Below are 137,379 nucleotides of genomic sequence, written 5' to 3' on the forward strand. Positions count from 1 at the left end.
AGCCGCATCTTTGACCTACACCACAGCTCACAGCAATGCTGGATCCTTAGCCCACTGAGCAAGGCCAGGGATCGAACCTATGTCCTCACAGATGATAGATTCATTTCCACTGAGCCACAATAGGAACTCCCCAAATTTTTTAAATAAATAAAACTTTAAAAAACATTATAAGGTGCTATAGTAGAGGTATGCGTTGAGGTGGAGCCCAAAGGAGGGCCCTCTCTCAGCTGCTGCAGACCCGGGAAAGCTTCCCAGAGGAGGGGGTAAGTGACCAGATATTTATGACATATTTATGGGCACTTTGTGCTGCTTTCACATACGTGGTCTCTTTTGATCCTCACATTAGCTCTGTGATGTAGGAAAATCATCCCCCTCTTAGAAATGCAAAGACTAAGGCTCAGAGAAGCTAAATAAATTGTCCCCAAGTCACACGCATCACATGAATGGTGACTGGCAGAGTGGGGTGGGAAGAGGTGGAGTTAGACTCAGGTCTTCTAACTCCAGGATCATTCTCTGTTTACCTCATCACAGCCGAACCTCAGATGATGAGTAACTGCTCAGCACCCTCCTCACATAAATTCTCCGTATGTGTGAAAACCTTGTCCTCCATTCTTCTCTTCTTTAAGCTTGCAATGACAGGTCCTTTCATCTGTTTTGGGTTTTGAGCCAAGAAAGAGAAACCAGACACTCTCCACATTCTTGGGAGCCTCCAGCCTACAAATGAGTTTTGGACACATAGACACAATAAACGCAACTCCATGTATACGATGACCAGTAGGAAGTGTCGTCGGTTTCGACATGGCATTTATTTGCTTTGACAGGTGCATTCTGCTCTTTAAAATATCTGCAGCATCTCAGGCTCTACCCTCAAAAGACTGATACAAGCAGAGTGACTCCATTTTGAGCTCAGGACCCCACCCGAGGGGTTTTAAGACAGCAGCTCTGAATCAAGGCAGCTTCAAGGTATTTGTGATTTTCTCCACCCAGGAGAGTTTTTCAGCTGCTATGCTCTACCCACGGGATGTGTGTGTGTGATGACTCACTTAACCATTCATCAGATCTTTACTGAGGACACAAATGCCAGTTACTATGTGTGGCTATGAGGGCACAGTGGAGAGCTGTGTACAAGGTGTCTCCTGGGAGCTGGAGGACATTGCTGTCATGCAGATGCAAAAGCTGTGAAATATCTTAATGTTCTACACCCTCTTTGGGAACCTTTAAAAAAACTCATGGAGTTTTCAGCAGTGCCACTTACCATCAGCAACGTAGTCATACGGGGGCGGGGGCGGCAAGCAAGGTGAGTTACAGATGCATCCCTGAGCAGAGGCATTTCCTCTCGCTGGGCCACAAAAGACCCATTCTTCCCGTTCTAATTAGTATTCATTGCTCATGTTTAGCTGCTTGCAGTTGACACCCCATTGAATGGAGCTGAGGTATAATGCTGCGTTAGATAGTGGATCACAGAGCTGCAAGTATTTGAAAAAGCAGAACTCACTAGTAAAGTCAAACAGATACCATAAATGTCAGGATTGATGAAAATTGGCATTAGAAAAATTTGGATGTGGTAAAATTGTTGAATTGACAGGAATGAAAATTTAACCCAAATATATATTCCATGTAGCAAAAGAGATAATGTGACAATGGCGGGGCAATGCCAGTCAAAGGTCAAAGCAACCGTGGAAACAGTATCCATGGCAACAAAGGGCAAAAAGAGGTTCCCATACTGCCTCTATCTTCCTGATGAAAGGTCTTGATGAGCCCTCTAGTGGCAACAGCTGGGTAGTGGCCATCTGAGCCAGGAGCCTCTTGGAAATTGATCAAGGGAAGTTGGCTTATGTCTCACAGTGTCACACCCCTGTCTTGCACTTGCTGGGGCACTGAGCACAGCATATATCCACACATGTCTAGTAATTTACAAAATATGGTAAGTGATTTTTGACGAGTCAACATTTCTGGAGCTTTGTTTCCTCACTTATAAACAGCTACACCATTCATTCTTTCACCCATCCATTCATTCTACACACATTTATTAAGTGCCAACTCTGGAACAGGCATTGACTTCGCACTGAGGTTTTAGTAGCGAGCAGTGTCCTATCTTTGAGGGGGTTTTGTTCTAGCAGTTGGAGGATTTCTGATGATTTTTGCCACATTAACATTCTGTGAGTCATTCTTTTTTTTTTTTTTTTCCTTTTTTGGACACCCAGCAGCATATGGAGTTCCCAGGTCAAGGATCAGATCTGAGCTGCAGTTGTGACCTAAACCACAGCTGAGGCAACACTGGATCCTTAACCCACTGTGCCAGGCCAGGGATCAAACCTGTGTCCCAGCACTCCCAAGATGCCACCAATCCCATTGTGCCACAGCAGGAACTCCGTCTTTTTTTTTTTTTTTTTTTGGTCTTTTTAGAGTCACAACCGCTGCACATGGAGGTTCCCAGGCTAGGGGTCCAATCGGAGCTATAGCCTCTGGCCTACACCACAGCCATAGCAATGTGGGATCTGAGCCATGTCTGTGACCTACATCACACAGCTCATGGCAATGCCAGGTCCTTAACCCACTCAGTGAGGCCAGGGATCAAACCTGCATGTCCTCGTAGATACTAGTCAGACTCTTTTCCACCGAGACAATGGGAAGTCCCCGTCAGTCTTTTTTTTTTTTTTTTTTTTACTGTGGATGAGTTACAGAGTAAACACACACACCAGAAAAGAAAAAGTCAGAAAGCCTGAGTTCTAATATAGTTCTGCCCCTTAATAGAACTTATAAATTCTCTCAGCCTTAGTTTATCCATTTATTAAGTGTGGCTATTACTGCCTGTCCTGCTAGAACAATGTCAAATCAAGAAAAAGCTATATTTTTCTCATAGCACCATCCATCAAACTATATGACAGTTAAGACAGCAATGCAGCTATGGAAACAGTGTCCATGGAAAGCTTTCTTTCCTCTCCCTAGGTCAAGAAAGTTTCAGAGCTTTTCTTGTCACCTTCGGGTGTTAAGCAGCATTGTTGTATATACATAACCCAAAATAATTGGCACCATCGTTTTGTGTGTGTGTGTGTGTGTGTGTGTGTTAAAGGGACATCCCAAGAGGAAGCTATATGGGTCATCTAGGGATCCACAGGTCCAGAATGAAACAGGAGTTTGAGGCCAAAACCTCAGGAATAAAGGTAATTCCCTTACCTGGCCACCAAAGGCTATGTCCAAGAAAAAAATGAAATTGATTATCATGCATTTGAATGGAGAGGAAAACTACACTGTTGAAGGGGAATCTGATGACAAATTAGTGATAAATTTATAAGCAAGCCATCAAAGGAACACCTAATAAACTATATTATTCTATCATTCCATAAGGCTCAGGTGGGTACCTCCTCCTTCAGCCCTTCTAAAGATTTCAAAAGCTCCTAACAGCCTTTGTAAAATCACTTCCTGCTTAATATATCTAGCATAATCTCTATTTCCTGCACTCAACCCTGGCTGATACAACTTGTTATTTAAAAAATAGGAAGAGGAGTTCCCCTCGTGGCGCAGTGGTTAATGAATCCGACTAGGAACCATGAGGTTTGGGGTTTGATCCCTGGCCTTGCTCAGTGGGTTGGGGATCCAGCGTTGCTGTGAGCTGTGGTGTAGGTTGTGGATCCCACATTGCTGTGGCTCTGGCATAGGCCGGCGGCTACAGATCCGATTAGACCTCTAGCCTGGGAACCTCCATATGCCACAGGTGCGGCCCTAGAAAAGACCAAAATAATAATAATAATAATAATAATAATAAATAATAAATAGGAAGATAAAAGCAAATGGAGCATAGAAATGTTTGCATCTAGGAAAAGAGAATTAGAGATTGGAAAAGTGGTGTAAAGACCACAGCTTCTTGTTATAAGTCTTGTAGGGATATTTTTGCCTTTTAAAATTATATACATATATAAGTTTGGTAAAAATTTTAAATGTTTTTTTTTAAAAAAAGCAAAAACACATTGGGGAATAATACATGGTAAAGCACTAAGGGCTGGAAGGGGTTTTAAAATAAACTCCACCAGCCATGCAGACTATGTCATTTCTTTCAAAGCAGCATCTGAAACATTCCCACATGGAGGAAAATTTACAAATGTCTAACAGGGACACCTCACACACATGTATAAGTCACTCAGTTTTTCCCTCCAACATATTACAGACTGTCTTCATTTATCCCTTCCCCTGGTATCCTGAGTTTGGCATCTTTACACTTTTTTGGAAACACAGGACCTTGCATTTCAAGCAGACACTCAAGTAAATTTCCAGGTCCTACATTCTCCACTGCCCCATCTGTGGCTCTGCTCTCCGATTTCTCACTCCCCTAAAGAAACCCAAGGCTTTCTTAGCCTCGTGCCCAGGAGGCTGCTGTGGTCACAAATAAGCCTATGCCCCAGGGAGCCTGGGAAATTCAATATATTTTCAGTCTCCCTCAATCTTGGCTTTTGCCCAACACCGCAGCTGCTCTTGAACTTTCAGACTCTCAAGTGACTCAGCTCTCCAACTGCCAGGGATCTGCGGGTATACCCTCCTCCATGCCATCTTCCAGACCATGCCAGATGTTAGTCAAGTCTTCAAAGATGACGTAGTCAAGTTCCTAATCCTAAAATCCTCCATCAGCCACCTGCCAGCTGCAATACCCTGCTGGGGTCCTGAGGGCGATACATGTGACAGACACTCCAGGCAAAATCATACCTTTAATACGAATTACTCATCGACCCCTCTGCTGGTGAGGGGACACTTCCACCCTCTTTTGGAGGCCCAAGAGTGAAAGGCTCCTGGGACATGTGACAGGGAGGCTGGGCAGGCTTCTACACACCCCTGCCTCTTGTCTAGGCAGAGTCATTGTGATCACACATGTTCACTAATCCAGTTCACTAAGGTAGGAAGCCACAACAGAGTTGGAGCCAAAACCCCAGGAATAAGGAGAGTCCCTATTCCTAGAATGCCTTTTTTTTCAGGCAACACCTGATCCTTAACCCATTGTGCCCGGCTGGTGATCAAGCCTGTGTCCCAGTGCTCCAGAGACACCACCAATCCCCCTGCACCACAGCAGGAACTCCATCATTGAGTACATATTTTTTCAACCTTTTGTTTTTTGGGTTTTTTTTTTTTTTGTCTTTTTGCCATTTCTTGGGCCGCTCCCACGGCATAGGGAGGTTCCGAGGATAGGGGGTGAATCGGAGCTGTAGCCACTGGCCTACACCAGAGCCACAGCAATGCAATCCAAGCCAAGTCTGCAACCTACACCACAGCTAATGGCAATGCTGGATCTTTAATCCACTGAGCAAGGCCAGGGATCGAACCCGAAACCCCATGGTTCCTAGTCAGATTCGTTAACCACTGAGCCACGACGGGAACTCCTGTCTTTTTAGGGCCGCACCCACCACACATGGAGGTTCCCAGGCTAGGGGTTGAATCAGAGCTACAGCTGCTGGCCTACACCACAGCTACAGCAACATGGGATCCAAGTTGCATCCTCGACCTACACCACAGCTCACCACAAAGCTGGATCCTTAACCCACTCAGCAAGGCCAGGGATCAAACCCCAGTCCTCATGGATGCTAGGCAGATTCATTTCCTCTGAGCCATGACGGGAACTCCAGGACATGTTTTTTTTTTGTTTGTTTGTTTGTTTTTCTCTTTTTGCCTTTTCTAGGGCCGCTTCCGCAGCCCATGGGAATTCCCAGGCTAGGGGTCGAATCAGAGCCGTAGCCACCGGCCTACGCCAGAGCCACAGCAACGCACAATCCAAGCCCCGTCTGCAACCTACACCACAGCTCACGGCAACACCGGATCCTTAACCCACTGAGCAAGGCCAGGGACCGAACCCAAAACCTCATGGTTCCTAGTTGGATTCGTTAACCACTGTGCCATGAAGGGAACTCCAGGACATATTTTTTAATGTCCCTCCTCTTTCTCTTTTTTTCCCCTTCTCGTCCCCTCCCCCTCCCCCCCGGCTCCCCTCCCCCTCCTTCTCTTTTCTTTTTGAAATAATTCTAGACTCACACACAGAATATGGCAAAAAAAAGTAGAGATGTCCCATGCAACCATCTCCCAGCTTACCCCAATGAGAGCATCTCAGGTACCACAGGATGGCATTAAAACCAGGAATCAATATGCTTTTTTACTCAGGTAGACCTGGTACTTGAAACCCCAAAAAGCTCTTTCCATCACGACTAATAAAATAGGTTCATACTTTTCAGAGTGCTGCCCTTTGAAGAGGAAGTGTTTTGAGTCCAATTCAAGCCAATGCTTGTGGCACAAGATGCTGGAGTTTCCTGGTCTAGTTTGCTTGTGAAGAGCTAAGAATCACCGAAGAGTCAAAAAAAGGAAATGTCCCTGCAGACTGTCACCAAAGAAAGCAGAACTGATAGCTGTTAGATTGTAATCCGGGGACCGCGGCCCTCAGCCCTCAGCAGGAAGGGAGCTAAGGGCCAACGCAGCTGGTTATTAAAGAAGTTTATCTGGATTGTTTTTAATGAGGGATTTCTCACTTCATTAAAACAGAAGAAACAGTATATTCCGGGCCCTGAGAGGAATCCACTTCTTTTTCGTGGACGAAGCCCCTTGGGCACAGATGCACTGAAGAAGATGGGCACACAAAAGCACAGGAACTCAACCGTGTGTGTTCAACCCACAAGCACGCATCTCCGTGCTGCGTGGACCCCGAGGGAGGCAGCAGGTCCGAGCTGGGAGGCGGCCCTGTTCCGGCCTCTGTCAGTGACTTCGAGGCCTCACAGCCCAGCCGCGGCGACAGGCTCCCTGAGAAGTCGCCACAGAGAAGGTAAAACCCCCAGGTCCTGCAGAGGTCCAGCAGCTAAACCCTTCAGCTGCTGAGGGTGAGAGTCGAAGGACAGAAAAGGAGCGTGAGGAGGGCAAGCGAGAAGGAAGAGGCAGCGGCGGGGAAGGAGAAGCAAGTGGCCAAGGAAGGGCGCCGGGCTGGCGGACGAAACCCTGAGCAAAGTCCCCGGCGCGGGGCGGGGGCAGGGCGGGAGTTAGTTCCGGAGAGGGAACAGCGCCACCCAGCGGCCCAGCTCCCCGAACGGCTATCTGGCCCTTCGCGAGCGAGGCCCACTCAGCCCCGAAGGCCCTCGCTACACGTGGCCGGAGAGCAAAAACTCCACAGGGAGAAGCACGGCGGCGGCTGTAGCTGCTTTTTAGGTTTGGAGACTGGCGTGGGTTTGGGGAAGAAGTCTGGGAGGTGGCCTGGCCTCGGAAGGTGTGAATCGGGGAGAAAGGGAAGTCAGTAGACCCGGCTCCGGGCCGGTGCGCGCTGCATCCTGTCTCCTTAGCGATAACTTTCTACAGTCTCGGTGTTGCCCGTCCTGGGTCCCTAAGGCCACGGCGCCTTCCTCAAGCCCGCCCGATACCAGAAGGTTCTGCGAACGGACTGCCCCTTGGGTTTGGAGCATGCGTGGGGGGAGGGGGCGGGGCTCCTCCCCTGGATTATCGTGGTGAGAATTAATGAGTTTGTGGACCTAGGGCTCTGCAGAAGGTAAAGATGTGCGTTCTTTGTCCCACGTTCTCTGCTTAGAGGAAAAATCTGAGTGGCTCCACGATGCGGGTTCAGTATGCTGTCTCTCATTTATTAGAGCGAAAGAAATCTGAGGGTAGGAGTTCCTGTAGTGGCTCAGGAGAAATGAATCCGACTAGGAGCCATGAGGTTGCGGGTTGGATCCCTGGCCTCGCTCGTTGGTTGAGGTTCCGGCGTTGTCCTGAGCTGCGGTGTAGGTCGCAGTCGCAGCTGGGATCTGGCGTTACTGTGGCTGTCGTGTAGGCCGGCAGCTACAGCTCCTATTGGACCCCTAGTCTGGGAACCTCCATGTGCCGCGAGTGCGGCCTTAAAAAGCAAAACAAAACCAAACCAAACCTGAGAGTAGATGAGACCCAGTCCTGAAAAAAAGGATTATGGGGTGGAGGGGACTTTCGTGTCACAGGGAGCTGAGTCATAGTGAAAGAAGCAAAGACCACAAGAGACCTTGAGCTGGACAGACATCAAAAGCAGCGGGACGCAGAGAAGGAGATGGAGCCCTGGCAGTAATTCTAGAAGAACTCTATTCAATAAGAACGTCGATGTTTACTTTTATTCCTAGTTGTCGGCGCTCATTTACAAAGCTCCCAGAAGGACTTCGCTCCCTCGGCATCCCCTGCCTGCCCCCTAGTGGAAGGCTGCGGAGTGACAGGAGCCCGGGATTCCTCACTTCCGTCTTCAAAATGAGTGCTCTTAACCTACCTTATAGAGTTGTAGAGAGGTCAATTAATGGTTATAGTTTTGGCAGCAATAGAGATGGGAATAGATGGAGTTCTCGCTGTGGCTCCAGTGGGTTAATGATCCAGCTGTCTCTGTGGAGGTGCCCACTGGGTCCCTGGCCCTGTGCAGGAGTGGGTTAGGGATCCTGTACTGCTATAGCCTTGTCATATGTAGTAGCCCCAGCTCAGAGGATTGATCTCTAGCCCAGGAACTTCCATGTGCTGTGGGTGTGGCTGAAAAAACCAAACCAAACCAAACAAAACCAAACAAATAGAAAGAAAAAAGAAATGGCAGTCGTTGTGGCAGCTATGCTAAATGATTTACTTGAATCACCTTATTTAATCCACTCAAGGTGGGATAATAATGTCTCTATTTTTTAACCTGTAGCTACTGCTACCAGAATGAATGTGGTCTGAGGATAAGTTGCCCGGTACTCTCCGTCTCTTCTTAGTGCTGGTTCCCACCCCTTGTCATCCCCTGGAAAGTATTATAGAAGGGTTTTTCTGATATTGAACCTAGCCAGAGAATTAGCTGCACTGCGCCTGCCCAGGAAGTTTCGTTCTGAGCTCCAGAACAATCCCCACTCCCAGAAAAGAAACCGGGACAGACAGAAGGTAGTACTGGGTGTCTGGTTTTGAGGCCACTTAGCTCCTGAGGTGGAATACTCTTGCCCACTATCCTGGGTGCCCACCTCCTAGTAGCAGGATTCCTAGAGGGGAGGGGTGACCAAGAAACCAAAATCAGGAGACATAGGTATTTGGGGAACATTTCATCTGGGTTACAGTAATTGGACATCATGAATACAAACATGGTATTTATTCCAGCCTGATTTAAAACATAATCGAAAATAGCTTAGACAATTTTTTTTTAAACTTCACAAATAGGAAAAATGAAACATTTGAAAAGTTAGAAAAATCAGATAAAACCACAAGTGAGGTTAGTATAAGCATCATGCCAGGACAGTGCATGCGAGCTGCAGCGTGTAGGTTGCAGAGGCAGTTTGGATCTGGCATTGCTGTGGCTGTGGTGTATGCAGGCCAGCAGCTGCAGCTCCAATTCGACCCCTAGGCTGGGAACTTTCCTATGCCGCAGGTGTGACCCCAAAAAGAAAAAAAAATCATCCCAGGAGGAAGACCACAAATTTGAAACTGAGCTGTCTGTCTGGCAAGCAAGTCAAAGAAGGAAACAGTGATTACATGGCACGCAGTGTCTGTGAAGAGAGACCAGTTCTCAGGAGATGCAGAGCTATTCCTTTTCTTGAAATGAGGAGGTCCCCATGGAAGTGATGGGACAAAGTGAACCACATCCATATCATAAATACAAGTTTCATAGGATTTTTTGTTTCTTCCAGTGTTCCTGTGGCAGCTGGTGGTACTGTGTTCAGGCAGAATCACTCAGAGCAGTGCAGTCCATGTGCCTGTGCTATTGGTCTGGCTTAATCCAGGGAGAGATTCTAGTGTCCTTGTGGAATAGGTGGCACATTTATTCTTCATCAAATTGACATAAGTTCTCTCCACCCATCTTTTGATGCATAGAGTGTGACTGAGTTTGGTGTTATTATATACTCGACATCACAGCCATTGGGTGCTGCAGATTAAAAATAGGTTACAAGGAGTTCCCGTCGTGGCGCAGTGGTTAACGAATCCGACTAGGAACCATGAGGTTGCGGGTTCGGTCCCTGCCCTTGCTCAGTGGGTTAACGATCCGGCGTTGCCGTGAGCTGTGGTGTAGGTTGCAGACGCGGCTCGGATCCCGCGTTGCTGTGGCTCTGGCGTAGGCTGGCGGCCACAGCTCCGATTAGACCCCTAGCCTGGGAACCTCCATATGCCGCGGGAGCGGCCCAAGAAATAGCAACAACAACAACAACAACAAAAAAGACAAAAGACAAAAAAAAAATAGGTTACAAGAGAAAGAATACTCATGGCCAGAAGAAGCCTGTCTCCTGACAGGGAGTGATTAAACAGTTTACAGTTCTCGTCCTTTGGGTCCCATAGAGCCGCCACCACCACCTCTGCAGCTGAATTTTTTCATTAGACAGGGTCCAATACCATGAATTTGTTCTCTTCTTGAGCTATAGTCTCTAACCAAGCATGCTTCCCAGGTTTACCCTTTGATTGGACTTGATTATTCCCAAATTTCCTTAGCATATATGCAGTTCCTTCCCCAGAGGGTGTCTCTCATTCACTGTGTGCAAATTCACCAACTTTCACTTATGGATGATGTATTTCCATCTCGCTTCCCCAGAGATCTTTACTAACTTTGTGACTTTAGGCGAGTTACTAAACCTCTCTGAGCCTTATTTTCATCATTTACAATAAGACCTACCTTAGAAGGTTGTTTGGAATTAGAGGAAATTATAATAATAGTTACAGCAGTGAAAGCTTATTAACTTCTTATTATGCCTGATACTATGGTCAATATTTAATATGCAGTTATTTCATTGAGTCATCTCACAATTCTGTCACATGGGAACTCTGACTGTCCCGCTTTTACAGATTAGGAAACTGAGGTTTGAAGAGTTTAGTGCCTGGCCCAGTAGATACTGTAGTTATGACCATAATTATTCAATGTCATGTGAAGGACACAGGGCAGGGGAGTTCAGTGAGGGGTCAGGAAAAACTTCTTGAACAAGGAGTCATTTGCAGATTGTTTGGATTTTTTTTGTTGTTGTTTGGTTTGGTTTCGTTTTCATTGTAAACTTTGGTTTTATATGTGTGTGTGTGCACACCTATGTATATATTTTTTCCTTGAAAAGGTACATATCGGAGTTCCCATCATGGCGCAGTGGAAATGAATCCGACTGGGAACCATGAGGTTGAAGGTTCAATCCCTGGCCTCACTCAGTGGATTAAGGATCCGGCATTGCTGTGAGCTGTGGTGTGGGTTGCAGATATGGCTCGGATCCCGCATTGCTGTGGCTGTGGTGTAGGCCGGCAGCTATAGCTCCAATTAGACCCCCTAGCCTGGGAACCTCCATATGCCACGGGTGCAGCCCTAAAAAGACAAAAGACAAAAAAAGAAAAAGTATGTACTCCTTGAAATATATATATATACACGCGGAAAAAGTTCAAATATTGTCTGTGGTTACAAAGTAAAGAGGTAAGAAGCTTTCACCATGGGGAGTAACCACTGAGTAACATCCTGAAGGAGAATGTTCAAAAAGAATGTTCAGTCAGGATGTTACTCAGTGGTTACTCCCTGGTGGTGAAGGCTTCTTAGCTCTTTACTTTGTAACTGTAGACAATATTTGAACTTTTTCAAAGAGTGTGTATATGTATATATCCCTGGCCTTGCTCAGTAAAGGACCTGGTGTCGTTGTGAGCTGTGGTGTAGGTTGCAGACGTGGCTCAGGTCTGGCGTTGCTGTGGCTGTGGTGTAGGCCCGCAGCTACCACTCCAATTTGACCCCTAGCCTGGGAATCTCCATATGCCGAGAGTGCGGTCCTAAAAAGACAAATAAATAAATAAATTTTAAAAAAGAAAAAAAAATTAAAATAATACATTGTATTAAAATATACACAACAGGAGTTCCCTGGTGGTTCAGTGGATTAAGGATCCAGCATTGTCACTGCTGTGGCTCAGGTCAAGGCTATGGCCCAGGTTCTAGTCCTGGCCCAGTAACTTCCACATGCCACAGGCCATAGCCAAAAAAAGTCTCCACTTCTCTCCTCTCCCCCACCCTTGGGTTGGGCTGGAGGACACCAGGCTTATATGGGTAAGAGGCTGGTTAAGAGATGATTCTAACCACCAGGCCAGAGGCCATGAGGATCCCCACGTGAGAAAGAAGGGCCCAAACAGGAAACAAATTTAATAATTAAACAAAAGCACCTCCCTGTGCATGAAACATGCACTGCACCAGGCCCCGTGGAGCCATCTGAGGAGTCACTTCCTCTCCAGGTGACTTGCCCAGCTGGAGTCAGCACCCAGCAAATGCAAAGCCCTTTTCTACACCCATTTCTCACCCATCGTCATCAAAATCTACCCCTTAGCTCATCCACTCTCCCCTTCAATCCCTTTCTCCACTCAAAGAAATCATTTTAAAAGGTAAATATGTAGAGTTCCCTGATGGTTCAGCAGATTAAGTATCCGGGGCTGTCACTGCTACAGCTCAGGTTGCCGCTGTGGTTCAGGTTCGATCCCTGGCCCGGGATCTTCCATGTGCCAAGGACATGGCCAAATAAAAGTAATCATGTTATTCCCCTGCTTCAACCTCTGAATTCCCATGGTTCTTCAGACATGGTTAAATCCTCAGGTCTCTAAGAGGGCCTACAAGGCCCAGCAGGTTCTGCTCCAGCGTCTCCCTTTGGATCCTCTCTGTGATCCTGAGGCTTCCTTTGGTTCTGCAGATGCTTCCGACTCTGCTCACAGGGCATCACACAGCTGCTCCTGCCTGGAAGGTGGCTCCCCAGCCAGCATCCCCCAAGCCCCTTCACACACACACAGGGCTGCCCTACACTACAGCACATTGCTGTTTTAAACCCAGTATTCTTCAGAGATCCCCAGGTTAAGGATCTGGCAGATCTGGCATTGCCGCAGCTGTGGCATATGTCGAAACTGTGGCTTGGATTCAGTCCCTGGTCTGGGAAATCCCATATGCTGAGGGTGGAGTCATAAAAATAAATAAAAATAAATTCAGTATTCTTTATGTGAACATGTGATGTGTCTCACCCCCACATCCTTAGCCTAAAAAGTTCCAGGAGGAAGGGACCACCCATGTGCACCCTCGACATCTTGCCTTTGGTTTCAAATACTATTCTTCACTTAACTTAAAGAAACTGGAACCCACAGAATGCATGGCTTGGAGTATCGGTATTTGATTCCAAGTCTCAGGAAGGAAAGATTCAGGACAGGACTTGAATGTTTAGTTGTTGCCAGAATGCCTTCAGGGAAGGTTCTATAAAGGACAAAGGAGCCACCTTAAAGGATCTCTGTTGTTCAACTTGAGACAATTGAGCAGAAGAAGAAAGAAGATGAGGGGGAGGAATGATGATTATGGCTCATTGAAGTAAATTGAGACAGTAGAGGCGTGAGGTCATCATGATATTCAAGAGATAAAGGTTCATATAAAGTGCACAAAAGATGTTTGTCATGGGAAAGAAAGGATGGAGTTGTTAAAAATTGATATGAATCAAAAGGGAATTGTTCGTGTTGTTTCTTCTATCAATTATGTGTTTGGTTATAGATCAGAGAGAAGCACCTGCTTTCATCTACGTTAGTAGAAAAGAAAACCACAGGGAACCGTGAGAAAGCCAAATAGCCCCACTCACAGTGCGAACTGTAGCAAAATAAGAATGTCTGACAAGGAGAATGTCAGGCAATAATGAAAGAGAAGACGTTTTCAATAATAGGTACCCAGACAGTAAATTAACAACAACAAAAGAAATCACTGAGGGAGTTCCTGTCGTGGCACAGCAGAAACGAATCCGACTAGGAACCATGAGGTTGCGGGTTCCGTCCCTGCCCTTGCTCAGTGGGTTAAGGATCCAGCATTGCTGTGAGCTGTGGTGTAGGTGCAGACGTGGCTCGGATCCCACATTGTTGTGGCTGTGGTGTAGGCAAGCAGCTAAAGCTCCGATTCAACCCCTAGCCTGGGAACCTCCATATCCAGCAAGTGTGGCCCTTAAAAAAAAAAAAAAATCACCGAAAAAGCTAATGAAGTCATCCCAATTCTTCATCTCCTACAAGATTAAATATCTAGATTGCCCTACTAATTATGATAAAATACAAATAATTCATAAGATTTCATAATTCTGATAGATTATCAGTATATCATAATGAGAGAGAAATGTATTATGTAACACTGGTCAAAAGGAATTTTTTTTTAAGTGTGTTATATTAGAGGGAGGAATAGTTTGTAAAAGTCTAAAATCTACTTACTTAAAAAGAGTTTTATTCTCCAGGGAGATACAAGTTCACATCCACTAGGCTGGCTATAATAAAAAGACAGATGGGAAGTTTCCTTGTGGTGCAGCAGGTTAAGGATCTGGCCTTGCCACAGCTTTGGCACAGGCTGCAACTGCAGCACAGGTTCTGTCCCCAACCCAGGAACTTTGACACGCTGCAGGCGCAGGCAAAAAATAAATTTTAAAACCCAAAAAGTCAGATAATAGCAAGTGTTGACAAGACTACAGGAAAATTAGGATTTCCTGTCATGGTGCAGTGGTAAGGAACCCAGCTGGTATCCATGAGGACGTGAGTTTGATCCCTAGCCTCACTCAGTGGGTTAAGGATCCAGCATTGCAGACTCATGCTTGGATCCACATTGCTGTGGCTGTGGTGTAGGTTGGCAGCTACAGCTCTGACTCAACCCCTAGCCTGGGAACTTCCATATGCCACAGCTGCGGCCCTAAAAAGACAAAATATATATATATGGGAAAATTGGAATTTCCATACACAGCTGGTGGGAATGTGAAATAGTGAAGCAGAAGTTCCCATCGTGGCTCAGTAGTTAACGAATCCCACTAGGAACCATGAGGTTGTGGGTTCGATCCCTGGCCTTGCTCAGTGGGTTAAGGATCCAGCGTTGCTGTGAGCTGTGGCCCGGGTCGCAGATTCAGCTCGGATCCTGCGTTGCTGTGGCTCTGGCATAGGCCGGTAGCTACAGCTCAGATTTGACGCCTAGCCTGGGAATCTCCATATGCTGCAGGATCGACCCAAGAAATGTCAAAAACACAAAAAATAAAATAAAATACACATAATAAAATTTTTTTTAAATGGTGGAGCAGCTGTGGAAAATCGCTATTTGGCAGTTCCCCAAAAGGCTTAACGTGGAGTTACTGTATGACCCAGAAATTCCACTCCTATGTGTATATATACTCCAGAGAAATGAAAATATATGTCTACACAAAATCTTACACCTAGATGTTCATAGCAGCATTATTCATAATAGTCAAAAAGTGGAAACAGCCCAGAATATGCACCAACTAATGAATGCATAAGTAAAATGCGTTGTATCCATACAATGAAATAAAAGAATTCAACAATAAAAAGGAACGAAATACTGATATCTGCTACAAAACCTTGGAAACGTGGTACTCAGTGAAAGGAAGCAGTCACAGAAGATCACATGCTGTACTAGCTATTGATGTGAAATGACTTTATTAGGCAAATCCATAGAGACAGAGAGTAGAGTGGGGGTGGACTAGGCCTGGGGGAAAGGGCATGGGGAGTGATTGTTCATGGGTGCAGGGTTTCTTTGGGGAATGATGAAAACATTCTTAATTTGATTGTGTGCAAGAGGAAGAAGAGACAGTGAAAAAGGAAGAGAAGGAGACGAGAAGAAGGAAGAGGAGAGGCAGCAAAGAGCAGGGGAAGAGGAGGGGAGAGGAGGCGGGGAAGGAGAAGAGGAGGAGGAAGAAAAAGCAGCAGCTCATGCTTTGAATCAAACTGTACAGCCAGGCCTCATGTCCAGCCAAGAATCAAGTGGTCAAAATTCAGTTCCTAAAAGTTTTGAAATCTCAAGATAGGATAAAAAGAGACAATACTGGAGTTCCTGTTGTGGTTCATCAGTAACAAATCCAACTAGTATCCGTGAGGATTCAGGTTTGATCCCTGGCCTTGCTCAGGGGGTTAAGGATCTGGCGTTGCTGTGGCTGTGGTGTAGGCCAGTGGCTGCAGCTCCTGTTCGACCCCTAACCTGGGATTCTCCATATGCTGTGGGCATGGCCCTAAAAAGAAAAAGGAAAAAAGAGAAAGAGAAAATACTGACATCCTAGGAAGGTAACTCAACTCAAGGACAGGAAAGGAAAGAGAAGAAGGAGAATAAAGAAATAGGCCTAGGAGTTCCCCTCATGGCTGCTCGGTGGTTAACGAATCTGACTAGGAACCATGAGGTTGCAGGTTTGATCCCTGGCCTTGCTCAGTGGGTTAAAGGATCCAGCGTTGCGATTAGACCCCCTAGCCTGGGAACTTCCATATGCCCCAAGAGTGGCCCTAGAAAAGGCAAAAAGACAAAAAAAAAAGAAAGCCTAAATCCTTGGAACTAGACTTTTGTAGCTGATTTTTTTGTGGAAGTGACGAAATCAGCTTTGTAATCATTGTGATAACTTGCATTTGTTGTTTTTGTGTTTTGCGTTTGGTTTAAGACATTGAAGAGAATCTTACACATCAGACTTGCGATTTAAAAATAAGTGCTTGGGGAGTTCCCGTTGTGGCTCAGTGGTTAACATATCTGACTAGGAACCATGAGGTTTCGGGTTCGCTCCCTGGCCTTGCTCAGTGAGTTAAAGACCCAGCGTTGCCGTGAGCTATGGTGTAGGTTGCAGATGCAGCTTGGATCCCACCTTGCTGTGGCTCTGGCATAGGCTGGCGGCTACAGCTCCTATTAGACCCCTAGCCTGGGAACCTCCATACGCTGAGGGAGTGGCCCTAGAAAAGGCAAAACGACAAAAAAATAAATAAATAAAAATAAAATAAGTGCTTAAATTAAACTGTGAAACACTACCCATGTTTGATTAAAATGTGGTTTATTAATCTGTAAGTTTTTAGGTAGTTGTGTACATAGTATGTAGAAGAATGTTGTTTAGTGTTTCAGGATTAATTGTTTAATAACCTCATAAGGGTAACAAGCTTTATATTACATAGAAGTGTCTTAAAGTCCTTTGGACAATGGCAGTGTGTCCCAGGAGAGGAGGCTGGGGTCAGACATAGGAGGTTGGTTTTATCTTTCTAGGCTCATCATCTTTTCCCCTGTTCATCACTAAGAGATTTCTTTCGAATTCTTCGTACTACAGTGTCACGGCAAACAGAGAACCCTGAAGCAGTGGGCTACAGGAGAGGTGAGTTTGGAGGGGTGAGGCAAGGTGATGGGTGGTCAGACCCGGCTGGAGGGGAAGCCTGATGGGTGGCCTGGGTGGCCAGGGAGCAGCTAATCACAGGGAAGAAGAGTTATGGAGAGAGGACAGAGAGGGACAGCTGGAAAGATGCTAAAGAAAACAGCCTCCCTTCCATCAGTCACGACTGCCTTCCTGAGGTCAGGAAGGACTAAATGGTCGCAAAACTCTCTCACAACTTGTTCCTACCACCTTTCCACAGCAGGGCTTGCCTAGATGGAGACCATCTGAGACCAAAAATTATTTCACATCAGCCTAGCCCACTCCTTCAGAACAACCAGGATAAGCCACATCCACCCCATTGGTCTATGTGAGAGCAACAACCCCTGGAATAGCCGTTGCTACTGAAAATGTAAAAATGGTCCTTCCCCTCCTGGCCACGACCAGGTCTCTGAAGCCCCTCTTCTCTTCCCGCCGTCCCTCCCCTGGACCGTCTAGGACTGGGGTATTCTGTGAGGGGCCAGAACCAGAAACCCTGGGGTGTGACCGACCTTCCCGAGGGCTGGCGTGCTCAGTCCCATGAATGACAACTCAGGTTCGTAAAGGTGAGTGTCTTCCTTCCGGGTGTGTTCACCAGTTCCCTGACAGGAGAATGCCGACCTCAAAAGAGGTGGGGAGAGACCGTAGGGAACATCCCTCCGAAGGAATGAGAGGACCGTGGGGGGTGGGCATTAGGTCTGGAGAGAGAAATGAAACCAAATCGTGGATGCTGGTCTTCAGGTGACATGAAACTTGCACCTGCTGTGTGCGATTTGCACACCCTTGTTGCAGTTTCCACACGGTACCATACTCATAGCAATGCAGCCCTACTGTACAGCACAGGGAACTACATCCGGTCTCTTGGGAAAGACCATGACGGAAGATGACACAAGAAAGGGAATGTATGTATATGTGTGACGGGGTCACTTTGCTATACAGCAGAAATTGGCACAACATTGTAAATCAACTATACTTTAAAAACAATTTGTTTCACCTGTTTAGACTGATGAAGCTTCTAGGACCAGGTGAACTGTGTCATGAAAACCAGTGAGGAAGAAGGCAAAGAGGAATAAACAGCCTGTCTTTTAATAAAGACATTTAAAAAGTCAAAAAATAAATAAAAATAAAAACAATTTGTTTCATACAAATGGTACCATATTCAAGCTCCACCTCTTAGTAGCTGTGTGGCGTTGGACAAGTTACCTAACCTTGCTGAGCCTCAGTGTCTTCACCTATAAAGTAGAAATAACCAGAATGGGTACATCCTAGAATTGCTGTGAGAATTGAAATAACCCTGTAACACATTTCGTTCATGGTAAATATATGGTAAAGGAAGTCCAGTATTATCATCACCTGGGAGTGTGTGTGTGTGTGTGTGAGTGAAAAACATCTGAGAGAACAGAGTTTGAGGAATGAAAGGGTCCAAGGAGAAGCTGACCCTCCCTTCTTGATCTTGGAATAATTCTCTTGAGTGTAATTCCCAGTGGGAGGCATCACCCCAATCTCAACAATCAACTGTGAAGTCAACTACAGCCACTTCACACACCAGCCTCCCTCTGTGGGCTGAGAGCTCTCCTCTGAGGGGCCACCAGGACCGCCCCTTTGGGATGACATCCTGCGTTATAATCAGACCCTGACGATTGCTCCATTTTTCAGTCTCTAATGTACTATCATCATCTTAATTAAACTTCATAACCACCCTGTAAGGTAAATCGGACATCTGTTTTCGTCCCATTTTACAGTTGAGAAAACTAAGGTCTGCAGAGGTAAAGGACCAGCCTAAACTGACACAACAGAGAGGGCTCTGTGAGCACGTGACAGGGGAGCCTCATTTTCTGACTTCCAGACAAGTGCCTTTCTACTGTAGCCCTTTCCCTGCTGGGCCAGGAAAGCTGACTGCTGCTTCTCCACTCCCTCAGCTCAGCGTTACCTCTGTCAGCCTTGGCTCACTTCCCTCCCTGGCCCTCAGTAACTCCACCTGTAGGATGGGCCCAAGCAGTACCCAATGGGTGGGATTGTTATGGGGATTAGCTGGAAGGGTGGTTGTGAAAGCACCTCAGCCAGAGTCGGGCACATAGTAGGTACTCAATAAAAAGTCGATGGGTTTTAGTTAATTGCATGTTATACTTGAACACTCCCTGGACAGGTAATGAGAAAAATTCGGTGTGAGTCACTGACTCTTGGTCACTCGTCAGCTATGTCACCTTGCGTAAATTGCCTAATCTCTCAGAGCCCCAGTTTCTTTGTCTTACAACACCTTCCTCACAGTTGTTAAAGAAGGAGAAAGGATGGCGTGTCCAGAGCATTCCTGAGCTGAGGAGGGCTTGGTGGGGTTTGTAGGGAGCTGGCAGGAGGCTCTGAGAAGGCTGCAGCAGAAGTACAGATGGGGGTCTGTGAGGCCCTGTGGCTCAGGAATAAGGTGGAGAAGAGAAAATGGGAGTCAGAGAGAGAGAAAGCATGTTGACTCATTCAGTGTTTGCTGGGTTCCTACCTTGGTCCAGACACTGTCCGTGGTACTGGGAGTTCTGCAGTGAACAAAGCCAAGTCCTTTTCCATTGCTGCTTGTATGGAACAGAAAAGGGGGGTGCTGACATGGAATTTAAAATGAAAATTGAGGAGTTCCCGTCGTGGCGCAGTGGTTAACCAATCCGACTAGGAACCATGAGGTTGCGGGTTCGGTCCCTGCCCTTGCTCAGTGGGTTAACGATCCGGCGTTGCCGTGAGCTGTGGTGTAGGTTGCAGGCGCGGCTCGGATCCCACGTTGCTGTGGCTCTGGCGTAGACTGGTGGCTACGGCTCCGATTAGACCCCTAGCCTGGGAACCTCCATATGCCGTGGAAGCGGCCCAAGAAATAGCAAAATAAAAAAAAAATTAAAAAAAATAAAATGAAAATTGGAGCGACTAGAGCGGGAGGGACCACCAGAAAGAGGGACAGAGATGAGACCAAGCCTGAGAGAATGAGCTTGAGAAGGTGTCCCAGAAAGGAATTCTTTTTTGTTTGTTTGTTTGTTTTTTTTGTCTTTTTGCCTTTTCTAGGGCCACTCCCACGGCATATGGAGGTTCCCAGGCTAGGGGTCCAATTGGAGCCGTGGCCACTGGCCTACGCCAGAGCCACAGCAATGCAGGATCCGAGCTGAGTCTGCAACCTACACCACAGCTCACGGCAACACCAGATCCTTAACCCACTGAGCAAGGCCAGGGATCGAAACTGCAACCTCATGGTTCCTAGTCGGATTCGTTAACCACTGAGCCACGACGGGAACTCCCCAGAAAGGAATTCTTGGCACAGGATGAAGCATTAATGCAGACAATGGGACAGGAGAATTTTCTCTAAGAACAGCCCCCTCACACTCAGGCAGGTAGCTCCCCATCCCTCCAATTCTGGTGTTTATCCTCCTCCTCCTTCTCCCACAACCTGCCCCATCCCGGGGACCTGGAGCTCTGCAGAGCGCACATACGCCTGGACCACTTTGGCGAAGTACGTGCCCGGCACAGGGAAAGTCATGGGGTGGCCACCAGGAGCGCACCCTTTGGAAACTCCAGCATCGCCACTGGCTTAACTTCCTTCTCCACTTTCTTAGAGTGACCCTTCCTCACCTGGCTCCAACTTCTATGTGTGGAGGCCGAGCTCCTGGGAAAACCAAAGGGAGGGCAGTGTGACCAAAAGAAGAGACTGTGTCATCACTTGGGAATAAAAGCATCAAACGCAGCCACAGGTAGGACTGCTGGCTCCAAGTCCTTCTCTCCCTGTTCCTTTTCCCTTCCCTTTCTTGCTCTATTGAGGTCCACTGTTTGTTCAGCAAATGCCCAGAGTCCATGATTCTCTGGGGCACAATGTACCAAGTGATGCGTGTGAGGGAGGAGATCAAGGCAACCTCCACTTCCAAGAACCATGATTTTATGGGAAGAAAAGATAAGCGTAGACAAAATGACTTTCTCTGATGTGTCTCGGAATCAAAGGGTATTCATTCCCCACTCGGCCCTGGTACAAACTTCCTGGACCTCATCCCTCCCTCTTGCCACAGGTGCCACCTCAGTCAACCCTGCTTCCCCTCCTCCCCTCTTCAGGCTCCAGGACAATTCTGGAACCAGCTCTCCCACCTGGACCTGGGTGAGACCCCGAGGCTCCGCCCCCAAGCCCCTGGGCTTTGCTCTTTTACGAAGGATGGGGAAGCACGAGAGTGTCGAGTGTCGTGTCAGGAGGACCCTTGGGGGACATGGGAATGGACAAGACTCCCTTCAGTTTGCACCCAGAAACAAAGACACTGAGAAGGAGCAAATTCAATAAGTGCTTGTGTTTTATTAGAGATCAGCATGCGGGGAACAAGGGAGGCAGGGAAAAGTGAGCATAAGGCCAAAAACAGCTGGTAGGATCTTGATTTAGCTCACATTGCAGGGGGTGGGGACGGGACTCTCTTCCCTGACTTCCAACCTAGGGCCCCCATCTCCTAACTCCACTGTGACCCAGGGTTTTGAGGATTGGGAAAGCCAGCTGGGATGCTCCAAGAAGAGCCAGGAGGACGAAGAACTCTGGGAGGAAATTGATTAATGCCTGGGTACCGAAGGATATTCCCCCAGCTGATACCTGGGTATCGATTAATGGTCCCCCAGCTAGTACTTGGGTATTGATTGCTGTTACCCCAGCTTCCCACAGGGTATGGCATGGGCCTTGTGCCCCATCCAGTTCCAGGACCTCCACCTCCCCAGGACACACTGGGACTCAGGGTCCCCCAGGGGTAACCAGGCAGAAATGGCCGTCGAATCCTGTTGATGAGAGACCAGAGTGGGTGTCGGGCAAGGATTTCTCCCCGGGCTCCCAGCACGTTAGAACGGGGTAGCCGTCGAGACTCGGAGTCCTGGTGGAGGAGTGAAGCCTCGGCCGAGGGGTCTGCAGAGTGTGGAGGCACAGGCCCCCCGCCCCGAGGGAGGGCGAACCCACTAGAAAGGTAAGACAGTTCCTCGGGCAGCACTTCGCCCACGTGGTCCTCAGCCGCAGCAGCCATCATCGGCCAAGGGTCCTCCAAGGACCAGGAATCCTCAGAGGGCAGCCCCCCGGATGGGGGCCACCTCTGCACCCCAGAACCTCCTGCAAGTAGAGAGTCAAATGATGGAGAAGCATTGGGTTTCGGAGAAGCCTTTGCTAAATCATTAGGGCCCAGGTCTGGTTTGGGAGGAGGATGTTCGGAGTTGGAGGGGCCGGTCAAGGAAGGTTGTCCAGGCAGAGGCAGGTTGACCCCCACGTCTCGGGAAACTTTCTCCTCTGCCACACTGATGCTCCGGGCAAAGAGGCCTGAGGGAAGGAGAAGAGGAGGCAGCCAGTGGACCAGGTGTTTGGTCCCAGTGCCCATCCCTCCCCGATTCCCTGATTCCCTTTGTTCACATCCTTTCACTTCCCCTAGGCCAACCCTCACCTCCTTCAGGGACCCCACTGTACCCCCTCCTGCCTTTATCCCTTCCCTCAACTCCAGTTCCCCCAAGGCCTCCAGTCTGCTCCTTCCCAAGGGTCCACACCGCCTCCATACCTGGGAGATGAAGACAGGCCAGGAGCAGGCCCAGAGGAGCCCAGCTCCCCGCCAGGCCACCCTGCATCCTGCTCTGCATCTCCCTCAGCCCCAAGCCAGTGGCCCTTTATCCTGTCAGGGGTGGGGGCATCAGAAACAGGTCAAGCCAGTGGTTGTAGAGACAATAAACCTCCACATTCCACCCTCATTCCTAATTTGTTCTGTGGCCACAGGTGCCACTTGAATGACCTGGGCAAGCTGGGTGTCCCCACCCTGCTCTTTTCCTCAAGCTTCCCACCCTTCCTAACCCAGGTGTCCTGGCTCACAGCTCATCACTGGATGCCAGCCCAACCCTTCCCAGGCTCCCTCCACCAAGCACACCAGGACCTTCACCTTTGGGGACCCAGTCTCTTCACTGAGCAATAGAAACACCTGATCCTGGAGTTCCCGTTGTGGCTCCGTGGGTTAAGAACCCAGCTGATATCCGTGAGAATTCGGGTTCAATCCCTGGCCTCGCTCAGTGGGTTAAGGATCTGACGTTGCTGTGAGCTGGCAGCATAGGTCTCAGATGCAGCCCAGATCCGGCACTGCTCTGGCTGTAGTGTAGGCCGGCAGCCGCAGCTCTGATTCAGCCTCTAACCTGGCAACCTCCATATGCGGCAGGTGCAGCCCTAAAAAGATAAAAAAGGAAAGAAAGAAACACTTGATCCTCTCCTTTTGGGATCCAGATCATTCCCTTGCAGCACCCCTTTCTCATGCATCTCCAAAGTTCCCTCACCTTGACCTCTGGGATATAGGGACTGCCCCAAGACGTGACCCTTCATATAGGGAAATAGATCTGCTTCCCATCCTTAAGAGATGATGGCGTGTTGGTTTCCAGTGGCTGCTATAACAAGCACAGACTTAATGGCTTACAACAACACAAATTTGCTTTCTGCCAGTTTTGATGAGCAGAGGTCTGACACAGGTCTCACTTGGTTAAAACTGAGGTGTTGGTAGAGCCTTTCAGGAGGCCCTAGGAGAGAATCCATTCCCCTGCAGTTTCCAGCTCCTAGAGACTCCCTGCGCGCCTGGGCTCATGGCCCCATTCCTCCATGTTCAAAGCCGGCAGTAGCAGGATCTTCTCACATTGCATCACTCTGACCTTCTCATCTTCCCTCTCCCATATTTAAAGACCCTTATAATGACAATGGGCTCGCCCAAATAATCCCAGGTAATCCTCCTACCTTAAGGTCAGTTGACTAACAACCTTAATTCCGTCTGCAACCTTAATTTCCCTTTGCTGTGTAACTTCATATATTGAATCTTCAGGCGTCTTTGATAATGGTTATTGTGCCTACCTCACATGGCCAATCATGTCCACAGAATACAAGAGATACTGAGAGAGAGAGAGAGAGAGAGAGAGCAGGTGTTTCCAACTAAGTAGAAGGAAGACATTGAAATGCTGTTGTCAAATAGCCATGAGTTAGTCATTGTTAAGACTGGGCAGTGGGATATAGGGAGTTATTACCTATTTTATCTACTCTTAAATATGTTTGAAGTTCTAACAATAACGAGTGTTTAGGGAGAGTTCCCGTATGGCTTACCAGGTTACAAACTCGACTAGTATCCATGAGGAAGCAAGTTCAATCCCTGGCCTTGATCAGTGGGTTAAGGATCTGGCATTGCTGAAAGTTGTAGCATAGGTAAAAGATGCAGCTCGGATCTAGCATTGCTGTGGCTGTGGTGTAAGCTGGCTGTTGCAGCTCTGATTCAACCCCTAGCTTGGGAACTTCCATATGCTGCAGGTACAGCCCTAAAAAAGCAAAAAAAAAAAGACTGTTTAGGAGGAGTTTCTGCTGTGGCACAGTGGGTTAAGGGTTAAGGACCCCAGTGTTCCCACAGCTGCAGCTCCAATTAAATTCTTGGCCCAAGAACTCCCACATGCCACAGGTGTGCCCCCACACCACCCTCCAAAAAAGTGTTAAAGAGTTCCCTGGTGGCCTGGTGCTTAAAGGACCTGGCATTGTCACTGCTGTGGCTTGGGTTCAATCCCTGACCCTGGGAACTTCTGCGTGCCAGTCTATGCCAAAAAAAAAGTGTTTAAATAGCTTTGTTTCTTGATTGCTTCTAAGACGCACCCGGACTAGGCTTCCCTTGTTGCAGGAAGTCTAACTATTACCTGTTAGATTTTTCTATTCCATCCTCATCCTGCTGACTGGCTGCTAGAAGAAAAAAGAGCTCTCCAGACCTGGCCAGTGGATACAAGACAGCAGCCTTTTGGGGTGACAGCCACCAGTTTTGTAAAACCTTTGGACCCAGATCACACCAGAAACTAGAGGAAGACCCACATCAAAGGCTGCACCCCTCCCACAACTGCAACCCATGGAGCCTCTTAGGGCCTGGATTCCTGTCCCTGACTGCTGTCCAGGGGCAGATGCCAGACCAGGAGTAACTCCGCAGTGATGACAGAAACCAGACTGCTCTGGAGCCCTCCTCTGTCTTTAATCAACCTGGCATGTTGGGCCAGGTCATTTCTGATCCATGTCATATATTTCTGCAGGTTCAAGACTTGAAATTTCAATAATAGTCCTAAATTTGGGACCAGCTAACACTGTCCCAAGAGGAGGAAATGAGTTAGCTCCAGGGTAGGCAGAGGCTCTGGATAGTGGTCTGTGCTTTGGGTGGGGGGGGCCTTCCTGTAGAGATAAGCACAGCCCACTCTCCCCTTCTTGGGACAGGAGCACGTCCTCGGCTGCAGTGTCTCCCCAGCCTGTCTCCAGGATGTAGTCACATGGCCCTCGGCACCCTGCCCACTCTCTTGGTCTTCCCGCGTGGAAGCTACCTCCCCTTCTCCACCTGTGCTCTGCCCTCTCAGCTCTCACAGCTCTCATGCTAGAACCGCAGCAGAGGCGGCAGGGGTGTGAAGTGTGGAGAGGACACTGCAGGCTGTTCTGCCACCGGCCAGGGCATTTCCACATAGGCCAGTGAGTCACCGTGCTCGGCTGCATACCCGCTGCGCTTCCGTCCTCTCTGTCTTTTACTCTCTCCACCCACAGCTCCCAAAACAACCTGCTACTCAACCCCCAGGAATCTGGTCTGGGCTGTTGTGTTCCGCCTCCCAAGGTTCCAGGTGTCCCAGAAACCCAGCAAACCGATGCTTGGGACTCCCAGAGAAGAAGGCGTCTAGGAGGTAAGGCAAACTAATGGCAGAGGAGAAGGAGGCTGGTAGGGAGGGGAGAGAAATAATGAGGGCTCTTTGCAACGAGAGGGAGGCCCCCAGGGTGATGGGCAGTGGAGAGAGAATGGATTTCGGGGAGCGATGAGAGAGAAGAGACGTGGGAGGAAGGATCCAGTTCAACAAATATTTATTGTTTTCCTCCTTTGCGGTAACTAAGTGGGGGACCCAGGACCTTTCAAGGCATAGGAGAGCATCACCCAGGTCCTAAGAGACCCAGGACACCAAGAGGGCAAAAAAGCCTACATCTAGGTCACGCAGATTATTGAGACACCTGCCCAGGACCCAGAGAGAGAGAGCAGGGAGCCTGCTCCAGTCTCTGCTGATACCCTGGTACCTCCCCCACATGGGGAGGCATCTGAGCGTTGAGGGAAGTGGCAGCCAGGAAGGGGGTACAAGTGGAACTGGGAGTGTGAAAACCCAGTAGCATAGCGCTGGTCTACCAGATGGCAAAGGAGATCAGCGACAGTGGTCATTGTTTGCAAACACCCTTCTGGATTGTGCTTTATTTGGCAAACGGTAGGGCAGGAGATGATTGTCCAGGCATCAGAGTTCCTCGAGGACATTTCAGGAGGTTCCCAGTCAAGCGTTGGAACGGGTAGGGTTAGCCAATGAACGGTACCATCTCAAAGAAATGGCAGAAGAAATTCTAGGGAGTGAGTGCCTGGTGGGGAGGGCACTGGGGACAGGAAATCTAAACAGTGGGAGAAAATGAGGAAAGGGATTTGGAGTCTACAGTTTGGAAAGGTAAAGAAGAGGTGATAAGGGAGAGTCTGCCACATTGGGGTCACGGGAAGGCAGAGGGAAGCTGAGCTAACCCTGTGCCTGGGCCCCTGGACTCCTCCCACCTGAGAGATGATGCGGGGGTGCATGTGCTTGCGCCTACACAAGCCTATAGGTAAAATCTGCCTTATGGACTCTCAGGTAACTCTCCCTGGGGTAGGAAGACCTCGGGGTCAGCTAGCTGGGGCCCCAGAGGCTTCACTTTGGCTATGATGTCCCGGATGGAGCGGCAGGGGATCTTTCCAGAGCTGCCGGAACCACAGGGCTTGGCACCAGCTGAGGGATCAGGTTGGGGAGAGCCATCTGGACCCCCGCTCAAGGTCGAGGAGGAGACAGAAATGCAAGGGTGGCCAGAAGAGCTGGACTTGCTGCCACAGGGCTGAAGGATGATTTTGCCACCAGATTTCGAGCTGGAACTGCCACTGAAAGAGCCGGTGCCAGGCGGCGAGCAGGGCCCCTGGGAAGCAGTGCCACAGGGATGGAAGGATGAACCAGAACTGCTTGAAATGCTAGAACTGCTGTGGACTCCAGAACCGGAGAGGGAGCAGGGCCCTTTAGAGCGGCTAGAGCCAACGCCACAGGGCTGGACCCCACCAGAGCCCACTGGCTGGAACACAGTGGCCGAGGATGCTCCCGACTGGTAGATGTTGGAACTAGAAGAGCTGTGGCTGGGGATGATGGGGTTGCTGGAGAAGTATTTGCCCTCAGAGATGGGGGGCCCCGCTGCAAAAGAGGGGGCCCCTGGAGAGCCTTTGACAGGGTTATCTTTGGTGAAGTAGCCCACAGGGTAGATTTTGCCCCCACTGTAGGTCATGCCTGGGACCAGATAACTATCAGAGGAGCCACCCACCACCTCATAGCTGCCGAATTTGTCTACAGAGGTGATGGGGGGACAGGGCTTGCCTGGAAGGCCACCGCTGCTACAGGGGGCCCCTGGGCCCACTCTGGGGCCACCAGAGCCGTGCTGCTCCACCACCACCACCACGGGCTTTTTCCCCCCTGACACAGAGTGGGAGCTGGAGATGTAGGAGCCAGACTGCGAGACGATGGGGCCCCCACTGCAGGGAGAGTCAGGGACGTCGGAACTACAGGGGCGCAGATTGGAGTTGACCTTTTGGCCACTGCTGCTGGACGTCCAGGAGGTGTGGGAAACAGAAGAGCTGAAGCCTCCTCCAGACTGGGAGCTAATGCTTCCTGACTGGGAGGAGCTGGAGGCACCTTGTAGACTAGAGCCAGATCCAGAGGAGTAGCTGATCTGCGAATAGCCTGTTCCCGGCTTAAACGAGGATCCTGAAGAACCGCTATGGACAGCAATGGATCCACCAGAGCTACCACTGGAGCCACTGGAACCACCACTGGAGCCACTGGAGCTGCCACTGGAACCACCGGAACCACCACCGGAGCCACCACTGGAGCCACTGGGACTAGAAATGGAGCTGCTGGAACTGCTGGAGCTACTGTGGCTACTGAAGCTGCTGGAGCCCCCCTTCCCCAGGAGACAGGGGTCATTGGGGGAGGCAATACGCGTGGGGTCCTTGCAGGGGTCTAAGAAAGTCCCGATGCTCTTGGCCAAGGTCCCTGGAGAGGAAAGTAGTGGTTAGTAAGGGCTGAAGAGGCTGGACTTGCTCTCTCCCCTCCCAGGCCCACCCCAGTCACCTGCCACTCTGATCTCTGCCGAGCAGAACCCAGGGAAAGTTTGGGGTGGAGAAGCGGGGCGAAGTGGCTGTTGCATCTGAAGGAAAATGATGGCGGGATAAAGGCAGTCTTGCAGCTCTGGGAGAAGGGGCGGAGGGGAAGCCAGGCATCTGGCAGAGAAAAGGACAATCAGATGGAACAGAGAAAGGGCAGGAGCAAAAAGATTGAAAAGAAAGGATCCCAAAGAAAGGGAGAGCGGGGGAGGCCACGGGTCCGAATGGAAGGAGAGGAAAGACAGAACGATGGAGGACTGACAAGAGGGGAAATCAGTCCAAGAGATGCTGGGCTGGATCGGGGAGGCAGAGGGAAGGACAGGGTACTTGAGGACTCTGACTTGGTCGCTGCTTCCCACCTCGGCACTGCCCATGCTGGGCAAGCTGGGTGGGGGCCAGGATGTGGGGACATACACTGTTGCTTCAGAACCTGCTGGTACCAGCGTGACAGGGCACCACACCCGAGCCAGCCCTGCTCTCCCGGCCCAGCCCAGGGGCACCAGGATGAAACCCTCCTCTCAGCCTGCAAACCTCTATCAGCTCGCTCCCCTCCCAGCCGGCACGTGCCTGCCGCCCCCAGGCTTCCAGCTGACTGCTCCTGCCTTGGCTTCTTTCCTTACCTGATGCTTTGCTCCGCCCCCCCAGGCTCACCTGCCCCCAGGCTTCCTCTGCTCCCCACCTCACCCCTCTCAGGTCCCACGTGGCCTGGAGAGAGCCACACACTTCAGATTCTACCTTCCCTCCCACTCTGCCCCCTGCCATCCTCACAGCCTTACTGTGTAGGACGATGTAGAAGGGGCTTTACAAAAACATAAAGGTTAATTACTGCTACTCCTCCTGGAACCCCCACCCTGCCATCAAAAGCCAGGTGTCCACAATCTGTGGGGTCCCCATTCTCTCCTCAAAAAGAAATTCGATGCCTCCGACCTCCACGTCAAACCCCAGCTCCCCCGCAGCCCCCTTTTCCTCAGCTGCCCTAACCATCAACGTCCCACTCCCCTCCTCCGCTCCCCAAGGCCGCACCACCCACTCCCCAGCCCGGGGCCATGGGCAAGGTCACTGGTGCTCAACGGCGCAGGAGTCAGACCCCGGAGTCTCTCAGCCTGGAGTTTGGATCCGGGCTTAACTGCTTTCTAATTTGTGATCTCAGTCAGTTTCCTAACTTCTCCAAGCCTCAGTGTCCCCATGTGGAGAATGGGAACAACAAATCTCTCACACCCTTCTTCTAAGGATCAAAAGAGCTAATGTGTTTCAGGTGCTAGCACTGTGTCTGGCACATAAAGGGGCTCTATGAATGGTAGCCATTATTATGACTATTAAATATCCAGTCTTCATCTTCTAGCACTCCACTGCTAATAACAACAACAGCCAACACAAGAGAGAACCCTCTAGAATTTCCGCAGCACCGTCGTATCCATCATTTAATTAGAGACACAGAGAGAAACTAGAGCTAGGTGTTAACATTAACCTCACTTTAGAGTTTCAGAAACCAAGGCTCAGAAAGTGTAAGTGGCCTGCCTGAGGTGCCAAGGCCATAAGGAGCAGCCCCCAGACTGAAGCATCAGGATCCAGAGCCCCTGCCCGTCCCCCTTGCTGGATCCTCTCCTGGGTCCTCCCCACACAGTGCTCCCTCCAGCCTCCCCACCCCCGCTCCTGGGGCCCCCAACCTCCTACCTTGCAGGAGGAGACCAGCCAGCAGCAATGCCAGCATCCCGCGCCCTCCCGCACGCCCTATCCGGGATGCTCGCAAAGAGTCCATCTTGGACTGTGTGGCCTCCTGACTGACGGCAGCTCGTGGACACCGGGGCCTTTATGCCAGGGCTGGACATTCTCCAGGCAGGAGTCACTGTAGGGAGGGGAGGGGGGCGGAGGGGTAGGTGCCTGGGGGAAGTTGGTGTGGCCGGGAGGAGCTGAAGTAATCGGGTTTGGGCATCTGCCTACTCAGCAGCAGGGGTGGCTGCAGTGTGGGGTACCGTGGCCGTGGGGCCGGCTGGCTGGCCTGCCCCTTGGCTCCTCATTGCCTAACCTGGAACCAGGTGCTCTGCCCCAACGGCCGCCCACTGTGGGGCGGCCACTCTCACCACGGGACCCAGTCACCTGGCTCCCTCTCTCTCCTGCCTCCTGTGGCGTTGGCTTGTCTGACTCCCCCGCCCCCACCCACCTGGTTAACCCACCTGAGTTCCCATCCACAGCTCCTAGGTCCGCCTCTTTCTTTGGGACCCATCACTCAGCCTCCACTCTCCTCCTCCAGATTTAAGGATCTACACACACACCACACTCCCCCCCCGCCGAGTGTCCCCCTGCTGTCCCTGCCCAAGTACCAGACCCGCCACACTGCCACTCTATGCTCCATCAGTGAGTGAGCCTTTGGGGTCTACGCTCTCAAACCCGTTCCCTGATCTCTCCCTTCAGGGGTGGGGTGGGGGCCTCCAGGGACAGCATGCAGGGTCACCAGATGCTAGGGCCTCAGCCTGGGAACAGGCCTGGGCTGGGGACCCCTGTCATAGCTGGGCCTCAGTTACTCATAGGCCACTCACAGCCCCTCCCCCAGGGGTGACCCTGACTCCAGTGGGTGAGCAAGAGGCTAATAAGACTAATTGGGAAGGTGGTGGCCCTGCCTCCCATTAGCTGGCTGTCTGGCCTGGATGAGCGAACAGGAAGCAGCCAGCTGGCGTCGGGGTAGGATCTGAGGAGGATAAAGGAGGGTTGGTGGACTCCCGGTTCCCTGGAGAATGGAAAGCAGAACTGGAGGACCAGAGCCCTGGGATCTGCTAAGAGAGGGGGCAGCTCCACCTCATCACGTTCCCCTCCTGGCTTTGACCTTGGCCCTGCCCCAGCCCATTAATTGCTCACTGGTATTGCCAAGAGTATCAGTATCGCAGGGAGGGGCCCGCCAATCAGGTTCTCGGCCCTCCTCCCAGCCCACCCAGCACTCCCCCGGCTCCCCTCAACCAGACCCTCCTTCCCATAGCACCCTGGCTCCTCAGAGGCAGCCCCTGCCAGGGGCACCCAGCAGTCTCTCCCTTTCTCTGTCTCCTGCCCTGCTTCTGGCCCTCCCCCCCGGCACTGTCCGCAGAACTTCCTGTCACTAAGGACACGTTCTCTGTGCTGCCCGACACGGTAGCCCCCAGCCACAGGTGGCCACTGAGCATTTGAAATGGGGTATGAGCAACGGAAGGAACTGAATTTTTTGTTTTATTCAATTTTAGTTAATTTACATGTAAACAGCCATGTGCAGCTAGTGGCTACCATGGAATCTAGCGCTTGACAGTCGGCCCAGCAGCCAGAGTTGGGGTGGAGGGGAGAAAGGGGCTCTGGAGCCGCAGTGACAGGGCGAGTGGGACGGCGGCCCCTGAAGAGGGCTGATGTCATGGGGAGGGGCATTAAAAAACAACAACACTGGCTTTAGAATCTGGATGACCTGGGTTCAAGTCCCAGCTAACCTCCTAGCTTTGGGGTCACCAAAGCTTTTTTTTTTTTTTTAAGGGCCGCTCCCATGGCATATGGAAGTCCCCAGGCTAGGGGTCAAATCGGAGCTGCAGCTGCTGGCCTACGCCACAGCCACAGCAACGTGGGATCCTTAACCCACTGAGCGAGGCCAGGGATCAAACCCACATCCTCATGAATACTAGTCAGGTTGGTAACCTGCTGAGCCACAACAGGAACTCCTCACCAAACCTTTCTGACTTCAGTATCCTCATCTGTAAAATGTGAGTATTTTAAATGATGCCCCCCTTGCAGGTATTAAGTGGGAAAATATCAGAAAGATTAACTGGGACAGGATGACGGCAGGCCAAGTCTGCACGTCCTGTCTGTGCCCTCCACTGGGGGAAGGCAGCTGGAACAGCTCACCCACAACCCCGGGCCCTCACCCCGAGTCTCCAGCCCAGCTGACCTAGAAGAGTCTCCCTGTCCCCCCACCCCCTACAGAGCCACAGACAGGCATGGGCACAGCCCTGATATTTAAAATGTCAGTTCCTCCCCAGACTCTGAGGCCCCACTGGCTCCATTTCCAGTGGGGAAGGAGGGAGGGGGCCTGGGAGCTGGGAGGGGAGTGGTCGAGAGAAGAGGAGCCTCGTGGGTGGCAGGACCTCGGGCCCTGTGGGTATTCTTCCCCAGCACCAACAGAGGTGGTGACACTCGTCCTGTTTTTCCCTCTCATTCCTCCTGACCTTGGCTGGGACAGTTGGGGCCGAAGGAGGCACAGTCGCTCTCGGCCTCTTGCCAGATCTCCAGCCACCCACACAACCCAGTGGTGCGGCCGCATTCCTCCTCCCGACTGCTGTCCTCCTGTCCACCCAGCTCTGCCCATCCCTCCACTGGCTGCCCACGCGCAGGCCTCTGAGCTCCTCTCCTCTGCTCTCCCCGTTTCTTTTATTTTCTTTTCTTTTCTGCCTTTAAGGGCCGCACCTGTGACTTGTGAAAGTTCCCAGGCTGGAGATCGAATTGGAGCTCTAGTCCCCAGCCTACACCACAGCCACAGCAACGGGGGATTCAAGCCTCGTCTGAGACTTACACCATAGCTCAGGGCAATGCTGGATCCTTAACTCACTGAGTGAGGCTAGGGATTGAACCCACATCCTCATGGATCCTAGTCGGGTTCATTAACCCCTGAGTCACAACGGGAACTCCCTCCCTGTTTCTTACTGAAAGCTGCCCCAGTGTGTTTTCTCTGCCGTGTTCCTGGGTCTCACGGTTAACCCCTCTCTTGATTCAGGCACTGAAAAGCTGAAGCTAATGGGGCCAAGGAGGGTGGGGAAGGGCCTTGGCTGTGTGCCCCCCAAGCAATGGAAGCCTTGGGGATGCTCGCCAGTTAGACATGCCCACGGTGGTGTGGGTGGGTCTGCTGTATTTTCCAGCCACCCTGACACCACCAGCGATACCCTGTCCAGTGAAAAGACTGCATGAGTGTGGGTGGCCCAGGGCACCCCTGCTGCCAAACAAAACCAAGCTGAAAGCACGTGCCTTCTGTAAGCAAGAGATCATGGGTCCCTGCCCCGAATCTGAAGAAGGCCGATCATGTCCACTCCCTGCCACCCTGGGCGGCTCTGAGCTGCTGTGTCCTGCTTTGGCAGACACGACCCTGTGCTGCGCTTCAGAAGGTGCAACAGGAACAAGATGAACTGTTCTTGCCCCTTTTTTCTCCCCCCCCCCTTTTTTTTTTCTTTTTTGCTTTTTAAGGCCATACCCATGGCACATGGAGGTTCCCAGGCTAGGGGTCGAATCAGAGCTATAGCTGTCGGCCTACACCACAGCCACAGCAACGTGGGATCCGAGCCACGTCTGTGACTTACACCACAGCTCCCAGCAACGCCATATCCTTAAACCACTGAGCGAGACTAGGGATCGAACCCGCATGCTCATGGATCCTAGTTGGGTTTGTTAACCACTGAGCCACGGCAGGAACTCCTGCTCTTGCCCTTGAGGAGCTGCGGTCCAGCTGGGGACGCACAGCGTAGAGGGAAGGCTGGCCTGGAGAGAGGCGGCAGGCCCTTTGAGGAGGCGGCAGGCCTTTCCCTGGGCCCTGAGGAATTTTGACAAGAGCAGGGAGCAGGCGGCTCAGACTTAGGGGCCTGGCGGTGCTGAAGGCATATTTAGAAGGCGCACTGGTTGGGGTTGGTGTGAGACGCGAACACGCAGAGGCGCAGTGGGTGGAGGGGTAGACGGGCTGCGGGACCAGCAGGGCGGGAGATCCTAACACCAGGCTGGAGGGCTTGGGAACGGAGGCTTGTGAGTGGGAGCAGCTTGGTCAGAGAGGAGGTTTGAGGGCAGAGAACCACCTTTTCCTGGTTGCTGACTATGAGCCCGATATGGTCCCAGGTTCGAGACACGTGCTCTGGGTTTAATCCTCACAACAGCCCTACGAGTGAGTGTTTTTTCTCCCCCATTTCACAGATGACCAAACTGAGTTTAAATTATTTGCCCAAACCAGCTTGTAACAGCAAAAGCATTTGGAAAAGGACTCCAACTCAATCCACATAGGTCCCATTTCTTCATGCAGTTGACACCAGGCCATAAATTAATGGCAGTGGCCCATGGACAGACTTCAGAGGTTCCTTAAACCATGTAAGACTGTGTGCAGATTCCTGTGTGTCATCGAAGTCTCAGAAGTTAAGTCTTAAGTGAGAAAGTCCCTCCCACTCAAGCTTTTCTCCTCTGCATTTCATCCATGGGCCTACAAGTCAGGACAGAAGTTCTGGAACAAGTGTCCCATGCAGGGGTCCTTGGTAAACCTAAGGCTTAGACTTGAGAAAGAGAGAAAGGGAGTGAAAAAAAAAAAAAAAAAAGGAAAGCCCCCAACAGAGGAGGTGGTTTTGTGGGGAGGGGCGAAGAGGCCACCAGGAGCCACTCTGGGCTCCGGGACCCGTGGGCGCACCCCTCCTTCTCTCTGGTCAAAGCCATTTTCCCCTCCTGCCCTCTCTTTTTCCATCACAACCCCTGCACGTGTGGCAGGCTCGTCCCTCCATCACATGGGAAGCTGATGCTCCGGGTCCACTCCCAGTAGGGTCTTCATCTCTTCATTTTTCCCACGGTGGGGATGGGTGGCCCTGAGTCATCCACACTGTCCACCTGGTCCCTCTCATGACCAAGAATATAGAAGGAGGTGTTCCCTGGTGGCTCAGCAGGTTAAAGATCTGGCATTGTCACTGCTGTGGGTTGGGTTGCTGCTGTGGCACAGGTTCGATCCCTGGCCTAGGAACTTCCCCATGCTGTGGGTGTGACCAAAAGAAAAAGAACATAGAAAGGATGCTGGAATGGATAAGCAATGAGGTCCTACCGTGTAGCACAGGGAACTCTATGCAGTCTCTTGGCATAGACCATGATGAAGATAATATGAGAAAAAGAGTGTGTGGATATGTATGACTGGGTCACTATGTTGTACAGGAGGAAGTGATTCAATGCTGTAAATCAACTCTAATGTGAAAGAAAGGAAGGAAGAAACCAGGGGGAGGGAGGGAGGAAGGAGGAAAGAGTACGCTTGTATTTGGAGGTTCTTACACGCTCTGTGCTGTATGGACCCTCCCTAGGCCGGGTGCGCCTGCGTGACTGGCTAACCTCATTCACTTTGAGTCTCCCCAGCCCTGCCCACCTCTGTGGTTCCTTCTCCCTGGGTTGATGATCACAGGCCGAACCCGTGTCCCACCTGGCCTGACTCCTTGGACCCCTTGCAGATAGACCCCGCAGTACCGCCCCTGTGCAGCCCCCACCCAGCCTCCAAACACTCCAGCAATCTTTGGCCCTGCATCGCGGGCTCCATGGCAGCGGGCGAAGCACATGTCTGTCTGAATCCCAAGCACTTAAGCACCTAGAGATTTTTTTTTTTTTTTTTTTTTTTTTGGCCACACAACCAGCATGTAGAAGTTCCCAGCCAGGGATCGAACTCGCTCCACAGCAGCGACCCTAGCCACTACAGTGACAAGGCCAGATCCTTAACCCACTGTGCCACAAGAGAACTCCCGCTTGGTGATCTTTGGAAACAAAAGAATGAACCATCCAGGCCACCCTCCCCTTTCCCCTGGATCTGGAGTACATCTCCTCGTTCTCTGTTCCGCACCCTCCAGCCCTCCCAGCCACGTGCACTCTGTGCAAAGCGCGCTAGAGGTGCTGAGTGGGATACACCGATGGCCAAGGCCTGGCCTCCGAGGGTGCTGGGTCTAGCTGGGCAGGGGCAGCAGGCCTGTGAACTTGGCTCTGACACAGAGCCACTTGCCGGTGCTCTCTTGTGAACCTGTCTGTCCCGCCTTCATTCCTTGTGGCTGAGTGCCTCCCTTGAGCCACTCTTCTCTCCCCTGGATGAGCTCTGGCCTCTGAAGGGTGCAGCACTCCCATTAACAAATCGCAGCTCTCATGTGGCCACTATGAGGAAGTACTGGGATTTCCCCCTGGACAAGGCATTAATTTGATGCCAGGGTGGCGTAGGCAGGGCTAAGTGCTTAAAAAAAAATCTTACCTACTTCTAGGGAAACTCACCCCAGCATCACGCGTGGCCCCTCATTGAAAATCGTGGCTCTGGGGAGCAATCTTCACCCCATCGAAATACATCTGCTCCCTCAAAATATATTCCAGGTGTGGTCCATACTCAACTACACCCTTCTTCCTTCTTCTCCACTCGGCTCCTCTCTCTCCTCCAGGACTGACCTCCTGGAACTCGGCCTGATCAGCATCCACTCTTGCTGGTCCCCGGCCCTGTTACCCTCTTAGGAGCCCTGCTGACACCCTCCGAGAGACTCGGGGCACCGCAGCTGGGGTGTGGCAGCGAGGACTGGAGTCAGAGCCAGGAGCATCTTCAGCGGCTGAATCCTGTAGAGAAGGAACTTGGCAGGTGGGGGCTCTGCCCACCAGGCTGTCTGTCCTCCCACCCCCATCCTGTTCCCTTCCCCCTACCCCGCAAGCAGCAGGGAGTCAGCTGAGTGACCGGTCATGGTCCTTGAGTCCAAGAGGGACTGTTTAAGCCACATCTGATCTGGAGGCTGTGATTAGCTCTCAGAATAACAATAATATTTTTCCTCTTCTCTGTTCTGTGAAGTGGGTGCTAGAGACACCAGTGCTCATTGTCTGCTCCTTACGTTCACCTATTAAATAGTCATTCTTTCCATTGCTGCTATTAATGCATTTTATTGTTATTGGTCAGCCAGAATTAGAGACCCAGCTCCCTCCTGATCCAGCAGGAGAGGGTGAGAGAGGCCGGGGCACAGTCTGACTGTGCTTTGGGGAGAGGCTGGAAGGACTTGTACCTGGAGGGGCTTCTAGGCGGAGTGTGGCCCTGAGGGCTTCTGGGGGTGGGATGAGCAGGGGCCCATCTTCCCTCCTCCTTCCGGCCTGTCTGAATCCCTCTGGCGGCGGGCGAACTCCTTGTGGGTGGGGAGCCCCTCCTTCCCACAGAGTGTCCCTGGCATTTGATAACGTCACTGGCACAAGCAGGTGACAGTAAACACAGGCTATCATCCTATGTCCACCTCTGTTCTCTAGGCTCCAGGACTAGAACCAGAGAAGGAGACTGACTCCTGACAGCGTATAACCATCGGCACGTCGCAAACATCTGCACGTGTGGGATTTATCCTGAGTCTCTCAATGCTCCCAGTAAACAGAAATTACTATTTATCCTTTGATGCTGCAGAGGCAAGTTCAGGGCCTTAAAGTGATGCCCACCACCAATAGCTGGGGACTGTACCTGGGATCCTGATGCTGTAGGCTACACACAGCACCAAGCTGGCTCTTCCTTTTCTGCCTGGATGTTTACATGCCCTGGCTCAGTCCCTCATTTCATTCGGTCCGCGTGGCCTGCCGTCTCCACAGAAGCCCTCCCTGATTTTCCCTTTTTTTTTTGGCCTTTTCTAGGGCCACTCCCACAGCATATGGAGGTTCCCAGGCTAGGGGTCAAATTGGAGCTGTAGCTGCTGGCCTACGCCAGAGCCACAGCAATTCGGGATCCGAGCCAAGTCTGCAAACTGCAACACAGCTCACGGCAACGCTGGATCCTTAACCCACTGAGCAAGGCCAGGGATCAAACCCACAACCTCATGGTTCCCTGTCAGATTCGTTAACCACTGAGCCACGACAGGAACTCCCTGATTTTCCTATTAAAATTGCACCCCAGCCCGCCCCCCCCATACTCATGGACCATCACTCTCTATTTTCTTCCCCTGCCTTCCTTTTCTTTTTTCTTTTTTCTTTTTTCTTTTTTTAAGGAGCAGCCAGCCTACACCACAGCCACAGCAAGTTGGGATCCAGGCCACATTTGTTACCTACACCACAGCTCATGGCAAGGCCGGATCCTTAACCCGCTGAGTGACGCCAGGGATCAAACCCACATCCTCATGGATATTAGTTGGATTCTTGACCTGTTGAGCCACAATGGGAACTCCCTGCCTTCTTTTTCTTCATAACTCTTTTTTTTTTTTTTTGTCTTTTTAGGGTCGTACCCATGGCATATGGAAGGTCCCAGGCTAGGGGTCAAATCGGAGCTGTAGCTTCCAGCCTACACTGCAGCCACAGCAATGCAGGATCCAAGCTGCATCTGTGACCTACACCAGCAATGCCAGATCCTTAACCCACTGAGCGAGGCCAGGAATCCAAACTTCATCCTCATGGATGCTAGTCAGATGCGTTTCTGCTGAGCCATGATCGGAACTCCATTCTTCATAACTCTTTTCTCAATGTGATATCCTATTGCATACAACCCATATGCTTCTGATTGTTGTCTGCTTCCTCCACTAGAAGGTAAGCCCCGTGGGGGTGTCCAGGCTCTAGAGTGTGCCTGGCCCATGGAAGGAACTCAGAAAATAACGAGAGAAAGAATCAATAATGAATGTGTAGAACATTGGGGCAAGCAGCTGTGACTGAATTTTCCTAAGGGCCCCCACAGCCTGCCTCATTTCACCTCATGTGCCTGACTTGACTTAGAGGGGTCACCTTGGCGTGGGCCTGATGGAGGCCCCCAGGGAGTGGATGACATTAAAAGGCAGAGCAAGGACTCTGGAGGAGTTTCTATGCTGCCCTCTGGTGGTAGCTGGTGGAACACAGGCGAGGAGTTTAGGCTCTCAGCTTTGCATGGAAATTTAGAGATTATTTTAAAAATCCCCTAGGAGTTCCTGTTGTGGCTCAGCTGTAACAAACCCAACTAATACCCATGAGGATGAGGGTTCGATCCCTTGCCTCGCTCAGTGGGTTAAGGATCCAGCATTGCCATGAGCTGTGGTGTAGGTCGCAGATGTACCGATTTGACCCCTAGCCTGGGAAGCTCCATCGCCCCAAGTGCAGCCCTGAAAAAAGAAAGGAAAAGAAAAGAAAAAAGAGATCTCCTGGATCCCATCCCAAGACCACAGAGAACAGACGGCAGAGTAGGAACAACGAATTGGGTCAGTCTGACACTCTCACCACTGCACTATCCTGTCTGTTCCCATCACAGAGTTGAGATTATGCCGCAAAAGAGACGGATGTTAACTGGACAGCCCTTAAGGGATGGGCTTGATTTAATTCAACAAGTTTTTTGAGCCATTGCTAGGCACCTGCTGGGCACTTAATCAAATAGTAGAGGGAGAAAAGGTAAAGAAAGAGAGCTTAAATTTATACCAAAGCAAGCCTTTGGTCAAATGAATTTGAAATATGAAATTGGCAGAGGAGTTGGGGCTTCCCTGCTGGGCTCCTACCTCAGGGTGTGCCTCTCTCTTTTATCTCATTCTAGCGTCATGATTTATGTCTTTGTTTCCTCACGTCAAATTATCGTCATGATTTACGTTTTTGTTTCCTCTCTAGACGAAGAGCTCCTTGAGGGCAGGGAGGACTGAAACTTCTGCCTGGGATTGTCATCATCACCTCGCACCCCAATAAATGATCCTGACAAGGGCAAACGGATAAACAAATGAGTGGTTTGGAGTTTCCCTCCTAGAGAGCTTCAAAGGAGAACAGACAACTATCTCCTCTGTCTAGTCCAAAGACACTATTCGCCTGCCCAAAGGCTGAGGGCTGTGCCCGATGCATTCTCTAAATAACTCAGCTTCTATAATTAGGTTATACCATGATGCTGTTTGAGGTTCTTTTCTCTCATTGGCTATGCACTTATTTATCGACTACCTGCCATGTCCAAGGTACTGAGCTATTGTTCTCTAAATCCATGATCCTATTCTATTCTTTGATTCTATGACTCCATGTTGACATAAGATGCAGTAGGGTCCCCACCACATTCACTCCTAGGTGAGGTCAGCCCAGGCTGATGGCACTGTCTCATGGGAATGGATAAGCTGGCACAAAGGGTTCCCCTGTATTAATGTTCCATGCCATCCAGTCCCACTCAGCCTCCTCCCAGCCCATAAATACAGCATTTTAGGTGCCAGTACCTGCTGCCCCTTTATACGTATTAAAATCTCTGGAGTTCCTGTTTCGGCTCAGTGGATTAAGAACCCAACTGGTATCCACAAGGATGTGGGTTCAATCCCTGGCCTCGACCAATAGGTGAAGGATCCAACGTTGCCACACACTGCAGCATAGGTCGCTGGTGGAGCTCAGATCCAGAGTTGCTGTGGCATAGGCCAGTGGCTGCAGCTCTGATTTAATCCCTAGCCTGGGGAACTTCCAGATGCCACAGGTGCAGCCATAAAAAAAATATTTTTTAATTAAAAAAACCAATAAAGTCTCCAGTTACCTCTTGCCTCCCCTTCCCTCTCCCACTCACCCACCTGTTGTGTCAAACTGGGAAGAATTGGGAGTTCCCTGGTGGCTCAGTGGGTTAAGGATCCAATGTTGTCACTCCTGTGGCTCGGGTCCCTGCTGTGGAGCCTGCATCCAGTTTTGACTTTGGCACCTTGTTAAGTCTTAGATGAGTGTCCTCTGTCAGCAGTAGTTTCCTCATCTGTGAAATGGGGGTAATGATTTGCTTTATCGAACACCTTCTGGGCCAGGTATCAGGGGAGAAATAAAGCAAATGAAGACAGACAAGGCACAATCCCTGCCCTCAAGAAGCTCTTACTTTACAAGGGAACCAACACAGCAGGGAGGAAGTGAAGACAGACAGCATGATGTAAAGAGCCCTGGATCCTCTCCTGGGTTACATCAGAGACTCGGTTTTTCCCCTCACATCCTCTCTCCTTTAAAGGTATTTTTCTCTTTCCGTTCCCAATGAGCTCCATCTCACTGGCTTGGGCAGTTGCCGAGGGCCAGTTTGAGGGGTCCAGCCTTCCTCCTTCCCTTCCACCCCATGACTCCCTGCCACAGTCCACCCAGACAGGTACGTGTCTCCCCCCGTGGAACACAGTGCAATCCGAGGAGAAAAACTTCCAGATATGAGCCCCTGAGCTAAGCGCCAAGACCTTCTCGAATTGCCCCCCACCTAACTGTCCCACAACACCGCCCCCTCCTCCGGGTCATAAACCTTCACTCTAACCATCTTTTTGTTGTTGGTGGTGGTGTTGTCTTTTTAGGGCCGCACCCGCGGCATATGGAGGTTCCCAGGCCAGGGGTCTAATCAGAGCTGTAGCCACCAGCCTACACCACAGCCACAGCAACACCGGATCCGAGCCGAATCCATGAGCTACACCACGGCTCACGGCAACACCAGATCCTTAATCCATTGAGCAAGGCCAGGGATCGAACCTGCAACCTCATAGTTCCTAGTTGGATTTGTTTCCACTGCGCCACAACAGGAACTCCCACTCTAACCATCTTGATCTACTCTCAGTTGCCCAGACTCGTCATTCATTAATGAACTCAGCCATTCATAAAACATGTATGGGATAGTTAATTTTATGTGTCATTTGGGGCTAAGGGAGGCCCACAATGCTGATGAATTGCGTTCCGGTGTGTCTGTGAGGAGGAGACTAGCATTTGAATTGGAAGACTGAGTGGCCAGTGTTGGAGGGCAGCATCCAATGTGTGAGGGTTGAATAAAAAGGTGGAGGAAGGACAGATCTGGGCTCTGAGCTGGGCCATCCACCTCCTCCTGCCCTAAAACATCGGCCGTCCTGGTTCTGGTCCTTTGGATGGAGACCCGACCCAACAGCGCCTTGATTCTTGGGCCTTTGCACCCATACTGGGACTTAAACTATTGGCTTCCCTGGTTCTCAGGCCTTCGGACTGAGATTAAATTGCTCCATTGGCTTTCCCGGCTCTCCCCCTTGCAAGATGGCAGATAAGAGGAATTCTCAGCGTCCATAATCCCAAGAGCCAATTCCTATAGTAAATCTGCATGCATATTCTATTGGCTTTGTTTTTGTGGAGAGCTCTAATACAAGTTGGGTCACGGTTACACAGATAAATAAAGAGATGAGATAATGTAGTTAAAGTCATGACAGACCTGAGTTCAAATCCCAATTTTGCCGCTTTTCCCTTGTATGACCTTGCACGAGTCAAGGTACCTTTCCAGGCCTCTGTTTCCCTCTTCTGAGAAATGGTGATAACAGTAGTTATTGTGCAAATTAAGTTAGAGTTTAATCTGGAAGCCTTGGGCAACAGTGCCCAGTAAAACGTAGCTACAACGATTTGTAGCAAACTGTACTTTGCATCTTAAGTTGGATGCACCAGAAGCAGATCCTGAACAAAAATTCAAGTAAAAATAATTTATTAAGAAGTTTTGACGGTGGGAAGGAGGAAAAGGGAGTGGGAAAGTGGGACCAAGATGGGTAGGAGGCCAAGAAACTGCGTGGAACCAAGCAAAGTCTCACTGAGGGCAACCTGGGCAAAGAGCCCTGCCATATTGATTCTCCCCTATTTCTCCGTCATCCATTAAGGGCGCGGGAGCGGGGTGGAGGGCGAGGGCTGTCAGGGAGAAACGTTTCCAGATGCTTCCAGCACTCCCTGCACAGTGCAGTGCCCCGGAGCGCGAGGGAGGCTCAGGTGCGCTCCTGGGAATGACAGCACACTGGGAGTCTACAGGCACTCGAATGTTGATGGGGTCCAAGAAGAAAGACGCAGAACACGGTCTCTGCCCCCAGGAGGCTCGAAACCTGGGAGGGGAGATGGGGCTAAACATTGCCATCGGAGCTCTGTGCCAGGCACAGCCGCAGTACTGAACGAGGCGGCGAGGCAGAGGGTGCAGGTGAGGTGGGGAGCGGCGCGTGAAAGGCGTCGCTGAAAAGAAATACAACCGGTTGGGGAGAGTGAAGCCACTCTAGGGAACGCGAACGGCACACTGCTGGCAAGAGGCTCGGGCCGGTCGGGCAGCGAGCGGGCTGGGGGTTCCAAGGGCCCAGCCTCTGCGCCTGCGCCTGCGGCCCCGGGCGGGGGGCGGGGGGCGGGGCTTCCCTGGCAGCTCCTCCCACCTTGACACTTGTTTTCCCCGCGTCTTCTGCTCTGGACCGCCTCCTGCAAGCCTCCCGTGACTACGCCCGCTCCCGGTGCGTGACTTTCTTCTAAACTCTTAGCGTTTACTATCGAGGCTCTTACTTTGGTGCCTACTCATGTAATTATTTAGTTAATGTGTCTTACAGTTTGTAACATTGTCATTTAACTTTGCATGTAAATCCTGTCTCCCCACCTCCACTCCCTGGCTCAATTTTAAGCTTTCTGAGAGTGGAAACTATGTTTTTTTTCTTTATATTCTCTCATGGCCCCCAACATTGGTGGAATATTAAGGGTATAACATAATGATTAGTGAATTAATCTAGTCCACGTTGGGGCTGTTGAGTCACAGGCTCACCCCTACAATTAAGTGTTAAAAGATTATTTCCAAACACTAAGCATAGGGTTGTTTTGTTTTGTTTTCAAACCAGTCACATATAGGTTTGCAAACTGGGTCCTAAAGGGTAGATTTAAGGTCACAGAACCCTCATTTCTTTAAGCCCCTCTTCAACCCCACCCTGGCCAGCCACTTAACTGACATTAGGCCACTGGGATCGCTAGGCTTCTGCTCTTCCAAATTTCCTGCTCAAATACTCCCTTAAATAATTGGCGGGGGGTTCCCGTTGTCCTGTGGCACAGTGGGTTAAGAATACAGCATTGCCCCAGCTGCTGCTGGAATTTGATCCATGGTTAAGAAACTTCCATACGTGGCAGGGGAAGGCAGAAAAAAAAAATTAGGGAAACTATATACTCCTTACACATTTTTATTATTTATTTATTTGCCTTTTTTTTTTTTTAGGGCCTCACCTGCTGCATATGGAGATTCCCAGGCTAGGGGTCCAATCAGAGCTACAGCTGCCAGCCTACCCACAGCCACAGCAACATCAGATCTGAGTGGCATCTGCAACCCACGCCACAGCTCATGGCAATGCCAGATTCTTAACCCACTGAGCAAGACCAGGGATCAAACCCGCAACCTCATGTGCCACTATAGGAACTCCCCCCGTAAACATTTTTAAATCAACAACTTTTTTTTTTTTCTGCAGTGTGCGGTGGCTTGATGTGGTTTCTCAGTTCCCAGACCAGGGATTGAAGCCAGGCCACAGCAGTGAAAGCACTGAGTCCTAACCACTAGGCTACCAGGGAATGCCCAACAATTTTTTTTTTAGGGCCTCACCTGCAGTATATAGAAGTTTCCAGGCTAGGGGTCGAATCAGAGCTACAGCCACCGGCTTATGCCAGAGCCACAGCAATGTGGGATCTGAGCCACATCTGTGACCTACATCATAGCTTACGGCAATGCCGGTTTACTTTCTCAGGAATTGTAAATACGTATTTAAAAGTCTTTTTTTTTTTTTTTTTTGGAGGCAGGGGTGTTTTGCAGCATGTGGAAAATCCTGGGCCAGGGATTTAACCTGGGCCACAGTGGCGACCTGAGCTGCTGCAGTGACAACCCTGGATCCTTAACCCACTACACAAGAGAACAACAAAAGTCATATCACTCTTAAGCGTAGTGGATGGAATATAACACCATAGCCATCTCATGTTTGTGACCACCCTTTTAATAAGTGAACATGTCATTAGCCAGTCAGCAAATTTACCACATTTCTTTTTCTTTTTAGTTCCTTTTTCCATTCCACTTTCCCTGTAGAGTTTTGTCCTCATGAAATACTTTTTTTATTGTATTAGGCAGCATGTCATTGTATTTTAGTGTATTCTTGGAAAGTTTTTTATTGTATATCTCTGTAACAAAAATATGGACATAAATTGAAATTTACTTCCCATGACCATAAGACTCTTAAGTGTTAACAGTTGGTTTATAATTACAATTATTGCAAGATACAGTTGATCAAAACTATAAATATTAGCAGTGATTAAACAGAAAAGTAAACTTTTACTGAAATAATGAGATGGAAAAGCCTGGTTTTTGTTTTCCATTGACTTCCATTTGGTGGCTCCAGGAAGAGCTCCCTGGTCTGGTTTGGGTTGGCGAGAAAGCTCAGTTTCCTCTGTCTCCAGCAGGAAGGGTGGTTTGTTAATGGAGGCAGGTGGAAAAGGAGAACACAGTTCTCTGCCCGGTTCATTTTAGGAAGGGACACACATACTTCTGGAAATTGTTCCTCTTAAAACTTGCCCCTGGAGTTCCTTTCATGGCTCAGCAGTTAACGAACCAGACTAGGATCCATGAGGATTCAGATTCTATCCCTGGCCTCACTCAGTGGGTTAAGGATCTGGTGTTGCCATGGGCTGTGGTGTAGGTCACAGATGTGGCTCGGATCCCGAGTTGCTGTTGCTGTGGCTCTGATTTGATCCCTAGCCTGGGAACTTCCCTAGCCAGGGCCACCTGTGGCCCTGAAAAGCAAAAAGACAAAAGACAAAAAAAGTTTTGGCCCTGCTCACAGGCCCCTGGGAAAGTTTTCATGTTTAGCTAGAGGTATGCAAATCCTAGCCTATTAAAAGAGGGACTTAGTTTGGTTTCTCATTCTCCAAAATAGAGGTCCCGGAATAGGGGACTTGTAACTGATAGTTGCATTTCCAACCCTCCACCTACTGAGCTCCACATCCTTATGCATATGGGCAAGACAGGAACTCACACGACTTCCGGATCTCTGCAGGTTTGTGGGTATGAGGAGGGCATCTGAGTGGCCATAGACCTGCTTGTTGGCAAAGAAACAGCCTAAGGAGTTCCCTTCATGGCGCAGCAGAAACAAATCCGACTAGGACCATGAGGTTGCAGGCTTGATCCCTGGCCTCGCTCAGTGGGTTAAGGATCTGGCGTTGCCGTGAGCTCTGGTGTAGGCTGCAGACACGGCTCAGATCTGGCGTTGCTGTGGCTCTGGCGTAGGCTGGCAGCTGTAGCTCCAACTGGACCCCTAGCCTGGGAACCTCCATATGCCGCAGGTGCGGCCCTAAAAAGACAAAAGAAAAGAAAAGAAACAGCCTAGATTCAAAACTAAGAAAACGGTTTTTTATTTTTCCGTTTCATGGAAGCACTATCATCTCCTGATAGTTCCCAGATGATGGCCACCAGGTGGCAGCAGAGAACACAGTGCTGCCGGCCCTGCCCAGAGTCCGGTGGAGGAAGAGGTAGTGGAAAGGGTGAGGACTCCACTGAGGGGTAGAGTTAGAGGTTATAGGTTTGGGCTGACAGAGACAAAAAGAAGGGTAAGGTGGGGGCTAACATAGATCCCAGGAGGGAACAAAAAATACCGAGAACACCTTCTGGGTTCAGGAATAAGGAAAGGATTAAGAAGTTAGGCTCAGTTGAAGAGAATTCAAGGCAAGTGGGAATAGAGCTGAGCTGGAGGGCCCTCTGCCTGGAGGCGCAGGATGCCTCTGGGGATCCCATTATCTGTACTCCTCCCGGGGTGGGTCAAGGTCTGGCTCCTCTCGGGATCCGTGGTCCACCTCAGGGGCAGGTGGCCAGGGGTTTTCTGGAGGCTGGGGTCCTGCTGGCCAGGGGTCGTCAGGCCGGGGAGGTTGAGGGGGATCGGTACTAGGGGGTTCAGGAGGCCAGACTCCAGAATCAGGCAGGTCTCTCCAGGGACGATTGGGCCCTGGAGGTGGAGGGTCCTCAAAGATAGGAGGTACCCCTGGCCAAGGGTCACCGGGGATTGGGGGGCCCCGAGGCAATGTTGGGGAGCCCTCCTCCTCTGAGGCCTCCGTGGATGGGGGAGATGGGTGGTCTCCGCTGCCTGAGATGCCTGTAGAGGAGGAAGGAGAAAAGTAAGAGGCAGTGAGGGCCAGCCACCCGCCCCAGGTCCCCCCCAAACTTCAGGCCCAGGGGGCACGACCTCTCAGGGATGGACTTCAGTCAGCCGATCCCACAAACAAACCTCAAAGTAACTCTCAGAGAGCTCTCTGCACATTCACAAAATTCCAAAGTGATCTTAAAAAATGACATAAAAACCTTGTCTTGAACCATTACCTGGACCAACTTTAAACTGTCAGGACCCTCCTCCCTCTACATAAGCTCCATCCACAACTGGGACACCCAGCTGGCATGGCCCCTGTGCTGGTCTGCAGTCCCAAAGCGGCCTACACTCTGGCCCCATGTGGCACCCAGACCCCACACACCTGAATTCTGATTTTTTTGATGTGTGTTGGCGGGGGGGGGGGGGGGGGGGGCGGAGAGGGAGTGCTTGAGGCATGTGGAAGTTCCCAGGCCAGGGATCAAACCCACGCCCCAGCTGCAACCCAAGCCCTAGCAGTGACAATACCAGATTCTTAACCCAATGTACCACCAGGGAACTCCATGAATTCTGATCTAAATCACCACAGGGAGCTACACTCAAACCAGCCAAGCATTTGGTCTGAGCTAAAATGTACCTTCCGGCATCACCTGCATCCCCTTTGCTCTTACCCTCACATGAATTCTCCAAATCTCCCAGAATCTCCTCTGTGCATCCATGTCACCCCCGCCTCATTTTGACCATCCCCCATCCCCCCAAACTGCACTCCAGACCTCTACTCCCAGCTCACCTCCGGCGAACAGGCAAAGGACCAGGATCCCCAGTAGCTTCCAGTTGAGCATCTTGGCTGTCTCTTGGCCCCCAAAGTCAGGGGGTAGGCTGAGTCTGGGTGCCCAGGAACCCCAAGAGGCTTTATAGGGAAGGCAGGAGGGGAAGAGGCCAGTCTCTGGGAAGGGGCTGACCCAGTGACACAAGGAATCACATGGGAATCTAACTGGTCAAACCCGTTTGGAAGGCCATGGCTAGTGTGTCACCCATGATGGTGGCGTCCCTCATTTTAGTCCCCCAGCTCAGGACCCAGCCATCCAGGCTTTATCGGTGACCTAGACCTTGGTCATCCCAACTTTGCACATCCCCTTCTGCAGCAGTTTTAATAACAGGGCCTTCCCTTTGCATCCCTCAAGGCCAGCGGCGGCCAAGGAATGGGAGCAGCCTTGCGTGGGGAAGCAGTGTAATTACAGGGGCTGGGAGGCAGGAGGCCGCGTGGGGGTGGGCGATCGGGGGCATAGGGAGGGGTGGATGGGGACGGTGAACCTTTTCAACACTGGGCTGCAGCTAGGACAGTCTCAGCTAGCACAGGTACCCCCGCCCACCCAGGGCGAGGCCTCTTCCTGGGGCTCAGTTCTTTTCCTGGAATTGCCGCCTTCCAGCCTGTGCCTTCTCCAGGTGTAGGAGGCCTCCAAGGAGTTTCATCCAAGAGTCACCTGGGGTGACTGCAGATCAGGAAGGAAACATGAGGACCTCCTGATTCCTTCTCCCCACCCCAGGGCTGGTTCCGGGTTACACCGGAAGCTGAGTCAGCTTCCCTCCTCCCTCTGGAATCCTCTTCATGGCCCTTCCGCCTCCCTCTCCTGGTCCTTGGCGAGAGCTCTGTGCCCACCCACCTCCTCTCATCCTTCAGATGTCACTAAATGGGGTCTGTGTCTCTGAGAGCCCTCCTAGAAACTTTCTTCAGTAATGTGCCCAGAGCAGAACTCACCTCCTTACCAGGCTGTCCTGTGTCCCCCTCGCCCTGGTCTGCTTCCCGGCAGGAAGGGACACCACTGTCCCCCTGCGCTTCCTTCCTCTCTCTCCTCATCCCTCGGCCACACCCCAAACCGTCCTCCCCAGCCAGCCAACAGACCCCTTTAAAATGTAAATCGGAATTGTGCCAGAGTCCCCAAGTTAAAAAGCACTCCAAGGAATTCCTGTTGTGGTGCAGCAGAAAGGAATCCGACTAGTATCCATGAGGATGCGAGTTCGATCCCTGGCCTCTGTCAGTGGGTTAAGGATCCAGTGTTGGCTTGAGCTGTGGTGTAGGTCGCAGACTCGGCTAAGATCCTGAGCTGCTGTGGCTGTGGTGCAGGCCAGAGGCTGTAGGTCTGAGTCAGCCCCCAGCCTGGGAACTTCCATATGTCACATGTGGCCCTAAAAAAGCAAAACAAACAACAAAAAAGCACTGCAAGGACTTTCTATGGCCTTAGAGTAAAATCCAAGCTCCACTAGGCCCTGGCCTCTCCCTGCAGCATCCTCCCTCCACACGGGCCGCCCTTGTGCTTCTCCCAAGTGGAGGCACAGCCTGGTCCTCGCCTGACCCCGGCCTCAGCACATCAGGCCTGAGAGGCCTCGCCTGTCCCTTCATCTGATGCTGCCCCTCCCCACAGAGCCAGGCTCTTATCTCGTCACTGTGATCTTTTTCTTCTCTTCATAGCACTTATTGTTTGAAATGTTGATTTGTTCTTGTGGAAACTTGGCTGAGTCTGTCTCTTCCATGGGAGTGTAAGCACCACGAGAGCAGAAACAGGTCCGTCAACACGGTGGCTTGCTGGCAGGATGCCACCTGGCTGTGCGACACCAGCTGAACCAGTGAAGGTTTATATCTGCCTCACTCCCGGCACTGACCATCTTCCAGACAATTCCAAGCTCTTTAAAGTGCTTTAAAACACAAGTTGGGAATTAAAAAAAAAAAAAAATCTGGAGCTTCTCAAAACAAACTTTGAGCAGCCCGGGAAAGGGATTTTGGAAAAGGAGCCATGTCGTGAAAGAGCCTGTGGGAGGGACCACTCCTCACATTGCCTGGAAAAGAGAGGCTGCAGAGAGAAAATTCCCTTTATTCCTAAAGAGAGCTGTCCAAACAAGGGCTCCTGCTGTAGGCATCATCTTTAGTGAGTCACAGGAGAAATCACAGACATCTTGGTGCCTGTTGTCCTGACGGTGGCCAGATGGGGAAGGGGCTGGGCGGGACCCCCCCCCCCCCCCACTCTGGGGCCCACTTCTCCACCATCCTCATCCTTGGTCATCGCAGCTGCTCAGAGGCAGACTGAAGTAGAAGAGGTCTGGTTCTCTCCTTCACAAAGAGCCTCCTCTTTGGAAATGGCCTCACTCAGGCCCTGCAGGTCATCCAGCAGGTCGGAGAGGGATCCTAAGAAAGAAAACCCTGGAGTTCCCAGTGTGGCGCAGCGGACACACATCTGACTAGTATTCATAAGGGTGCGGGTTTGATCCCTGGCCCTGCTCAGTGGGTTAAGGATCCCGTGTTGCTGTGAGCTGGGGTTTAGGCTGCAGTTGTGGCTCAGATCCTGCGTGGCCGTGGCCGTGGTGTAGGCTGGCAGCTGTAGCTCCAATTCAACCCCTAGCCTGGGAACCTCCATATGCTGCAGGTGCGGGCCTAAAAAAGGAGAAAAAAAAAGTAGTAGACCCAGAGGGACAGGAGGCTGTTAGGTCAAGATGCAGAGGAACAGGGCAGCCTCGGGATGTAAGGGTGATGAAGGAGAAGGCTCCTGGTTCAAGGCGGGCATGGCTAAGAGGCTGTGGGCCTCCAGGGGTCAAGAGAACAAGGCTCATGCACACCAGAGTGCCTGGAGGAGAGGGTCCTGAAGTCCCCCACCCCATCCCTTACCTCTGATGGACTCCTTGGTGCAGCGGGCCACTGCCGGAGGCGCAGGCGCTGAAGACTCAGGGTTCCCGGGGCCAGACTCCACAGGTTTCCCCTTATCCAACAGGGAAGGAAGAACTGCCAACAGTCGCTGCTGCTTGTAACGGGAGAGGAGACCCTCCTGCTGCAAGGTGGCCTGGGAAGGAGAGGATTAAATGCCACCGAGCCGGGGCAGAGCACCGCCCCCCCAACAGCTCTGCTCCCCAGCCAGCCCAGGCAGGGGCCCCGTCTAGCTGCCTCCTACCAACATGAGGTTCTTGTCCCTCTCCAGCTCCTTCAGGCGCTGGGTCAGCCGCTGCCCCTCCTCCTTTCGGGCCTCCTCCTGCAGACGCCGGAGCTCCTGGTTCCGCTCCTTCTCCCGGGTGGCTTTGCGCTGCATCTGGCGCAGGGAGACCACTATGGGAAAGCCAGGCCACAGGGGGAACGGGTGTGGGCCAGCCTAGAGGCCACAAGGCACCAAGAAAACAAGCCTGGAAGGATGGGCAGGAACACTGGGTCCCCAGCTCTGTGACTCAGAGGAGCCACAGATGCTTGTGGCCTTGGGCTCTTCCATACAGAGGGAGGGTGGCCCATGCTCTAGGATCCCATGAATCTGTGAACCCTAAGTACCTTCCCCATCCCCGAACCTTCCCAGAGTCCCTTAGGGGAAATCAGAATAGGGACCGGATACCAGATTGTGTGCAATTCATGTTCACTTTCTTAAAAGGTGACGACGGCACTGAGGTTATATAGGGAAATAGCCTAGTTGTGGGAGATGCTGCTGAAAGGTCATGTTTACAACTTCCTTTCAATCTTCCCCCCCAAAATGTATCTATCAATGTGTGTATGTATATAGAGACAGAGAGGAAATGTGATCAAAGGTTATTAACTGCTGCTTCTAACCAGACGTGGTATATGAGTCCATTACATGAGTCTTTTTTTGTCCTTTGAGGGGCCACACCCACAGTATTTGGAGATTCCCAGGCTAGGGGCTGAATCGGAGCTGTAGCTGCCAGCCTACGCCACAGCCACAGCCACAGCCACAGCCACGGGGAATCCAAGCCGAGTCTGTGACCTACACCACAGCTCACGGCAATGCTGGATCCTTAACCCACTGAGCAAGGCCAGGGATCAAACCTGTGTCCTCATGGATACTAGTCAGATTCGTTTCCACTGAGCCACAACAGGAACTCCTACATGATTCTTTTAACTTGGCTAGGTGTTTGAAATTTTTCCCAATTAAAAATCGGGGTGATCATTGGTGTGGGATGTCAGGTGTGAGATGTCACGATGCCTTTGTGAAGGAGAGTGACAGGTGGGGAGCGGCCCCAGGGGCTTCAGGGCTGGGGGCTTTCGTGCTGTTGCTTGATCTGGGAGCCGGGTAGATGGGTGTTTACCACCTGAGAATTCATCTTCCCTGGTAACTTCATTACTTGCACACTTCCAAAAAAGCTTTAAAGTTTCAAAAATAACCTCATGCCTCAACACTTCCTTCTTCCCAGAAGCCCACCTCCACCCCGGCCCATCTCACCGGCCTTGGTGTGTTCCCTCCGAGCCTCGTTCAGTCTCCTTTCTGACTCTGAGAGCTGTTCCCGCAGCCGAGTTTCCACTTCGGCCACCTTCTCCTGCAGCGCTGGAGTGGTGGTGCAGATGGGGTGTAGGGGGGGGTGGGGCTTGCTTCACGGTCCCCATCGCCCCCTCGGGTCCGCCACGCCCCTCTGCACACCTTGCCCATAGATCTCCTGCTGCTGGGTCAGCTCCTGCCGGAGACCGGCAGCCTCCGCCGTGCTCTCCTGCTGGCCCTGGCGAGCCGCCTCCAGCTGCAGCCCCAAACTGGCCAGGGACTCCTGTGTGCGCTGCAGCTCCTGCTCCAGCTGCTGGGCCACCTCGCTCAGCTTCTGCCGCTCCACCTCCCCTGGGAAGAGATGGCACCCTCTAAGGCTTCTCCACCCCTAGACCCAGCTCTTCCTCTTCATCCCCAAGACTCAGACGCTGGCCCCTGCTCCAGCTCAGTAACCCGAGGACCGGGCGTACCTTGTTCCCGGGCCCGGCCCACCTCCTGCTGGATGATGTGGGCGCTCAGCTGCAGTTCTGCGTCCAGGCGGTTCCGCTCTTCCCGCAGCTGCTCCAACTCGAGGCTCATCTCGGTGGCCGGTGGGGGTGGGGGGCAGCTGAGACAGAGAAGAGAAACAGCTGGGTGGGGGAATCACCCAGCTGCTTGACCCGGAAGGCCCACCCTTCCTCCAGCCTCGCTTTTTTGGTCCAGGGACTGACATCTGAAAAGCCCCACCCCCTCCCATCCACTCAAAGTGGCCTGAACGTCACCTCTCCTGGCGCAGCTGAGCAAGGGCCAGTTTTCGAGCCATCAAGCCTGGGGGAGAAAAGGTAGAAGAGCAACAGAGAGATGCGTTTGTGGGGAAGAGGGGAGACGGGAGGAAGGGGAAAGAGGATGCGGGGCGGGGCGCATCTGGAGGCTGCTCTACCCACCCCCAATGGTGTGGACCTTTCGGACGGCATAGCTGAGGCGGGCGCTGAGGCTGGGCAGCCGGGCCGTGGCCCGCTCCACCTCGGCCATGGTGCTCTGGAGCCAGGCCTGAAAGCTGGAGAAGGCACAAGGTCACCGACCTTCAACCCCACCGCACATCCAAATAGACTCGATCCCCCTCCCTCCAGAACTGCTAAGCTCGTGGGGAAGGCAGGGAAGGGGGAATGGAGCAGGGGCAAGAGACGCTGAAGCTAAGGGGAGGGGCCCCACCTCTGGGCCCTGCCAGTCGTGAAAGAAGATCTGATAGCTTACGCCCCTTGGTGATGGTCAGATAAAAATGATGCAGTTGCTCATAAGAAAAGCACAGCTATTGCTGGTCCCCAAACCTATGATAAGCTTCTCGTTTGGGTCCTCATAAAACAATAGTGAGGTTCATGGGGTTGCACCTTCACGGACCCAGATGCCGTAAGGACTCAGTGACGATGATCTACCTGCAGGGGCTAAAACGAGTGCCCTACGGTGGACTAATTGCTAGTAATTTAGGCATTTTTACCTGCAGGCCCCCGGATGCATCTCCGGAGTGTGGAACTGTCCTGGCACCATAAGCTACATTCAGGGTATATGAACTTATGTGCATTCTTCTTTGGACCAAAGCCCACAGCCCAAGAAGGCATTAAATGACTTTACATCTTTTTAAGCAAACTGCAAAGCTTATTCTCACAATCTGCTTCTTCTTTTTTTTCTTTTTTGTCTTTTTAGGGCCGCACCCAAGGCATATGGAAGTTCCCAGGCTAGGGGTCAAATTGGAGCTATAGCCACCAGCCTACACCACAGCCACAGCAACGCAGGATCCGAGCCGAGTCTGTGACCTACACTACAGCTCATGGCAACTGTGTCAAGGTCAGATCCTTGACCCACTGAGTGAGGCCAGGGATCGAACCCGAAACCTCATGGTTCCTAGTGGGATTCGTTTCCGCTGTGCCACCACAGGAACTCCTTTTCTTTTTTTGTCTGCGCCAGTGGCACATGGAAGTTCCCAGGCTAGGGGATCAAACTCAAGCCACGGCAGTGACGAGGCACAGATCCTCAACATCTAGGCCACCAGGGAACTCCTCACAATCTGCTTTTTGATCACTATTATGTATCAGAGATCAAAGTTATCCTTGCCAACCAATCCCTGATGCCAGCGAAGGCCAGGTCCATGTGCTTTATAAGCTGGCTGGACCCAAAGCAGCTGGGTGGCTCTTGAAAATCAAGAAGCCTAACCAGGGCCCCTGGGAGGAGGGCATCCCTAGCATCCAGCACTAGGTGGGGCTGGAACACCCTAGGAGAGTGCAAGTCTGCCCAAAAAGAAAAAGAAGCAGATGACAAAGGGTGAGAGTGTATCCCTAGCAGCACAGCAGACATCACTTTTATCTGGAAATTATTTGAGCAGGTGCTTCCAATACACTGTGGCTCTTATGAAACCCTTTTCCTGATAGCATCTCCAAGCCATCAAGAGACTAATAAATCTGGCAACAATCTGAGATTGGGTTGGGCGTGGTTTTTTTTGTTTTTTTTTTTTTAGGGCCAAACATGTGGCATATGGAAGTTCCCAGGCTAGGGGTCGAATTGGAGCTGCAGCTGTCGGCCTTCGCCATAGCCACAGCAATGCCAGATCTGAGCCACGTCTGCGACCTACACCACAGCTCATGGCAACACCGGATCCTTGACTCACTGAGCAAGGTTAGGGATCGAACCCGCATCCTCATGGATACTAGTTGGGTTCGTTACCCGAGTCACGACGTCAGGAACCTCCTAAACCTTCAACTGGAAAAACAAACAACCAACGCCCCCCCCCACCCTGGAACAGTTCTGAAGCCTCCTAGGCTCTATTTAGTTCAAGCTGTTACATGACTAACTGTAAGAGGAAGTAATAGCTCACTTCCAGTCAAACACACAATGATTGGGAATCGTAACAAGTGACCCTGGTGTGAGTGTGGGATGGGGTTACCCCTTAAGAATAAACAAACGGGTTTTAGGAGTTCCCATTGTGGCTTAGCAGCTAACTCTTCCGACTAGCATCCATGAAGATGCGGGTTCGATCGCTGACCTTGCTCAGTGGGTTAAGGATCCGGCATTGCCATCAGCTGTGGTATAGGTCACAGACACGGCTCGGATCCCGAGTTGCTGGGGCTATGGTGTACGCCAGCAGCTACAGCTCCTCCTGGACCCCTAGCCTGGGAATCTCCATATGCCGTGGGTGTGGACAGAAAAAGACAAAAAAAAAACCAAACCAAAACAAAACAAAACAAAAACCTAGGTTTTACAGGGCTAGATACCTCCAGCCCTGCATCTTCCACGTGGCCAGCTTTTCGGCCCCTCTTGCCCAAGGCTCTTGAACTCCAAAGCACCCAGGAAGCCAGGGAAGCAGAAATGCTACTCTACCCACCCTCCACCCCAGACACCTGCTGACGGCATTGGCCACAAGCTTCAGCTGCTCCTCCACCTCGGCCGTCTGCTGCTGCCTCCGGCGCCGGGCCTCCTGAGAGCGGCTCAGCTCCATCTGCAGGGCCTAGCAAATGGGCAGTAAAGAGAAGGGTCCCCTTCCTGGGGTGTCCCTGCCCTCCCCTGGCCTCTGCCTGTCTCAGAAGCTGACCTTGGCGCTCATCCGCTCCACCTCCACCTCCGCGGCTTTGTCTTGCAGGGAGCGCTCCAGGATGGCCCGTTCCTGGCCCTGGGTTTCAGCTCTTTCCTGGAGCTCTGCCACCTAGGGGAGGACAGGAGGCAGGTCTAGACCCAAAAGCTGTAGGGGGGACACTGGGAAGGGGTCAGGGGCAGAGGTCTTGGAAAGAAGGCCGCAGAGGGAGACAAAGCTTGGGTTCCTGAGACGGAGTCTGAGTCGGGATTTCCCTCCAGAAACATGGTCCCTATGCCCACACCCTGAGGAAGCGCCCTGTGACCCACCCACAAGGACCCACGGCCTCTGCTCATGCCACCCACCCATCCTTGGATGCTGTCACCTCCTCAGGTGACCATCCCACCTAAGGCCAGCCCACCTCACAAAAAGTAAACCCCACAAGAGCAGGTCCTTGTCAGCCTCTGCTCAGGGCTGTGCGGCCAGCACGTGAGAAGCATTCAGTAGGTAGCTACTGAATAAATGCCAGCCCTAAAGAACAAAGAGCTGGGGGAGAAGACGGGGAGAAAGAGGGTGCCAGGCCACCTGTCCCTTCAGCTGCTCCACGCATCCTCTGTGCTCCAGCTCCTGGGCCTTCAGCTGCACCATGAGGGCGAACACCTTCTCCCGCCAGCGCTTCAGCAGGGCCTGGCACTTCCTGGTGAACTCGGGCTCCAGGCAGTCTGAAGGCTGAACCTGCAGATGGAGGAAGTGGCGGGGAGTGTGGGCTCCTGGGGAGCAGAGGAAGCGGGTGGGTTTTGTTTCTTCTGTCCTGCCTAGGCCATCGGCAGCCACAGCAAGAAAAGGCATTCAGGGGAAGACGATGCTGGCAGGTTCTGGGAGGGGCACGCCAACCCCTCCCATGCCTGGGGTTGGGGACAGGGCAAGGCACCCAGGGGCCTACCTTGCGGGCCAGCTCCTCCTCCTGTATGCAGAGGATGTGTGTGAGGCTCTGCACGCGCACCTGCAGCAGCTCAGCCGTGGTGTGCAGCCCGTCCCGGTCCTCCTGCAGCTGCTACGGTGGAGTGGGGGGAGAGGGAAGGCAGCCGCTCTGTTGGAGCTCCCAGAAGCCCTCGGGGATGGCCAGTCTGGGCCCCCGTCACGGCACTGCCTTCTCTCCCGGGGGCTGTATTCTGCTCCAGCGGCCCCCTTGCCCAGGACCTGAGCCCTCATGTCCCACCCCATGCCCAGCACTCTCTCACCTGCACAGTTTCTAGAAGCTCCTGTCGCTCTGATTCCCACGTCTGGCTGTGGACCTCGGGAGGAACCTGCTCCCCCACATATCTCCTTAGGTTCTCAGCCAAGGTCACCTGAGCCTCCAAGTCCTCTTGGGTCTTGCTAGGGTTGGGGTGGGAGCAGGGTAGCCATCAGTAGGGCACCCTGGAGACCCACCCCACCCACCAACTGCTGGGCCCCCCTCGGCCACCTCCCTACTCACCTCAGCTGCTGCCGCAGCAGCTCAGCCTCCCTCTGGGCCGCAGCCAGCTCCTTGGCTTCCTCTGACCTCCTGGTTTCCAGACTACTCAGAGATTTCTCCAGGCCCCCAGCCTTGTGAGTCAAACTGGAAAGAGCCTCCTGGTGAGCCTGTGTCAAGGAGGAAAGCTGTGGAGAGAAGAGGGCGCTCAGCAGGGCCTGCTGGCCCACAGCTGGCTTCCCAAGTCCTCCTCCTGCCTCAGCCCTGCCCCTCACCCCCACTTCCTATGACCTTAGACGACGACCCAAGAAATCACCCAACGGCACACGACTGAATGGAGACCGTCCTTGGCGACTTACTCCCCCTCACCCCGGCAGGTCTCCCCCAAAACACTGTCACTCCTCTCCATATCCAGTGCCACCAACCTGAGGTTAAAAACCGCCCTCATTTCTCGACAAGGACAACTGTCTCCTGACTGGTTTTTAAAAACCACCAGTGGTTTACCCAGACCAAAACCCAGCTTCTTCCCTGGGCCTGTGAAGCGTGTTGTGCCTTGGCCTCTGCCTGCTTCTCTGAGCTTACATCCTGTCCCTCCCTGTGCCCACTCTGCTCCAGCCACCGTCCCCGCAACAAGCCTGCCCTTTTCCACCTCGGAGTCAACCCAGAGGCTTGGCTTCCCCCAGCTCTTCAAGTCTTGGGGACACCATCCCCTTGGGCAGGCCTCCCGGGGCCTCTACTCCCCACCCACCACCCACTCTGTCCATCACATCACACCCATCCTGCACTTCTTAGCATCATGAAATGATCCAGCTTCTGCACATGCTTACTATCTGCCTCCCCATCCCGAAGGAAGCCCTAGGAAGGCAGGCACTTGTCCTTGGTTCACAGCACCTCCGTCAGTGGTGAGGGTGTCAGAGTTGCTGAAAGAGCTGGGGTCAGCCGGTGACGGAGGGGAAGTCACTGCTCTCACTTGTGGCCTGCCCACCTCTAGCCCTATCTCCAAACCACAGTCACAGGGGGCTTTTTAGATATGAATCACAAAACTGGTCCTTCTAGACATAAAATACAAACGTGATCACCTCATTTCCCTGTTTAAAGCCTTTCGACAGTTGCCCGTTGCTCTTAAGGGAAAGTATAAAGATGAACCAGCCACTGGCCTCACTCCACCCCAGCACCCAGAGCCCCTCTGGCCCCCTCCCATCCATGTACTGCACCCACCGCCTCCCCACATGCTTCCTCGCCAGCCAACTCCTACTCAGCACAAATGTCAATTTCTTAGCATTAACTATCTTTCATCAATCTAAAGGCCCTTTATATTTTTCTTTGAATGACCTCCTTTGTCCATTTTCTGACTGAACTGCTGGACTGCTATCCATTTCTAGGCACACATTATACAATAGGGATATAAGCTTTTTCTTCTGATGTGAGCTGTAACTACTCTTCCTTAGTTTATCACTTGCCTTTAATTTTACTTTGTCATTCCTCAGTTTATTTATTTATTTATTTTGTCTTTTTGCTATTTCTTTGGGCCGCTCCCACGGCATATGGAGGTTCCCAGGCTAGGGGTCTAATCGGAGCTGTAGCCACCGGCCTACACCAGAGCCACAGCAACGCGGGATCCGAGCCGCGTCTGCAACCTACACCACAGCTCATGGCAACGCCGGATCGTTAACCCACTGAGCAAGGGCAGGGACCGAACCTACAACCTCATGGTTCCTAGTCGGATTCATTAACCACTGCGCCACGACGGGAACTCCTCATTCCTCAGTTTAGAATCATCAAGGCAATACATTAGTCTTTGCTTTAATGGCTCTGAATTTTGGTTTATAGGTAGAAAGGTCCCCATTCCCAAGTTATAAAGGAATTCATCCATATTTTCTTTTTCGTCTTTGGCCACCCCACAGTATATAGAGCCCCCAGGCCAGGGATCAGTTCTGAGCTGTGGTTGCGACCTAAGCTGCAGCTGTGGCAACTCCAGATCCTTAACCTACTGTGCTAGGCTGGGAATCGAACCCATGTCCCAGTGCTCCCAAGATGCTGCCAATCCCATTGTGCCACAGCAGGATCTCCCCCCAAACTTTCTTCTAATGCCTTTATGGTTTCATTTCTTAACATGTCAACTAGTTAGGGTGCCTTTCCCAAACCCCAGACCAGTTAGGCCTTCTTTGTCCCTCTCCTTGGCACTTCTCCCAACTGCAATGAATTTTTTTGTACGCTTGTTTTGTTTTTTTAGGGCCGCACCCGCCGCTTATGGAGGTTCCCAGGCTAAGGGTTGAATTGGAGCTGTAGCTGCCAGCCTACACCACAGCCACAGCAACACGGGATCCGAAACACGTCTGCAACCTATACCACAGCCTATGGCAATGCCAGACCCTTAACTGAGCAAAGCCAGGGATGGAACTCACATCCTCATGGATACTAGTCGGGTTTGTTAACTGCTGAGCCATGATGGGAACTCCCTGCAATGAATTAATTAGGACTAAATCAAGTGCTGAATGTGTGTGTCCCCCAGCAGGCTGTCAGCTCCACCCAGGAGGGCAGGGACTCAGCTCACCCCAGTGTCCTGGCTCCTGTCTCACGATGACAAAGGGTAAGCACAGATAAATGCTTGCTGAGTAAATAATCTCTCTTTCCCAGTCCACCTTAGGACACCACTACCATCTTCCCCCACCCCCACCCCCAGTGCTCCCAGATGAACTGGGTACCTGGAGTAAAGTAGGAAAACAAACTACTTCCTACTGAAGAGGAACAAGGGGGAGTTCCCGTCATGGCGCAGCAGAAACAAATCCGACTAGGAACCATGAGGTTTCGGGTTCGATCCCTGGCCTCGCTCAGTGGGTTAAGGATCTGGCGTTGCTGTGGCTGTGGTGTAGGCCGGCAGTTACATCTCAGATTAGACCCCTAGCCTGGGAACCTCCATATGCAGCGGATGCGGCCCTAAAAAGATAAAAGAGGAAAAAAAAAACAAAAAAGAGGAAAAAGGGCTTCAAGTGGTGGAAGGTCGCCTGAGTCCTGGGGGAAAAGGGCAATCGGAATATGACCGACACAGCCAAGTTCCTCTTCCCAGACACCTGTTCTTTTCATCTTCACCAAACAGCTCATCACTCTTTTCTGCAACACCTGCTGTTTACTGAAGAGCTCCCGCCCAGATCACCACTGAGCCCTTCCCAGGGCCACATTCACCTCCTCTTGGTGCAGCCTCTGAACCTCCTCCAGCTCCCGCTGGCTCCCCTCTTCCAGGTTCTTCCGGACAACCTCAGCCCCGGCCAGGGCAGCACGCAGGCCCTCGGCCTCAGCACGGCCGGCCTTCTCTGCCCGTGCCAGCGCCTCCAGCTCCATGGCCTGGGACTCCAGCCTCATCTTCTGCTGCAGCGAGGTCTCCCGCAGCACCCGGACCTCCTCCTCGAGCCGCCGCAGCTCTTGCAGCTGCCGAGAAATCAGCTCAGCCTGCTGGCTCAGGGCCTGTGACCCCGCCAGCTCCACGGACCTTCAAAGACAGGTTAGCACAGGTGAGACCTGTCTCTGGTGCCAGCAGGGTGGCCAAGGCACAAATGGAGATGGGAAGAGGAGAGGATTCCTCTGCTCCAGAGAGGGGGGACGGCAGGGGATGAAGCTGGGCTGTAGCGCTCTCCGCATTTCCATCGCGATCATCATTCATGGCCCTACTACGCACATCTGGGCCCACAGGACCTAAAAGCTAGCTGAGTTCCTGGAACATGCTCTATCTCAAGGTCACTATACAGGCAGATGTGTTAAACATCAGATGTGCATATTATTAGGCTGCATATTCTGAACTGGAGAAGTTGGAAGGACATTCAGAGACTTCTGAATTCTTTTTTTGGTCTTTTGTCTTTATAGGGCCACACCTGTGGCATATGGAGGTTCCTAGGCTAGGGGCCAAATCAGAGCTGTAGTTGCTGGCCTATACCACAGCTCACAGCAACGCCGGATCCTTAACCCATTGAGCGAGGCCAGGGATAGAACCTGCGTCCTCATAGATACTAGTCAGGTTTGTTAACTACTGAGCCATGATGGGAACTCTGACTTCTGAATTCTGATTTAAGGGTGAGGAAAAGTTTGAGGAAGGTGCAAAGAGAGGTCACAACTTCCAGTGTCAATATGGCAGGGCCAGACGCTAGGGGAAAGTCATATATTGAGTTCCTGCTGGGGAACAATAGATTGGCTGCATCTCTGGAGCATTGGGATGCAGGTTCAATCCCTGGCCCAGCATAGTGGGTTAAGGATCTGGCATTGCTGCAACTGTGGCTCAGATCTGATCCCTGGCCCGGGAACTCACTATGCCTCAGGGCAGTCAAAAAAAAAAAAAAAATCAGTTGAGTGTTAGGTACTCATGAGACGTCCCAGAGGGTAGCACTTCCAATAAGTTACATAGTCTCAACCTTTGACGAGCAGTCTACTGGTGTCGCATAAAGTTTAAACCAGCTTATCCCATGGCTCTTGACACAGCTTCCTCACTGAGGCCCAGAACAGCATTTTTTTGTTGCTGTTCAAGGAGCAAAGATCTGTAGCCTAGAGTCATTAAGTGACGGCCAAAGGACTCCCAGCTGGTAGCCACATTAGCCACAGAGAGTCTGACTCTCACTCCAGTGCTCCCCTTTTGTCATCATGCTCTTTTCTCTTTGATGGGATCCAAGGTCGACCCATCTGCAATCCTGCTCTTGAGCAAAATGGCAGGATGACATTCCAGTACATTTGGGAGAAGACACCCATGAAACATCAAGAATGAGAATTTTCACAGGTAACACATCGACAGATGGCACGGACAGCTCCCTCAGAACGAATCCTCGCTACCACAGCACATGGCCTGTTCTCCCCGCAGGTACTGCATCTTACCTTATTCTACGCTTAATACAATTGGCTGTGGGTCAACCTATTTCCTCCCTTAGAATTTTTTTCCTTTCTTTTTTGGCTGCACCTGCAACATGTGGAAGTTTCCAGGCCAGGGAGCGAAACTGTGCCATCCATAGCAGCTACCTGAGCCACTGGACTGACAAGGCTGGATCCTTAACCCGCTTAACACAAGAGGACTCCTTCCCTTAGGATTTTAAATTCCATGATATCAGGATCTTTCTTTTTTCTTTTTCAGTTTTGATACCCCTGTCCCTAGCATCGAGCACATTGTCTTATTATTATTTGTGCACTGTAGGCACCAACAATTGCTTATGTACAAATGAAGAAATCATGGAATGAAGGGCTGAAATAGGGTAAAGGAATCTATTTCAGTGAAGAAGGGGCAGTGGCAAGCAAGCCCGAGAAAACAGCAACAGGAGATCCCTACCTGCCTCGCCACCCTGGCTCCTGCCCTTTGCCAGAAACTTCCTTTTCCCACATGGTCACTTGAGGTCTCTGGTTGTCTGACAGCCTCTCTAAGACATCTTGGTGGGCCGGGGGCTGGACCAAGGGAATGTCTGAGACCCAAGGGGGAGCCATTCTCGGCAGAGTTGGATGGGGCCGAGCTTGGAAGTGGGATGGGGGTATCAGCCTGGTGGAACCTGAGGAATTGTAAGGACAAAGATGGTCAGTTTCCCAGGGGGACACAATCACCAGTTCCCTTGCAAGTTCCCACTGACCTGAACGTCGAAACACCTCCATATCATCTGAAGTCTCTAGATTCTGTGTCCAGTCATCTATGTTCTCCTGGACAATAGGAGAAACAAGGACACTCCAATTCATTTTCAAGCCCCCTTCCAAAGAGAGCCCCTACAACAGCAAAGTCAAAAGCCTTAAATAACAGCCAGGGATGGCCAACTCTTAGCTCCTCTTTTCCTACTTCCCAAAAGAAGCAGGAAATATCTGAAAATCACTTGCTTGTCTCAATCTGGTTCCTAACAGAACTATGGCAACAGCCACGAGATGGAACAAATTTACTGAGACAGGCTGAGAAGTTCTTAGGTTTTGCTCATACTTGTAGAATTCTGGGCAGTGCCTTTACCCTCCTCCTTAAGTTTCTACAGTCTCTGCTGTTCCTGGATGGAGACGACGAAGGTGTGCGGTGCAGGGGCTGTGAGCCCAATCGCCGGAGTTCTCTCCATGGCTCAGCAAGGCCTTGGGGAAGCCCATCCAGACACCACCAAGCCATGACTCCTGGGTCCTTCCTTATCAAAGCGCTGACCCAAAGCCTGGCCCCAGATGAGCATGGCTACATGTAGAGCAGGACACCTATGGGACCCCCAGGGAATCCAGGCAGCCTAGACCCCTTGGCAGAAAAGTCATCTCATCCAAACCCTTTCAGCAACTCCCTGCTCAGTTTCTCTCTACTGTCCTCTCAGTTTCCATTCCTGTCTCCCACCGGCCTCTCCAGAGCCCCAGACAAGAGACGGCTCTTCAAGATCTCCCCACCCTCCCACCCGAATCCATCTATTTCCCCCCCAATCTGAGATTCCTATGCCCCTCCCTACATCCTAATTTGCTTTGATCCAGAAGGAATTATTCTGGTCCCCCACGCTCATCTCTCAATTCAATTGCCTGCTCTCCCTCCCGCTTCTCCCGCAGATACTCCTAAGTCTTCGCCCTGCTGGACGCGGAGCTCTAGGGCTGTTCTGACCACTTCATTTGTTCCTTTACCCGGACCCTGTACCCCTCCACCCTGTGGACCCCTGAACCCACCCCTGCACCCCCTCTCAGCCCTTCCCGCCCCCAACCGACTCTTCCCGAATACCCCTTACCCAGCGCGAGCGACCCCTCTGCCCTTTGACCACACCCCCTACCCCTGGCTCCGAAGCGCGGCCTCAGCCCCTGACCGCGCCTGCGCAAAGCGGGCAGGTTGGCGGGACGCTCTAAAGCCCTTCACCCTTCCGGGAGGAGGAGGGGAAGAGGTGTACGCAGGCGCGGTAGTCTAAAGCCCGGCCCAATTATGGCACTGAGGGCATCTCCGCGCCCTGGCGGCTCCTCCCAACTCCGGGAACCCGGGAAAACTTGTGAACTAATCAGAAAAAGCGGAAGGCGGGAGATCGGAGGCCCTCCCAGCGCGTCGCCCAATGGAGGGAAGGAGGGCAAACGAGATGGCCAATCAGAAACGGTACGGGGGGCGTGCTCTCTCGGCGCGAAGTTCAGACCCGGGAATTCCGAAGGCGGAGTCGGTGCTGCCCGCGCGCGGAGACGGCGCCCCTCCTGGCCCAGGCTTCCTCGCTGTCAAACAGCCGCTGGAGCGCCAGCCCCGGCCGGAGCCTGAGAGATCCTGAGCTGCCGCACAGGCTGGCACTGCCCGGAAAGGGGACCGCTTCGAGACTGCACCTCGCGGTAGATAAGAACCTGGATTGCGGCGGGGAGGGGAAAGGCTGGGTTTCCCTCGCATGATCCCGGGAAGCCCTATCCTGTCTTTAATCCCACCTGGAGAAGTCGGGAAGCAGGGGTTTAGATCCGCTTTGTTAGAGAACATAGAGACCCATTTGCACTGCCTTTGGAGGGGTGACAGTGGATACACTTCCCATGGGGGTTTAAGCTATCTAGTTATGAGTGAGGGGTTGGCCAGAAGAGCGAGGCGCGGGCTAGCAGGCGGGTTACTCTGTTTGGATTAGCAGAATTGACAGGAAACTTCTCTTCTCCAAATTACACTGAGGTGACAAGTTAGTATCACACAGAAGCAGGACCCCAGTCCTCCCCCCTTATACACACAATTCGCATATCCCCCAGAAGCTGCCTAACGTATTGTTGCCTGGCACAGACTTGAAGGCTCCCGGAATATTCTGCAGCCTGAGGATCTGATTCAACTTCGTGCCATAGGACATCTTCGTCTTTGCACTATACTGGGACCCTCACGAAATTTTTCAGTTGGAAAACTGTTGACAGCCAATCTTGCATCGAGTCCTAGGCCCTTGCACTCTGAATTTACACTATTCGGGGAGCGTGCCCAAGGTTGAGATTGCACAAAGCACAGTTCAACTCTGCATCAGAGGGAAAGCAAACTTAGGCCAGCTGTGCATGGCCCAGGAGTGGGAAGTGATGGATTCCTGAAGTGGAAGAGGTGGTGCAGAGGGGGCACCGCCCATGCTGCCCTGCTTCCAGCTGCTGCGCATAGGGGGCGGCAGGGGTGTCGACCTTTACACCTTCCACCCCCCAAGTGGGGCTGGCTGCACCTACCGCTTGGGCTGCAGGGCCGACCTGTGTGATGTGGCCCTGCGGCCCCAGCAGGAGCCCGGCTTCATCTCGGAAGTCCACGCGGAGCTGCACGCTGAGCGCCGGGGTGATGACTGGAGGGTCAGCCTGGAGGACCATAGCAGCCAAGGTGAGGAGTGAGCAGAGCAGCCTTATGCCTGGGCAATGGCAGTTCTGGGCTGCAAAGTCTCCACAGGGACCATTGCCTGCCTTCCACCCAATCTCCCCTTTGGGCTGGCTGGATGGTTGTCACCCAGACCTGTCCTCCCACCAGAAATGTGCAGTGTCAGAAGCTCTTTGTGGAGCTGACCTTGTTTAGCTCATTCAGGGGCGGGAGCATCATCAGAGAAGTATCACAGTGGGGTTGTCCTGGAGCCAAGCTCGGATTTGACCCAGTTTCCAGACTTGTTCCCAAGTTGGCGCCTTGTTCTTGGCTTAGGGCGATTACATGTTGAGTTGTTTTAATGATCTGAACCTATGTCTTACTCCTTTGACTTGGAGGCAATTAGTCTCAGAAGGCCTGGGTTCACATCTGAGTGGTGCCACTGACCCCCGGCAGCGTCACTCAGGCCTGTCACTTCACCTTTCTAGGTATTAGTTTCCTCCTAGGTAAACTATAAGCCTTTCTTAGGTCTGTTTTGGTTGGGAATGTTGTGAGGATTGAATAACTAGTGGCCAAGATGCACCTAGTGCTTACTGTTACAAGCCAGAACTGTCCTAAATGCACTAAATGCAGGTGAGCACAAATATCCCCATTTTCCAGACAAGGAAAATGAGGCACGAAAGTTGCCCAGGGCCACATGGCTGGTTAAGTAGTGGAGCTTGGATTTGAACCTAGACAATCTGAACTATGCGGATAGGTGTTGAGGCAGAGCTGGGTGAGTGAGCATCTCTGAGAATCAGACCTCAGTAGATTGAGGGAAGGAGCTTTTTCCCTCCATGTGTCCAGTGGGAGGGCATAAGAAACAAAAATTTGTTCCCAGTTCACAAGGAGCTTGCTATCTGGTGTTACCTGCGAAGGGACTTAGAACATGAGAACTGGATAACAGATGCAATGTTCTTCCTCGTGTTCCCCAGAAAATCAAACAGGACCAGATCTCTCCACTTCTGACCCACCATTTGTTTCTGTCGTTCTGTCTGGTGCCCCACCACCAACAGGGACTTTGGTCAATAATGTCCGACTCCCAAGGGGTCACAGGCTGGAGTTGAGTGATGGTGACCTTCTGACCTTTGGCCCTGAAGGGCCCCCAGGAACCAGCCCCTCAGAGTTCTACATGTTTCAGCAAGTCCGAGTCAAACCTCAAGATTTTGCTGCCATCACCATCCCACGGTCCAGGGGAGAAGAGGGAGAAACCAGAGCTGGTTTCCGGCCTATGCTGCCCTCCCAAGGGGCCCCCCAGCGCCCCCTCAGCACCCTCTCCCCCACCCCCAAAGCCACCCTGATCCTCAACTCCATCGGCAGCCTCAGCAAGCTCCACTTGCAGCCGCTCACATTCTCTCGGAGTGGGGGTGGGCCGCAGAATCCGCCCGTTTCCACGACTCCTGGGGAAGTGAGGACCACCTCTTCGGCCCCACCCCCAAGAAACCGGAGGAAATCAGCTCACCGCGTGTTGGCAGAACTGGACGATGAGAGAGAGGCTCCCGAGAGCCTCCCACCCGTGCTTATAGAGCCCAGGAAGAAACTGCTCCGTGTAGAGAAAACCCCGCCGACACCCAGTGGGTAAGTGGAGAGAACTCCATCTCATCATTTCACTGCCTTTTGACTCCTTTTTAGAGCCCTAGACTGGGAGGCGGCTCTGCCTGGGGGATAGAGACCAGAGGTGGACCTTGGGATCGCAAGACCTGGGTTGGTTCTGCTCGGCAAATTCTAGTGAATCCATATAGGTTCACTTTGATTACCCAGGGGAAAGTTCTAAGCTTCTGCAGGTTTCCAGTGACCCTAGTTTTTGTGTCACTTTCTTCAGAAATCGTCGTGGGCGTCCTCGGAAGCACCCAGTGAGCAACCCCAGGGCTCCCCCGGCAGCTGGGGGCGGGGAGCCCTGTGCAGCCCCCTGTTGCTGCCTACCCCAAGAAGAGACAGTAGCTTGGGTTCAGTGTGATGGTTGTGACACCTGGTTCCATGTGGCCTGTGTTGGCTGCAGCATCCAGGCTGCCAAGGAAGCTGACTTCCGGTGCCCAGGCTGCCGTGTAGGCATCCAGAGCTAGGGCCGGCCACCAACACCAGAGGACAGAGCCGGCACCTCCAGGCCATGGGGGGACAGGGAGTCCTAAGAGATGCCTTCTTCTTCCCTTGCCTTCCCCCAGGGTGGTGGGGGGATGAGTACAGAGGAAGGGTCCATTGCTATGGATTATCAATTCAAGGCCCTTGGAGCCAAGGTGGCAGAAGAGATGGTTTCCTGCCAAAGATACTGCTGCCTCCAGGAAGTTGCCAGTGAGCTGGAAATCCCCACTGTTATAAGCTGTTGTGGGTCCTTGTCATGGACACTAGAATGTGTGGTCAGGAGCATTCGACTGCAGAGGGCCTGCCTGGAAGGGTGGCAGCCCCAGACTTGAGCAAGCAAGATCTTAATGGCAGCACCTAGCCTTCCTTACCTTGTGGATAGTCCTGCCACTGACCATGACTGTGACCTGACTTTTCAGAGCTTTGCTTCCATTTCCGAATAAAGAATGAGCAGCTTCATACACTCCAAGGTGCTTGCTCTTTTTGTGGGTCTGATACCCCTTGTTTTCTAGTTCTTGGGAGAATGGACTTGGTAAAGTCTGGAAAACTAATTCAGATTCTTTGCTTTTTTTTTTTTTTTTTTGTCTTTTCTAGGGCCACTCCCGCAGCATATGGAGGTTCCCAGGCTAGGAGTTGAATCGGAGCTGTAGCCGCTGGCCTACACCACAGCCACAGCAACGTGGGATCCGAGCCGCATCTGCAACCTACACGACAGCTCACGGCAACGCCGGATCGTTAACCCACTGAGCGAGGCCAGGGATTAAACCCACAACCCCATGATTCCTACTCTGATTCGTTAACCACTGTGCCACGAGGGGAACTCCAAAAAACTATTCAGATTCTTAAGGGAAGAGAGTGAGCAGACAAAGCAGAGAAATACAAACCTGCTTATTGAAATGGTGCAAACATACGGGATAAACTGGAGGTGGGAAGACAGAAAAAAGGAATCCGGGTAATTAGTTTCTACTTTAAAAGAAAGCAGGCGTTCCCATTATGGCTCAGCAGTAACAAACCCCGCTAGTATCCAGGAGGTTTGATCCCTGGCCTTGCTCAGTGGATTAAGGATCTGGTGTTACCAGGAGCTACATCCGGTGGTGTGGGTGGCAGATGTGGCTCAGATCCCAAGTTGCTGTGGCTGTGGTGTAGGTCAGCAGCCACAGCTTAGATTTGACCCCTAGCCTGGGAACTTCCATATACCACAGCTGTAGCCTTAAAAAGATAATAAAGAAAACAGATACACTACCATTAAACTAAGGTAGCTGGGATTTGGTCAAGTTCATGAACGGCAGAACTTTTTTACAAGTTTCGCCGGTACTACCAGGAAGAAAAAAACTTGGGACACCAGCTGGAGCAGATACTGACCTGGTCAAGTCTATCAGCCTAACCTACCTGGCTACACTGATCTCTTCTGAGTCTTAACCAAGCCAAGATACTGTTAAAGCAGAATTTCTATAATTCTTATTAGGAAAGCCCTGTCTTGACCTAGTCTATTGCAATCTGCATGTCCATATCCACTTCCTATCCTACTTAGACTTACCAACCTAAGTTTTTTACACACCAAGGAAAGGCTCCAGAGCAAGGGCTCCGATTAGATAGTATCAGAGCCAGGACTAAAACACGGGGGGTTAGTGGGTCACTCACAGATAGGGGAGGCAAAAACCTTAAGTGGAAACAAAATGGACCCCAGTATCAAAAAAGCATAGGCGGGAGGTCTCTGGTGGCTCAGCAAGTTAAGGCTCCAGTGTTGTCACTGCTGTGGCAAGGGTTACAGGGGTGGCGAGGGTTCAGTCTCTGGCCCAGGAATTTCCACGTGCTTCAGGGACAACCAAAAGAAAAAAAAACCCACAAGATGGAGTTTCTGGTTGAGGTGATATGCAAAAGAAATAAGTACATAAAAGACTAGATTCCTTGGAGTTCCCGTCATGGCTCAGTGGTTAACAAACCCGACTAGGAACCATGGGGTTGTGAGTTCGATCCCTGGCCTTGCTCAGTGGGTTGGGGATATGGCGTTGCCATGAGCTGTGGTGTAGGTTGCAGATGCGGCTTGGTTCCTGCATTGCTGTGGCTCTGGGGTAGGCTGGCAGCTGTAGCTCTAACTGGATCCCTAGCCTGGGAACCTCTATATGCTGTGGGAGCAGCCCAAGAAATGGCAAAAAGACAAAAAAAAAAAAAAGACTAGATTTCTTAGCACAAAGCTACTAAATTCCAAAGTAGAGTGGGGGAAAGCAAAAAGCCAGCTCCTAATAGAGAAGGGGCTATGTAGAAAACTACATCTTTAGGTAAAAATATGGCCTTCACCTCCAGTTTCCCCAGGACCCCAGATATCAGGCTTCTAAGAGTGAGCTCACACCTATAAACTTGGGATCCAATCCCAGATCTCCCTCTGACACTGTGACTCTGAGCAGTTTAAATGGCACCTTGGGGAGTTCCCGTCATGGCACAGCGGCAACGAATCAGACTAGGTATCATGAGGTTTCGGGTTCAATCCCTGGCCTTGCTCAGTGGGTTAAGGATCCGGTGTTGCCAAGAGCTGTGATGTCGAAGATGCGGCTTGGATCTCAAGTGGCTGCGGCTGTGGCATAGGCTGGCAGCTATAGCTCCAACTGGACCCCTAGCCTGGGAACTTCCATATGCCCCAAGTGCAGCCCTAAAAAGCAAATAAATAAATAAATGGCACCTTGGTTTCAGGGCCATTCAGATCTGAGAGCTGTTAATATCTGCTATTAGACATCCCCATCCACGCTTCAGTAACTAGAGGAGGATAAACCAAAAACAAAAGTATCCACCTACTGGGTCCCAGGCTTCTTTATTTAAGAACAAAGTGATGAGTGATGTGGGGATTAAAATCAAGAGCATCATTGAACTTCACCTTCCCTCCAACCAGTTCCCCTAGACTCCCTGCCCCCACACCCTTTGTGTTCCCAATTCCTTTCTTAGTGAATGAAGAACTTAATCCCAAAGCCCTGGTACAAACCCCAGGCTTCTCTCCCTAGCTCGCCCCTTCCTCACCCCCCCACTCCTGGGAAGGGCAGGCACCTCAGTTTGAATGCATGGGGGAGCCCAGAGGGGTGACAGACACCGAGGGAAAGGCCTCACCCTCAGGGAATGGGACCGAGGAGTACAGGGTGGTGAAGTGAGGGCCCCCATAGCCTGGGGTACCAAAATGGGGCCCTGGCGCCAGAGGAAAGGATACTGGTCCCCCTGGGAAAGGAGACCCAGCAGCCTCAAAATCCTCTCGTTGCGAATAGTCACTGCTTGATCGTTTGCCCTTCTGGCGACGGTTGCAGAACCACACGCGGACTACCTGAGAGCAGGATTCAGGGGAGAGGGACATTCGATCATAAGCTCTGGGAGGGGTGGCGGGGAGGAGTTGGAGCCCACGGGGATGGGGAGAGGCACTCACATCCTTCTCTAGCCCGAGCTGCTGGGCGATGTGGCTGATCTGCTGCAGAGTGGGCTTTGGGCACTGCAGGAACATGCTCTCCAGGTTGCCTCTCACTCGGTTCTCGATACTTGTCCGCTTTCTCTTCCGGGCTTGCACGAGGGTCTCTGCCTTGCATATCTGGGCAGATGGGGAGAGAAATTTAAGGGAGGAAATGGGAAGGGCAAGCCTCAAACCTGCTGAGCAAGGGCACCCCGGGGTCAGTGACTTAAGAGCAAACTGCTCGGAAGCACTGGCTGGATGTGTCACCAGGGCCAGGTTACAAAAAGGAAAGATCCTGGGAGGTCCTGTCGTGGCTCAGTGATTAACAAATCCGACTAAGAACTATGAGGTTGAAGGTTTGATCCCAGGCCTTGCTCAGTGGATTAAGGATCCGGCGTTGCCATGAGCTGTGGCATAGGTCACAGACGTGGCTCAGATCCCGTGTGGCTGTGTGTGGCTCTGGCATAGGCTGGCAGCTATAGCTCCGATTGGACCCCTAGCCTGAGAACCTCCATTTGCTGCGGGTATAGCCCTAGAAAAAGATAAATAAATAAATAAATAAATAAGGAAAGAAAGATCTTGGAAGGGTAGGTTTAGACCAGTGCCCCGGGCTGGACCTTCTTCCAACAGAACTGAGGAATTACACCCCATCCCACTGAGGACCACTGCCTCCAAAAGGAAGAGCAGCCAGCCAGGGACAAAAGCAGTGGCAATTGGGCTGAGACCAGGCTGTCCCTGTGCACCCCTCCCACCCTCACCTCCTGCAGATTCTCGTTGTTGTCAGCTTCCTCCACCCACTTCTGCAGCAGGGGCCGCAGCTTACACATGTTCTTGAAACTGAGCTGCAAAGCCTCAAAACGGCAGATGGTCGTTTGGCTGAACACCTTCCCTGGGGAGGTGGGTGGAAAGAAGCAAGGTGAGGCAGCAGGCAGGGCCCTCCGGACCCCCAAGACTCAAGCCCTGCCACCTCTTCCGCCCTCACTGGGACCCCATGGCAGGAACTCCTCCCAGAGAACGCAAGGCCAAGCACCAAAGCAAAGTACAGTATCTTCCCCCCCCCCCCCCCCCGAGGCCCTCACCCATAAAGAGGGTGGAAACCCCCTCCCCTCACTCCCTTGGTGGGGAGGAAAGGCCCACATTTGGGGATGTTCCTTCTGGGGACATGTGTGGCCCTGTGTTCTGTGGGTCAGAACATGCTGAGGAAGACTCACCAAAGAGAACCCCCAGAGTGAGCCCCACATCGGCCTGGGTATATCCCAGGGTGATCCTCTTCTGCTTTAGGAGCTTGGCAAATTGTTCGAGATCTTTCTGAAGCGCTTTGATGTCCTGGGACTGCATTTAAAAAGGCAGAGGACATGTAGGAACATAAACGTACCACTTACCCACCCCACCCCCTTTCCACTTAGGCCCCAAGGAGTAGATGGTCTGTGGGGGTATCTGCAGGCTACCCACCTAACAACCAGAAATAACCTTTATTTGAAGGTCATTTACTCCAGAAAGTGACACACCTATCAAATGCAGAAGACCATTCAGTGGAAAGAGGCCTCAGTCTCAGTGAGAACACCTGTCAGGTCATTAAAAAGGCTCCTGCCCTTTAGTTCTTTAATACTCACAAAAGCGTTTTGACTCTGTATTACCTACCAGTTTGAGGAAGTTTTGAGACTAGAGAAATAGAGAGCACCTCTCTGATTCCCTTTTTTCTTTTTCTTCTTTTTGCTTTTTAGGGCCGCACCTGCAGCATATGGAAGTTCCCAGGCTAGGGGTCAAATCAGAGCTGCAGCTGCCAGCCCCAAACCACAGCCACAGCAATGCCAGATCCTTAACCCACTGAGTGGGGCCAGGGATCAAACCCAAGTTCTCATGGATACTAGTCGGGCTTGTTACTGCTGAGCCATAATGGGAACTCCCTCTGATTCTCTTTCCAAATACACTCTCTCTAGCTTGTTTTGAGGGTCCCACAAACTATGGGACAAGGCATGCACATTCACAAACAAAAAACAAAGCAGGTATGAATAAAGTGCTCTGTATATAGCACTTTTCTTTTTTTTTTTGTCTTTTTGCCTTTTCTAGGGCTGCTCCCACAGCATATGGAGGTTCCCAGGCTAGGGGTCGAATCAGAGCTGTAGCCACCAGCCTATGCCAGAGCCACAGCAACGCAGGATCTGAGCCGCATCTGCAACCTACACCACAGTTCATGGCAATGCCAGATCCTCAACCCACTGAGCAAGGCCAGGGATCGAACCAGAAACCTCATGGTTCCTAGTCAGATTCGTTAACCACTGAGCCACGACGGGAACTCCGCTCTGTATATAGCATTCAACCTAAAAAATCTGGGGAGCTCCCTGGTTGCTCAGCAGGTTAAGGATCCGGCATCACTGCTGTGGCATAGGTTTGATCCCTGGCCCAGGAACTTCTGCATTCCACAGGAATGATTAAAAAATCTGATTATCCCTTATTTTTATCTTTTTGCAACATAAAAGCATCCTCATTGAGTAATTCAACAGATTTATTGAGTACCTTCTGTAAGCCAGTGGCCACACCAAGATAGACAAAAACCCTGGCCCCACAGAGTTTTCACTGTGATGAAATAATTATTATCCCGAATGTTAGAAGTGCTATGGAAAAAGGTAAAGCAGGGTAGGGGGTTACAGGGAAGGTGACAATTTTAAATAAGATAGTCGGAGGTGATGTTTGAGCAAAAGAAGTAGCCAAGTGGAAGGCCTGAGGTGGGCAGGCCCTGGGAGCAAGGCCAGCAGCGAGGCAAGAGGCAAAGCCTGCAGCAAAGCCAGGACTGCCAGAGCACCGGGAGAAGACTGAGGAAAGGGACAGGAGGAACTGATGAGGTCAGAAAGGTGAGCAGGACAGACTCTGGAGCCGCTGACGTGACTGGTTTACTTACAGAAATGCAAAGCCACTGAAGGGCTTTGTGCAGTGAAATGACTTGACTCTCGCTTTTTATGTGTTTGCTTGGGGTTTTATTTTTTGGCCACATCCAGGGCATGTGGAAGTTCCCAGGCCTGGGATCAAACCCCCTCCCATGCCACAGCAGCGACCCCAGCTGCTTACAGTGACAACGCTGGATCCTTAACTCACTGTGCCCGCGCCACAAGGGAACTCCTGACTTTCACGTTTTAAAGTATTCTCTCCAGGAAGTTCCCCTCTGATGCAGCGGGTTAAGAATCGGGTGTTGCAGCAGCTGTGGCGCTGGTTGCAACTGCGGTGCCAGATGGATCCCAGGCCAGGGAACTTCCACGTGCCGCAGATGCGGCCAAAAAATAAATAAAATGTTCACTCCATTTAGTGTATTGACTTAGACTGAGGAGACAACTGCAGTAATCCCAGCATAGATGACAGTGGTGGGACCAGGATGGCTCTAAGTGATTGACTCAGGATGTGTTTCTAAGACAGCCAAGCTTCCAAAGGATTGGATGGAAGGATGTGAAAGGAATGTGTGTCTGGTTTGGGCCTTGAGCTACTGGGTGATGGACAGGGTAGGACAGTGCAGGGAGCCATCCTGGCAGGAGACAGAAAATGCAACGGTCACGTCTGCAAGATTTTTGAACCTTGAGGGTGGATGAGAGGAAGGAAGGATAGAGCAGATGTGGACAGATGGAGCCCTGAGGCTCTCCAATGAAGGCCAGTGGCCAGAGGACAGAAGAGCAGCCAGGCCTCTGGGCAGTCCTGGAAGCCTCCGGGAAGTAACTCAAAGGTCATCAATCACATCAAACAGGCTAACTTCCATCCCCAACTTCTGCTCAACCAATGTCGCAAACCTATGAACATCCAACCAATGTCGCAAACCTAGAAACATCCTCAGCTGCCCGCATCGCTTCTTTTCCAAATCACATTTTAGCGCTTTGAAAGAAAGGAAACCTAGCTTCATCATTCAGCAGTTAAGACCCATGAAATAGGCTAATAATACCTCCCTAGGAGATTTTGTGCTGGGTTAATGAGATAATGATGTCGAAACTGAGCCCACAGCCAGGCACTTAGGAAATGGACCACAATTGGCAGCCATTATTATTCAAGGCTCAGCAGTCGCCGCCTGCAAAGAGTCTAGGGCTTCGGGGCCAGCTGAAACCACTCACACCTCCTTGGGTGAGGTCTAAGGGCTTAGTATTTGATCTCTAATTGCTTGCACTTGTCTCTTCAGCGGCCTAGAAGATACATCCTTAAGAGTCAGTCCCCAGCAGGGCTGGATGCGGAAGTCTTCAATTCCTTAGCAAATGCTACCATTGGAGAGTGGCCTGAGATGACTTCTTCCCTCCCCCCTTCACTACTTAGATTATTAGAGCTGTAACGGGTACTTCCAGCTCTCTACAAGAGGGTGCCAGGCTGTGCCATCTGCAGGACTCACTGGGTTCAAGACAGAGGCCAAGGGAAGGCAAGTTTTCAACTTGTTGGTGGAAGGTAAACCCAAACTCCACACATCCACACCGCCCAAACAGGAGTTTCTATCAGAAACCAGTCCCACCCTAGACTTTTAGGAACAATAACCCTGGGATAAGGACTGTTTTCACCCTCAGGCCACACTTAACCCTAAGGCCGAGATCCTGGGTCTGATAAGGCTCAAATGTTCCAGAAGGGAGCTGGGTAGAAGAAGGGGCCCAAATCCCAAGCCGGGTCTAGTGCTGGGCTGGTAATGAATGACCCGACCCAGGTCAGCCCTAGGAAATGGAAGGACCTACTTGACAAGGGCCGAAGGGGGAAGCGAGGTCGGCTTCCGACCGCCCCAGGCCGCCCCTGCCCTCACCTGCGGTTCTCTCTAAATTCGGCGCCTAGTTCCCACCTGGTCCCCGCTCCCGGCGGCCCGCAGCCGCCACACACCCCTCCCTGCCCGGGCCGCCGCAGGCGACCACCTCCCCTCGCGTGGCCGCCCCCGGCCAGCGCGATCGCCTCCCCCAGCTCCCGGCAGCTCACTCGCCTCCTCGGGGTTCGGCTCCAGCTTCTCCTTGTCCAGCTTCGCGGCGCCAGCGGGGGCAGCGCAGGGCTCGGGGGAGGCCCCCTCGGAGTTGCTCTCCACCCCGGCCCCCGCCTCGCCCTCGGGCTGAGGGGTCTCCAGGCCGCCCTGGGGCACCAGCCCCACTCCGACCTGAGGTGCGCAGTAGGCCATCCCTCCGCAGAAGTCATAGGGCGGGGGGCACGCGGGAAGCCCCCACACCTCGGCGCCCGGCCCAACCCCCGGCCCGATCCCTGACCCACCGGGAGGCCCTTGGAAGCTCAGCCAGGTCCGAGGATCAACCCAGCCCGGCTCCGGCCCTCCCGGCCCATCGCCTCCACCGCCCGGCGGGGGCGAGAAGGCGAAGTCGGAAGCCAGGTGTCCCGCCATGGGGAAGGAAGGCGCCCCAAGCCGGGGGCCCAGTAAAACCAGGGCTCTCCAAGGGGACTGCTCGACACCTCTCTCCCTCCCCAATCCCACCCACTAGCCTTGACCTCTGGCCCCGCCCCCTGGATGGGTGGGGGAGGGGTCGGTGGGGGTGGGAGAAACTGAGGCGGAGGGTGTTTGCTGGCTGGTGGCGGTGGTGTCTGGAGGGCGAAAGTCGGAGAGGTCCGCCCGGGCGCCTCTGCGGACCTCAGGCCCTTGGTGCAGGTCCCCCATGCGGCCTTCACCTCCAACTCCCAACCGGCCGCCCGGCCCTCTCCACTGCTCTGTGCACATTGGGGCTGTCGGGGAACCAGGTGTTGGACCCCTCTTCGAAGACCCTGGCACTGTCTCCTCAAGGGACCCCAGCGACCCTCTCAGGTCCTCACACATGTCTGGTGTCTGTGCTAAATCCTGCCGGAGCTACTCGTCAATTCCTGCTCTCTGCCCTCACCCCCAGTCCGGGAACCTAGGCATTCCCAACTAGATTACTGGCCAGATTCCGGCACCCCCAAAGCTGCGATGCCCAGCAACCATCCGCCCAGCCTGTTAGATTCCACCCCTCACCAGGGGCAGACTGCCACACGGGCTTCCATTCCGTACAGTTTTCCGGGTTCCGGGGCCTCCCTTCCACCAGACCCAGGGATGGAACCCCCATTTTCCCTGCCAGGGATCAAGCTCATGAACTGGGCCTGAGTCTCCCAATCTTTGTGCAGGCAGAGGAATCAATCACACACCCGCTCGCAGGTCCCCCGCTGTGGGTCCCCGCTCCCCGCGCACATCAGGTTCCTTGTCCCCCAGCCCCCCTCCAGGGACCCAAATATCTAGCCCCATAGTTGACTGTTCTCCCTCCCCCACCTCCCAATCTGGGCCTCCAGCCCTAGGCCCTGGGTGGGGAAAGCCAAGGAGGGAGGGGGGGGGAGAAAAATATCTGACTTCAGGTTCAAAGAGGCTTGGGAGGGACTGGGGGAAGGGGGCCGGACAATGGCCTTGGCTGGACAATCCTGGTCCCCAGAGGGGGCAGCTCTAACCCTAAACAAGTGCTCAACCCTTGAATGGGCCTGGATGGCTCCCCTGGGGACAGCTTCCTGCCCCCCAACCCCCCAGCCCCAATCCCCTCACACAGAATCCCCTTCAGAGCAGCTAAAAGAGCTCCAGCAACAACACCCCCATCCCCTCAAAGACTGAGCCTCAGACATGGCCCCCCACTGGGACCTAGGTATCCTGTCCCCCTCTAGAGGACTGAGGCGTCCAGGCCTTTGTTTGGGGGGCTAGCGAAAAGATGCAGAAGGGGGTGAACTGCGATTGGGGAGGGGGTGCAGGAATCCTGCCCTAAGCTCTCCCACAGGGTCTATTTTTCTGGGTCCGTCCTGAGGCTCAGGCTGCTGGCCTAGTGCTTGATTCTGTTTGCAAGAGAATAGCTTTCAGACTAGCTGTCTGCTGGGGATGATGTTTGTCTGTCTGCTCCCCCAACTTGCCCTAAACGAAGGCCCCAGGTGAACCTGAGTGAGGGGGGCTCTCCAGAGAAGCCATGGATCAGAGCTTCCTACAGTTTGGAGGCCAGACTCCTGAGACTGGGACACAGACCTCTGCGGACCTAGACACCTCTTCATCTTGGCTGGGTCTGAGGTTGTTTGCTAGGGTCAGTGGCTCGGCATCTGTCTTGAGGGGCTGGCATCCTCCGGACTGTGACCAGTTAGCTCCACCAGGAGTCCTTTGAGTCTGTTGGGTTTGTGTGTGTCTGTGTTGTTTTGTTTTGCTTTTTCTCCTCTGAATCTCTTCCAGTGCCCATCTGCCTGTGTGTTTGGGGTGACTAATTGCATGCATGCATTTCAATACTTCCCATAGGACTGTTGGAAGATTTATAGGGCAGCAGGGCTGGAGCTATTTCACCTCTAAACTACTAACTGCCCCAAAAGGAGATAGATTAAGGGGCCTGGTGGGGGTGGAAAGATGTGCTTCGGACCAGGAGGGGCCCCTCCCTAGCCATCTCCCCAACCCCCAGGACAGAGCCATCATGGCTCCTTTGTCATGCATCTATCTGCTGTCTGCCAAGAAGACGGCCTCCCTGAGGAGGGGGAGGGGCGGGCCTAGGGAATCTACTGCTGAGCTCCTTGGCTCCTCGCCCTCTGGCCTCCCAGAAACCCCTCTCCCCCTGTGGTCCAGAGAGCCCCTGTGCCCCTGACTTTCTGGCGGACCCTAAACACCTTCTCCCTTCCCACCCACCCCCGACTAAATAGCACCCTGTGTTTTTTAGATCACCATAAATAGCTGCTCTAGATGGTATGTTTCTGGTTTAAGCAAGTGTCCTTCCTATTCCAGAGGGAAAGCCTGGGGAGGGCTGGGGAGGGCTGGATGCCTGGGTTCCTGGATAGCTTGTAGCCAGACGTCTGAGCCAGATCAGTCCTGTGCTTGCCTGGGGTCTGACCCAGAACCTTAAGGACAAGCTAAGTTTGTCTGGAGTCCTAGTTAGCCTGAGGGTGCTTGGCAAGGCGAGGCTGAGCCTATTCCCCTCTCCTCCCCACCCTCCTGTTAGGCCTGAAGTGTAGGAAGCTTTACTTCTGCAGAGGCCAGCTCTCTGCAGGCCCAGAGCAGACTGCAAGTGGGGTTAAGTCATCAGACCTGGCTTCTCCACTCTTTTGGGTAGGGAGTCACTAAAAAACTTCAAGTCCCCCAAACCAATTTAGGCCTGGGTTTGCAGACTCTCCACATACACTCCTCACCCCACCCCACCTGTATTTTTCCAGTCACGCCTGCAGCATACAGAAGTTCCCAGGCCAGGAATTGAACCTGCGCCAGAGCAGAGATCCATGCCAGAGCAGTGACAATGCCAGATCCTCAACTGCTGGGCCACCAGGGAACTCCCACATGCACCCTTATTAGAGTACAATATTGAGGCCCTACACAAAGACAAATGCCAAGTATCTGGCTGTAGAGCATGACCCAGGGAGGGCAGGTGAGAGCTGCCGCTCCCTGCCAGATGCAGCTGGCCTGGCAAGGCTGCAAAGAGGTGACGGTGACTTTGCTGCTGTCAGCCCGGCCATCCCCTTGCTGTTTGGTAGGGAAAACCAGCTGAAATGACTCCTGGGGAAAATGGAGGCTTGCTCTAGACCAGGGTAGCAAACCACTTTTTTTTTCTTCTTAGGGCTGTACCCACGACTTATGGAGGTTTCCAGGCTAGGGATCCAATTGGAGCTATAGCTGCCGGCCTACGCCAGTCACAGCAATGCCAGATCTGAGCCAGGTCTTCAGCCTACACCGCAGTTCATGGCAACGCCAGATGCTTAGCCCACTGAGCGAGGCCAGGGATCGAACCCACAACCTCATAGATATTAGTCAGGTTCGTTACCGCTGAACCACCATGGGAACTCCCCAAAACACTGAATTTGAATTCTGGCTTCTGTCAGTTTGAAGGCAGAAGAAAGGGACAGAATGGAGGGTTGAGGAGAGAAGTGTCAGGCTTTGCTCAGTTTGGGGGACTATTTCCCTTAATCTCAACTTACACATATTCCCCTGCTCACCGTAAACCAACCGCCCTCGTTTCAACAACTGACCCTACGATGATCTCTCCTGCGAGGTCTGCAAACTGAAATCTGCTTTTCCCAAATCCAGATATTGTGACCTCAAACCTAGGAGTCAGCTCCCTGCTTGCAGTCTGCAGGGAGACAGATGAGGGCGAGGGCGAGGGCGAGGGGAAGCCAGGAGAAGAGGTCACGGAGAAACCCAGGGGGTGCAAACCAGAGTCCTAGTCCCCAGCTCTGACTCCCCAGCTGCTGGTGCCTCCCTTTCTCTGCCTTGGTTTCCTCACCTAATAAAGAAGAATTGGAGGCGTTCCCGTCGTGGCTCAGTGGTTAACGAATCCGACTAGGAACCATGAGGTTGCAGGTTCGATCTCTGGCCTCGCTCAATGGGTTAAGAATCCGGCATTGCCATGAGCTGTGGTGTAGATTGCAGACACCCTGCATTGCTGTGGCTGTGGCATAGGCAGACGGCTACAGCTCTGATTCAACCCCTAGCCTGGGAACCTCCTAGCCAAGGGTGCAGCCCTAGAAAAGCCAAAAAAAAAAAAAGAGGACTTGGACTAAATGAGCCCTAAAGTTCCTTCCAGCCCAGTCCAGACCTAAAAGCGCTGCCCCTCTCCCATACCCCCTCCTGTCTACTTTCTCCTCCTACTTGACACAGGAATATAGCTCCCTCTCCTTGGCACATCTGTGAAAAGTAATGAGGGTGGGGGGGGGGGGGGAGAGAAGGGATCCAGTGAGAGGCTGCAGCAGGCCTTGGCTCTCACCCCCAGCCCCCGCCTCCAAGCAGCCTTCCTGCAGAGTTTTCCTGCAGAGTTTCCCCTCAAGTTTGATTAAGATATATATGACGAGAGAGTTTCCACTGTGGCTCATGGGGTTAAGAACCTGACACAGTGTCCCTGAGGATGTGTCGATCCATGGCCTCGTTCAGTGGGGTTAAGGATCTGGTGTTGCCATGAGCAGATGCAGCTCAGATCTGGCATTGGTGTGGCTGTGGCGTAGGCCGGCAGCTGTAGCTCTGATTAGACCGCTGGCCTGAGAAACTCCATATGCTGCGAGTGCAGCCCTAGAAAACACACACACCAAAAAAAAAAAAAAAACCTTAAAAAAAAAAGTAAAACTTTTCATGGAAAACAGAAATGTGTGATTGTGTGTGTTGGGAAAAAGACAATGCAGACCAAAGGCCAGAGCAGAAATGGAAATCCTAACCCACTTCATTTTTTTTCATATTCCTCCTTGGTTGCTCCCTTCTAAATCTCTGATGTGCAGTACCAGCTTTCCAGAAAGGGGGTGCCAGAGGATCCTTAAGGTCGCTTTCAGCTCTAAAATTCTGAGCACATCTGCTGCCCTGCCCTTCTGCTGCTTCTTCCGGAGGAAGGTGCCTGCAGCTGCACAAAGACCACTGCAGAGGCCAGGAGACCACAGAGGATCCAGACAGGGGTGGGGTGGAGCACTCAGAACCCAGCCGGGAGGATCTGAAGGGGCCTGAAAGAGCCAGGAGGCTCTGGGCCACTGACAGACCAGCCTGACTCCCCCACCCTTCCCCTGGGTCACTGGGGCTGCTCACGTGAGACCCAGCATGTGCCTGGTGCCCCACCAGACAGGAGGACTCTGCTCAGTGGACTGCTGGCTCTAAGCAGTTCCATCCCACTGGGATCACGGGGCTTGAGAACCCAAGGACTCAGGGTTCAGGGGCATCTGGGTTCAGGGCTCTGCCTGTTGGGGTAATCACCCTTCTAGGGGCTTTGCAGAGAGGCGCACACATTGAGGGGCCAGTACGACAAGGAGCAGTGGTGGCAAAGGAGACCTGGAGACTCCCAGGCCAGGGGAACTTGTCACCTCCAGTGCTGGCACACTGACAGGCATCCGCCACACCAGGGCAGGGGCTGCCACCCAGCCACCATTCACACTGTGTGCCGTGGTGACTGTTGCCCCACCCAGAGTGCCCTTGGTTGGACCTTGAACACCAACTGGGGAATGGATTGACCAAATATGTGAGAGAGAAGGCGAGCCCAGTGGCTAGGCTGGTCAGGATGGAACTGTGCTCACAAAGGACACAGACAATGCAATGGGGTGCTCCCCCCGCCCCCCCGCCCGGCGTCCCCACAGTGCCCTCCACCCCTGCACCTTCCCCCGCTGCTCAGTCCCCACCTACCCCTGCTATCATAGGCAGCGGCGGCGGTAGACCTGGGCCCCACCCCAGCTTCCAGGTATTTCCTGAGAGAGTAGAGAGGGCCCTTTCAGGAAGAAGTACTCTTTTCACGTCTCTCCATCTGTATCTCTGCTCTTTTCTAGCTTGCTTTTGCTGGAACTGAGAGGCTCAAGTGTGCTGAGAAGCAAGTCCCGGCTGTCAGATTTGTATCACCAGTGTCCCCAGCTGCTCTGGTTCCCAAGCCACTCTCAGGACACTGGGGTCTGGAGGGTGTGTGACTCTGAAATGCCAAAATCCCAGAACTCCAATGTAGGCTTCGCTACCTCCACTCCCAACACTTCCCAAGATGCCTGGAATTCCCTTCCTCAACTGATAAACTCTCACTCATTCTCCAAGATATATCTTCTCTGTCATGCACATCCCCAGCAAAGTCATGCTGTACCCCACCCTCCATCCCCTGCAGCAAGTGGCTCCCTCCTATGCTCCCAGCATGCACTGCTCATGCCATATTTAAGGTATGGACCATACTGAGCTCTCCTGAAGGCAAGATACCCTGTGCCCAGCATCATGTTTATTTGGCTTACTTTTTATTTTTTTAACTAAAATATAGTTGAAGTACAATATTACATTAGTTTTGAGAGTACAACTTGGCGATTTGACATTTGCATACATTAGGAAATGATCACCACATTAAGCAGTAACCACTTGTCCCCGCAGAGTTATCTGTTTACCTTGTGCCTTTCACAGCAGCATGTTTAAACCTCAGACCTAAAGGCGACTTCTTTTTTTTTTGTCTCTCCCTGACTTTATTTATTTATTTATTTTTTAAGATTTTTAACTTTGGTAACAGAAAACACTTTTTTTTTTTTTGTCATTTGCTGTTTCTTTGGGCCGCTCCCGCGGCATATGGAGGTTCCCAGGCTAGGGGTCGAATCGGAGCTGTAGCCACTGGCCTACGCCAGAGCCACACCAACGCGGGATCCGAGCCGCGTCTGCAACCTACACCACAGCTCACGGCAACACCGGATCCTTAACCCACTGAGCAAGGGCAGGGACCGAACCCGCAACCTCATGGTTCCTAGTCGGATTCGTTAACCACTGCGCCACGACGGGAACTCCTGAAAACACTTTTTTTTTAATGGGAGTATAGTTGACTTACAATGTTGTGTTAGTTACAGGTGTACAGCAAAGTGAATCAGTCATACATATACATATATCCATTCTTTTTCCCCATGTAGGTTATTACAAACTACTGAATAGATTTTCCTGTGCTCTACAGTAGGTTCTTGTTAATCATCTGTTGTTGTTGTTTTTTATCACATATTTTTATTTTTATTTTTTTATTTTTTGTTACTCCAATGAATTTATCACATCTATCTGTAGTTGTATAATGATCATAACAATCTGATTTCACAGGATTTCCATCTAAATGCCACTTCTGACTGTATTGCCCATAGCTAAGGTAACCTAGCCTCCCTAAGCCTCACGTTCCTCAACTGGAATCAGAAATAATAGTCGTTACCTTACACGTACAGAGCAAATGAGATCATGTGTGCCAGTGTTACTGTCATGCCTGCCAATAAGAATTCAAGGACTGGAGTTCCCATTGTGGCTTGGCAGTAACAAACCCAGCTGGTATCCATGAGGATTCGGGTTCAATCCCTGGCCTCCCTGGGTGGGTTAAGGATCTGGTGTTGCCTTGAGCTGTGATGTAGGTCGCAGATGCAGCTGGTATCCTACAGGAGCTAAAAAAAAAAAAAAAAAAAAAAAAGAATTAAAGAACTAGTGTCTGCTATTATAATGCTTATTACTGGCAATAGCACCATGGGCAGCACTTATGAGACCCTCAGATATTTGCTAGGTGAGAAAAAGATGATGTAGGTTAGAAATATATTTCTCTTGGGACCTTGACCAAGTCAGAGTTCCTGTAGCTACTGGAGGAGATAGGAGGTGGCTGTATCAGAAAAGGGCATTTACTTCCCAGACCCTAGAGCTTAAAAAAGAGGAATACATTTTTCTTTTTTTCTTTTTCTATCTTTTCTAGGGCCGCACCTATGGCATATGGAGGTTCCCAGGCTAGGGGTCTAATTGGAGCTGTAGCCACCAGCCTACGCCAGAGCCACAGCAACGCCGGATCCTTAACCCACCGAGCAAGGCCAGGGATCAAACCCGCAACCTCATGGTTCCTAGTCGGATTTGTTAACCACTGAGCCATGAGGGGAACTCCTGGAATACATTTTTCTTTATTTATTTTTTACTTAAAGGGAAGCCTTGGGAGTCTTAAGACAATAGGGAAGTCTCTAGCCCTGGTCCCTGACTGGGGGGAGGATGGGACTCTTATACTTACATCCTACCCTTTCCAATACTCCATACCCCAAATCCAGCCTTTGGGGCACCATGAGGTACACAATAGGGTTTGGGATTCAGGGATGAAATCCCCCAGACAGAAGGAGGAGATAATGTCAGAATCTCGGGGAAGGGCGCTGTACCTAGAACACTCAGCACAGTGCAGGCACAGAGTTTAATAAATATTAGTTGAGGATTTGGTATTGTCACTGCCATGGCTCAGGTTTACTCCTTGACCCAGGAACTTCCACGTGCCATGGGCACAGCTGAATAAATAACTCTTAGAACAATAATGAGTGCATATCTTTTTTTTTTTTTTTCCTTTTTAGGGCCGCACCCAAGGCATATGGAAGTTCCCAGGCTAGGGGTGCAATCAAAGCTATAGCTACCAGCCTACACCACAGCCACAGCAACTGGGGATCTGAGCTGTGTCTGCAACCTACACCACAGCTCACGGCAATGCCAGATCCTTAACGCACTGAGCGAGGCCAGGGATCGAACCTGCAACCTCTTGGTTCCTAGTCGGGTTCGTTAACTGCTGAGCCACGATGGGACCTCCCATGAACACATATCTTTCTTTGGGACTGCAGTGAGCTCCTCCCTGGCTCCCCATCTGCTTATTGACTCCATGATGTTCCTTAGGATAATGACAAGGTGCTGGCCTCTGACTTTCAGCCTGAGAATCAGCTTCTCCCAAGCCCCTGGGTCCCTGGCCCAGAATCAGGATGCCTGATGCTCTGCCCACCTCCCCTCCTTGTAGCACCATTGGAAAAGCTGGTCATGCGAGTAGCCTGAGACTTCGTAAGGGGCTTGCCCAGGTCTGGGTGAGGAAAGAGCGATGAAGTTTTAGTGCAGAGAATGGGTTGCTGAGAGGGAAAAACATGGTGGGAAACGGCAATCTCTCATAGATCATCCGCAAAAGATGATCCCACAAGGTTCATGTGAGAAGGTGAGAGGGTGGGACTAATTCTAGGACAATGAAAGAGTGAGTAAGGGGAATGAGGAGTGAACAATAGGAAGGAAAACTCTGGTTTCCCTGCAGGATCTCATCTAGGCTCAAAGTTTACAGAGTAATGACTCTTGCTCTCTAAATCCTTGCTCTTCACATCAGTGTATCCAACCTTGACCCAATGGCCACCCTGATCCAATGTCCTACATCACCTCAAATTCAGCCTGCCTAAACTGAGGGCCTCCACCGCAGAACAGGCCTTTTTTTTTTTTTTTTTGTCTTTTGTCTTTTGTCTTTTCTAGGGCTGCACCCACGGCATATGGAGGTTCCCAGGCCAGGGGTCAAATCCAAACTGTAGTCGCTGGCCTACGCCACAGCCAGAGCAACGTCAGATCCAAGCCGTGTCTGGACCTACACCACAGCTCACGGCAACACTGGATCCTTGACCCACTGAGCAAGGCCAGGGATCGAACTCGTAACCTCATGGTTCCTAGTCGGATTGGTCAACCACTGAGCCACGATGGGAACTCCAAAAACATAAGATTTATGATGAAATACAATCCAATAGATAAACTGATGAATAATGCTCTGAAAAACTGGAGCATTTTACAGATTGAAGACTAATGAAACTTCATTTCTTCTTCTTTTTTTTTTTTCCTTTTTAGGGCCATACTCGTGGCACATGGAGGTTCCCAGGCTAGGGCTCCAATCAGAGCTACAGCTGCCAGCCTACACCACAGCCACAGCAACACTGGATCCTTAACCCTCTAAGCGAGGCCAGGGATCGAACTGGCATCCTCATGGATCCTAGTCGGGTTCGTTAACCACTGAGCCATGAAGAAACTCCCTGAACCTTCATTTCTTTTTTTTTTTGTCTTTTTGTCTTTTTTCCATTTCTTGGGCTGCTCCTGCGGCATATGGAGGTTCCCAGGCTAGGGGTCTAATCAGAGCTGTAGCCACTGGCCTACGCCAGAGCCACAGCTATGTGGGATCCGAGCTGCATCTGTGACCCACACCACAGCTCACGGCAATGCTGGATCCCCAACCCACTGAGCAAGATCAGGGATCGAACCTGCAACCTCATGGTTCCTAGTCGGATTCGTTAACCACTACGCCACGATGGGAACTCCCCTGACCTTCATTTCTTAAATGGGATGGCTGCAGTGTGTTCAGCACTGCTTTATCAAGGTGCTCCGTGCCCACAGCAGGTGCTCAGAGGTGGGCTGGGCTTGGTGCCCTACTCAGTCAGCTGGGCAGGCAAGCAACCCATCTGATCTGTCTACTGGCCTTCCCAGAAGTGCCTGCTGGTGGGCCTACCAGGCACGTCCTAATTGCAAAATCCACCAACACTTTTCAGCCCTTATCTGATGTAGTATCTCAGCAGCCTATGACCCTGGATTTCACTTCCTCTTGTCACTCTCCTGTCAGAAGCTGACACCTCTCCTCTGCCTCCCAGACTGGCTCCAGTACCCAACCCGTGACTGTTGGGTTTTCTGAGTCACTTCCTCAAGCCCCATCTTCTGCTCATTCTCCAGGTTTTGCTTGGAGAAACCCACCCACCTCTGGACTTCTCTACTTCCCCTGGCAGCTCCCACCATCTGTCCTCCACACAGCTGCTTCGTAAACACAGGTCTCATCGTTTTTACTGCCCTGCTTGAGATCCTTCAACAAGACACTTGCCTCCCCGGATCCCACTACCTTTAAAACCACAGTCAATTTCTTGGCCTGGATCCTGTGGAAAACTGGGACCTGTCTAGGATTTGGAATTAGAAAAATCTGGATTGACATCTCTGACTCAACAACATACCAGCAGCGCAAATTTAGGGAAATTATGTAACTTCTAAGACTCCCTCTCTCATCCGTAACACAGGAACCGAGGGGATATAGCTGAGAGTCAATAGTTTAAGGTTAGTAAATACCCAGACTACAAGGGCACAGATGAGTACGCTAAAAATTGACATGCTCCAGAGTTCCCGGTGCGGCTCAGAAGGTTAAGAATCCAACTAGCATTCATGAGGACGTGGGCTTGAAATCTGGCCTCGATTAGTGGGTTAAAGGATCCAGCATTGCCGGGAGCTGTGGTGTAGGTTGAAGACAGGGTTCCCGTCTGGTGTTGCTGTGGCTGTGATGTAGGCTGGCAGCTGCAGCTCCAATTTGACCCCTAACCTGGGAATTTCCATATGCTGTGGGTGCAGCCCCAAAAAGACCAAAAAAAAAAAAAAAAAGGATAAACATTGATATGCTCTGATTCAGCCTATGCCTTCCCACCCCCAGGCAGGTTTGCAGATCTCCCTGTGGTTCCCAAAACCCCCACTCTGCCCACCCAGTTGCCTGGAAGGCCTGTTTCCTCCTCTGGTTTGTCTGCCCAAGACCCTGCTTATCTTCCAACATTGAATTTCAGCCACTTCCTCTCAAGCCTTTCTGCACTTCTGGATGTAGAATTTGCTTCCTCCTTGGGAAAGGCCCTGACCCTACACATTCTGCTGTGATAGCATCTTTAACATTTTAATGCACAAATATGGAAGCAAGCTCCCAGGCCAAGGAATCTAGGCAGCTTCTGTTACCGACCACCACAGCTGGGGCAGCACCAGATCATTTACCCCCTGCGCCAGGCTTCGAATTGGACCTGTGCTTCCGCAGAGACAACCCTGAAGTTCAACACAGAGTTCAACGCTGTACCACAGCGGGAACTCCTGTTTTTGTTCTGTTTCAGTTTGGTGTTTTCTTGTTGTTTTTTTTTTTTCACCAGACTGACAGATCTTTTAAGATCGGATTTGATTCATCTTTGCATCCCTAGAACCAAGCAAGAAGTCAATCTGTAAGTGGGGGGTTGCGAATATCAATTTGATATAAAACATATTTTTCCCCCTCTGTTCATCTCCCGCCATCCTATAGGACTAGGTGGAAGGGTCAAGTTTAAGACTGAAGCCGGGGGAGAGGACTTGGGGTAATGTACTTATAAGAGGCGACCAGTCTCTGAGGAAATTATCCCATGTGTCTGGCCTTATCTTCTCAGATTTGGCACCCTCTCCAGAGCTCAGTGGTTGGGCTGCAGGAAGTGGTCACAAAAGGCTTCACAAGGGACACAGTTTAGGGCAAGGTGTGGTGGGGGGGTGAATGACAGTTGGGCGCCCCCAGAACTCGGTGCCCACATGGGGCAAGGTCAGGCCTGGAGCACCCCGCCTCAGTTAACCAAGAGGCAAGCCTCCCTGCGGGTTTGGCTTGGAAGGGCTTTGCGGGCAGGGCACGGCCAGCAGGCCTCACACTGGGCCTCTCCTACACACCGGCCAGCCTCCTGGAACCAGCTGCCCACAGCTAGCAAAACAGCAGCAAGGGGAGGAACCTGTCACGGTTGAAGGGCGGGGGTGAGGGTGGCGTCCAAGTTGTGCAACTTGCCCAGGGGCGGGAGGAGCTCTCCACCCCGTCTGGCCCCCAGCGGTCCCAGGAGGCCTTTGCTGCTTGAGAGGCGGACGTTTCCTTGAATCTCATTGGACTAAATCTTGCCAGAGCCAGGATTCTGTCCTATGCTGATGGAGAGAAGTGCTTTGGTCCATATGGACTTTGGAATTCAGAGTTTAACTTGTTCTTCACCGTGGGATTATAAATGTTTTTATGCCCAGATCCTTCTCATCAATTAAATATTATGCTTTTTAAAAGATTTTAAAAATCTGCTTTCATGTCTGATGTCGTAGCCTTTGACTACCCTGTCAGTTGGCTGAGCATTTGAAGATGCATCTTTTTTTTTCTGGTTTTGTTTTAAATTGTGCATAACATAAAATATACCATTTTAACCATTTATAAGTGTACCATTCAGTGGCATTCAGTACATTCACACTGCCGTGCAACAATCACCAAGAAACTCTTAATGTGTATAAAATTTAAAGCATAAAAGCAATCTGCACTTTTTGTTACAGGGGAACAATCCTTCATTTTCATTGCTGAGTCAGATTACACTGCAGGTTGGATCACAATTTTTGGACATTTGGGGGGTATTCCGTTTTTCGCTGTTACAAATAAAGTGATTATGAACATTTTAAGAAATCTTTTATTTATTTATTTAAATCTCTTTAGAGCCGCACCTGCAGCATATGGAAGTTCCCAGGCTAGGGGTACCAGATCTGAGCTGTATCTGCAACCTACACCACAGCTCACGCCAACACGAGATCCTTAACTAACTGAATGAGGCCAGCAGGGATGGAACCAGCATCCTCATGGATACTAGCCACCAAGGGAACTCTTAACTCACTGAGCTACCGTGGGAACTCTTTTTTTTTGTCTTTTTGCTATTTCTTGGGCCGCTCCCGCGGCATATGGAGGTTCCCAGGCTAGGGGTTGAATCGGAGCTGTAGCCACCGGCCTACGCCAGAGCCACAGCAAAGCAGGATTAGAGCCGCGTCTGCAACCTACACCACAGCTCACAGCAACGCCGGATCATTAACCCACTGAGCAAGGGCAGGGACCGAACCCGCAACCTCATGGTTCCTAGTCGGATTCGTTAACCACTGCGCCACGACGGGAACTCCTCTTTCTTTTTTTTTTTTTTTTTTTTTTTAAATGAGAGTTGCAATGTTTATTTCAGGTTCTCATCCCCCCCCCCCCCCCTTTTTGCCACACCTGAGGCATGTGGAAGTTCCCCGGGCCAGGGATTGAACCTGTGCCACGGCAGCAACCCAAGCCACAGCAGTGAAAACACAGGAGCTTTAACCTGCTAGGCCACCAGAGAACTCCCAAAGTGATTGTTTTAAGTTCTCATAGACAGGTCGTTCCACATCCTTGCCAACATTTATGATTATTTGATCGTTTTACTTTTAGCCATTCTGATAGGTACATAGTGGTTTCTCACTCTTTTGACTTTGCATTTTTCCCTGATTGATGTTGAGAACTTTTTCATATACATATGTATAATATATATATTATATATAATATATATATATATACAGCCCATTCATGTATTCTCCTTTGTAAAGTGCCTAAGTCTTTTACTCATTTTTTTGTATTTTGTCCCTTTATTATCAAGTCATAGGAGTTGTTTATATATTCTGGATACAAAACCTTTGTCAATTTGTGTATTGAAATGTTCTAACAAAGAACTTTGTTTTTTTTTTTTTAATTATATGCCCCCCCCCCCCAAAAAAAGGAGCTCCCGTCGCAGCTCAGTGATTAACAAATCTGACTAGCATCCATGAGGATGCAGGTTCAATCCCTGGCCTTGCTCAGTGGATTAAGGATCCGGTGTTGCCATGAGCTGTGGTGCAGGTTGCAGACACAGCTCAGATCCTGCGTTGCTGTAGCTGTGAAGTAGGCCGGCAGCTACAGCTCCAATTAGACCCCTAGCCTGGGAGTCTCCATATGCCACAGGTGTGGCCCTATATATATGTATAAAAAATTCTAGAAAGCAAAATCTATTACTTTTTCACACTTTATTGAGAATAATGGCCCAGATTGGGAGATCTAGCCCGCAGGAACTTCGCATTTCTGTCTTCGTGTTCAGAAACCAGGCCAAAATACTTAATTTCTCTGAGGGACCCAGGGACTATTAGAAGAATTCATTCTTCAGTTTGTAAAACCTATTTCAGAAGATCTCTCTGAAGATTGTGGAAGGAGCTAAATAATGTTAATGCCCTCTCTCTAAGCTTTGGATCCAAGGAATGCTCAACCCCACCTCCCAGTCCTGCCCACCTCACCACACCCCCGGAGTTTGACACCCAAGGCCTATTGGTGCCCTTGGTCCTTACTTCTTCTTTTATTTATTTATTTTTGTCTTTTTGCCATTTCTTGGGCTGCTCCCATATGGAGGTTCCCAAGCTAGGGGTCTAATCGGAGCTGTAGCCACCGGCCTACGCCAGAGCCATAGCAACGCCAGATCCGAGCCGCGTCTGCGACCTACACCACAGCTCACAGCAACGCCAGATCCTTAACCCACTGAGCAAGGGCAGGGATCGAACCCGCAACCTCATGGTTCCTAGTCGGATTCGTTAACTACTGTGCCACGATGGGAACTCCTTGGTCCTTACCTCTTCATCCTTCTTTCTTGGTCCTATTAACTTCCTCTGGCTTCTGCTCACATTCCTTGAGGAAGTCTTTTCTGATCAAAGTCACTCAGTATTGTTAATTCTAATGAAGAAGTTTTTGTCCTCGTATTTGTTAACCTCTTGGCACATTTCCCCACCCTTGACAACTGTTTTATTTATTTTGTTCAATTCTTTTGGATTTAATGTTGCAAAAAAAATTTTTTTTGGTCACACTGGCAGCATGAGGAAGTTCCAGACCAGGGATTGAACCCATGCCACAGCAGGGACCTGAACCACAGTGGTGACAATGCCAGATCCTTAACCCACTGAGCCATCAGGGAACCACTTAACTTCACAAATTTTTTATAAAATAGGTCTAGCTGGAAGAGAATAATAGAGAATTATAAGAAAGCATTAAAGAGGAGTTCCCGTCGTGGCGCAGTGGTTAACGAATCCGACCAGGAACCATGAGGTTGCGGGTTCGGTCCCTGCCCTTGCTCAGTGGGTTAACGATCCGGCGTTGCCATGAGCTGTGGTGTAGGTTGCAGATGCGGCTCGGATCCCGCGTTGCTGTGGCTCTGGCGTAGGCCGGTGGCTACAGCTCCGATTCAACCCCTAGCCTGGGAACCTCCATATGCCGCGGGAGCGGCCCAAGAAATAGCAACAACAACAACAAGACAAAAGACAAAAAAAAAAAAAAGCATTAAAGAGTTACCACTCAGGGAGTTCCTGTTGTGGTTCGGTGGTTAATGAACCAACAAGTATCCTGGAGGACATAAGTTCGATCCCTGACCTTGCTCAGTGGGTTAAGGATCTGGCGTTGCCATGAGCTGTGGTGAAGGTTGCAGATTTGGCTTGGATACTGCGTTGCTATAGCTATGGTGCAGGCTGGCAGCTACAGCTCAAGTTCAATCCCTAGCCTGGGAACATCCATATGCTGCAGGTGAGGCCCTAAAAAGACAAAAAAAAGACCCCCCCCCCCAAAAAAAAGGGTTACCACTCAGGTTTGTTAATTTGTAACATTTTAATATCATTTGTTATATGTGCTACACATAGTAAATAGTAGAAATATATACAGACAGTCCTCATTTTGTATGATTCTGATATGCATGGGTTTCAGTTAACAGTTTACAGGAAAGGACTGCTGTGTGTTTGTGTGTCTTGAATTTGGTGTATGCTTTTACGTGTTACTAAAAAGCTTAAAAATCCTTTTGTTTGGCATGTTTTAAGACTGTACAAATTGTTTCTTGCTGAATGTATCATTCTGTAAGTTGCCTTTTCAGTTAATATTGTGTATGAGCTGAATCCACATTTATGCAAATAATTTATTCATTTTCATTGCTGGATAGTATCCATAGTATGAATATGCTAAAATGCCTTTTCTTTTCATTGACCCTTTTTTTGGCTGTGCCCGTGGACATGCAGAAGTTCTGGGTTGGGGATCAAACCCATGCCATAAGCCACAGCAGTGATGATGCCGAAAACTTAACTAGCTGTGCCACCAGGGAATTCCATTTTTATTGAACTTTAGTTTGTTTTTATCATATTCATGGCTTCAGTGAACACTTAGGGGCATATCTCCTTGGTCCCTTGTGTGAGTTCCCCTAGGATATGTTTGTAGGAGTGGAATTATTGCACATATTTATCATGTGATGCCAAATTGTTCTCTAAAGTTACTGTATTAATTTATACTTTACTTCCTCCCCACCCTTAAAGCTTCTGTGACATATAAAGTTCTAGTTTTCTTCCTCCCACAACTGGCTTTGCTGGCTCCTTTTTTATTTTATTTTATTTTTAATAAAGTGCATTTACAATGTTGTGTTTGCTCTAAATTTGGCATGTTTAATAGCTTCAACTGCAGACTCAAAGATTTCAAAACCAAACTTAATGCTTACCAAAGGAGGAATGTTGGGGGGAGGGATAAATCAGGAAATTGGGATTAACATATACACACACTACTATTTCTGAAATAGATAAGTAACGAGTTCCCTTGTGATGAAACAGGTTAAGAATCTGGCATTGTCACTGCTGCAGCTGGAGTTGCTGCCGTGGCCAGGTTCTATCCCTAGCCCAGGAAATTCCACATGCCGGAGTTCCCGCTGTGGCTCAGTGGGTTAAGAACCTGACTAGTATACATGAAGATTTGGCTTTGATCCCTGGCCTCAGTCAGTGGGTTAAAGCACTTGGCATTGCTGTGAGCTGTGGTGTAGGTCGCAGTTGAGACTCAGATCTGGCGTGGCTGTGGCTGTGGTATAGGCCTGCAGATGCAGCTCCAATTCAACCCCTGACGTAGGAACTTCCTATGCCACAGGTCTGGCCCTAAAAAAAAAAAAAAATCCACAGGTACAACCAAAAAATAAAATAACATAATAAAAAGATAAGTAACAAGGACCTACTGTATAGCATAGAGAAATCTACTTAATACTCTGTAATAATATATATGGGAAAATAATCTGAAAAGGAAAGGATATTTGTGGATATACACACACACATATATATATGTATCAAACTTGCATCCTCATGGATACTAGTCAGATTCATTTCTGATGAGCCACGGGAAAAAAAAAAGAAAAAAAAAATATATACGAAACCGATTCACTTTGCTGTATACCTGAAACTAACACAACATTGTAATTCAACTATACCGTAATCAAATTAAAAAAAAAAAAGAAAGAGAGAGAGGAGTTCCTGTTGTGGCTCAGCGGGAATGAATCTGACTAGTATCCATGAGGATGCAAGTTCGATCCCTGGCCTTGCTCAGTGGGTTAAGCATCCATGATTGGCTTGAGCTGTGGTGTAGGTCACAGACATTGCTCAGATCCCACATAGGCCAGCAGCTGTAGTTCTGATTCAACCCCTAGCCTGGGAACCTCCATATGCCACGGGTGTGGCCCTAAAAAAGGAAAAAAAAAAAAAAAGAGAGAGAAAGAGAGAGCTTTACCTGGGCTGCTTGCTCTGTTCTTACCACCTTCCTAATTACTCCAGCTTCATTCAGTCCCAGGATTTTAAATACCATCTATACACAGATGGCTCCCAAATATGTATTGCTACATATTTTCATTGCTACATATTTCAATTTTATACATTGCAGATGGGACTGTAAACTGGTAATGTTTTTGTGAAGGTCAATATGGCAGTCTCTGTCCAAATTTTAAAAATATATACACTCAGCAGTCCCACTTCTAGGAATGTGTCCAAAAACATACTGGCATATCGGCAAAATGACTGTATTCAAAATTATATCAACTAGAATAAAAAAATTTTTTAAATTATATATTGTAATATTGGTTTTAAAAGCAAAAAACAAAACAAAACAAAACAAAAACAAATGCCTATAAGTAAGGAACTGGTTAAGAAGTATTATATATCTATACAATAAAGTAGTATAGGAATAATTTTTTTTTGTCTTTTCTGGGGCCACTCCCTCGGCACATGGAGGTTCCCAGGCTAGGGGTCTAATCAGAGCTGTAGCCACCAGCCTACACCAGAGCCACAGCAACATGGGATCCAAGCCGCATCTGCGACCCACATCACAGCTCACGGCAATGCCAGATCCGCAACCCACTGGGCAAGGCCAGGGATCAAACCCGCAACCTCATGGTTCCTAGTTGGATTCGTTAACCACTGTGCCACGATGGGAACTCCCTAAGGGATAATTTTAAAAAGACATAGGAAACTCTAGATAAGTATCTTGATGGGCTGGTCTTCATGGTACATTGTTAAAGGTAAAAAAGCAAGGTGCAAAAAAAGCATTTATTAAATCTTTTATGACGGGAAAACGAATATATATGTATATAATTATGTTTTCTTGCGTAGGCATAAAACATGTTTAAGCAAGAAACTCACATCGGTGGTTGCCTGTCAGGGATGAGATGAGATGGAGAGAGACTCCTTGTCTTTTGGAAGATTCTGAATTTTGAACCAAATCAAAACATATAGTAAAAGATAATTCCAAAGGAGACAAAACAAATGAAATTGAAAAATCCAAAATGAAAAACAAAAAACTGAAAAAAGGATTCTTTTACCTTCACTGAGATTTTTTAAATGTCCCCAAATTATATCATTCCCTGATAATCATTTCATGATGTATATAAGTGAAACCATTACACTGTACCTCTTAAACTTGTGCAGTGCTGTATGTCAATGATATCTCAACAAAACTGGAAGAAAGGAGTTCCCGTCGTGGCGCAGTGGTTAATGAATCTGACTAGGAACCATGAGGTTGCAGGTTCAGTCCCTGGCTTCGCTCAGTGGGTTGAGGATCCGGCATTACCATGAGCTGTGGTGTAGGTTGCAGACGTGGCTCGGATCCCGTGTTGCTGTGGCTCTGGTGTAGACCGGTGGCTACAGCTCTGATTCGACCCCTAGCCTGGGAACCTCCATATGCCGCAGGAGCGGCCCAAGAAATGGCAAAAAGACAAAAAAAAAAAAAAAAAAACTGGAAGAAAAAAGAAAGGTTTTGTTTTAGTTTATATATATGTATCTCTCCTTGAAGAAGGATATTTATTACCATTTTAATTCAGTATGTTGGGGTTTTATTTAGTTGCATTTTCTTTCTTTACATATCTGTTTTTCATTCATTGATAGGTAAAATGAGGGAGCTCCCTTGTGGTGCAGTGAGTTAAGGATCCCATGTTGTCACTGCAGTGGCTCGGATCACTGCTGTGGTGCAGATTCGATCCCTGGCCCAGGAACTTGCACATATTGCAGGTGCAGCCAAAAAAACAAATAAATTACATTAAATAAGGATATGATTAATCCACAAATGCAATTTGTTTGGTCAAAGAAATCAGCCACATTTTAAATTGGGCAGGAAAGTCTAATCTACAAGGCGTTCATTCTTTGGGTGGTTAGACACAATGCTTGCAGCTGCAGCAATCTCAGGACACCCTCTAGCGTCTTCATGTGGGCTCAAAGGCTCAATAATTAGATAAATAAATTTATTTCTCTAATTATTTATTCATTTATTTATCTAATTATTTATCAAATTATGTAATTATTAAATAATTATAAAATAAATACTATTTCTCTTAGTCCATCTGTCTTTTTTTTTTTTTTTGGTCTTTTCTAGGGCTGCTCCCGAAGCATATGGAGGTTCCCAGGCTAGGGGTCTAATCGGAGCTGTAGCCACTCGCCTAAGCCTAGGCCAGAGCCACAGCAACGCGGGATCCGAGCCGAGTCTGCAACCTACACACCACAGCTCACGGCAACGCCGGATCGTTACCCCACTGAGCAAGGGCAGGGACCGAACCCGCAACCTCATGGTTCCTAGTCGGATTCGTTAACCACTGCGCCACGACGGGAACTCCTCTTAGTCCATCTGATTGAAGGCATATGTTATCCCTATCATGCCCGTCAGATTATGTCACCCTATCTTTGGATCAGAAAGTGTGATCAGAGCTCCTCTGCTCACATAATAGAGCCAAACAGCTCCTGTGTAGCAGAGCAGGGCTTGGCGGCCGTGCGGGGTGAGGAAATACCTGAGCATGTAGGAGCCACTCTGTGGAGCTGCAGCAGCCCCAGGTGTTGGGTGTAGAGAACTGCCTCTGGATCATGCTCTGACCCCCACATCTGGTCCCTACCTGCCAGTCTGCCACTCCTGTGACCCCCAAGGCCATCAAACACTGGATCCCTGGGGTGGGGGTGGGGTTCCAGGGTGGGTCCGGTGTGGTCTGGTCCATCTTACACCTCTGTCTCATAGCTCTTTTCCAATATTAGAAACCAAACCACACCGATAAACCCTCACCTTTTCTCTAAGAAAGTGGTTCTAATGTAGTTTTCAAAGTGTGGACCCTGGACAGGCTGCACCGGCATCACTGGAATGCAGTTTTCAGGCCCTACTCTAGACCAAATGAGAAACTCCAGGGGCGGAGGCCCAGCCCTTTGCATTTTAACAAGCAGTCCAGTAGAATTTTGCTGTTCAGATCAGCTCTTTCTCCCTCCCTCTCTCAAGTCTCAATATCTAGTAGCTATGACTTCTGAGTCATGTTCATTTGTCCTTTGGACTCCTACTTATACCTCAACATGCAGCGCACATGTTGTCTCTTTTATGCATTTTCTTGTGGTTCCCTGATCAGAGCTGATGGTCTACATATATGTCCACAAAGCACTTATGCAAGTTGCACTTAGCATTGGTGTTAAAATTTCCTTACTGGAGTTCCCCTCTTGGCTCAGCGGTTAATGAACCCAACAAGTATTCCTAAGGACACAGGTTCGATCCCTGGCCTTGCTCAGTGGGTTAGCGATCCGGCTTTGCCTTGAGCTGTGGTGCAGGTTGCAGACACAGTTTGACCTCTGGTTGCTGTAGCTGGGGCGTAGGCCAGGCACTGTAGCTCCGGAACTTTCCTATGCCGAGGGTATGGCCCTAAAAAGACAAAAAAAAAAGAAAGAAAGAAAGAAAAGAAAAAGAAATTTCCTTACCTATCTGTACCTGAGTAAGACTGCACCAAGCTTGAGGGCAAGGAGAGTTCCATGAGCCCCCACTCCTCCTGAAGGCAGTGCCCAGCAAGCAGCAGCAGCAGTAGTACTTCTCCCACAGAGACAGGAAACAGGAACCTAAGCTAAGAATGACTGTGAGATTCTCCAGATCCCTTTGTGGGAACTCAGAGCTCACTGAAGTTTGCTTTTGGAATCTTCTCATTTGTCTTCTCCAGTCACTAGGCATTTCTATCCCCTCCCTAAATCCCATCTAGTAAAACATTACCTTCAGGAACTGCCTCCCACATGGCTAAGGCCAAATCCCCAAACAACTTTTTGTCTTGGAATCAAATGGTCAGCTGCAACGCTGACAGTAATTTCAGTAAGATTTAGCAGATTATTTTGCTGGGATGAGTTGCAGGGTGGGACACTGGTTGCCTTAACATGAGTGAAGTTAGATTTGTCTTTCTAAAGAGAAATCTGCTTGACATGGGGAGGAGGAGAGATATAGTTTTAGTATATGCAGGAGTCTTCAGGAGAAAAACTACAGATAACTCCAGGAATGCTGGATCCGTACTCAGTGGCTGATGGACCCATTTATCTGTCACCCAGGTGGTGCTCAGATGGCTTTCCCAGGAAAACAAGTCTCATTTAAGTTTCAAGTCCAACATTTTTGGAGAATCCGGGCCAGGCATTCGGCATCTCAGGGATTCGGTTTCTCAAGTTGTGAAAATGAAAGAATTCATCCTACCCTCCTGGGTGTGGTGAAATTAAAATTATATAATAATCAGTAATCTATAATTGATGGTATTTTTTTTGGCTGCACCTGTGGCATGAGCAAGCTCCCAGACCAAGGGTCCTGTGCCATAGCTGTAACCAGAGTCATGGCAGTGACAATACCAGATCCTTAACCCGCTGAACTGTGATGGTACTCTTAATGCTGTCTTTATTTATTATTATTTATTTATTTTTGCCTTTTCTAGGGCCGCTCCCGCGGCATATGGAGGTTCCCGGGCTAGAGGTCTAATCGGAGCTATAGCCCCCGGGCTACATCAGAGCCACAGCAATGTGGGATCCGAGCCGCGTCTGCAACCTACACCACAGCTCACGGCAACACCAGATCCTTAACTCACTGAGCAAGGCAAGGGATCAAACCTGCAACCTCATGGTTCCTAGTCGGATTCATTAACCACTGCGCCACAATGGGAACTCCTAATGCTACTGCTTTGAGGAAGTTTGACATCCACCCTCAGTAGCTCTGACATCCCGCCCAGCTTGGAGGAAATGGACTATCCTTCACCACTCTTCAGCTTCCCTTTGTGTGGCAGTGATCAGTGGACTTGGAGTCCTGGGGGCTCCCCAATCTCATCCTCCTCCCTAAAGCAGAGTCTTTTAAGTTTTTTTGAGGGATGGGGGTCTTCAAAGTCTGCTGATGAGTATCATTGTCCTATCTCCTGAAATAAAGGTACATGTGACCACAGCACCAAACTCCTTTCTTTTTTGGGAGGGAGGGGGAGGCATGCCATGCAGAAGTTCCTGGGCTAAGGATCAAACCTGACTCACAGCAGTAACCAGAGCCACAGCAGTGAAAACATCAGATCCTTAACCCACTGAGCCCCACCAAACTTTTTTTTTTTTTTTTTTTGCCACACAAAAAGGGCAGGTGGAAGTTCTGGGGCCATTCAGAGATGGGGTTGAACACGCATTACAGCAGCAACCTAAGTAACAACACCAGATCCTTAAACTGCTGGATCACAACAGGACTCCTCTACCAAACTCTATTTTATTTTTATTTTTTAAGTCTCTTTAGGGCTGCACCTGCAGCATATGGAGACTCCCAAGCCAGAGGTTGAATCAGAGTTGTAGCCACCGGCCTATACCACAGTCACAGCAATGTGCGATCTGAGCCACATCTGTGACCTACGCCTCAGCTCATGGCAACACTGGATCCTTAACCCATTGATCGAGGCCAGGGGTTGAACCTGCGACCTCATGGATCCTAGTCAAATTCGTTTCCACTGAGCCAGGAGGGGAATTCCTCCTCCACCAAACTCTCGAATGCAGTGCCAGGGTGGGGATGTTTCCTAAATTTTGATTCTCCATTTACACAGAGAGAGAGCTAGACGGGGTAGGGTGGGAGTAGGGGCTGATGTCTCGGCAGGGAGCCACAGAGGTCCTTCGAGGTTTCTCTCACTGATCTTTGGCACTCTTTTTTTCCTGGGGTTGGGAGGAGTTTGTGCTCCAGAAAAAGGCCTTTGAAAAAGGTGAGAGAGATTCTGGAGAGGAGGAAAGGATGAGGAGTAGAGACAAAGCCCAGTGGAGCTGAGCAAGAAGTGAAGTCGTTGAGAGAAGGCGCCAGACCTGAGGACAGCGGGTCTGGAGCCCAGAAGCTCACTGCCCGCAGTCCTGGAACGAGTGAGGAATAGGGAGAGTGCAGACCGTCTGTTGGCCAGAAAAATCAGACTTGGACTTTGTTTTGTTTTTGTGTTTTATTGAGATGAATCTGGTAAACCAGTCAGAGTGGGAGATAGAAGCCAATCTTTCAAAAGAAAAAATTTACAGTCTCCTCTCAGTTTAAGCGCATCAGAAATTGCTAGGAGCAGCCCAGGTCTCGGCACAAAACTCCTGAACCAGCTGGGCCTCCCAAGGCCAAGTGGGCTCCCTCAGCATCAACAGGAAGCAGAGTGGGTCGGGTGGTGATTGTAAGCAGAAGCACATCCTGCTCAGCTGCCTGAGCGCCAGGCTCAGCCAAAAGCGGGTGCAGTTTCTCTTTGTCCTCTCCTTGAGCCGGGGCCAAATTGTGACCTAGAGCAAGCATGCTCCAGGTGGGGCTGGATGCTCTTACCCAGACACTGCCATTGTCCAACATTCTCGAAATTTCCTCAGGTCAGAAAATCAGTGTCCTGAGTTCCCGTGGAGGCATAGCAGACACAACTCTGACTAGGAACCACAAGGTTGTGGTTCGATCCCTGGCCTTGCTCAGTGGGTTAAGGATCCGGCATTGCTGAGAGCTGTGTATAGGTCGAAGACGAAGCTAGGATCCTGTGTTGCTGTGGTTGTGGTGTAGGCCAGCGGCTACAGCTCCGATTAGACCCCTAGCCTGGGAGCCTCCATATGCCACTGGGTGTGGCCCTAAAAAGACCAAAGACAGAAGAATATCCGTGTCCTTCCTCAGACTTGCTCTGAAAGCCTTTAACTTTTCACAAGGACGAATGGAGGCTTAAGGAAAAGATTTGCCCCAAACTTTCCTCGACTGGAGAACGAAATGGCAAGACAGGTTTCAAACTATATGGTTTGATCATAAATGTGACAGGATCCCCTGTGTGCCCCCCCATTTGTGTGTCTTTTTATGAGTCTGTGCCTCATAAATGCTTGTGTATGTGTCTGTCTACTCCACTAAAAATATCCCTTTCAAAAGCACTCTTTGAAAAATCAAGGCTCTGAAAATGTGAAAGATTATCTCAAAATACAGCTTCTGGTGTTGGATTTTAGTTAATTTGATTTTTTAAAATCTGTAGCTTATTAAAAACCAAACCCAAAAATAACAAAGGCGTTCCCTTGTGACTCAGTGGGTTAAGGATCCTTCGTTGTCACTGAAGTGGCCTGAGTTGGATCCCTTGCTCGGGGAACTCCCAAATGCCACCGTGAAGCAAAAACAAAAAGCAAACACAAAAACCCACTGTAGTATGTTAACTTTGGGGCTTAATGTCACAGTATCTCCCTGACCCCTTCCCCTACAAATCCAAATTTTTGTTTTGTTTTTCCAAATTTATACTAAAAGGAAATTACAGCATTTCAGACTAATTGTAAGCCACCAAGTTCTCTCACTCCCTAGAGACACTGTTAAAACTTTGGACAGCAATCTTCCAGGTTTTCCTGTATTTAAAATATGTCTTTTGTAATGGTATTAGTGGCATTGAAATTTCAGTATGTTTTTTAGCTTTTGCAAAAGCTTAAGGAGTTCCCACTGTGGCCCAACGGGATTGGTGGTGCCTCTGCGGCGCCGGAAAACGCAGTGGGTTAAAGGATGTGAAGTTGCTGCTGAGGGTTAGGTGGGATCTGATCCCTGGCCTCTGCCAATAAAAAAATAAAAAATAAAAAAAAGGAAGGAAAAAAAGGAAAAAAGTGTGTAGGGCATATCTTTTCATATCAATACATTAAAATCTATTTTGTTCCTTATATTGGCTGCATGGAATTATGTCACAAAGCTTTTTCTTTGGGGAGAGTGGAAATGTTCTATCATATTTTTTTTTAACCACTACATCTTCATTGTGGTAATGGTGACATGAGCATGTAAATTGCCAAAACTCAAACAGCTGTGCATTTCGAATAGCTGCATTGTATTTAAGTTGGTTTTAAAAATATTATTTTCTTTGGAATTTGTACTTTTGTAAGGTAAACAAAACATCTTGTTCTTGTTGCTAAGAGCTGCACCCTGCATGCTTGGAGTTAAGGGGTCCTGATGTTTGCAACTTACTCTCAAGTGGTCCAGTAATAATACTAGCTGTCTATTTCTGTATTCAGAGGGTGATCAAACAGCTATGGCAAAATTTTAATAAATGACAGAACTAGATAAAGAATAAAGTTAGAAACCATAAAATTACATCTTTAAAAACGTATTTCCCTGGAGCATTTTTCTTCCTTTTTCTTCTCTTTTCTTTTCTTCACCCCTTTCTCTGTTCCCGCTCTCATTTTCCCACTCTCTCCTTTACAGCTTGTCTCCCTTGTATTTGAACGTGACTCACCCCCCTGTCAGATATGATTACTAAAATCAGCGCTCACCAGGGCGTGTATGTAAACCGCGGACTCTGCTGTCGTCTTATTTTATTTATTTTTGGTTCTGCTGTCGTCTTATCTCAGGAAGTCACTTTGGATCTAAAGAAGTTTCCTCCCTGAACGCGGCAGAATCTCGGCGGGTTTTGAATCCTGAATCCTTAGTCTCAGTTTTTCTTCTGGGCGGACCAAGTCTGTGGCGGGCGTTTTCCTTCCAGGGGGCAACTCGTAGCTTTAAAAGTGTACTTGGATCCAAGAGTCCAAGGGTGGGATCCGTGGGGGAGGGACTGGAAGAAGCATTTCCCTACTCACGGGCCTTGGAACAATCCAGATGAGTAAAATAAGTCTGATTCTTGATCTCCCTTCAGACCTACGGATTCAGAATTTCCGCGGACCTGGGGAGGTCTGCATTCTCACAGTCCGCAGACAGATGTTAATGTCCGGCAGTTTGAGAACCAGAAACCTACACGCAGCTCACTTCCCTCCCGGCCAGCCAATAGCACCGTAGTTCTGTTTTAAATCCACGCGCAACATTGATTTCCTTTAGGCCAGAGTTTGGAGGGCGGGTGATTTTCTGAGCGTTAGTGAAGCTCCGCCCTGGGTTAAGGCAAGAGTGGGAGAGAGGTAGGAGGTTTCGGTTTTCCTTTCCGGACCGAGTTGTGCCAGGGGTCTGCGGAGACAAAGACGCCACTATGCCGGTGAGTCCAGGAGTACAAAAGAAAGAGTGGAGGGAGAAAAAGTAGTTTACGGGGCAGAGCAGAGGAGGCTGGAAGCTGCGAGGTTTTTTGCAAAAGACTTGCTGTGAGGCTTGATGGGGCAGGGGCAGCCCCGCCTAGATTCAGGAGAGCACTCCAAAACTGGAGTCCTGGACCATCGAAGCCTCTCCTACTTCTCGCGAAGAGTAGCTGGCTTTATCTGTCATTGCAATCATCTCTCAGCGCTGTGGGATGATCCTAGCATATTACTATTAGTATGACAAGTCGGTACCACCCCCGGCGGGGGGGTTTGCCTAAGGAAGTTTTGCCGCCATGGGCCAGGGGTCAGGGTCCTGGGATCCAGCCTATGCCAAAAGGCTGGATCCCTAACTAAGCCACCGTTGCACCCCTAAAGGTCTTTTTTGGGGGGGAGGGAAAGGGGTGACTTGAATGAGACAGTTTTCAGGAGCTGTCACACCTAGCAAGTTTTTGAAGGAGGAAAGAGTTTGGGTCCAGCTTCAAGAGAGCTGCGTTCCATCTGCCTCTCTCTATTTTCACTACCCTGGGAAACTTTTGCAATGAAAAGAAGCTTTCTGGGAAAAGAATCTGAAAAAGAATAGATTATACTCCAATATAAAACAAAAATATAAAAGTCTTAAAAAATATGTTCTTAAAAAAAACGAAAGAAAAGAATCTCTCTGAGAATGGAACAGGCCCTGACCTCTAAATAAATTGTAATGGTCAAAGTAGTTAATTAATAAAAATGGATGTCAAATCTAAGAAATGGCTAAAACTTTCTGAGGCATGTCATTTCCATCCACAGGAAAAGTAGTGGATAAGGACATTAGTGAATGGTTAGTAATGAGAAGCAGAGTACAACTTTTTTTTTTTGTCTTTTTGCTATTTCTTTGGGCCACTCCCTCGGCATATGGAGGTTCCCAGGCTAGGGGTCGAATCAGAGGTGCAGCCACCGGCCTACGCCAGAGCCACAGCAACGCGGGATCCGAGCCGCGTCTGCAACCTACACCACAGCTCACGGCAACGCCAGATCGTTAACCCACTGAGCAAGGGCAGGGACCGAACCCGCAACCTCATGGTTCCTAGTCGGATTCGCTAACCACTGCGCCACGACGGGAACTCCTATTTTTGGTCCTTTTTAGGGCTGCACACCCATGGCATATGGAGGTTCCCAGGCTAGGGGTCTAATCTGAGCTGTAGCCGCCAGCCTACACCACAGCCCCAGCAATGCAGGATCCAAGCCGGGTCTTTGACCTACACCACAGCTCATGGCAACGCCAGATCCTTAACCCACTGAGCAAGGCCAGGGAAGGAATCCACAACCTCATGGTTCGATGGTTCGTAGTCGGATTCATTTCTGCTGCACCACAACGGGAACTCCTTAAATTTTTTTTTTTTTTTGGATTATTGCTATTTTATTATGATTGAGGTACAGTTCAGCCATCACATAATTCACCCTTTTAAAGAACACAGGAGGGTTTTGGTATAATCTCTCAGGACTAGAGACCCAGAGACCCATCAAGGTCTCGGAGTTTGGGGAGGAGGAGGAGATTATAATATAGGAAACCTCTAGGAGAGTTTGGACTGTGGTAGCAGAGGTGGCTGAATCTGCAAAAGGGGTCTGCAAATCTGGTCTCCGTGGACTTTTGCCAGTAACTGATGGGCAAAGTGGAGAGAGAGCATGTGGAACCGAAGTTGTGCCTGAAGGAAGAGAACAAGAAAGGCCCTAAGAATGGGGCGCCTCTAAAACTGCCCCGGCTGCAGCGGGCGGTGGCGGGGACTGGGGGTGGGGAGCTCTTCTTTGCAGGGAAGGGGGGCCAGGATCTGGGTGCCTCTGAGGTGGGGGCTCGGAGTCTGTCCCTTCGGCGTTTGTTTACGCTTAGCCCTGCGTCCGCCTTTCGCCGGGATCCTAAATCGCAGGCGGCTAATTGGTTATTAGGAGCGGCTTTTCTGCAGACACTCGGAGGCCCCGCCCCTCCCTCGCTGAGCAGCTCCTCCTCCTCCTGAGAGGCGGGCTCGGCTGGGGCGGAGCGAGTGTCCCATTTGGGATGATTGAAAGAAAATCCCGAAGTTGAAGGTGGCTTGCGGTTCTGTCCGGTAGCTCTGGGCCATGGATAAAGTTTGGTTCCCGGGACTGCGCCTTTGCCTGTCGTTTCTGGCAGGCGTTGTCCCGAATACCGTCGTTGGTGAGTGGGGTTCATTGAGGTCTTCACCGGGGAGCTTGGGGCGGTTTAGGGGTGCAGGTGGGATCGGCGAGTGTCGGGGGGGGGGAGGCATCTCATTTGCGGTGCGGCGGTGGTCGGGAGTTGGGGCCGGGGCTGGGTAAAGTGGGGAGAGGACCGCACGCTGCGGTTGCCACCAAGGCTCAATCTCGCTTTTTTTTCTTTTTCCCCCGACTCCCAACCTTTACTTTCCGTACGGCACCTACCCTCCCCATTCGCTCTTCTTCAGACTTCGCCATTCTCTGACCTCGCGGTCCTCCTCCCTTGGGTGCGAGGACTCCCCCCTGAGGTGCTCGTGTCAAAGACATTCGGGGGCTCTTTGAGGTCTGAGGCTGAGGCCGCCACTTCGTGCCAGTTTGTGGGCTGCCCTTAGCTCTGTCCTCTCCTGTTCTTAGTTCTGCCCTCTTCCTATTTATGGATGCTGAAAACCGGAGCTTCCAGGAGGGCAAAGCTCAAGGGGCCTCAGTCCTTGGAGTTAGGTGTCCTTTTCTAGTGATCAGGAGTGATAAGAGGGGCCCAAACCTGAACCGAACTTCCTTCTATTGTGGGCACTTTTCATTGAGGGAAGCCGCAAAAATATTTTTTTACACATAGGGAAATTGTTCTGGCTTATACCTGAGTTACCTTGAAATTTTTAAGATTTTTATTTCTTTCTATAATAGTTGACTTACAATTACCTTGAATTTTATGCTCACTAAAATAGCCTGTTTGTGGGCTATTAAACATACATTGTACATCTGCTTTTTTTTTAATTTTTTTATCCCTTTTTTATTTTTTTTAAATTTTTTTTTTTATTTTTTGTCTTTTTAGCTATTTCTTGGGCCGCTCCCTCGGCATATGGAGGTTCCCAGGCTAGGGGTCGAATCGGAGCTGTAGCCACCGGCCTACGCCAGAGCCACAGCAACGCAGGATTAGAGCCGCGTCTGCAACCTACACCACAGCTCACGGCAACGCCGGATCCTTAACCCACTGAGCAAGGGCAGGGACCGAACCTGCAACCTCATGGTTCCTAGTCGGGTTCGTTAACCACTGCGCCACGACGGGAACTCCTACATCTGCTTTTTTAAAGGCAAGGGCACATTGACCAGAAATAAAGAATGTCCGTGTTAAAAATAAAGATGAAATAGCCATCTTCCTCGAGGACACTTGTGAAAAACTGGAAAAGTGCAAGCAATGTCTGTAGTGTAGTCAGCAGTAGTTTAGTAGCATTAATTTCCTGGTCTGGATAGATGTACTATGGCTCTATAAGATGTTAGCAAGAGAAGTTGGAAGAGGAGTTCCTGTCGTTGCACAGTGGTTAACGAATCTGACTAGGACCCGTTAGGTTGAGGGTTTGATTCCTGGCCCTGCTCAGGGGGTTAACGATCCAGTGTTGTCGTGAGCTGTTGTGTAGTTCGCAGACGCAGCTCAGATCTGGTGTGGCTGTGGCTGTGGTGTAGGCTGGCGGCCACAGCTCTGATTCAACCCCTAACCTGAGAACCTCCGTATACCTCGGGTGTGGCCCTAGAAAAGACAAAAAAAAGAGAGAGAGAAGCTGGGGGAAATATACTATTTGTGTAACTCTCAAAAAAAAAAAAAAAGATTGTCCATATTAAAAGCAAAGGCTAAATGTCCCTCTTCCTGGGACACCAGTGCTGGCACACCTACGATGATGCCTCCCTACGATGATGCCTCCCTTCCCAGGTGCCAAGGCCATACTGTATGTGCTGGTCTGTTTTTTTTTTTTTTTTTGAAACTTGAAGAAATGTACCCCTGACTTGTTTAATGTTTTTTGTTCTGATAAGTTATAAAATTGTGCTGAAAACCTTCCTTCTCTGGAGCAGCTTCTCAGAGTAATCTGGCTTCTGGGCTAGTCCTTTGCTTCTAGTCTTATTATAGATTTGCTTCTAGTCTTATTATAGATTGTTTATTGCTTACTTTGCTTGACAGAAGTTAGAGGGTGATGATGTTGGGGGAAAAGGATTCTTCCTGTGATTTCTGTGGTTTCCTTTCTCTACCTTCTCCTCAACTCTCCCCTCCCCCACTAATGTCAAGGCTAACTTTCTTCTGTGCCCAGTTCCCACACCTGATTCTCTTCTGTCTCCTCCCCTGCCATTTCTCTCTTTTTTTTTTTTTTGTCTTTTTGCTATTTCTTTGGGCCGCTCCCTCGGCATATGGAGGTTCCCAGGCTAGGGGTCGAATCGGAGCTGTAGCCACCGGCCTACGCCAGAGCCACAGCAACGCAGGATCCTAGCCGCGTCTGCAACCTACACCACAGCTCATGGCAACGCCAGATCGTTAACCCACTGAGCAAGGGCAGGGACTGAACCCGCAACCTCATGGTTCCTAGTCGGATTCGTTAACCACTGCGCCACGATGGGAACTCCCTTTTTTTTTTTTTTTATAATTTTATGTTTTATTTCTTTTTTTCTCTCACAAGTTTTATTTTTTATTTTGTAATGGTATATTTTTAAAATTTTTTATTACTCAATTAATTTATTACATTTATAGTTGTACAAAAATCATCACAATCCAATTTTATAGGATTTCCAACCTACAACCCCAGCACCGCTCCCCACAAACTATCTCCTTTGGAGACCATAAGTTTTTCAAAGTCTGTGAGTCAGTATCTGTTCTGCAAAGAAGTTCAGTCTGTCCTTTTTTCAGATTCCACATGTCAGTGAAAGCATTTGATGTTGGTGTCTCATTGTATGGCTGACTTCACTTAGCATGATAATTTCTAGGTCCATCCATGTGGCTAAAAATCCCAGTATTTAGTTCCTTTTAATGGCTGAGTAAGATTCCATTGTGTACATGTACCACATCTTCTTGATCCACTTCTCTGTTGATCGGCATTTAGGTTGTTTCTGTGTCTTGGCTATTGAAAAAGTGCTGCGATGAACATCAGAGTAAATGTGTCTTTGTGAGTCATGGTTTTCTCTGGATAGATGGCCAGGAGTGGGATTGCTGGATCAAAGGGTAGTTCTATGTTTAGTTTTCTGAGGACTCTCCAAACTGTTTTCCACAGTGGTTGCACCCATTTACATTCCCACCAACTGTGTAATAGGGTTCCCTTTTCTCCACACCCTCTCCAGCACTTATTGTTTATAGACTTGTTGATGATGGCCATTTTGGCTGGTGTAAGGTGGTACCTCACAGTGGTTTTGATTTGCATTTCTCTAATAATGAGTGATGTTGAACACCTTTTCATGTGTTTTTTGGCCATCTGTATGTCTTCTTTGGAGAATTGTCTGTTTAGATCTTCTGCCCATTTTTGGATGGGGTTGTTTGTTTTTTTGGTATGGAGCTGCAGAAGGTGTTTATAAATTTTGGAGATTAATCCCTTGTCAGTCGATTCATTTGCAAAGGCTGTGTCCCATTCTGTGGGTTGTCTTTTCATTTTGTTTAGGGTTTCCTTTGCTGTGCAGAAACTTTTAAGTTTAATTAGGTCCCATTTGTTTATTTTTGTGTTTACTGTCATTACTCTAAGAGGTGGATCTGAGAAGATGTTGCTGTCGTTTATGTCAGAGATTGTTTGGCCTATGTTTTCCTCGAAGAGTGTGATAGTGTCTGGTCTTATATCTAGGTCTTTAATCCATTTTGAGTTTATTTTTGTGTATGGTGTTAGGGAGTGTTCTCATTTCATTCTTGTACATGTGGCTGTCCAGTTTTCCCAGCACCACTTATTGAACAAGCTGTCTTTTCTCCATTGAATATTCTTGCCTCCTTTGTCATAGATTAGTTGGCTGTAGGTGCGTGGGTTGAATTCTGGGCTTTCTATCCTGTTCCACTGATCTATATTTCTGTCTTTGTGCCAGTACCATATGGTTTTGATGATTGTTGCTTTGTAGTATAGTCTGAAGTTAGGGAACCTGATGCCTCCAGCTCCATTTTTCTTTTTCAGGATGTCTTTGGCTATTCTGGGTCTTTTGTTTGTCCAAACAAACTTGAAAATATTTTGTTCAAGTTCTGTGAAAAATGTCCTTGGTAATTTGATAGGGATTGCATTGAATCTGTAGATTGCCTTGGGTAGTATAGTCGTTTTTATAATATTAACTCTTCCAATCCAAGAGCATGGTATGTCTTTCCATCTATTTGTGTCATCTTTGATTTCTTTCCCCTGCCATCTCTTGTGGTCAGAATTTGTCCTCCCTGCTGTTCCCTTCTCTCTGCTCTTCTCTGATTAAGGTATCCTCAACCTCTTCTTCTTCCCCACTGCAGGTCCCCTCCTCTTCCCCTCATGGCTCTTTACCTGTGAGTTCTGTCACCTGTAAGGCTCTGACCTCCTCCCAGCTTTCACTAACCTTACATTTCCAGGGGTGACTTTGGCCCAAGGGGATGTCCCTCCATCCCCGCTACTCTTTCTTCATCATGGGGTGGGGGCCCTGGAGCTAACACGATTGGGCCTTGAGTACAGTGCACAGCCCCTCTGTTCTTGGCACCCATCCTCCTAACTCCACCCCACTGCAGGCACCTGCTCTGGGTCCTCATTCAATGTGGGCCTTTCCCCCAGCGCTGCCCCTTCCGCCCTCCTGCACCCTTGAGCTCACCCTCTTGAGGCCTCCTCTCTCCAACCCACAGGTGCCAGACTCTCCTTGCGCTGGTCCCTCGGCATCTCCCTCAGTGGCACCTTGCTCTGCTCCCACCTCTTGACCACCCAGACTATCAGGCCCCTTGGCCTCACATCTCACCCTCCCTGAGCCCACCGTGTCTGTGCTGAGCCTGCACCCCAGGCAGCAGGCTTCCCTCTCCATCTCACCCGACCCACCTCAGACCAGAGATTCCTCTGCTCCTGGGCCTGACCTGGCCCCTGCCCCCTCTGACTCCACCTCCACTCAGCCTGGTCTTCCTGCCTCTCCCATGCCCCCTGCAAGCCAGCCTCTCCCCCTTCCCCTCCTGCCTGGCACTTGTCCTCTGCTTGCCGATCTCCATCCCGCCCTCCACTGCTCATTTCCCCTCTCCTTCCTTCCTCTTTTCCCTTTTGCCCCCTGTATTGGAAATCCTCCTTCTGGCCCCTTGTACACATGCATGATCTGCATCCTTAAGGCCTGCAGAAGGTCAGGACCCCAGAACTTTTCTGTTAAACATTTGATGCACGCATGTTTCCAGAAAACAGTTTCATCTGTGGTTCCTCCTTCCCCAGCACAGCACAATCTTTGGTACAACTTCACGGTGATGGCCCAAGATGGATCTGTGCAGCCGACCTTTTTTGCTGAGGGACGCTTGGATGGCCAGGCCTTCCTGCGCCGTGACTGTAAAAGAGGCATAGTTGAGCCCCAGGGACTGTGGGCAAAAAACCTGAGCACTGAGACATGGCTTAAAGAGACCAAGGACTTGAAAGAGAAAGGAGAGGACCTCAGGAAGTGTCTTGGAGAAATCCTGGGCCTGCAGAAGGAGAAAGGAGGTGAGAGGAGTGGGGAGGGGTCGAGGGAGCCGGGAGGCATTTCCCAGGAGAGTCTGTGGCCCAGAGTCACCTGTCCCTTTCCACTGGATTCCTGGGGTGGGTGGGGGGGGATGGGTGAGGAAGGGGGTCTGTGAGCTGAGCATGGAAGTGGCCTTGACTCAGCAGCACAGGGAAGACAGGGAGGGGAGCAGGGAGCAGGCACGCTGGCTGGAGTTTCTCACTTGGCGGGAGGAGACAGAGGGACCTGGGGACTGGAGGAGTCACTGCCGGCCCGGGGGGCAGGCTTGCATTCCCTCCAGGAAATTGTGAGCTGTGAGATGGGAGAAGACAGCCACCCCAGGGGCGTCAGGCGTCTCTACTACGATGGGGAGCTCCTCTTCTCCTGCGGCCGGGAGACCCACGGATGCACCGTGCCCCAGGCCTCGGCTCAGACCTTGGCCCTGGAAATGGAGAAGACGTGGGACATGGACGAGCTAAGCAGACAATATTGGGCCCACGTGCGGGGAGAGCTTTGTGCAAAACTGCAGGGCTATCTGAAATCCTGGACCAGCTTCACAGAGAGGACAGGTACCGGGCCTGGGCCAGGGACCTTCCTCTCCCCCAGACCCCAAGAGCCTCCCCGCCCCGGCCCTGCCCGTGGGGAGCTCCCCGAACTCTGGGCTGCATCTGTGTTCCGTTGGCGCTTTGTACCGCGACTTGCTCTTCTGGTCAGTCCTCCGCAGAAAAAGCTGGCGGAGGCGGGGGGGGGGGGGGGATGAACCACCCCCATGACAAGAGTCCAGGGGAGCAGTGGACCCTCTGACAGAAAAGCGTCCCAGGGAAGATGGGTGGCAGGCAGGAGAGGAAGCTTCTCGAGTGGGGGACGGGCCCCCTGGCTCCCAGCCTGCCTGTCACAGGAGCCCACCCCTCACACCCCCTCCTCAGCATCAGCAGGTGGACCCAGGAGGGGGCGGGCGCATCCCTCCCCCTTTGCCTCCAAAGGAATGGGGCCTCGGGGCCCAGAGCGGACTTGGGGAAGGTTGGGGTGCATGAAGGCTCAGCCAGCGGGGGAGGGTGGGGAGGGGCAGCCCTGGCCTCTTGGTCCCCCCCAGTGGGGAGCAGGGCTGGGTCCCAGACCTGACTGGCTCTGTGTTTGCTCCCTCAGTGCCCCCAGCAGTGACGGTGACCTGCACTCAGGCCTTGGAGGGCACAGACAACCTCACATGCCAGGCCACCGGCTTCTCTCCCCAGAATATCTCAGTGGCCTGGTATCACAATGAGAAAGCTGTGAGCCCGGACACCCAGCAGTCTGGGGGTGTCCTGCGTGATGGGAATGGGACCTACTGGGCCAGGGTGACCCTAAGGGTCCCCCAAGGAGAGGTGCAGAGTTTCTCGTGCCACGTGGAACATGGCGGGAATCACAGTGTCCACGCCGTGCCCTGCGGTGAGCCTGGGGGATGCTGGAGGGGGTTCTGCCCCTGGGAGGGCCAGAGGCCAGGCTCAGGGGGAGGAGAGCAGGCCTGTGGCTCTGGGGTGCTGGGGTTATAAGAAGCCCTTTTTGCAGGAAAGGCTCCAGGGCGCCAGCATCGATGGTGGATCATTTTGGGTGCTCTGGCTCTAGTTATTTTCATCGTGACCTGGTTCTGTTCTTACACGAAGATGACCCCATTAGCTTTGAGGCACCGAGGTGAGAAATCTGGGCAGGGGGTAGGCACGGGAGGGGGTGCCGGGATGTAGGGACCCCCACATGTCCCTCTGCACATATACGACAGGGTGACAAGCCTCTGTACCAGGAGCTGGACATTGAGGAGTTTGTGAGGGGGATGGGAGCTACATCTGTTCTCGCCTCTTGACTCTGCCCAAAGCCAGCACTGGGCTGGGGCCCTCGGTGTCCGGCATGGCCTCTTCTCTCTCTGGGTGAGCCTGGGCGACAGTGAGGGTTGTGTTTGGTTCTCATCTCGTCTCCACCCTCAGGCTCACCAGGGCTCTTCTAGGGGGGCTGTATTAGCTCATGTGCTGGTTGGAGGGATCTGGGTGGTTCTGGATTGATCCAGAGGGAACCCGAAATGTCTCTGACCTGGTAGAGCAGTGTTAAAAACTGGAGGAATTCAGAGGAAAGGCGATGGCCTCATCACTTCCAGTCTGCATAGTTCTCCCCCAGTTTTCTAGCTATTATGGAGAATACAAATAAAAGAACCACGAGGCCCAGGGAGTTCCTGTTGTGGCTCCGTGGTAACCCAACTAGTATCCATGAGGACTTGAGTTCGATCCCTGGTCCTGCTTAGTGAGTTAAGGATCCATCATTGCTGTGAGCTGAGGTGTAGGTCACAGATGCAGCTCGGATCTGGTGTGGCCGGCAGCTGCAGCTCCAATAGCTGCAGGACCCCTAGCCTGGGAACTTCCATATGCTGCTGATATGGCCCTAAAAAAAAAAAAAGAACCACAATCCCAAAGTGGGGATCAGCTGGTAGTGCCAGAATCATGCCTGTGATGTTCCCTTGCGAGGCTCCACTTTTAACAGCGGTGTTTCACCGTCTCTCAAATTTCTCCTCTGAACTGGCTCCAGAGTGTTTTTCCCTCTGAGTTGCTCCCGGCCTGCACCCTCCTCAAGTTCCCATCACGTCGTCCCACTCTTGCTGGGGTTTCCTTGCACACGATGTGGAGGGTTGGTGAGCTGGTACTGCTTGATCATTGGCTAAGCAGCCGATCCTCTGGCACTGCCGTCACTGAACTGGTGTTTTTTTTTTTTTTTTTTTTGCCATTTCTTGGGCTGCTCCCGCGGCATATGGAGGTTCCCAGGCTAGGGGTTGAATCGGAGCTGTAGCCGCTGGCCTATGCCAGAGCCACAGCAACACAGGATCTGAGCCTCGTCTGCAACCTACACCACAGCTCACGGCAGCGCCGGATCATTAACCCACTGAGCAAGGGCAGGGATCGAACCCGCAACCTCATGGAATTTCCTAGTCGGATTCGTTAACCACTGCGCCACGACGGGAACTCCCCGCCCCTTTTTTAAGGGCCTCGCCTGCAGTATGTGAAGTTTCCCAGGCTAGGGGCCAAATCTGAGCTGCAGCTGTCAGCCTACACCACAGCCCCAGCAACACAGGATCTGAACCGTGTTTTTGACCTACACCACAGCTCACAGGAACGCTGGACCCCTGACCCACTGAGTGAGGCCAGGGATCTAATCCACATCCTCGTGGATGCTAGTCAGATGTGTTTCTGCTGTGCCACAAAAGGCAGGCCTGTCATCACTGATTTTATCTTACTTCCAGGTGTTTTTCCTGGACACAGTCCAGGGGCTCTTTGGAGCAAGGACACGGGGTCTGCCCTGTGGCCTCACCCTGCCTTCCCAGAGCCAATTCCCTTCCTCGTGCTGGCCACTGCTCTGTAGACCCCGGGGATGGTCAAACCGATTTCCCCATAATTAGGTTAGTGGATGGGGGAGGAAAAGAGAAGCAGAGCTTTGTGTGGGGCCAAGAGAAAAGGCAGATCGAGTGACCGTGAGGGGGTGGGGTGTGCAGGAACCCGGGTCCTCCTGTTGATTCCATGGCTTCTGTGTCCCCCTTATGGTTGGGGGATGGTTTCTCCTCAGTGAACCTCATTTCCTTATCAGTCGCCCCTCAGCCTGGGCAGACAGGGACCATTAGCGACCTGGCCCCATAGCCAGGGGCTCTGTCCACGTCACAGCCAGAGCAGGGGCTGGGCAGGTTTCCAGTGCTCTGGCTTTCACCCAGGGCACCTCCCCGCCCCCACCTCGTAATGCGAACCTCAGTTCTGGTTTCCTTGAGGCAGACATTGTTGTCTTGTAAGTCATTGGGACATTTCCTGGGAAAACAGCGTGAAAATTATGTGCCAGTTTCTCAAAATCACTTAAGAATTTTTTTTTTTGGTCTTTTTTTGCTATTTCTTGGGCTGCTCCTGCAGCATATGGAGGTTCCCAGGCTTGGGGTCTAATCGGAGCTGTAGCCATCAGCCTACCCCAGAGCCACAGCAACGTGGGATCCGAGCCGCATCTGTGACCTACACCACAGCTCACGGCAACACCGGATCCTTAACCCACTGAGCAAGGGCAGGGACCGAACCCGCAACCTCATGGTTCCTAGGCAGATTCCTTAACCACTGCGCCATAATGGGAACTCCAAGAAATTTTTGATGTCCAGTAAAAATGTTTATGCGTTCAGGTGGCTAGCCTTAATAGGATTTCCTCCACAGCTGACATCTTAAGTGTCATATTAATATAATAGTGCATATTAAATGCAACAGGAGTTGAAATGGGGAGCTCCCTGTGGGAGGTGGAAGGGAGCAGTGGCAGTCCCAGTGGCAGTGGCAGAGAGGCCGGGTATAGCCTCAGGCGGGGGAGGGAGGTGGGTCTCAAGAACCCCTCATCCACATTGAGAAGCAGATCCCTTACCAGTAGTGAGGGCAGGTCCTGGCTGGAATCCCTGCCTGGAACAGGGCAGGAGGCCTGGGCAGCCTCAGCCAAGCACTTGGGGCTGGAGCTGGGATTCCAGGGGCCAGTGGACCGGGAAGGAGCAGGGAAGGCCAAGGGCCACCTGAGAGCCTGGGCCGGGAGTGAGGGTTGGAGCATGGTCAGGCCTCTGCAAGCAAAGGTTGCTCCAGCGTCAGGTCAGGGGCAGAGCCTGTGGCAGCCTAGTTTTTCTAGAGGAGCCTGCTGTCCGCTGAGCATCCTGATGGGCTTTCCAGTGAGGAGCTGCTGGCTTGGGGCTGGGGGTGGGCAGGAGGCTGGGCTGTAAGTGGAGATCAGGGCCTGAGATGGAGCGGGGCGGCAGAGTAGACAGCGGCCCTCGTGGCAGGTGCTTGTGCAGGTGAGGAGGCCTGAGGACTGAGGCGAGAGCTGGGCCCTGTGTGTGTCCACTCCCAGGCCAGGAGGAACACGGATCCAGGGTGGGTCTGGCAGGAAGCCTGGCATGGTGTCGGGAGAGGGGTCTGGGCGTAAGGCGGCAGGGCTTTGGGTTTCCACCCCTGGATCTTTTCCCCTAGTCCTGCCAAGGTTTGTTCCTTTTGTGGAGGAGGGTGGAAGCTGGGACAAGTGACAGTGTGGATGGAGATAGTGGAGAAGACCAGAAAGGGCTGGGGACACAGGAGGGGTGTTTTCTTCCCTCGGAGGAAGGCAGAATCTGACTTTGAAGCAACTGAAGGAGCATCTCAGGGTATAAAAAGCAATATTCTGCAATCAATTGGTCATTTATTGTTTTTTTTTGGTTTATTTTTCCCCAGAGTCCATTGAGCTCGAAGACCTACAACAAAGTCAGGTGCTAACTAGAACGGCTTCACACCAGAGACCAGTGTTCCAACCTGGAGCCGTCAGTTCACCTGAAGGAGCTTAGATTATGTAGCCAGGAGGCTTGAATTCAACTCCCTGTTCTGGCCTTTTTGTCACTTTTCTTGTGTGTGGGGGGGTGGGGGTGGGGGAAGGGCAAGGGGTTTGTTATTTTTTAAATTAGTTTTGGGAGTTCCCTCCTGACTCAGTGGGTTAAGAATCTAGAGTCACTGCTGTGGCTCATTGTTGTTACTGTAGCAGGGTTTCAGTCCCTGGCCCTGAAACTTCCCTGTGCTGCTGGTGCCCTGAATTATTTTAGTTTAAATTTTTTTAAATTGTTTTTTGAAGTGTAGTTTATAATAGACCACTTCTCTTCTTGGTGCTTCGCTTTCTTCATCTGTGAAAAGGGAGACATAGGGGCTCCCAATGTGGCTCAGCAGAAATGAAATCTGACTAGCATCCATGAAGATGAAGGTTTGATCCCTGGCCTTGCTCAGTGGGTTAAAGATCGGGTGTTGCCATGAGCAGTAGTGTAGGTCACCGATGCGGCTCAGATCTGGCGTTGCTGTGGCTGTGGTGTAGGCCGGCAGCAACAGCTCCGATTCAACCCCTAGCCTGGAAACCTCCATATGCTGCAGAAGATTTGAGATCATTGCAGCTGCACCACACTAATAACACCTCTATTTTTTTTAATAGTATAATATAATATATTCTATATATTATCAATAAGCTTTATATATTAAAAATAAGTATTTCTTAATAGTATAATACAATATATTTTATATATTATCAATAAGCTTTATCTATAAGTTTCCTCATTGTAGCTTCTGCTGAAATGGCTAATAGCAGATTTCTGGAAACTCAGGCTATCCTGTTACCTCCTCTCGCAATTATGTATGCATTACTTCATGTCTGCAATATCTGCATAATTTAATGTTTTACTTGCTCTTTAAATATATTTATAGGGAGTTCCCGTCGTGGCTCAGTGGTTAACGAACCATTAGGTTTCTGGTTCGATCCCTGCCCTTGCTCAGTGGGTTAAGGATCCGGTGTTGCCATGAGCTGTGGTGTAGGTCACAGACGCGGCTCAGATCTGGCATTGCTGTGGCTGTGGCATAGGCCGGTGGCTACAGCTCCAATTAGACCCCCTAGCCTGGAAACCTCCACATGCTGCAGGTGTGACCCTAGAAAAGACAGAAATACCAAAAAATATAAATAAATAAATAAATAAATAAATATATTTGGTCTGTGTTTTATTTCATATGTCTGGGAAGGGATAGTGGAGGAGAGGTGTATATTTCAGTGCCTTGATGTAGCACTTAAAGCTGCCCCTCTCTGCCCTCCAGCTCCTAGTGTGACAACAGATTCACACCAAAGCATAAAGGGCTGGGGGCAGATGCAGTGAACACCTGGGGCCAGTGTTCAGGGGCCAAATCTGGGGGCAGGGCTGGGGGGAAATCTCCCCTGAACAGTTGTAACCCTCACATGATGAAGCAGAGCTGAAGGGTGATATCAGGGAGGAGGATGGGGACAGGGCTTTGGGGTTTGCAGGAATAGGGGTCAGGCTGCTGTGGGGTGTCATGACTGCTGGGGATATGTGGACTGAGTTGATAAGAGAGTAAAGAATCCAGGAGTTCCCGTCGTAGCGCAGTGGTTAACGAATCCGACTAGGTACCATGAGGTTGCGGGTTCGATCCCTGCCCTTGCTCTATCTATCTGGTTAACTATCTGGCGTTGCCGTGAGCTGTGGTGTAGGTCACAGACGTGGGTTGCAGACGTGGCTCAGATCTTGAGTTGCTGTGGCTCTGGTGTAAGCCAGTGGCTACAGCTCCGATTAGACCCCTAGCCTGGGAACCTCCATATGCCACGGGTACAGCCCTAAAAAGCAAAAAAAAAAAAAAAAAAAAAAAAGGTGGTGCGGGATCAACCAAGCATCAGGATCTCCCGCCATCAGTTCAGACTGATTTCTGCAGTGGAGCTGGGGAGGTAAGCTGTTTCTCCCCCGTCAGTCCTTCCTGACTTCTGGTTTTGGGGCACACGGTACACGGTGCTCTTCTTGGTCAAGACAACTTTAGCCCTGCCCAGGGAAAGCACTGGTGGCAGAGTGTACCAGGGCGCACCTGCCAGAGACTGGAGACAGCTGCAGGGGGCACTCCTGTAGCTGTACAACACATGCCTGGAAGCAAAAGGGTAACCAAGGGCCCTTGTCAGGCACTGTTCCCTCCCTGCCTGGTTCCCCAGGTGCACAGTTAGGTAACTGGGATAGAGAATTTTCTTTTCTTTTCTTTCTTTGTCTTTTGTCTTTTTAGGGCCTTACCCATGGCATGTGGATGTTCCCAGGCTAGGGGTCTAATTAGAGCTACAGCCACCAGACTATGCTATGCCATAGCCACAGCAATGGGGATCCAAGCTGTGTCTGCAACCTACACCACAGCTCACAGCAATGCTGGATCGATCCTTAACCCACTGATCGAGGGCAGGAATCGAACCTGTGTCCTCATGGATGCTAGTCAGATTCATTTCTGCTGAGCCACGACGGGAACTCCGAGGATTTTCATTCATGCATCTATCTACCCGGATAGGTGAGTAGCGACATACTCTTTCATGTTTTTCTTCAGGGTTGGTGTTACACATTTATGCCTGCCTGTTTTCCTTCGCGTATTCTTGCATTCTAGTCAACTCTGAAAGTGACTATGTTGTACTCAGTTGTCAACAAACAAAAATTTTCATAATCATTTAATTTTGGGTGGTTATTTTAATCAGAGGCACAATTGCTTATAAATTAAAGAGTCAGATAGCAGCGCCATATTTCTCACAAAATAGCCTGTTATTGTAGTCCGCTCCGACTCTTCTCAATTTCTGCCTTCCCAGAGGTGGCCACTTTCAATATTTTTAGTTGATTGTTTTGGCCTGTACTTTCAAATCCCTACACACAATGCCTTATTAATACCCCTGTTGGATTTTTCTGCTGCAGCCACTCACTGTTTGTTGCATGACACGGTGGCTGATGCAATAGTTAATAATCATTGCCTTCTTTCTTACTTCCAGTTCCTTCTTTTCCCCAGTTTATTTCCACAGTAATTGTAGTTATTTCAGCTTTTTCTTTTCCATGACGAATGCTTTCATATGTGAACTCTTCTTACTTTCTACACAACCTCTTGTTTTCCCTGGATTTCCTTTTTTTTTTTTTTTTTTTCTGTCTAGGGCTCATCTACGCATATGAGTTCTAAGGCTAGGGGTCAGATCGGAGCTGTAGCCACCAGCATACACCACAGCTCACGGCAATGCCGAATCCTTAACCCACTGAGCAAGGACAGAGATCAAACCTGCGTCCTCATGGATATTAGTTGGGTTCTTTACTGCTAAGCCACAACAGGAACTCCTCCTCCTAGATTTAATAACTGACTTTGTTTTTGTCTGATTATGTTCTGTGTTGTTCTCACTAATTTAACTTTGATGTTTCTTCTATTTGTATGAATCTTTCAAGAAGTGAGGGGTTCCCGTTGCAGTGCAGTGGAAACGAATCTGATTAGTATCCATGAGGTTGCAGGTTCGATCAGTGGGTTAAGGATCCGGTGTTGCAGCAAGCTGTGGTGTAGGCTGCAGATGTGGCTTGGATCCTGAGTCACTGTGGCTGTGGTATAGGCTGGGAGTTGTAGCTCTGATTTGATTCCTAGTCTGAAAACTTCTATATGCTGTGAGTGTGGCCCTAAATAGCAAAAAAAAAAAAAAAAAAAAGAAGATACTTTGGTTTTTTTATGAATTGCTCCCTTTTGGAAATAATCCTCTGCCGTGCTCCCACCTAGACTGGATTCCTCTACAGCTGGAGCAGGGCCACCCTCCTAGAATCTCCCTCCACCATCAACTGGGCAGTGTTTCAAAGTGCAGTGGAGTCCACACACAGAGAACAGACTGTGGCTGCCAAGGGGGATGTTGAGGGCCGCAGTGAGGGATAGATTGAAAGTTTTGGATTAACAGATGCAAACTATTATATGTAGAATGGACAAACAAGACCCTACTGTACAGCACAGGGACCTCTATTCAATATCCTGTGATGGAAGTTCCCGTCGTGGCTCAGTGGTTAACAAACCCGACTAGGATCCATGAGGATGCAGGTTCGAACCCTGGCCTCGCTCAGTGGGTTATGGATCTGGCATTGCTGTGAGCTGTGGCGTAGGTGGCAGAGGCTGCTCGGATCCCGAGTTGCTGTGGCTGTGCGTAGGCTGGCAGCTGTGGCTCCGATTTGACTCCTGGCCTGGGAATCGTCATATGCCTTGAATGCGGACCTAAAAAAAAAGCATGAGGCTTGAACTGGAATATGTGAATATACATGTTACACAATAATGGAGTTAAAACCTTTTCTTTTTTTTTTTTTGGCAGCCCCAGGGCGTATGGAAGGGCCAGAGATGAAATCTGAGCTGCAGCTGTCACCCACACCACAGCTGTGGCAAAACCAGTTCCTTTACCCACTATGTTGGGCTGGGATGAAACTCGCGTTCCCGAGCAGCAGCCTTAGCTGCTGCAGAGACAACGCTGACTGTGCTGCACCCCCTCCTCCTTGGCAACCACAAGTCTGTTCTCCATGTCCATGAGTTTGTTCTGTTCTGTAGATGGGTTCGTTTATGCCATATTTTCGATCCTACATATAAGTGATATCATATGGTATTTGTCTTTCTCTTTCTGACTTACTTCACTTAGTATGAGACCCTCTAGTTACATCCATATTGCTGCAAATGACATTATTTTGTTCTTTTTTATGACTCAGTAGTATTCCATTGAGTATACATACCACATCTTCTTAATCCATTCATCTGCTGATGGACATTTAGGTTGTTTCCTTGTCTTGGCTACTGTGAACAGTGCTGCAATGAACACAGGGGTGCGTGATTTTTTTTTTTGGTCTTTTGTCTTTTGTTGTTGTTGTTGTTGCTATTTCTTGGGCCGCTCCCGCGGCATATGGAGGTTCCCAGGCTAGGGGTCGAATCAGAGCTGTAGCCACCGGCCTACGCCAGAGCCACAGCAACGCGGGATCCGAGCCGCGTCTGCAACCTACACCACAGCTCATGGCAATGCCGGATCGTTAACCCACTGAGCAAGGGCAGGGACCGAACCCGCAACCTCATGGTTCCTAGTCGGATTCGTTAACCACTGCGCCACGACGGGAACTCCCATTTTTTTTTTAATTAAAGTTTTTTCCAGATATATGGCCAGGAGTGTGATTGCTGGATCATATGGCAGTTCTATATTTAGTTTTCTAAGGTACCTCCATACTGTTTTCCATAGTGGGGGTACCAATTTACATTCCCACCAACAGTGTAGGAGGGTTCCCTTTTCCCCACACCCTCCCAAGCATTTGTTATTTGTAGATTTATTAATGATAGCCATTCTGAGTGGTGTAAGGTGGTACCTCATAGTTCTGATACCCACTTAACCATTTTTAAGCATCCAGTACAGTGGTGTGAAATATATGAATGTTATCATGTGACAGATCACTAGAATCTTTTTATCTTGCAAAACTGAAACTCTGCACCCATTGAACAAAAACTTCAGTTCTCTCTCCCTGCCAGATCCTGGCCATCACCATTCTCTTTCTAAGAATGTGACTACTTTAGACACCTCATATAAGTGGGATCCTGCAGCATCTGGGGGACTTTTTTCTCCCCCTGTGCCCACAGAACTCAGAAATTCCCTGGCCAGAGATCAAACCTCAGCTACAGCAGTAACAACACTGAATTGTTAACCATCAGGGCACCAGGGAACTCCAGTATGTGTCATTTTGTGGCTGGCTTATTTTAGTTGGTATAATGTCCTCAAGGTTCATCCATGCTAAGCAAATGGCAAGATTTCCTTCCTTTTTAAAGCTGAATAATATTCAGTTATACATACCCAGTATTTTCTTTATCCACATATCTATCAATACACAGTTTGCTTCTGTCTCTTGGCTTTTGTGACTAATGCTGCAATAATGTACACGGATATGCACACTTTCCCTATTTTTTTTTTTCTTTTTAGGGCCACACCTGCAGAATATGGAGGTTCCCAGGCTAGGGGTCAAATCCGAGCTATAGCTGCTAGCCTCCGCCAGAGCCACAGCAATGCCAGATCCGAGCCGTGTCTGCAACCTACACCACGGCTCACGGCAATGCCTGGTCCTTCACCCACTGAGCAAGGCCAGGGATCGAGCCTGCATCCTCATGGATACTAGTCAGGTTTGTTTGTTAACCACTGAGCCACAATGGGAACTCCACTTTCCCTATTTTTATACTCATTCTCCCTGTCTCTCTCTCTCTCTCTTTTTAGCCATGCCCATGGCATGTGGAAGTTCTCAGGGGAAGGAATGAACCCTTGGCATGGCACCTGAGCTGCTGCAGTGACAATGTTAGGTCCTTAACCTGCCGTGCCACAAGGGAACTCCCCCCTCTCTCATTTTGATGGAATTAATATTTTACTAGTTTCTTAGCATATTTTGAAGTGCATGTAGCATGTTTTGAAGTGTTATTACTATTTACTGAGCCACGGTGGTAACTCCCTGTTTAATGTGTATTTTATGCTGCTGGACACATCTTGTGTTTGCCCTCCCTTATATGCTGTGATTTCCGCAAGAGTCACGTACACTCATGTGTTAGGTTTTCATTTGGAAAGCCTCTCTGCAACCCTCCTGACTCTAAGGATTATACCAAATAGCTAATAAATGTGTTTTCTTCCGTCACTCATCACTTTCCCTGTTAGTTAAAAATTGCCCAATAAATTCTCTATATATCTCAGTTCGCCTCCCCACAGCATCATGTCCTTTGTGAAGTAACCAGCTAGGTTATTTGTAAAGAAACAAAATCAGGAGTTCCCGTCGTGGCGCAGTGGTTAACGAATCTGACTAGGAACCATGAGGTTGCGGGTTCGGTCCCTGCCCTTGCTCAGTGGGTTAACGATCCGGCATTGCCATGAGCTGTGGTGTAGGTTGCAGACGCGGCTCGGATCCTGCGTTGCTGTGGCTCTGGCGTAGGCCGGTGGCTGCAGCTCCGATTCAACCCCTAGCCTGGGAACCTCCATATGCCGCGGGAGCGGCCCAAGAAATAGCAACAACAACAACAACAATAACAACAACAACAAAAGACAAAAAAAAATTATTAAAAAAAAAAAGAAACAAAATCAGTCTTACTCTGTGGGAAAAAGGGAATGTGTTGGGAAAACAGATATAGATTATAGACTCATGGAGGCAGCTGAAGAAGTAAGGCTCCAAGCAGGTGGGGACCAGGGCAGCGCTGGGATGGGGCAGCAATACTGATCCTCAGTCTCGTTAAGGAACAATCATTGGGGAAGTTTCCAGTGGCGTGGTGGGTCTGGTGTTGCTGTCGTTGTGGCACAGGCTGCAGCTGAGGCCCAGGTTCGATCCTTGGTCCTGGAACTTCTGCATGTCATGGGGCATGGCAGAAAAAAAAAGGAGCAACCATTGGGGTAAAAAATGAAATACAACCACAGTGTTCACACTCTTGCCACTTGCTCAAGGTTCGTATTTCCTTGAGAGCATATCCAGGGGGTCTAGCTTAGGCCTGCTGTCTCCTCCTTTATTTTTGAATTCTTTAAAAATTCATGGCCTCGCCCATGGCATGTGGAAGTTCCCAGGCCGGAGGTCAAACCAGCACCACAGCAGTGATAACCCGGATCTTTTAACCACTGGACCACTAGGGAACTCCTATTCCTTTATTAAAAGAAGAAATCACCAGGAGTTCTCTGACGGCCCAGTGGGGTTAAGGCTCCTTCATTTTCACTGCTGTGGTTCTGGTCACTGCTGTGGCACAGGCTTGATCCCTGGCCTGGGAACTTCCACACACTGTGGGTGTGGCCAAAAAGAAAAAAGAAAAAAAGAGAGAGAACCTGAAATAAATATTGCAATTCTCACTAAAAAAAAAAAAAGCGGGGGAGGGGGTGGATTTCCTGTTGTGGCTCAGTGGTTAACCCGACTAGTATCTATGAGGACTTGGGTTCAATCCTGGGTCCCACTCAGTAGGTTAAGGATCTGGTGTTGCCTTGAGCTGTGGGGTAGGTCACAGACTTGGCTCAGATCCAGCGTTGCTGTGGTATAGGCTGGCAGCTTAGCTGATTCGATCCCTAGCCTGGGAACTTCCATGTGCTGCGGGGTGTGGCCCTAAAAAGACCAAAAAAAAAAAAGAAGCAACACTGATCAACACACCTTCTTTAGGCTGTATCCAGATGGTATATTATAGTTCCCTAGAGCATACTGGGGTACACTTGCAAGGAATGGGCATGATATATAAAAACTTGTAATGATAAGGAGTTCCCGTTGTGGCTCAGTGGGTTATGAACCCAACTAGTGTCCATGAGGACGCAGGTTCAATCCCCGGCCACCCTCAATGGGCTGGGGATCTGGCGTTGCTGTGGCTGTGGAGTAGGCCAGCGGCTACAGCTCCAATTCGACCCTAGCCTGGGGACTTCCATAAGCCGCATGTGTGGAGCTAAAAAGCAAAAAAATAAACAAACAAAATTATAATAATGTTCACTGCACAGGCAATAGTGTGGATTCCTTTAGAAACCGAGCCTTGGAGGCCAGATCATCCTCAGGGTGACGCATGTGGTCGCTGTGCATGACCACAGTGTGTCCAGGGAGGTGACCTTCAGCTTGGTCTTGAGCATCTCAGCTCTAGGCCAGGGACAGCATCAGAGGGAGAGGGTCTTTGGGGCTGGGGCTCAAGAGGAAGTGGCCTTCAATGCCTCTCCATCTGCAGCCTTTTTCTCCTCACAGTTTTCATGGGCTTAATAAGTTTACTCCTATTTGCAGCACCCAGCATTCCTTTGAAATACAAGACAGACCCAGCCATGGCCAAAAGGAAATTCAAACCACCAGAATTTAAAAGTTCACGTTCTCTGAGCATTCTGGGTTGTCCAAAACAGATACCTCCCTAAAGTTGGTGAACTTTAAACGTACCAGTGAAAAAGCTTTTTCCCCCGTCAAGGAGAAGAAAGAAATCCCTCCTCAAAACCCAGGAGTTCCCATCTTGGCTCAGTGGTTACGAATCCGACTAGGAACCATGAGGTTGCGGGTTCGATCCCTGACCTTGCTCAATGCGTTAAGGATCCAGGGTTGCCATGAGCTGTGGTGTAGGTCACAGACGTGGCTTAGATCTCAAGTTGCTGTGGCTCTGGCGTAGGCTGGTGACTACAGCTCCAATTAGACCCCTAGCCTGGGAAAGTCCATATGCTGTGGGAGCGGCCCCAGAAAAGGCAAAAAGACAACCAAAACAAAACAAAACAAAACACCAGGGGAACTCCGAGGCTCAGCAGTTAATGAACCCAACTAGGATCCATGAGGATGTGGGTTCGATCCCTGGCTTTGATCAGTGGGTTAAGTACCTGGCCTTGCTGTGAGTTGTGGTGTAGGTCACAGACTCGGCTCGGATTCTGTGTTGCTGTGGCTGTGGTGCAGGCCGGCTGTTGCAGCTCTGATTTGACCCCTAGCCTGAGAACTTCCATATGCTGCGGGTGTGGCCATTAAAAAAAAAAAAAAAAAAGCAAAAACGAGGTCTTTCCTCCCGTCCCATCTCTTCAGGCTTGTTTTCTGTAGTGGAGCAGGAGACCAAAATTTAACCTGAGTTGCAAGAAACAAGACAGTGATGCTCTAAAGGCAGTGACAGATTTTCCTTTACCTCCCACATCCAAAATGTGTGTTTCACCGGAAAATGAAAGTTCATGCAACAGCTAACGTTACAAAAATCCATTCATCCAAGGCAGTGGAAGGAAGGAAGGGAAGTGGTTGGGCAAACGGCACTGGCAGGAGAAGAAGAAAGGAGTGGAAGGAGAAATAGTCGTGTCAGTCCAGGCAAGGAGGAGGAGGCCTTGTTACAAAAAAAAAATGGAGGCCATGCTGTCCTTGGACATAAAGCACAAATGAACAATTTACGGCATTTTTAATACAGTTTATTTGCTCTGATGAGATCCTAAGGCAAAATGCCACATATTTGACATAGTGGGTGCGTAATAAATCCGTGTTGAATGAACAAAGTACCCAGTAATTCAAGTATTATTCCTATTTTAGAGAGGAGGACTGGGAGTTCCCTGGTGGCCCAGAAGTTAGGGACTCAGCATAGTCTCTGCTTTGGCTTGGTTTTGAACCCTGGCTGGGGAACATCCAAATGCCTTGGAGTTGGCAACAACACACACAAACACAAATAAAATAAAGAGGGCATTCCCGTGTGGCTTAGTTGGTTAAGAACCTGACTAGTATCCATGAGGATTCAGGTTTGATCCCTGGGCTTGTTCAGTGGGTTAAGGATCTAGCGTTGTTGTGGCTGTGGCATAGGCCGGCAGCTGCAGCTCCAATTCGACCCCTAGTCCGGGAACATCCATATGTTGCAGGTGCAGCCATAAAAAGGAATAAAAAGAAAAATTAAAAAAACCAACAAGAACTAAGGCAGCAACACCCAGAATGATCCACCATCGATGCTGGCGCCCTGGAGCCTTTCCTGCAAAAAGGGCTTCTTATAACCCCAGCACCCCAGAGCCACAGGCCTGCTCTCCTCCCCCTGAGCCTGGCCTCTGGCCCTCCCAGGGGCAGAACCCCCTCAAGCATCCCCCAGGCTCACCGCAGGGCACGGCATGGACACTGTGATTCCCGCCATGTTCCACGTGGCACGAGAACCCCTGCACCTCTCCTTGGGGGACCCTTAGGGTCACCCAGGTCCAGTAGGTCCCATTCCCATCACGCAGGACACCCCCAGACTGCTGGGTGTCCGGGCTCACAGCTTTCTCATTGTGATACCAGGCCACTGAGATATTCTGGGGAGAGAAGCCGGCGGCCTGGCATGTGAGGTTGTCTGTGCCCTCCAAGGCCTGAGTGCAGGTCACCGTCACTGCTGGGGGCACTGAGGGAGCAAACACAGAGCCAGTCAGGTCTGGGGCCCAGCCCTGCTCCCCACTGAGGGGGACCAAGAGGCCAGGGCTGCCCCTCCCCACCCTCCCCCGCTGGCTGAGCCTTCATGCACCCCAACCTTCCCCAAGTCCGCTCTGGGCCCCGAGGCCCCATTCCTTTGGAGGCAAAGGGGGAGGGATGCGCCCGCCCCCTCCTGGGTCCACCTGCTGATGCTGAGGAGGGGGTGTGAGGGGTGGGCTCCTGTGACAGGCAGGCTGGGAGCCAGGGGGCCCGTCCCCCACTCGAGAAGCTTCCTCTCCTGCCTGCCACCCATCTTCCCTGGGACGCTTTTCTGTCAGAGGGTCCACTGCTCCCCTGGACTCTTGTCATGGGGGTGGTTCATCCCCCCCCCCCGCCCCCGCCAGCTTTTTCTGCGGAGGACTGACCAGAAGAGCAAGTCGCGGTACAAAGCGCCAACGGAACACAGATGCAGCCCAGAGTTCGGGGAGCTCCCCACGGGCAGGGCCGGGGCGGGGAGGCTCTTGGGGTCTGGGGGAGAGGAAGGTCCCTGGCCCAGGCCCGGTACCTGTCCTCTCTGTGAAGCTGGTCCAGGATTTCAGATAGCCCTGCAGTTTTGCACAAAGCTCTCCCCGCACGTGGGCCCAGTAGTGTCTGCTTAGCTCGTCCATGTCCCACGTCTTCTCCATTTCCAGGGCCAAGGTCTGAGCCGAGGCCTGGGGCACGGTGCATCTGTGGGTCTCCCGGCCGCAGGAGAGGAGGAGCTCCCCATCGTAGTAGAGACGCCTGACGCCCCTGGGGTGGCTGTCTTCTCCCATCTCACAGCTCACAATTTCCTGGAGGGAATGCAAGCCTGCCCCCCGGGCCGGCAGTGACTCCTCCAGTCCCCAGGTCCCTCTGTCTCCTCCCGCCAAGTGAGAAACTCCAGCCAGCGTGCCTGCTCCCTGCTCCCCTCCCTGTCTTCCCTGTGCTGCTGAGTCAAGGCCACCTCCATGCTCAGCTCACAGACCCCCTTCCTCACCCATCCCCCCCACCCACCCCAGGAATCCAGTGGAAAGGGACAGGTGACTCTGGGCCACAGACTCTCCTGGGAAATGCCTCCCGGCTCCCTCGACCCCTCCCCACTCCTCTCACCTCCTTTCTCCTTCTGCAGGCCCAGGATTTCTCCAAGACACTTCCTGAGGTCCTCCCCTTCTATGCCAATTCCTTGGACTCTGTGTCCCACCTCTCAGCACCGGCATCTTCTGTCCACGGCCCCTGGGGCCCTGACAGATTTGCGGACCTATTCGATTTCAGCCACCTCTGTCACCAGAGTCCAAATTCTCCTAGATGTTTCCACCATTATAATCTCCTCCTCCCAATGACTCCAAGACCCAGAGGGGTCCCCATTCCTGGGTCCTCCTCATCTAAGTATCTGCCTTCTCCCAGAGCAGCCTCTTGATTCAGCCCCCGGGGGGCTCACAAGCCCAGTGAGGCGGCTCCCCTGATCCCCTCCAATACCAAGCTCTCCACACTCCCTGAGCTGAGATGATGAGCATAGTTCCTGGGGAAGGAGCTTGGAAGTGCCTCTGACCACCGAGGTGTGTGCTGCCTCCATAATGGTCGCTGTAAAACAACCTTAATGCTCTTTCCCCTTTGCTCCTTTTTTTCTAAGAGTGAAAATCCTCTTCAAATTTCTTTTCTTAGCCTAAACAGTTACTAATGTAGTTCTTTTGGAAAAGTGAGGTAGAGAGTCAAGCAAACTTTCCAAAAATAAGGAATGCCTGTGATGCATAAAAATAGGCCATGCAGGAGCACTGGTGAAAGGCATTAGGACCGCACTGAACACTTGCAGCTTTTAGGTGATTTAAGTTTGTATGCTTTTTTTTTTTTTTTCTTTTTTTCTTTTTACAGTTGCATCCGTGACATATAGAAGTTCCTGGGCCAAGGGTCTAATCGAAGCTGCAGAAAACCCTGGGCCAGGACTCAGGGACATCGGGAGACAAAGAATTCTTGGTGCAGGAAGAGCCAAAATCAGGGCAGAGTCTCAGGTCCTGACTCGACTCACTGTGTCTCTCCGAGGGCGGTGTCTGGGGGCACAGAAGCTCCTTGTTGGGGATTCTCCATCTCTCGGTTTTCTCTTGTCTCACAACCTGTGTCGGGCTCTTCTGCCTGGATACGCATGATGCGACTCCATTTCCCTCTCTCATTGGAGAAGCCAATCAAGTCACCGCGGTTCCGGGGTCTCCACCAATCCGAATTCTCGGATTCTCGGACTCTCTGAAGACCCACAGGATTCAGTCATGGAGTCTCAGATGCTCCTTCTGGTGCTCTTGGCGGCCCTGACCGAGACCTGGGCGGGTGAGTGCGGGGTGGGTCCTTTGTTCGGGAGGATCGAGGGGACGGCTCGGCCCCCGGAGAAGGCGCGATTCGATGCTCTCCTACTTCAGTCGAGGCCGGTCCTGGCCACTTCCTGACCCTTCTGGACTATTGTCCGCTTCTCTTACCACCCCTAAATCCGGACCCTTCTCCGACCCGTTCAGGCTTTTCCGTCTCAGGAGCCCCTCGCCCTCTTTCTACTCCCGGTCTCCTCACCCCGCACCCAGGGCTCCGCGCCGAAAGGAGGGAAGGGTCTCAACCTCTCCCCGCCCCCAGGCTCTCACTCCATGAGGTATTTCCACACGGTCGTGTCCCGGCCCGGCCACGGGGAGCCCCGGTACCTTGAGGTCGGCTACGTGGACGACACGCAGTTCGTGCGGTTCGACAGCGAAGCTCAGAATCCGAGGATGGAGCCGCGGGCGCCGTGGGTGGAGCAGGAGGCGCAGGAGTATTGGGATGAGGAGACACAGCGCGCCAAGGATCTTGTACAGAATTTTCGAAGGAACCTGATGATCCTTCGGGGCTACTACAACCAGAGTGAGACCGGTGAGTGACGGCCCAGCAGGTTGTAGGTCACGAGTCTCCCCCATCTCCCACCTTCGGGCTGGGGTCTCCCCGAGGCTCAAGGTTCAAATTTCACCTTGAGGCCTCAGAATTCAGTGGGATCTTCCACCCAGGAAGGGGTTGGGTTGGAAAACGGCTCTGACCAATCACCACCCCTCAGTGTGGGACGAGGTCTGGGACTTCTTAGGCAAGGCTGACCAAGAGGAGTGGGAGTGGGGGTGTTAAGTGAGAGGGGCTGATCTCGGGGACGGGGCCAGGGTCTCATACCTTCCAGTTGACCTATGGTTGCGAGGAGGGGTCGCACGGACGCCCCCTTCACGCGCACTGGCAGTACGCCTACGACGGCGAGGATTACATCACTTTGAACGAGGACCTGAGCTCCTGGACTGCAGCGGACATGGCGGCTCGGGTCACACAGCGCAAGTGGGACAAGTCCCGTGCTCATGAGCGCTTCAAGAGCTACCTGGAGGGCACGTGTGTGGAGTGGCTCAGAAGATACCTGGAGAACGGGAGGGAGATGCTGCAACGTGCAGGTACAAGGGGCATTGCAGAGTTCCCGGATCTCCCTGCAGGTTGGGGAGGAAAGTGGACCATAGGCAAATATACCGCCCCTCCCATGAGTCAAGAGAGGAGGGATTCCACGGGTGTACAGATCCTAGAGAGAGTGACTAGCCCAAAGGACCAGCCCTTCTCCCAGGAACTGTTAAGGGATACAGCCTCTACAGGGATGAAAACCATCCCAGCAATAACCATCAGCAGTATCCTTTGATTCTCTGTCAGCAGTTGTGGTAGCTGAGGGGAACTTTCTCTCCCAGTCGGTTTTCTCTCCCCCACACTCTGTGTTGTGTGTTTGAACATTTCTGAATCATGCCAGTTCCACCCAGATCAGAACCAGAAATACCCCTTCCTTCCTCAGAGACCTGGAACCTTTTATCCTGATTGGTCTCACCCTCATTCTACAACTTTGCAGGGAGTAAGAGATTATCTCAGGTTGCTGAGTCCAGGCTGATGTCTGGGTTTTGTGCTCCCTTCCCCCACCCAATTGTCCAGGATAGTCCCATGAGCCTTGCAGTAGTGTCCCATGATGGATGCAAAGTTTCTGAATTTTCTGACCCTTTCTTTCAGACCCCCCAAAGGCATATGTGAACCACCACCCCAGCTCTGACAATAAAGTCACCCTGAGGTGCTGGGCCCTGGGCTTCTACCCTAAGGAGATCTCCCTCACCTGGCGGCGGGAGGGGCAGGACCAGAGCCAGGACGTGGAGGTTGTGGAAACCAGGCCCTCAGGGGATGGGACCTTCCAGAAGTGGGCAGCCCTGGTGGTGCCTCCTGGAGAGGAGCAGAGCTACACCTGCCAGGTGCAGCACAAGGGCCTGCAGGAGCCCCTCACCCTGAGATGGGGTAAGGAGGGCCCTGGGGGCGGAGCCTCTTCTCAGACAAAGCAGGAGTCCTTCTGGAGACCTTCGGCGGGGTCAGGACTCAAGCCTGGGAGTCGGAGTGCTCACCTTCTCTTCCCTTCCCTTCCTGTCACAGAACCGTCTCGGCTGTCCGCCATCACCATCATAGGAATCGTTGCTGGTCTGGTTCTCCTTGGAGCTGTGATCACTGTGATATGGAAAAAAAGGTTCTCAGGTAGGAAAGGGGTGTGGTCTGAGATTTCTTGTCCCACCGAGAGGATTCTAGCCCCAGGTAGAAGCTGGCTCTGCCTCTTTCCTAGGAAATGCCATCCATACACTTGCTTACCCAGTCTAGGGTCAGCCGTCAGTGCTTACATTTACTCTTTAGTAAAGTACATGAGAAAATGAACAAAATTTTCACCCTGATGAATCTGCAGATGGGGACCTGATTCCCAACACAGAGCAGAGAAGTCCTGCCTGAGGGCAGACCTCCAGGAGGGCAGTATTTCCAGCCTCCCCATGTGTACTTTCCTCATGTCTTCCGACCCTGTCCTGAATCTAGTTTCGGTTCTTACAGGGAAATTTCCCTGGGATCCAGGAGTAGGGGGTTCCTCTAGGATCCCATGGCCCGATCTCTTCCCTGGCCTCTCACAGGGTGTTTTCTTCCCACAGGCAGAAAAAGAGGAAGCTACTCTCAGGCGCCAAGTAAGTAGGGGAGGGGGCTGGGAGAGGGGGCTGGTCCCCGAGACTCTTGAGATAGTGCCTATGAGAGCCTATGCATTCCTCCTTTAGTCTCATCTCCTGTAGGCTCTTGACCAGGTCCTGCTTTTATTCTACCCTAGGCAACAACAGCGTCGAGAACTCTGATGTGTCTCCCGCAAGTCCTCAAGGTGAGACCCTGCAGTGGGAAGGGGTTATAGCAAAGGGGACACAACAAGATTCCGGGGATCCTTTGACAGAAATATTTTCAGCATATGATGGGGAACCTGAGAATGTCAGGGAATGACCTGAATTTGTTCATGATTATTTTCTTCTACACCATGAGACAGCTGCCTGGTGGGGGACTGGCTCAGGCAAGATTTGTTTCATGCCCCACTCCTTCCCCATTGTGACCTCAGGAATCTCTGACTTCTCTTTTTGCAAAGGTATCTGAATGCGTCTGTGTTCCCATCAGCGCAATGTGGGGAGATGGAAGACTGGCTTCCCCACACTGATCTTCGCCCCATGTCCAAGCCACTTTCCTGTTCCAGCAGAGGCAGAGCTGAGACATCTCAGCTTCTCGTAATTTCAGAGTCTACTGAGCTGCACTATTTTCCATATTGGAAATAAAAATCCAAATATAAATTTATTTTTTCAAATTTTTGCCATGAGGTGTTGACTGATGGGTTCATTAAAGGAGAAGATTCTTAAAATTTGGGGGAGGAATTAATGGAAGCATTGAGAACCTTCCAGATTCCACATTTGCTGTGCTGAGTCTGTTGCAGGTGGGACAGGAGAAGGGGGTGCCAAATGCGCAGAGACGGCACCTGTGCTCAGTGCATCATGGGCTTTGTTGTGGTCCCTGCACGGCTGGGGCATCTACTCTGCTCCTTTGTCCTTGTAACTTCAGAAGAACCTTATCCCACCAGGACCTCTGATCACAGGGACTCAAACACCACCTTGTCTTATTTCCAGGACTGTGGGCAGTGAGGGCTTCATGTGGCCAGGTAAGCCTAGGCTCAGGCCCAGGTCTGGCCCACAACCCCATCTTTTGTGTATTTAATTTTGTCCTTTGTTTCCTTGGAGGATTACACCTATTCTTGTTGAGAGTTCTGGTCTCATTCTTCTCTGGGTGTCCCCTCTTCTGGTAGCAGCAGGAGTCACTTGCCTGTCATTGTCCCCACAAGGCCAAAGGCAAAGACACCACACAAGGTGTCTCTGTGGAAAGGAGAGATGAATTTTCAGACTCACCCACATCTTGTCCTCTTTCCTGGGCTGTCCCTGGATTGTTTTTCACCATCCTCTTCCTCAACCTTTTAAAAAGAATTAGATTCTGGAGTTCTCGCTGTGGCACAGTGGGATCAGTGTTATCTCTGTAGGGGCTTGGGCTGCTTGTGGGATACGGGTTTGATCCCTGGTCCAGTGCATTAGGATAAGGATCTTGCATTGCTGAAGCTGTGGTGTAGATTGCAATTGTGGCTTGGATTCACTCCCTGGTCCAGGGCGGCCAAAAAAGAAAAAAGAAATTAGATTCTGGAATTAGCACAGAGTTTCCTATCTTTGATAAATTCTGTTATAAATGTCCATCCTTCTCTACTCACCTGCCCTATCTCTCTGTCCTTCGATCTAGTAATCCCAGTGCTGGCTTCAATCCAAACTCAACCTGATTCGCCAAAATAATCTTGAGAAAGAAGAACAAAAGTGGAGGTATCACACTTTCTGATTTCAATCTACACTGCAAAACTACATAAATCAAAACACTATGGTACTGGCATAAAAACAGACACATAGATGAAGGGCACAGAACAGAGAAGCCAGAGATAAAGCTATACCTATATGGTCAATTAATCTGCCTTAAAGGGAGTTCCCGTCGTGGCGCAGTGGTTAACGAATCCGACTAGGAACCATGAGGTTGCAGGTTCGGTCCCTGCCCTTGCTCAGTGGGTTAACGATCCGGCGTTGCCGTGAGCTGTGGTGTAGGTTGCAGACGCGGCTCGGATCCCGCGTTGCTGTGGCTCTGGCGTAGGCCAGTGGCTACAGCTCCAATTCATCCCCTAGCCTGGGAACCTCCATATGCCGAGGGAGCGGCCCAAGAAATAGCAACAACAACAACAAAGACAAAAGACAAAAAAATCTGTCTTAAAGGAGGCAAGAATACACAATGGGGAAAAGACAGCCTCTTTAATAAATGATATTGGGAAAACTAGAGAGCTACATGCAAAAGAACCAAACCATACCAGATACAAAAAATAAACTCAAAATGAATTAAAGACTTAAATGTAGCACCTGAAACCATGAAACTCCTAGAAAAATATAGGCTATATATTCTTTGACATTGGCCTTAGTAATATTTTTTTGGCTCTGACTTTGTAAGCTTAGCACCCACACGGCTGGGGCAGCCCTGAGTTAGCAGCTGCAGGCTTCGTGGATGCCTGCATGTGGAGGAGTGGGCTGAGTTCTGGGCTGGCTCTGTAGCCAGTCCAGGTGCATGCCTACTCATGACTATGGCAGGGCCTGGTGCCTGACTTCAACAGATCTGTGCTGGTGGCTTTGTGAACACAGCGCCTGCTTATTGCCTGCATTGCCATAGCCGAGATGGGGCCAAAGGCAGTGGCAGTAACAGAATATTTTGCGAGCCTGCACAATGAATGACAGGACACCACAGAGTGCACTTGTTGGTGGACAGTGCCTTTGGAGGAATACTCAGTGGCTCCTCTCCCAGTGGGTGCACTCCAGTTCCAGCTCACATTGCAGCTCAAAAATGGATTTGCCTCAACAACTGGGGAGTCAGACTCAGCCCCTGATAGGGCTGTGACAAACAACCCCACGGCAAAGAGGAGGCCCCCACTCGACATCCACTGCAGGCTCTGGTTACCACAATACCAATCATACCACCTATCAAGGGGATAGCAGAGAAATGATATGGCAGGAATCCATACTAAAGATAACTCTTGCACCGGGAGTTCCTGTCGTGGCACAGCGGAAATGAATCCTACTAGGAACCATGAGGTTGCGGGTTCAATCCCTGGCCTTGCTCAGTGGGTTAAGGATCTGGCGTTGCCCTGAGCTGTGGTGTAGGTTCCAGACGTGGCTCAGATCCTGCGTTGCTGTGGCTGTGGCGTAGGCCGGCAGCTGCAGCTCCAGTTTGACCCCTAGCCTGGGAATCTCCATATGCCTTGGGTGTGGCCCTAAAAAGCAAAAAAAAAAAAAAAAAAAAAAAAAAGAAAGAAAAGAAAAGGAAAAAAAAAGAAAAAAGATAACCCCTGCACTAAACCTTTTAGATTCACATAGGCTACACAAGGATGTAGCCACATAAATTAAAAACAGCCCTTCAAGGCCACAGTAAATAACTGTTATTCTTAAATTCATGAAGTCAGAGAAATAAAAGTAAAATGATGAAGTAGAGGACCATTTACAATTAAAATAATAAGAGGCGTTCCCTCTGTGGCCAATGGGATTAATGCTATCTCTGCAGCAACTTGGGCCACTGCTGGGACTTGGGTTTGATCCCTGGTCCAGTGCAGTGTGTTGTTATAGATCTGGCATTGCCACAGCTGAGGTGTAGTCTGCAACTGTAGCTTGGGTTCGATTCCTGGCCTGGACCCTCCATATGCCGTAGGATGGCCAAAGAAAAAGAAAAAAAAGAAAAAAGAAGAAGAAAGAAATCCCCTGAAAAAACAAAAAACGAAGCTGACCTCTCCAGTCTACCAGATCCCAAGTTCAGAAAGAGGTAATAAAAATACTGAAGGAGCTGGAGTTTCTTTTTTTTTTTTGTCTTTTTGCTATTTCTTGGGCCGCTTCCGTGGCATATGGAGGTTCCCAGGCTAGGGGTCGAATCGGAGCTGTAGCCACTGGCCTATACCAGAGCCACAGCAACGTGGGATCCGAGCCGCGTCTGCAACCTACACCGCAGCTCACAGCAATGCCTGATCCTGAACCCACTGAGCAAGGTCAGGGACCGAATCCGCAACCTCATGGTTCCTAGTCGGATTCGTTAACCACTGCGCCACGACAGGAACTCCCTGGAGTTTCCTTCATGGCTCAGCGGTTAACAAACCCAACTAGGATCCATGAGGATTCGGGTTTGATTCCTGGCCTCGCTCAGTGAGTTAAGGATCTGGTGTTGCTGTGAGCTGTGGTATAGACACTGCTCAGATCTAGTGTGGCTGCGGCTGTGGTGTAGGCTGGCAGCTGCAGCTCCGATTCGACCCCTAGCCTGGGAACTTCCATATGTCATGGGTGTGGCCCTAAAAAACAAAAAAATTTAAAAAAGAAGAAGAAATCCCTTAGGAGTTCTCATCGTGGCTCAGTGGTTAATGAACCCAACTAGTATCCATGAGGATGTAGGTTCGATCCCTGGCCTTGCTCAGTGGGTTAAGAATCCAGTGTTGCCCTGAGCTGTGGTGCAGGTCGCAGATGCGTCTCAGATCCTGTGTTGCTGTGGTTGTGGTGTAGACCAGCAGCTGTAGCTCCAATTTGACCCCTAGCCTGGGAACCTCCATATACTGTGGGTGCAGCCTAAAAAGAAAAAAAAAAAAAAACTGAAGGAATTAAGAAAGGCTATAACTTATAGAAGTGCAGATCACTGCTACAAAGAACTAGAAACTATAAAAAAGAGCCAATTAAAGTTAGAAAAGTCATCTGCTGGGACAAAAGCCAAGCTCAAGACAATAAATAGCAAACCAAACAATGCAAAAGAGTTAAATAAGTGATCTGGGAGGACAGAATAATGGAAATCACCCAATCAGAATAGTAGACAGACAAGTGAAAAAAAAAAAAAGCAACATAGAAGGCGTACGGGATAATGTAAAGTGTGCCAGTCTGTGTTTGGTAGGGATACCAGAAAGACAAGAAAGAGAAGCAGAAATCAAATATATTTGAAGACATTATTATGACCAAAACTTTCCAAACCTAAAGAAGAAAACAGATATCCAGTTACAAGAAGCACAAAAGTGGAGTTCCTGTTGTGGCTCAGTGGTTAACAAATCCAACTAGCCATGAGGTTTTGGGTTCCATCCCTGGCCTCGCTCAGTAGGTTAAGGATCCGGCATTGCCGTGAGCTGTGGTGTAGGTTACAGATATGGCTTGGATCCTGAGTTGCTGTGGCTCTGGCATAGGCCGGCGGCCAGCAGCTGCAGCTCCGATTCGACCCCCAGCCCGGGAACCTCCATATGCCACTGGAAGCGGCCCTGGAAAAGACAAAAAGACAAAAAAAAAAAAAGAAAAAAAAGAAAAAAGAAAGAAAAGAAAAGAAAAGCTGTTCCCGTGGTGGCACAGTGGTTAACGAATCTGACTAGGAACCATGAGATTTCAGGTTCCACCCCCGGCCTTGCTCAGTGGGTTAAGGATCCGGTGTTGCCGTGAGCCATGGTGTAGGCTGCAGATGCGGCTCAGATCCCGCATTGCTGTGGCTCTGGTGTAGGCTGGCGGCTACAACTCCAATTAGACCCCTAGCCTGGGAACCTCCATATGCCATTGGAGCAGCCCTAGAAAAAGGCAAAAAAAAAAGAAAGAAAAAGAAAAAGAAATGCATAGAATGTCCCAAACAGACCTACATCAAGATGTATTACAACTAAAATGGCAAAAATTAAAGAGAGAGGATTCCAAAGACAGTGAGAGAAAAACAAAGAATTAGTTATAAGGGAACCTGCATAAGGCCATCA

The 137,379-nt window shown here is 50.6% G+C and overlaps 9 protein-coding genes and 1 long non-coding RNA gene across 26 annotated transcripts; 4 read left to right on the top strand and 6 right to left on the bottom strand.

The window, feature by feature from the left end:
• Positions 1-6,409: 6,409 nt before the first annotated feature.
• On the top strand, positions 6,410-39,787 carry LOC125135794 (uncharacterized). 7 transcript variants are annotated; one of them, XR_007137053.1, is made up of 8 exons: positions 7,047-7,167; positions 16,928-17,033; positions 17,526-17,632; positions 20,648-20,782; positions 25,606-25,739; positions 36,388-36,578; positions 37,226-37,336; positions 39,512-39,787. It is a non-coding gene; the product is annotated as an uncharacterized LOC125135794 (long non-coding RNA). The 7 variants fall into 7 exon arrangements; XR_007137054.1 differs by having other exon boundaries at positions 37,226-37,303; XR_007137051.1 differs by lacking the exons at positions 7,047-7,167; positions 39,512-39,787 and adding an exon at positions 6,410-6,790 and having other exon boundaries at positions 37,226-37,566.
• C9H6orf15 (chromosome 9 C6orf15 homolog) lies at positions 21,347-22,679 on the bottom strand. The gene is made up of 2 exons (XM_047796219.1): positions 22,589-22,679; positions 21,347-22,356 (listed from the first exon to the last, which is right to left on the bottom strand). The coding sequence occupies exons 1-2, from the start codon at positions 22,665-22,667 to the stop codon at positions 21,515-21,517; spliced, it is 921 nt and encodes a 306-aa protein (XP_047652175.1). The 5' UTR covers positions 22,668-22,679; the 3' UTR covers positions 21,347-21,514.
• Positions 25,898-30,053, bottom strand: CDSN (corneodesmosin). The gene is made up of 2 exons (XM_047796218.1): positions 29,930-30,053; positions 25,898-28,145 (listed from the first exon to the last, which is right to left on the bottom strand). Exons 1-2 carry the CDS (start codon positions 30,012-30,014, stop codon positions 26,695-26,697), a joined length of 1,536 nt encoding a protein of 511 aa, XP_047652174.1. The 5' UTR covers positions 30,015-30,053; the 3' UTR covers positions 25,898-26,694.
• Positions 39,788-45,973: 6,186 nt separating the features above from the next.
• PSORS1C2 (psoriasis susceptibility 1 candidate 2) lies at positions 45,974-48,727 on the bottom strand. Its single transcript, XM_047795194.1, has 2 exons — positions 47,510-48,727; positions 45,974-46,731 (listed from the first exon to the last, which is right to left on the bottom strand). Exons 1-2 carry the CDS (start codon positions 47,559-47,561, stop codon positions 46,376-46,378), a joined length of 408 nt encoding a protein of 135 aa, XP_047651150.1. The 5' UTR covers positions 47,562-48,727; the 3' UTR covers positions 45,974-46,375.
• Positions 48,728-49,569: 842 nt separating this feature from the next.
• Positions 49,570-63,771, bottom strand: CCHCR1 (coiled-coil alpha-helical rod protein 1). 5 transcript variants are annotated; one of them, XM_047795569.1, is made up of 17 exons: positions 63,676-63,771; positions 62,539-62,605; positions 62,247-62,460; positions 60,131-60,434; positions 56,972-57,135; positions 56,736-56,871; positions 56,438-56,548; positions 56,080-56,229; positions 55,516-55,626; positions 55,309-55,431; positions 52,718-52,992; positions 52,427-52,563; positions 52,119-52,307; positions 51,924-52,025; positions 50,658-50,809; positions 50,378-50,549; positions 49,570-49,915 (listed from the first exon to the last, which is right to left on the bottom strand). In XM_047795569.1, exons 2-17 carry the CDS (start codon positions 62,558-62,560, stop codon positions 49,788-49,790), a joined length of 2,490 nt encoding a protein of 829 aa, XP_047651525.1. In that variant the 5' UTR covers positions 62,561-62,605; positions 63,676-63,771; the 3' UTR covers positions 49,570-49,787. The 5 variants fall into 5 exon arrangements, with proteins under 5 accessions (XP_047651525.1, XP_047651524.1, XP_047651523.1 ...); XM_047795568.1 differs by having other exon boundaries at positions 63,634-63,771; XM_047795567.1 differs by lacking the exon at positions 63,676-63,771 and adding an exon at positions 62,874-63,283.
• A 74-nt stretch (positions 63,772-63,845) lies between these two features.
• On the top strand, positions 63,846-67,749 carry TCF19 (transcription factor 19). Of its 3 annotated transcripts, none has more exons than XM_047795574.1 (4): positions 63,846-64,207; positions 64,601-65,192; positions 66,140-66,782; positions 67,027-67,749. In XM_047795574.1, exons 2-4 carry the CDS (start codon positions 64,955-64,957, stop codon positions 67,265-67,267), a joined length of 1,122 nt encoding a protein of 373 aa, XP_047651530.1. In that variant the 5' UTR covers positions 63,846-64,207; positions 64,601-64,954; the 3' UTR covers positions 67,268-67,749. The 3 variants fall into 3 exon arrangements, with proteins under 3 accessions (XP_047651530.1, XP_047651529.1, XP_047651531.1); XM_047795573.1 differs by having other exon boundaries at positions 64,632-65,192; XM_047795575.1 differs by having other exon boundaries at positions 63,917-65,192; positions 66,221-66,782.
• A 2,312-nt stretch (positions 67,750-70,061) lies between these two features.
• POU5F1 (POU class 5 homeobox 1) lies at positions 70,062-76,106 on the bottom strand. The gene is made up of 5 exons (XM_047796109.1): positions 75,632-76,106; positions 71,919-72,039; positions 71,466-71,596; positions 70,687-70,845; positions 70,062-70,587 (listed from the first exon to the last, which is right to left on the bottom strand). The coding sequence occupies exons 1-5, from the start codon at positions 76,034-76,036 to the stop codon at positions 70,321-70,323; spliced, it is 1,083 nt and encodes a 360-aa protein (XP_047652065.1). The 5' UTR covers positions 76,037-76,106; the 3' UTR covers positions 70,062-70,320.
• Positions 76,107-102,817: 26,711 nt separating this feature from the next.
• Positions 102,818-115,952, top strand: LOC125136334 (MHC class I polypeptide-related sequence B-like). Of its 2 annotated transcripts, none has more exons than XM_047797075.1 (6): positions 102,818-102,936; positions 110,301-110,556; positions 110,839-111,123; positions 111,701-111,979; positions 112,100-112,222; positions 115,777-115,952. In XM_047797075.1, exons 1-6 carry the CDS (start codon positions 102,931-102,933, stop codon positions 115,884-115,886), a joined length of 1,059 nt encoding a protein of 352 aa, XP_047653031.1. In that variant the 5' UTR covers positions 102,818-102,930; the 3' UTR covers positions 115,887-115,952. The 2 variants fall into 2 exon arrangements, with proteins under 2 accessions (XP_047653031.1, XP_047653030.1); XM_047797074.1 differs by lacking the exon at positions 102,818-102,936 and adding an exon at positions 105,001-105,137 and having other exon boundaries at positions 110,296-110,556.
• A 10,215-nt stretch (positions 115,953-126,167) lies between these two features.
• LOC125136337 (MHC class I polypeptide-related sequence B-like) lies at positions 126,168-129,001 on the bottom strand. The gene is given in 5 exon segments (XM_047797084.1): positions 126,168-126,693; positions 127,267-127,551; positions 127,833-127,895; positions 127,898-127,963; positions 128,746-129,001. Coding segments are annotated over 5 exon segments (939 nt in total). The 5' UTR covers positions 128,888-129,001; the 3' UTR covers positions 126,168-126,310.
• LOC125136336 (patr class I histocompatibility antigen, A-126 alpha chain-like) lies at positions 128,928-132,365 on the top strand. Of its 4 annotated transcripts, none has more exons than XM_047797080.1 (8): positions 128,931-129,038; positions 129,333-129,602; positions 129,878-130,153; positions 130,746-131,021; positions 131,154-131,252; positions 131,690-131,722; positions 131,860-131,907; positions 132,163-132,365. In XM_047797080.1, exons 1-8 carry the CDS (start codon positions 128,981-128,983, stop codon positions 132,168-132,170), a joined length of 1,068 nt encoding a protein of 355 aa, XP_047653036.1. In that variant the 5' UTR covers positions 128,931-128,980; the 3' UTR covers positions 132,171-132,365. The 4 variants fall into 4 exon arrangements, with proteins under 4 accessions (XP_047653038.1, XP_047653036.1, XP_047653039.1 ...); XM_047797081.1 differs by having other exon boundaries at positions 128,950-129,038; positions 129,221-129,602; XM_047797082.1 differs by lacking the exon at positions 130,746-131,021 and having other exon boundaries at positions 128,928-129,038.
• The last annotated feature ends 5,014 nt before the right edge of the window (positions 132,366-137,379 follow it).

Source organism: Phacochoerus africanus, chromosome 9, assembly GCF_016906955.1.
Source record: "Phacochoerus africanus isolate WHEZ1 chromosome 9, ROS_Pafr_v1, whole genome shotgun sequence".
Taxonomy (NCBI): domain Eukaryota; kingdom Metazoa; phylum Chordata; class Mammalia; order Artiodactyla; family Suidae; genus Phacochoerus; species Phacochoerus africanus.

Excerpts from the sequence above, each read along its gene's own strand:
- C9H6orf15 (XM_047796219.1), bottom strand. The coding sequence starts at position 22,667 with ATGCAGAGCAGGATGCAGGGTGGCCTGGCGGGGAGCTGGGCTCCTCTG. Across the intron at positions 22,357-22,588 it reads GGCCTGTCTTCATCTCCCAG|GCCTCTTTGCCCGGAGCATC; the intron begins GTATGGAGGCGG and ends TCCTTCCCTCAG.
- CDSN (XM_047796218.1), bottom strand. The coding sequence starts at position 30,014 with ATGGACTCTTTGCGAGCATCCCGGATAGGGCGTGCGGGAGGGCGCGGG. Across the intron at positions 28,146-29,929 it reads GGCTGGTCTCCTCCTGCAAG|GGACCTTGGCCAAGAGCATC; the intron begins GTAGGAGGTTGG and ends TTTCCTCTCCAG.
- PSORS1C2 (XM_047795194.1), bottom strand. The coding sequence starts at position 47,561 with ATGCTCAACTGGAAGCTACTGGGGATCCTGGTCCTTTGCCTGTTCGCC. Across the intron at positions 46,732-47,509 it reads CCTTTGCCTGTTCGCCGGAG|GCATCTCAGGCAGCGGAGAC; the intron begins GTGAGCTGGGAG and ends CCTCCTCTACAG.
- CCHCR1 (XM_047795567.1), bottom strand. The coding sequence starts at position 63,047 with ATGGCTTGGTGGTGTCTGGATGGGCTTCCCCAAGGCCTTGCTGAGCCA. Across the intron at positions 52,026-52,118 it reads GCAGGAGATCTATGGGCAAG|CGCTGCAGGAGAAGGTGGCC; the intron begins GTGTGCAGAGGG and ends CCACCACTCCAG. Across the intron at positions 50,810-51,923 it reads GAGGGAACACACCAAGGCCG|TGGTCTCCCTGCGCCAGATG; the intron begins GTGAGATGGGCC and ends GCTTTCCCATAG.
- TCF19 (XM_047795574.1), top strand. The coding sequence starts at position 64,955 with ATGCTGCCCTGCTTCCAGCTGCTGCGCATAGGGGGCGGCAGGGGTGTC. Across the intron at positions 65,193-66,139 it reads GGAGGACCATAGCAGCCAAG|AAAATCAAACAGGACCAGAT; the intron begins GTGAGGAGTGAG and ends CGTGTTCCCCAG. Across the intron at positions 66,783-67,026 it reads ACCCCGCCGACACCCAGTGG|AAATCGTCGTGGGCGTCCTC; the intron begins GTAAGTGGAGAG and ends CACTTTCTTCAG.
- POU5F1 (XM_047796109.1), bottom strand. The coding sequence starts at position 76,036 with ATGGCGGGACACCTGGCTTCCGACTTCGCCTTCTCGCCCCCGCCGGGC. Across the intron at positions 70,846-71,465 it reads ACAACGAGAATCTGCAGGAG|ATATGCAAGGCAGAGACCCT; the intron begins GTGAGGGTGGGA and ends CCATCTGCCCAG. Across the intron at positions 70,588-70,686 it reads AGCTCGGGCTAGAGAAGGAT|GTAGTCCGCGTGTGGTTCTG; the intron begins GTGAGTGCCTCT and ends TCCTGCTCTCAG.
- LOC125136334 (XM_047797074.1), top strand. The coding sequence starts at position 105,062 with ATGGATAAAGTTTGGTTCCCGGGACTGCGCCTTTGCCTGTCGTTTCTG. Across the intron at positions 105,138-110,295 it reads TGTCCCGAATACCGTCGTTG|CACAGCACAATCTTTGGTAC; the intron begins GTGAGTGGGGTT and ends CTCCTTCCCCAG. Across the intron at positions 110,557-110,838 it reads CCTGCAGAAGGAGAAAGGAG|GCTTGCATTCCCTCCAGGAA; the intron begins GTGAGAGGAGTG and ends CCCGGGGGGCAG.
- LOC125136336 (XM_047797083.1), top strand. The coding sequence starts at position 128,981 with ATGGAGTCTCAGATGCTCCTTCTGGTGCTCTTGGCGGCCCTGACCGAG. Across the intron at positions 129,039-129,332 it reads CCTGACCGAGACCTGGGCGG|GCTCTCACTCCATGAGGTAT; the intron begins GTGAGTGCGGGG and ends CCCCGCCCCCAG. Across the intron at positions 129,603-129,877 it reads CTACAACCAGAGTGAGACCG|GGTCTCATACCTTCCAGTTG; the intron begins GTGAGTGACGGC and ends GGACGGGGCCAG.